We start from the raw sequence: 111,591 nt of genomic DNA on the forward strand, positions 1-111,591 counted from the left end.
AACGCGTGGAGGTATGAAGCTGAAATTTATATCAATTACTCAGGTCTACTGTCCCTTGAAGCTGTGAAAAAATCAAACTTCTAAGGCAACGCAATCAAAAGATACAGCCGTTTATGCCGCAAATTTTCGACACTTGCAAGGGAATCAAAACCTACAGGGTGCTTCCCGTGAACTCAGAATCTTGAAATTTGGTACGAAGCAACGTCTTATACCATAGATAAAGGAAAAATTACAAAAACCATAAATTTTTAGTTACATCACATAATATTTATTTTTTTTAATAATTTTAAACTTACTACCTATTTCCTCATAAACGCGTAGAGGTATTAAATTGAAATTCATACCAAATACTCAGGTCTATAATACCTTTAAGCTGTAACAAAATCAAACTTCTATGTCAACGCAATCAAAAGAAACAGCAATTTAAGCTGCATATTTTGAAACTCGCAAGTACTCGCAAGGGAATCAAAACCTAAAGGGTACTTCCAGTCGACCTAGAATCTTGAAATTTGGCATGAAGCTACGTTTTATAGCACACATAAAGGAAAAATTCCGAAAACCTTCAATTTTTAGTTACATTACAAAATATATATTTATATGACTCGATTGTCGTAATGAACGAACTTTGTAAACCTTGCAGGTTTGTACGGAACCCTCGGTGCGCGAGTCCGACTCGCACTTGGCCGGTTTTTTAAAATTAACGCTTACATAATATAATAATCTAACTAGTGGCCTGCCCGCAATTTTGACCGGATACTTTGGGCATTCCACCAAAAAGACATTTAATTTAATTGGTTTGTTAGCCATCAGACCTTACAAAAAAGTTGAACAATGCTTTTATCCACGGCCACTCGGAAACTCACAGACACAAGTGTTAACCATACTAGGCACAATTGAAATACACATCTTATCTTATTATTTAAACTAGTCTGTTTGAGGTAGATAACTTCTTTTATTCTGGACCACAACTTATTGAAAGATGGACGTTCATCGATATCCTCTCCATCCTTGGGTACTTGGTCATGTTCAGGCGTCCCTGAGCTCCAAAATATCCAGTCATCTTTTGATCAGTCTTTTTTTGGTTTTCTGGGACTGTACTAACTTGGCTTTAGGAGCCTGTTCGTTATGAACTGATGCCTTAGTCCGGGTAACTTGAGCATAACTAGAACGATGAGAGACTTCATGACGTCCGCCACACTTCGGGCAAACCACGTATTTTGAAGGACACATTTTCTTATTGTGACCTAACCTCCAACATTGGGAACATTGTGATACTTGGTGAATATAAGGTAAAACCTTAATGTTTATGTCACAAACACGGACTGTCGTGGGCACATTTTCGCCGTCAAAGCAAAGTCTAAGGGTTTCACTGGGGCACCAACCACCTTTATTTCTATCACGCCGGTCTAGTCTTTTGAAGGAGAAAAGCTTTGCAGGAGCTGGGCAAGAAATGTTTTTAAGGATCTCGTCATCCGAAAAATCTAGGTCTGCATCCTTGATTACACCATAGCATACAGAAAGCTGCATTGCCCTCTGAAACCTCCATCCCTTCTCTAAAAGCTTCCCGCATGATAATAGGGTCTGCGCAGCCGATTCACACTCAAATTCAAAGCGTATTTTGAAAGGGCTCAAATATTTAATTCGGTGAATTTTGATTATATTATTTTCTTTCAAAATACGTGCCATTGCAAATTGTTTCGGCAGACGTTCCTTAGAAGAAGCTTGAAGTTTTTACTACCTTGACGCATCTTCTTTGTACTCCCTTTGACTTCTGTCCATCCCTCATCCTCTTCAGTACTATCCTCCCTTCCTCTCTTTTCTGCTCTTGACTGTACTGTTACCTCTTCAGTTTCATGATAGTCATCCATGTCCGAAGAATTGCTCAACAATTTTTGCACGTCCTTACAAAATAACGACGATGGGCAGCGCGAAGAATCGCCTACATTATCAGCCATCATAAATGGCCGAAGCACCGCACCCGAAGCTGGCTGGTAAGGCGCACACCTGCGCCGCACGCGTAAACAAGCTAGCGCAGTGAGATAACATAAAATAATGTAATTAAACACAACAAAAAAGAGAAAATTATAGCAGAAAATAAAATTGACAACCTATCACTCAAATTATGACAACTCGAATGATTGTATTTTTAATGCCACATAAAATAAAATCAAAAAATTTCGTCCTAAAAATAAAATGTTTTTTTTAGTATGAGCAACCCACTTAGGGGTCTTAAAAATAGATGTTAGTCGATTCTCAGCCCTACTGAAAACATATAAAATATGGTAAAAATCGGTTTAGCCGTTTCGGAGGAGTACGGTAACTAACATCGTGACACGGGAATTTTATATATAAGAAGATTTACTTACACGCTACTGAAAAGGGAATCACTAATCACACACTCGAACCAGACCACATATTCGTTTAACAACTGTAATGGTGTATGTACTCCTATCAATGTAAAACATACCCTCCCGGGAAACTATAAAGGTATTCCAGATTGCATTGCATTGGAATCGTCACTTCAAGTCCAGATTGATATTTTGGTTTGTTGAAGTTCTGATGAATTCTATAATGCGAATGCATACGATACGATACGTTAATATTTTAGACAGTTTATTGGCTATATCACGCTGGAATGCTTAGAATTGCATGATTATATTATGCATGGTCAGGCCTTTAACCCCATTAAACGTTATACAATACTATTAGAGTACTTAACCATGGACTGGCCTGTTGCTCTTGTGGTAAGTGGCAATGACTGCTATACCGGAGGCCGTAGGTTCGAACCATCCAGAACAAATGTTTTTATGATGAGCAAAATCATTTGTCGATGTGTAATTGATGTATAATATGTATTTAGAAATAAATAACTTTTATCAGTTTACTTATGAGTACTAGAAAACTGATAAAAGTTATATATTTCTAACAAGCTTTGCTTAGTTTGAAACAAGATGGCGCTGTGGAGAATGTGCACTATTATATTATAGCTACAATGTTTATTACCCCTGGTTCATATACACGTTAAGGGGGCTCAGAGGTCACAAACGTAACGTTCGGGAGTTTTCATGACCAAGGTTCACCTTGAGTTCACCCTGTATAGGCTCTTAACAAGACAAAAGCTCTATAGAAATCGATTCTTTGTTGTACTAAGATCAAGGGCGATATATCAAGATGTGAATCTTAAGGGGAACTGTCCAAGGTTTTCGTATAAAATTGTTTTCTTTTTCAAAGATTTGGCTTTCATGAATGCAAGATATTATTGTTCTCAGAATGATATTTGTAGATATTAAAAAATATTCACCAAATTAGGTAATTAATAATAATAATAATTTTCAAAACTAAATATTTAAATACCTGTAGATGAAAAATCAAAGTGAATGTGTAAAGGAAAAGCTATATCTCTGCTTTCTAAATACTGTGGCAAAACTGTGTGTAAATAAAATCCCAAGGAGTTTTATCAAGTAGAGAAAGAATCTCTCTTAAATAACTACATATTTTTTTATAAATAATTATAAAAGTCTAATAAATAAATCTATATCTATACTCTATACTAATATATAAAGCTGAAGAGTTTCTTTGTTTGTTTGTTTGAACGCGCTAATCTCAGGGACTACTGGTCCAAATTGAAAAAATATTTTTGCGTTGAATAGAGCATTCATCGAGGAAGGCTTTAGGCTATAAACAATCACGCTGACACTAATAGGAGCGAAGATACAATGGAGAATGTGTAAAAAACAGTGCAGGTATAAATCATAACTTATATCTTCTACCCACGGGGACGAAGTCGCGGGCAACAGCTAGTAGATAAATAAAAGACTTAAACATTTTCCATCACACTGCCATTGGAACCATCTGAAGTCTTACATTAAGTATTAGTTATGTAAATTGATATGATTACATTATTGGATCCCGACAGTTCAATTGCCGATAATTGGCTAATCTTAGCTACCATATTAGGTGGTAGTAATCCCACACATTTACTTGAAAGGATTCTAATACTTGAAACTGATACGTATTAAAGTCTATCATAATGATTGAATTAATCTGTACTTATATTTATATAGCCTTCACCATTTTATATAATGTTTCACTGTAATTAACCGACGACCTCCGTGGTCGAGTGGCGTACGCACCGGTTTCAAGGTGTCGCTAACTCTGAGGTCCCGGGTTCGATCCCCGGTCGGGTCAATGTAAAAAATCACATTTCTACATTGTCTCGGGTCTGGGTGTTTGTGGTACCTTCGTTGTATCTGAATTCCATAACACAAGTGCTTTGGCAACTTACTTTGGGTTCAGAACAATGTATGTGATGTTGTCCGCATTTATTTATTTATTTTATTATTATTTATTTAATTAAATGGGTTTAAGATACGAAAGTATTCGACCTTTTTTGTTGAGTACATTATTAATGTGGCACTGCTCATTTAGCTTCTGTCCGTCTGTCATTCAGCACTAGACTTCGTCCAAATAATATGCTAGTTCGCAGGTGCTAAGCTCATAGATAGGTGACAATTATACAAGCGTTAATGCTGGGCCCCGATTCTGCTATTTACAATGGTCGATATTTATCGGCCATTGTATTTCCCAAATTTTATAGGAAATTGGCACTATTTTTATTATTCTAAGGATTTTTCCAAAACAATGACTGGAAATTCATTACGGGGCAGAACGCTTACGATCAATATAATGAATTTCCAAAAGCTTTTTGCATAAGAAAATAGGAGTAGTATCGAATTTAATCCTATTGCCATTTATTCATCGGACATTGTGAATGGCAGAATTGGGGCCCTGATCAAATGACCCAAATGCATGGAACGGACATTCCTTTTGACGAGTCACGTGATTACGACTTGTGGTTTCAATTTATTTGAGTAATTAAGTAGTACTTGAGATACACGATTTTTGTTCTCATTAATCATCCAATTGACGATATATTGAATCATGAATGTAAATACTTATGTTTTGTTCGTACAAAAAGGTTGAATATGCAAGTTTGGTTGAACACGAACGGAATGATAACATTGTTTTAGGACCATAGCAAAACAACGTTTATGATGTATTTGCTCGCCATTATTTTGGCATCCAAGTTTCGTTATGTCCGTATCCCAAATTTATCGTAAAATATCCTGATATATTAATGGCACTTCCGATCTAAGCTCAAAATAACTAGTGTAAAAATTAAAATCTAACTTTAGTCTACAGATTTTTTTTTCATACATTTGAAAAATAAATAATAAGTTTTCTGTTTATTTTATTTGTAAAACGAAACTGACGCCAGCTAGCCTTAAAAAAATGGCCTGTTAAAATGTACTTTTGTATAGTAAAATAAACAATTTAATTTATACTTTAAACAAAATCGTGCATGCCATCAAAGGAAATTATATGTTATATTATGCAATGCTAAACCAAATTTTGCTCAGCACCCGCGTAAGCTTTAATAATAATGTCACAAATATTTAATACCAAAATGCAAAATCGTAAAATATTTTCATAAATACATTTTTATCTCACGAGCATCATACATTTAAAACGCAACTGCAAAACAAAGAACTTCAAAAATCCACATTCGCCAGACTGAACTTGAAACGTAAAAAAATATTTGATACGGTTTTTCATCATTCATTTTACAATTCTCTTATTACATCGCTCGTATTTTTCGTGCAACTTTTTTGTATGGACAACCAGACAAGCCGAGTTTGAAACATGGTGGTTCCATGAATAATGGCCAAAGTTGAAAGAGTTTAAAATTGAACTGTCCGTATTTCGGTTGAATATTAATTTCGCGGATTCTAGTTGGCATTCATAATGGTAATTAATTTTAAAAATAGTTAAATGATAAATTCTCTTCGACTGAAAGTGTCGGTCGCGCGGTTAGGAGTTCCGGGTACAAATTGATTGAGTTATGGAAACGGTTCGCGCTTTGTAGCATGAATTTATGTATTTCGAACCATGCTACTGAAGTCTTCAGATAAATTGCTGGAATTTTTCATCGTATTATGTTTAATGATTTTTGTTGCAAGATATATGTATGTATAAGACAAAATGTGCTATTATAGTAGTAATAGTATAGTTACTTAATTTTTTAAAGTAACGTTCTCGGAATACATACTTAAAGAACCTACGACACACGACGCTATCGCTGCGTTAACTCATGATTATGGGCTGAAATTGGGTGAGAATCTAGTGGGGCAATATCGATAAATACGCGTAAAAAATAATTGCTTCTTTTAAGTATACTTCGATATTACTTCACGCATTACAATTAGACTGATATATTCTTAAGATTCTTATCTCTATAAAATATAATGAAGATGATTGATCTAGTTTGCCCGATTTTAATCCGTACTCTACTTTATTTACACAATGGTGCCATTAACATAAACTTTCATGATACAGGACCTCTTTAGTAAAATTAACAACATTTGACATCTAAGAACAAAATTACGTGATGTCAAATCTAATCCATGAAACTTAAGGGCAAGTACTAAGTCCTAGTCAAAATGGCGTAACTTCAAACAAATATGTCACCTTAATTAATAAAATTTGCATAACAATAGATAGAATATCGTATGCAGTACCTATGTTTGGTATTCTAATGTAATAGTTGCGTCCCATGAGACATAATTAATAATTGTTTTATGCAAATAAGCATCCCTTATCTTTGGTAGAGCACCAGAATGTACAGAAGTCAAACAGAGGATTAGATAATCGGATTAATTGTTATATTGTGATCAAAACGTTGAACTGGTTAAACAATACTGAACGTTACGAGTAACATGAAAATTATTAGATTTACCAGAAAATATTATTCATGAGGATAGCATAGAAAATATTTTAGAAAAATTGTCTTAGATACTTTGTAGCATGTCGAAAATGCAACGAAAGCCTTCGAGCAGAGAAAACAATTAAAATCTTAATAAAAAAAATGACTTGACCCATTGTGCTAAATGGATTTGAATACATCAAAAGCAATGTAGGAAATTTTATTAAGCACGTAGCTAAATTACAACTACACAGATTAATCGATCACAGGTTAAGCTGCACTTCATACGGTCGGTCCATTAATAGGAGACAATATCGACATAACGAGTTCCTCCGTGTATTGGAAGGAATAATTTTGGCAGTCCTTGCGTCAAGCTACAAAGTGCGAACACCAGCCTTACGAAAGAGTTATCGTATTGCTCAGGTAACTGGGTTGAGGTGACCAGATAGCCAGTCGCTCTTTGTAAAACACTGGTACTTATCGTCCAACTAGGCTACAAGACAACCCAAGCACGTTGATGATGATTTAAATGAAAACAAAACAACGCTTAAACAGGTAATAAATAAGCTCTAAGTACTTAACAAGACAACTAATTTTCACCATCCATAAAACGTGCAAATAAAACAGTCTTCGCTCTATTGGCATAACTAATTTCATTTCTTATTTGTCTTTTAAATGAATTAATTCAGCAGACGAAAGACTAACTCGAAAATTTTCGATTTAACATACAATTATTCAGATTGTCGTGTTTACATTATTTACTTTACGCTTTTCGCTCATTTAAGTAAACTTAGCACTTAGAAGATTTAATTCTAGATCGTTTGTTTACATTTTGAGTGGTTAAAGTTCTGAATTTTGATAGTCATTTTTTTTCTTTCACGGCGAAGTAAAGGTTTTCTTTTAGCAAATGACATTACACGATTTACATTACTAAATTAATACTAAACCTACTAAGAAAGTAGAATGAAACATTCTCCATTGTACACACAGCAATACATCCGTTAAAGTAATTACATGCAATATAACGGTATCACGGTGAAATAATAAGCAAAATCTTAGACGTAACCCCTGGCTTTCGGAATTTCATTATCCACACTTGAAACTAATGTGAAAATTCAAAACCATACAGATTCAAAAAAGTATTGTAAGAGTTTTTAAATCATTTAGTTATACACAGTGGACCATTTCCAGTTTAAGATCCCTTTAGATAGCACGTGCGCTCATTAGTATAGAGAACTGGGACACATTCTATCTGCACGTGTAACTTTTACTCTTTACCTAGACACGGTATTTTATCTACGGGTGTAATTCTATAATTAAAGCTGTTCCCAAAAGACTAAGTAAGTGTAATTAGCAAGATAACAATCTCAAGTCCCTGGAGTAGATTCGGTGAATTTCTACGAAAACATTATGAAGGAATGCTTTCTCATTTTTTGAACTGTTTAGGCAGAGCCATCTAGTAGCGAATCCTCCGTACTAAAGTGCATACCGTGTTTTGAACTCATCATTCCCCTGCCCTTATCCCAATTATTTTATTTGGGGTCGGCGCAATATGTCATCTTCTTCCATACCTTCCTATCGGCCGTCATCTCACAAGAAACACTCTTTACAGCCATATCGTCTTTCACACAATCCATCCATCGTTTCTTTGGTCGTCCTCTTCCCCTATATGTTTTGAACTGACATGTGTTTTCACTTAGGAAATGGATGATGTTCTAACAAAGTCCCTTCCCACACATAAGAAGTGGCAACATACTCGTAAGTTGCTAATTTCCAAAAACTCCATTCACGAAAGATTTTCGTTGTTTATGACCTCTTGTCAGAGACAAAAATCGTTGGGTATCCTACTTCGTGAAAGAATTAGCTTTTTAAGTTTCTGAACCATATGGGTGGAAATGAAACCCTAATACTGTTCCACTGTCTGTCCGTTAGTCAGTACCCAGCCACATGAACCTTAAAAGCCAAACAGTTTAAATTTATACCTACAGACGAACTGTCAGAGTCGCAAGTTTTCGCTATTTTTATTCTAATATGTTTGATGATCCTTTGACGTTTTTCGTTTCTAATAAAAGCTCAAATTAGTGTAATGAGATATTGTCAGGTCCAAACTTAGACAAAAACTATTAAAGACGTTTCCAGCAACAAATTACGCCGATTCATTAGTCCTTCTATTTCTCGAGGGAATACTCGGAAATACTTGCTTTATTTCATTTACTTAATTGCCCAGCGTTTTATGGTACAATTAGTTATGTATATAGACAATATCACAAACAATGTTCTTAAGTTTTCTATTTTTTTTGGAGTTCCGCAACCAAAGGCTGAAACGGGACTGACAAAGATTCTGCTGTTTATGTCACTGACGACGGCCCTGATGATACGTCATGAATCTTGGTGGATAGACACTTAGAATGTATGTTGATGAAATATTTATTTTGCGCTATAGCAACAAATACTACTCAATCAGAACAAAAATACTTGGCAAAGGGGAATCTATGTAACTCCAAACTTAAAGTTAAACTGATCAACTAACATGTCTTTTGCTGTTTTTAGGGTCCCTAGGGTTCCTACCTGTTGTAAACAGGTAAGCCTGTTTTTGAGGCTTCTCTCTTTGTCCATATTTTACAAGCCTGCATTTCGTACATAGTGATAGCTATAAATTCGAAATGTTCACACATGATTTCTATGGCCGCTATTATGAAAATAAACATCGAAGTTAAGCAATGTTTGGTGCGGTAAAAAATTACATGGGTCACTATGTCTTGAAATTATTTTTTTTTCGTTTTTCTGAAGTTCATTCACATTTCATCAGTATTAAAAATACTGCATGTTACACAGAACTGTTTGTTTTAGTCCGAGTCGCACTTGGCCGGTTTTTCTTAACGATCTTGGCCTCGATTATTCTTCCTACGTTTCCACATTGTTACTTTTGTTACTGTGATATTACTGGCACAATACGCGGTTAATGTTGAAAATACTCATATTAATGCCACTATAAAAGAAAAATGAATGGGCGGCAATATAAGTGCAGATCAGTTGGAGAGAGGATTTTGTCACGCGTTTGACCTATAGGTATTTTACAAACAATAGTTTTACCGACATTTTTTTATAATGAAATCATATAAATAATAAAGGTATAAAGAAAATTGGTTCGACGCAAAAAGGATAAATGCAAAAACAAGTCATTTACTATTCTCTTGATTTTACGAGCAAATTAATGAAACTATTATTCTGAAGATCTGTAATCAAAGAACATCAATAAGGTACTCAAATATCTTATATTTACCCTTACCAGTTCCCGAACTAAGCCAAATATTACAAAAAACAATGACATATCTTCAATTGATGCTAGGCAAATGAGTAAACTTCGACCTTACGAACCCAATCCTCAGAGTGCCTACCATAAAATAATTGCAATCGTGCAAAAGAGATGCCACTCTACAGCGTGTATAACACTGTCTCACTTTATCAACTTCAATAATATTACTTTAAGTGATAGCAGTACGCCCTTTGAATTCAGTTGCCGATAGTTGTCCCTGATAAACGTTATCTCGGACTAATTACGGACAGCTTTCAAGGTAGGGTGAGCATTAATCAACGTCCGTTACATCGCTTGAAATGCTAGAATACGGGTATATGATGAACCTTAGCCCTTATTGCCTATTGGTTTAAACCGTAGTACATACATCTAGTCTAAGTATCATCCAAATGAAAGGAGACATCCATTTTGGAGATTTGATTTTCGAGTTTTGGAACATGAATTAAACTTGAATAATAAGGTTTATAATAATATGGATATGGTCAGCTAATTCTAAATATTATAGAGAATATATTCTCTATAAAATTTATTAATAAATCACTGTAAGATAAGATAAGAATTAATAAATCACTGTAGCGCGAGTACTGTTCCATTTACAAGGACGTAAAACCCGCTTATATCTAATTCTGAAACTAACAAACAACTCTGTTCTCTCCATCAAGCCCTAAAACAAAACATTAAAACAAACATTGTCTTCCCGAAAAGCAAAGAAACGATAATAAATTTCATAATTTAATATCAAAACATGCCGAAACTCGGCAGGGCAAGGATAAAAAATTAACGCGAGCATTGTAAGGCGACGGCCGTATACGCCAACTGCGTCAAAATAAAATATTGATACTGCAGTCCCAATGAGCAGGTCCGAGAAAAATAATATAAACACCAGAAGGAGTGGAAAAGTTCTTTCATAACTGATGTAATAAAATGGGCATGAAAGTTCGATACCTACTATACTCGCGCAACTAGAGCCATCACCTTAACGTTTTGAAAGTGCCTGGAAAACGGCCCACTTGAAATAAAAAACTTTTGATTTTGATTTTGACTCAATTTCAACGCTTTGAGAACAGACTTGTTCTATAAGCTCTTTAAGTCGAGCTGTACCAGTCGTGGAAGGGAAATGGTACATTACACTGCACTAATCAGCCATCTCGGTCGACAATCCTAGTACAGTTCAGAGGAAGCGGAATGAAAACTCTTTTCTATGTAACACATTTTTCTAACTCAACATTTTAACATCACACCAAGGAAGTAAAGCTTTGCGTTTGCCAGCTTCCCTTGTAAATATTTTTCTACCTATTCCAGGTGTGGGATTGATTTTTATATTTCTTCCAAATATGTTTCAAGTAAACGCAGCATTCCAAAAACCAAAAATGTTTCCGTGAATCCAGGGTCCCCTAATTCAAACCAAAATGGGTTTTCTAGATTTACATATATTAAGGTATATGGTACTGCATGTATTAACCATGAATGTACTGTTTGTTGATCGAATTCATTTCAAAACGCCGTTTGCCAGATGACACCTTACCGTGTACCTGTACAAATGCTCTCGTAATTTACCCTGGGTCATTTGAAAATGGATAAAGATTTTTCATAATTACATATTTTATTTTGATATTTATACGTCTTGTTAATAGAGTTCAACTCTGAATTGTAACTCCCGACGGTGCTGTAGGAGCAAAGAGTAATGGGTTTTGTAGACTTAAATGAGTATATACAACTCATATTTATAATAGAAACGTGTCACAATCCTACTAATATAAGACGAGAAACTTTGTGTATACTTTGTATGTATGGTTATGTTACTCTTACACGCAAAACCATTAACTAGATTCTGACAAAACTTGGTACACTGGTAGTTTATAACCACACAAATTAATCCTCGTTTGAAGCCTAAATATATAACAGACAGAAATAAAAACAGCGATTTTTTCACATTGATTATATTACGTGACATGGATTCAAATAGCTATGTTAGAAGAATTACAAACGAAATCGCACAAACATTTAGTCAACCGCTTTCAAATGAAACCCAATCCGGAAAAGGGTATGTGTCAGATACCTACTCGTATTACAAGTGACACAATCAATCACAATGCTTGGGACTGTTAACGAGTTTTTCAATATCCGGTAGTGTTAACCCGGAGGATATAAAAATAATTAAAACATTGGGTGGCAACCCATGTTAAATATCAGGCCCTTGATGGCCCCGTCGCTATAGGCACTGGAGTAAATTGGAGGTAAATTGATGGATTTATCGACTGAGCCAATGATTGATATGTATTATGTTTTATTGTACTTTTTAAAATGGATTGAGTGGGAATCACTTTTATTTTTATTCATTGGATTTGTAAAGCATAAGATTTAATATGATTTAACATAGAATTGGCTCTAAATGTTGTAATTTTTTGCTACAACAAATTGTTGCCCAAATATTTTGAACTACGAGTAAGTCTCCAAGCATTTTATATCCACATATTTTCCACTTAAGCGAATGGTTTCCTTTGTTCTATGTCTTATGCCCTTTGCTTAATCTCAATGTTAATATATCAGTCGTGTGTATAAGTAGGTACGAACTATGCTTTTTTTTACTTTAGTAAATATTTTCAAAGTATACAATAATAATGGTAGATCATTAAGATATTTCAGATTTACGCTGCTTCTATGTAATGAAAAAGGAGTTTGGCCCCAGATTTCATTTCACCCTTAATCGGATTTGTCGCAATAAAATATTCATGAAGCGGACAAATGGGGTTTTCAGGTGCCACTAAAAAGGTTCTATTACAAAAAATGTTGAGGAAATATGAATGACAGCTTACGTAATTTACGTATTTCGAATTTAACATCATTTTCTAGTAGACATATGTTTGTTTTTTGGAACACCTAGAATTCACGTTGAAGCGTTATAAGGAGATTTAAAAAGAAGGAGGTTCTCAATTCATTCGTATGTATTTTGATCTTTTTTTATATTTGTTACCGCAGAACAGACTGGATAAAACAAATTTGATTATTCTTGTTTCATTTAAAAAAATAGATTGCATTTGGTCCAATAAAATTTCATCAAGTTTGGCTTAGTGGTTGTTTATTAGAATTCCATTGTATGTTTTCGTTTTTTAAACAATATTATAAGTTAAAATGTCAAAAATTTCAAAGAATTCGTAAAGGACATTATTGTGAAACATGTAAATTATCCACTAATAATGAATATTTATTAAGTTGGTAAACTGTAAGTAAGTGTAGTCATTAAATCAGGTAAAATAACAAAGGGAAATAAAACTATTTAGGTTTAAAATCAAACAACATGCTTTCAAATTGATAATTTAATTTTTTTTTTGTTGCCTCAAATAAATACAACACTACTACTACCACTACTCCAATTACAGATTGGATATTTGCTTCTAAGCAACAGTGATATCTTGAATTGGCACCTTCTCAAAATATTTGACAATATTTTTATAAATAGCCTTTGCTGCCACGTTTGTGAATGGTCTGCCGAATTCGTTGGAAACTTGATACCAATTTTCATTTATAAATTTCAACAGATTGTCACCTAGAACAAAGGTTATCGTTATAAACATGATCGCAACATGATAGATACAGGTTTTTCACCTAGTTCGGCGGCAGAGGCTTCCTACTTAGTATGTGAGATGTAACATAAATAATAATAATAAATAAATAATAAATGCCGACAACATCACATACATTGTTCTGAACCCAAAGTAAGTTGCTAAAGCACTTGTGTTATGGAATTCAGATACAACGAAGGTACCACAAACACCCAGACCCGAGACAATGTACAAATGTGAATTTTTACATTGACCCGACCGGGGATCGAACCCGGGACCTCAGAGCTAGCGACACCTTCAAACCGGTGCGTACGCCACTCGACCACGGAGGTCGTCGAAATCTTACAACATGTAATATTTGTAAGTTTTTCAGAGCTGTATTTTTGCGACAGTAAATTATTATTATTTATAGAAGGCTGGAATTATAACGCCATTTAGTCTCAAACTAAGCAGAGCTTGTATTATGAGTACTAGACAACTGATAAACATACTTATATATTTCTAAATACATACATAATATAGATAAATTACACCCAGACACAGAACTAATGATCGTGTTCATCACACAAACATTTGTCCTGGGTGGGAATTGAACCCACAACCTCTGGTATAGCAGTCAGGGCCACTAACCACAAGACCAACAAGTCAGTGGAATACTGAAGCAAACTAATTGATATTTCATGATTTCATCCACGAATACCGAATTGTCGTCATTATTGTCGACTGATCTATTGGTGAAGTAGTCCTCATTAACACGAGGTCAGGTTCGATTCCCACCAAAAATAAGACCGATTTGAATGTTTTTATATGCTCAAGGGTGACGACCTTTATGGTTTAGATTTACAAATAAGAAAAACGTAAAACGAAGTAAGGAACACCTACCACTTTATATGATCATTGATTTATTACCCACTTGATCAATAATCTCATTTTATTATTGCATGTACTATGGTATTAATGAGTCAAATTCTATCTTAAATATACAAAATACTTACTTAGCTCCTTGTTGCCATTAAACAAATTACTAAGATGAAAATGTGCTCCTTCTTTTACTTCAAAGTCGAAGTGGAACTTCTTTGGTTTGATGTGGTCCTTGCCTTCAGAGTCTTTAACTATATCGTAGTGGATGAAAGCCTTGATTTCGAGATTTTCTAAAAGTTTAACAAAATTGTGTTATTGATGAATATATTATATTCTTAAGTGGGAAGGGGATTCGACAAACATAAATATTTAATTGGTGACACAATGCAATGGGTGATAAACGCACGTCAGGTCGTGTGACTACAGACATCCTTTAAATGGTCTGCATACTCAATGAGCAATAACTGTATAAATAAAAAAAATAAAGACAGATACTACATTACAGTACAATTTTAGTCTTAAAATTTTAATCGCCCTATTCTTTAGGAAATGACACGATTCGATACAAATATTTTTCGAGCGAGGATCATACATTCGGAATAATTATGTATAGTTGAAAGAATAACGGTTGATAAAAAAGCGTGCACCTCTTTCCGGAGGTCTGCAAGGGGTCTACTCATAATCGCTCATAACGAAGTAACATTCTAATCGTGGAAGCGACACCATGCACTGCGTAGTGCGGCATCTCTTTTCCACTTCTCGTGAATCCCAATTATAAGATTTGGTGGAAAGCCCCCGATTTAGACTTAATTAAATTAAATGAATCCAAAAACTACTTGCTTAATTTCAACGACGAGTCTCCATCTCCAGAAATAGGCAAGATGAGCAGCTGACCGCCAGCAGTATAGTGGCCTTTTGCAGAAACAGCCGAATGGAAAACAAAGGACAAAATCTTTTTCTTTGTATCCCAGCTGCAAAATAAATATTTAAAATTATACATGTACAACGAACAGTCTTGCAAAACAGCATTTTTTTTTAAACTATCTCGAGTTTGATTCTTTCTCCAATGATACGATTTACTTTCGAACCAAACCAAACTATTATGACAAAACCTGATAAATAAAAACATTCTTACGAAAATACTTACTCAACATCATCGATAACCGAATTCTTCAATCCTTTCAACCGACCTCCTTTGAGAGAAAACTGAAAACCAGCAATATCGAAGCTCACGTCATCCATCTCCATAGGATCTAGCACTGCTATATCAGCTTCAGGTATTCCTGCCATGAACACTGGAACCATCTTCTGAAACGCTGATACGAGGCATTTTTTGTCGTCCAGCTTACACTTTTGCTCTGGCATAACTGAAAGCAAGGAATATGAATAGTAAGCCTACACTTGGTGACGCACTATAACATTTTTGCATTACAACCCTTAAATTCGTTGTCTTTGTTGAAATATCAAACCTCACGCATCGCACAACGCAACGAGAAAGCGTGATACATTTTAGGAAATGGCTCTTTACTCTGTTACAAGTTTATTTTCAAGTGTATTATACACGTAATAATATCTGTCAGTTTTTAATTTGTAAAGTTTCAAATGCTAAACTGAATAAACGAGGTTAAAATAATATCTTTTAACGCCACGCCCGCAATGTTAATCATTAGTTAAATAGGCATTGTTTGAAAATGTAATGAAGTCGTAAAACGATAAATGATTGAATGATAACTAAGTAATAAAACATAATAAGTATAGTAAGTTGACTTTAAGTGCATAATTAAAATGTAGTTGACTTTTATTATGAACTAAGTTTTTATGGATACCTAACTTTAGATCATCTTTGGTATTATGAAGCTAACAGTCGGTTCACACATAGTTTCCATTTTATTAGTCTGTTTTAATGGACCGTTTCATCGGATACTTTTCGATCTCGTATGAGACTGTTTTGAGCGATATTTAGTTAAAAATACTCAAATCAAGCTTGTGCAGTTGCAACTAGCTGCAACGGTCGGTCCATAGATTGGTGATCATCTATGTCATAACGAGTTCCTTCGTGTTTCGAAAGTCACGTTAAATTTACGTCCCGGCTGAGAATAACACATCCATGACTGTCGTCACGGGTAGTTAGAAGTAAGAAAGTTTTATTAGGGGTTCGTATTGCCCAGGTAACTGGGTTGAGGAGGTCAGTTTGGCAGTCGATCCTTGTAAAATACTGGCAGCTAGCTGCATCCGGTTAGACTGAAAGCCGACCTTATCACAGTTGGAAATGGGTCAGTAATGTGCAAATGTTACACACGTCTTCACTTGGCAAAATATGTACGATTGAAAAATGCGCTTAGGCTAAGAAACTAACATATTTTCTAAATAGGATGCAAATGATGAATGACCTTGGTTTTGCCTCGAGTGGTTCGACGGAATCTGAAGATGTACCATGGCTTTAAGTATCAATTATGGTTATGTCAAGGTGTAGAGCGGTACCTCTCGTTCATACCCGCAATAATATTAAACCAGTATTTGTGTCATTTAAAATCATACATTTTGACAATGGGATGTTCTATGTTTGACGCAAATTCTTGAATGAAAGGAACGATTTCGATGCATTTTCCTTTTCTATAAAATAATGCTTCTTTTGTGGAATCTAAGAAAGTTTGACCTACGAGTGTCGCAAAATGAAAATTGAATAAAAGTGAAAAATAAAGTAAAATATATAAAAAGAAGAATTATTCTTACCTCCCGACTGCACGAAGCCAAATAAGGCCAACAATAAAAAGGACACTTGAAACGGTACTCCCATTTTGTTTCTGACAAGGCTTCGAGAGAAATTTCCAACTGAGGATGTACTAGGGATGAACGCATTAATATAGGTACCATGCAAATAATTATGCGCAATGATCATAATTACTCGTAATATAATTAAATATGATTGTAAGTAGTTAAACTGTCAAGAACATTGAACATTAAAAATAAATATATTTCTTTTTCTTTCAAAAAAAAAAGAACAGCTCCCACATTAAGAATTTAATCTTTGTGTCGCTTCACAAAACATTCAAGTCACATGCGCTAGCACACAGCCTCAGAAATAGCAATAATGGATCACACAAACGCTTGTCCTATGCGGGGATCGAACCCGAGTCACTCCGCACTTAGTGGGCTTGACGTGAATACCTGAACCTCACTCAGCTAACCGTGCAGTCGCATCACTCGCATCGCATTTTTTTATAGCTGCGAGAATCATAGAGCTGCAGAAATTTTATAAAAGCCAGTTTTTTTTAATTAAATTTAAGTAGTGATTTTTGATCAAGAGTAAAAGATTTAGTCATTCAGTCTCTAGCATAAGTTCGAAACTGTTTACAACGTTTTCAATTTAGGCTATATATTGATAAAGAGCCGGCTAAGTGCGATTCGGACTCGAAACACTGAAGGTAAAAAAAGGTTATTACCATTTGGCTACAAAACGATAAAAATACCTTTTATGATTGTCAGTCACCCAAATCTTATACCAGAGTCAGTCTCGTGTCGAAGTTGGTAAACTAGGCATATTCTGCTATGAAAATTGGTTATGTCTATCTGTCACCACCCCAAACCCAATGTGCCCCGTATACGACAAGCATTTATTTGATCCACGAAAATCATTCATTCAGGACAGTGTATTTTCTATTATATGTATATTAAAAACATTTGCTACCTAGGGAAAATTAAATGTAAACAGTAAAGCGAAAAAGGGTTATGATAAATCTATTTACTGTCCTTACAATAATGTAAGGCTTCCTTGGTTTATCATTCAACACAATAGATATTTTTTATTCCCGGTAAACCTGAATCCAATAAGACTATAGCAGATGTGGGGTATCAAGGATGATTCTAATTCATTAGATGACATCGTGTTTAATATAAATAATATTATTTTTAATGTACTGAAAAAAACTTTAAACCATCAAGAATGAGGTTGAGAATAGAGCTTATATCCATTAAATGATTAAAAAACTGATAGCCCAAAAAGAAAATGATTTTGCAAAATACAAAGCCAGATACATCCAAAATATGATGTAGAGATGATGTAGATACTTAATAGAAGGAACAAAATACCAGGGGCCTAATTATGCTATTTATAATTTCAATAATGGACAAAACCGTTTGTAATCTGATACTTTTGGTATTCTACTAAACACTTTGACAGCTAATTTAAGTTCATATTGACGTCAAAATGTATACAGCAAATATCGGTTACATTTGTTTATTCTTCGTTAATCACGCAAATCAGTTCGAAAGCCAGTCTTTGGAGCCTGAAGCCACGAAGTAATATTATTTCAGGTTTGGACGTAAGTTTAAATAAGTAAGGATTATTATTAGGATTTACTGTATGAAATATATTAAAGGGTAAGTCAGCTTGCTGCTAGAAGGTTTTTTTTCGTTATTTTTTATGATTGCCCACTGCAAGAAGCCTTTTGGATGCGGGGAAGAGATGTTGTATTTGAGTGCTGTCCATTTATTTAGACTTCCAAAAAGTGCTACTTTGTAGCCTTCTATGAATAGATTACTTTGTTGTTTGACTAAACTATAATCGTTAATTATCATATGTATATACAATTTTTAGAAACAAAATTATTATCTACGAAGTTTTACACTAAAAATGTCCTTAGAATAAAATTGACCTGCTTGGATTTAAAATCAATCAAAATATTTAATCAATAATTTATTTCGGTATCACAAACAAATATCTACACTAATCATTCTACTGGATGTTCCTCGCTTCTAAGCAACAGTGATATCTTGAATCGGCATCTTCTCAAAATATTTGACAACGTTCTTATAAATAATCTTTGCTGCCACATCCATGACTGGTCTGCCGAACTCACTGGTGACTTGGTTCCAGTTTTCATTTATGAATTTCAACAGAGTTTCACCTGGAATGAAATTAATAGTTATTAACAAATGATCAATTGAATTGCAACTGGTTGAGAATTGGCTAATCGAATACCTATCCCAAGTTTTACTCGGGATATTCGAGGACAATTATTTTCTTTTTTTTTCTTTCTCTCAAACAAAATGAGTCCCTCATAGTTTAACCCTTGTGTCGCCGGGGTGTCTCAAAGCCATGTGGCTTTAGCATGTACGTATATGGACTCAGACCAAGCATTTTGCGGATCAATTTTTTTGTCCTACGTGGGGATCGAACCGTCGACCGTCCTATGTGGTCAAACTGACCTAAAACACACATAGACATGCAACTGATTGACAATAAAGTATATTCAATTTTGTCATCAGTCATGGATTTTACTCACTTTATCGACCTATTATTTTTATATAATGCAGTATTACCTATATAATTAGAATCAATCAAAATCAATGTTAAATACCCCCCCTATATGGGTAAAGGCCTGTGTCAAGTAGTGAAAATAGGCTTATATTATTATTGTTAAACTACAGTATACTTACTTAGCTCCTTGTTACCGTTGAACAAATTACTAAGGTGATAATGAGCGCCTTCTTTTACTTCAAAGTCGAAGTGGTACTTCTTTGGTTTGATGTGGTCCTTGCCTTCAGAATCTTTAACCATATCGTAATGGATGTAGAGCTTGATTTGAATGTGTTCTGAAATCAAGAACAGATGTAATTATTAAAAGTCATAATGATGATATCTGAGCACGTAGCTTAATGTGAAACATACAATTCTAATCCACATATTCAGACGCCTTACTCTTTACAAATAGTTACGCTTCGATAAAACAACTCTTAGAGTGCATTAATGTACTTAAAAAACATTTTTTTTCTCGTAGTGGCAATTTTGCCAGTCATGAAAGATAATCATCTTGGGTCACAATATTGTAGTTGTGGAAACAAGACACGACACCTCGTGGAGAGCATCTCTTTTCTTCTACTGCCACAGCCTGCATTTAAGGGACGATAGTCCAATATAATATTAATAATGTTCTGACCGATGTTCTAGTATGATAGCTGATAGCTGCGTTGGAAATTATATTGCACAATCATGTACGCCAACAAGGGTGCATTCTGCTCGCATACTTTTATTGGCAAATAGGATTGAAATCCGACACATTTGAACATGCCATGCCGTCCGAGATACGGAATCTGTGATATTTATTTCTCAGTTTCTCTGACGCAATATTCAAAACTTTGCATACCGTTGAATCGAACTAAGGATTTTGACTTCGCAAACCTGCCCACTTGACTATCAGCTTCAAAGTAATGATTTAATTCAATGGAGAATCCAAAAACCACTTACTTAATTTCAGCTTCATTTCTCCATCTCCAGATATAGGCAAGATGAGCAAGCGGCCGCCAGCAGTGTAGTGACCTTTTACAGAGGCATCCATATGGAAATCAACTGACAAAACGTTCTTCTTCCTGTCCCAACTGGAAATCAAAGAGAATTTGGAATTGTATTACAAAATATAAATAAGCCTTTTTTTACTTTTTCCATAATTTATTGAACTTGACGAATCGCTCCCTCTCTCCGAATTGTCAAATATTCGGCAAAAATCTATTGGATATCAATCACTATATAGTTCTTATTAAACCATGGTTTTTTTTTTAATAACGAAATTATATCATTCAGAAATACTTACTCAACACTATCGATAACTGAACCCTTCAATCCCTTCAAGCGACCTTCTTTGAGAGAAAACTGTAGACCAGCAAGATCGAAGCTGACGTCATCCATCTCCATAGGGTCTAGCACTGCTATATCAGCTTCAGGTATTCCTGCCATGAACACTGGTACCATCTTTTGGAATGCTGATGCAAGGCATTTTTTGTCATCTAAATTGCATTTTTCTTCTGGCACAACTGAAACAATAGAATTTTTTTTAGTATCCACTGTAAATATTTCTCATTCCAAAAGTTAGAATAACAGTATGCGCAAGGTAGCAATTATGATTTACCACTTAAAGAAAAAAGTTCAAATGCTAGAGAATCATAGATTTCAAATTCAAATATGAAATCACTGGCTTAAAGGCAGGTAAACAAGATAAGTGAATGTTCGTATACAGGTTATTTTGTGACGACCAGACATTTGTTTTTTGTTTCTATTTTACATTCATAATGAGGTCGATCTACGCGAAAAAACAAATAAGTAGAAAACGTTTTGTCTGAAAAAACTATTTTGCCTATGACAGCTACAAGCCGTATTTACTCGAAATATTATGAGACCATTTTTTGTGAAAAATCTGCCTAGCAATCACTACCGCGGTCATTTTCTCTGATAAAAGAATTTATCAAAATGAAAATCCGAATTCCAATTATTCTCATTGAATTGGGATCCTATTTAAGGAATAATGAGACAGTTTCTATTGAAGACGTCATCTTTCATTGTATGGTAGGGCAATGCTATTGTGGCAACATGCCTATAAATAGCCCTTGAGACGCAGGTGTGGAAAGGCTCTCATTAAGTACAGCCGATGTATTACAATATCATAAATTGTGAAGGTTTCTTATTAAAGAAGCCCAAAATTGTGTTTTTTTTGGAAATAATCGATGATCGAAATTTTGAAAGTCTAAGCTCAGATTCGATTTTGTTTTTACTCCTTTTCTAAAAGTCACAGTTTGACGTAATTGAAGAAACGTGCACGTGAATACTCCTTTAATATTTTCCTTTCGCGTATAAATAATTAGTTCCACTTAAAATGAAATAGGTTTGATTATATAAATTATCGTCCATTATACGTGATGACATGATGATAGCCCGGGTTCTTTATATATTCTTTAATATGGCTTAATTTAAAAGTATTCCGCATAATGGAGTTTACAAGGCTACCGGAAGACGTTTGTGACAAAGCCTTAGAATATAATGACCGGATTCGACCTTGAAGTTTGCTTCAAATGGTTTCAAAGAAGATCCTGGAATGCAGTTAGGTAGAGCTCGGATTTATGGTAATGTTTCTTGTTTTATTCAGCCTTCAATGAAACCGTTCTTCCTTTTCTTGTCTTACGTGGCTGTTTTATTTAAAAACATTAATATGAACATTGATGTTTATCATACAATGATGTGTTGCAGTGTATCCTTTATGCCTCTAATGTTTTGAATTTATCTCTTTGAGAAGGTAAAAATAATTTTGAATAATTTGGAATATTTTGGTGCATTCACTTCGTGGGTGACTTCATATCAACTCACGTTATGTTCGGAATTGGTCTACTAGTTTCAGATTCCATTTACCCAGATACGAAATGAACTCATCAGTAAACCTTAAATTTAAAACAAATAAAATCCAATGGCAATTGTTCCATATGAAATATTTTCGCTTCCTTCAAAACCGGTTTTAAAAATAAAATCAAATACTTATCTTACACGTGTATATTAGATATTTTCTTTAATTAACCTTGTGTCCCTAGAACAAATGACTACATAATATATTTCCAATAACTAAGTTACGTGACAGTTAATGTCACATAATTGTTGCCAAGATTAATTATAACTTACTCACGTTTAACGGTACTAATGACCAATGTTTCAATAATAATAAGATACTCAATTGTAATAACTGTTAATTGCTGGTCAAAGCATGTCTTAAGTAACTTTGAACCCTAGCAAGTAGCAAATAGTATGTTACAAGGTCAAATGTCCTTTGAAGTAGGTGATAATTACTTTTATTTTATTGAGGAAAACAATGATGTTGGATCATTTATGTAAATGAGCGCTCTGGGTTTATTAACAGTCGATACGCACGTGAAATCCCTATTATAGTGATACTTTTTTAATATCGATGCCAATCAATAAGCAAAGGATAGAGAGGCCTGGCAGAAAAAGGTCTTTGCCCAGTAGTGTGATCTAAAATAGGCCTTATAAAAAAGTGTAAATATTTTCTTGTGTACAGTATTTACTCGTAAAAAGGTCGCTCTCATTCGGGTCTATGCCTCATCTATAAACGTTCCGATAAAACGGATTACATGTGTGTTGTAAATAACATCATTCTAAAGATCATCTTGTGTTAGGTTTCCATAAAAAACATAAAACGTTTTATAATAAATGTCAACTAGATTTTTAATTATGCACATAAACTCTGCGTACTATACTTTTATAACAATGCTGGCTGTTACCCGCGACTTCGTTCACCTGATTTATAATATTTTTTCAAAAAAGAATAATTTGGCGACTTTTTTATAAAAATCTCGCCCCATGTTTAAAAATATGCGTGACAGTGTATTAAGCCTTCTTCAATTGGGATATATCATTATGTCTAAAGATTTTTGCAAATCTAATCAGCACTTCTTCAAATTATTCTCTCATTGGCTATTCTCACACAAACAAACATAGAAACATATTCAGCTCTATTTCTTAATGCCACATTATAAAAAAATAAAAACAAAAAATTTCGTCCAAAACAAAAATATATTTTTTTAGTGTGAGCAACCCTTAACACTTAGGGGCATGAAAAAAAATTTTGTTCTATTCTCAGACCTACCCAATATGTGTACAAAATTTCATAAAAATCGGTCGAACCGTTTCGGAGGAGTACGGTAACTAACATCGTAACAAGGGAATTTTATATATTAGAGTAGACTAGCTATGCCGTTTTCGTATGCGTGGAAAAATGGCTAACTGCAGCAATTCTCTTCATTTAAAAATTTGATTGACACATGTTTTTCATGCTAATCTATTTCTGATATAAGCGTGACTTAAGACACAATGAAGCCAACAAAAACATTTTGATGGTTTCGGTATCGTTTGTAGAGCCCGCAGCAAGTATACTTAAAAATATTCAATGTTTATATTCAAGTTTTCTACGATTTTATTATATGTAAAGAATTACTTATTAATGATTGACGGGTTGTCAGAGGATAACAACTAGCGATTAAAAGTACGACTGATTGACTAGACAGATAGCAAAGCGGTAAAGCACGCCACGCCTAACTTACTGAGCGTTCGATCCCCGCAGAGGTGCAGCATCTTATTGTGATACACTCATGCTCAGAATTTTAATTCAGATCGTGATATTCCGGTATTTAACGGAGATAATTAGGACTTCGTTTAAGAGTGGATATATTTAAGCGATTTTTTTATTCTTACATAAAATAAAAATGAGGGGCGTTTTAAATTTGAGACCTCTTTCCGCATGTATGTGGACATCGGAGCTGTCCAACAAAAATACTAATTTCGATCTGTATTATTTTTTTTGATTCGGCAAATTTTTACGTTTAAATCACTCCAAAAACGGCTAAGTTTCAAACTAACCTTATAACCTTCTTTAATGTTGTTCTTTAACCTTCCTTAGTAGATCTTCGTTAGAAAAGTTGAGATAGTTGTTAAAGTGACACTTGTATACATGCACATATTTCACACGGATGAAAAAAAAATCAATTTTAAAATTCAGAATTCGGGAGTCGATTCCTTAAAAAAACCCCTGTGTGAAATTTCAAGTTACAAACTCTTACAGCTGCGATGTTGCCTGACTGAAATGCCATAACAGTCAGCTTCTATTTTTTATGTAGGTATAAATATCGGACGTGTGTGAAATTGTTGATTCGAATTATCTTGTCCGAAATTATTTTTTATTAATTGATTATATTAATTATTGAAACTAAAAGATGCAATCATCAATTTTGCATCTCCTTATTTCAAATGGGAACATAAAACGTTGCCCTTGAATGTTTCAATAATTGTTGCAAACTAATGATATGTCTTTGATGACTGCAATTAATTTGAATTAACTATAAAATAAATGTAAGAATTGTAATGTATAAGTATAAAATTACTTATGAAGTTAATCCTGATATTATATCAGTTAATATCTCTAATAATTCTCACTAATTTTATAAACTAGCCGTTGGTCACGGGCCCGCCCGCTACAAAACAAAAGATTTTTGCGAGACTTTCGCGTTCATAATGTTATTAGATTGGAAAATTAATTCTGTCAGTGTGAATCAATTCAAATAAAGATGATTCAGGGCCATAGGTGTTTTTTCTAATGCGAAAAAAATTGCAAACGGTTGAATAGGGGTAATAAAAACGTTATATTCATCTATGGAGCTAAAGCTTGGAACATTTTGTTCGCTGTAAATTATGACATTTAAGTTATATTTTTAAATTCTCCACTCTAACGAATTTACATACACAGCTAGAACCCCATCGTGAAACTTTTGATGGAAAATAAACACCAAACAAAATACTTTACTTTTAAACGTTGACAGATTAAAACTTAATGAAATTAGAACATACGAGTATAATCGTAATCCAGAAATACAAGAACACCTAAATATGTTTTTACTAACCCGGACTGAAAACTTTCACTTAATAATTCAAGACGACAATCACCTAGAACCAAGTCAGATCTCAGGTTTCAGGATGGCCGAAAATGAGCTTTGTAACCTGCGGTAGTGTTCTTTCCAGCACAAGCTAAGCTATCTCTTGTTGATACATTTTCATTTTGTAAGTTTATCCTATGTCGAGATTTTTAGTAACACCTCCGATTTACATTTCAAAAATAATAGTAAATTTATTTTAATTATGAATAAAACTTCTGAATATTAATTATTCTTACCTCCCGACTGCACAAAGCCAAATAAGGCGAACAAAAAACACGATACTTGGAATTTAACTCCCATGTTGTCTCACACAGCTCTAACAAGGCTTCAAGGCGAATGTCCGACTGAGGATATACTAGGGAAGAACGCGTTAATATACCATGCAAACGTCGACAATGACCATAATTACTCGTAATATAATTAAATATCATCGCTCTAATCATTTGCTATTTTTTTTCTTAAGTTCAAAACAGAACCTGGCAGAAATACAACAGACATTTAAAATTTTAATTTTTTGTTCTCGTTGCGTGTTTATATTTGATTGATTTGGGTGTTAAAAGAAAAAATATAAACAGTGTTGTGGTATCTTATTATCTCAACATTTAATTCCTCCAAAAACAGTGTATGTAAGTAGTATCGCAGTTTTTATAATACAAATCGTAAAGTATCTTATTTGTGATTTCCACGTATTAGACTAGTTTTATACTAGTTTCGCCTTTTGAAACCCTGTACCAAAATAAATGCATATCTCCTTTGTGGTTTTAAAAGTACTCGCAAAGGTTGTATACCTTTAACTGACTTCGATTTATTCGCAAAAAATGAAGTCTTTGCAACCTCTTTTTAAATATACATTAAGTACAAGTAAAATTATATGTGGCCCTTTTCCTATGCCATTAGCATGGGAATAAAAATAGAATTTAATTAACATAATTAATATACAATTATGTTTCTATTTGCGTAGATTGTTTGTACTCTAATTTACTAGCGACAAAAAATCGTTATTATCAACTTTGGATATAAACAAGCAACAGTCAATTTGGTAAACTTTTTAAGTTTTTTTTACAAAAGTTCCTCGTAGTATGTTTTAGTTTAATTTGGTTCGACGCGCAAAAAACCATACTGTACGAGTCGGACCGCGCACTGAGGGTTCTATCGAAATCAATAAGTATAAAACTTATTTTTTATATAATGTTTTACTAACATTTTTTCCTGATTTGCAATTTTAAGACGTTGCTTACTACCAAAAAAGATTCTTTGTTCACGAGAATGACTCTAAAGAGTTTCGTAAATCGGTGAAAAATTGTGGCATAAACGGTATCTTTTTTGACTTTGAAGTTTCATTTCAACGATGATCACAGTTTAATGTTGAAGTAGACTTGAGTATTTATGTAAATTTCAGATTACTTTAACGCGTTCTTGAGGAACAGGATCTTGAGAGACAGACAAACGGAGGGATAGCTATATGACTCTTATGGATTTCGTGTTTTCTATTCAAATTACGGAACCCTAAAAATTAACGACTTTTTCACTACACACTCGTACGCTAGTATTATTATTACGAGGGTTATTATTGAAGCCGTTCCAACGTAACCGGATGAAAAACAAGAGCTTTGACATGTCAGTGTATAAAAAACTAACCACGTATTCTGACCTCATACTTTGTCCTTTTTATGTGAAGGACAGTTTGGTAGAGCTTTATTTATACAGGTTATTTTTTTGTAAATATCATCAAAATGAAGATTAAGCTTATATTATGATTTTGCATTTAGTTTTGCATGAGTATTTCATAGCTGGATGCGAGCAGCCGAAGTTAGATCAAGATGGCTTGCAATTGGGGAGGCCTATGTCCAGCAATCGATGAATATGGGCTGTTGATGATGATTTCATATAGTTAATGCAAATATGTATGCATTGTGGATATGTTTTTTTCTATAATGTTTGAGGGTTCATTTCTCACACGGTACCTTATTATTCCTATTAATAAGGCTCTGCTATCGATCCGTTTTTCCATCACTGGACAATACATTATAATAAAACATAAAAGTATATAATTGAAACAAATTTATTAAACCACAAACAAAAAATCAACTGTATGCTACTCTTTTCATAGCAATATTGTGAATATTTACAAAACTGCGTAGTCTTCAAGGGCGACCTTTTCGTAATATTTGTTCATGTTCTTGAAAACATTGCTGACTGCTAAATCGATCAGAGGTCTGCCGAACTCCAGGGCAATTTGTTGCCAGTTTTCATTCAAGAAGTTCAACATAGTTTCACCTGGAAACCAAAGACATCACAAATGAATATAATGAATATTTTACAATAGAAGAACAAAAATCTTAATAGAGTGTCGAATTAGTAAAATTGAAAAGCCGCAAGCACTTTAATCAGTGGCAGCCCGTTTGGTCGTTGGGTTATTACTTTTTAATAATTATTTTCAGAATTGACAGTTTGAAATTGTGTCTCAAATACCAGCTTTTCTATTAGAGCACTATTGTGTTACACCAGACTTTATAAAACTGATCCCTCATAGATTCGCCATTTTCTTGCCTGTCTGTCTCCGTATGTTCAATACCAATACTTACTCAGCTGTTTGTTTCCATTGAACAGGTTTGTCAGGTGGTAGTGACCGTTCTCCTTTACGTCGAACTCAAACTTGTACTTCTTCAGCTTAATGTGGTCCTTGTCATCAGAACCCTTAACTACATCATAGTCGATATGCGCTTTAATGGCGAGGTGTTCTGAAAGCAACAATTCGCTATTGTTTTATTACCCACCAAGATCTTTGTATATTTTTTTTTTCTTTGTGTTGAATATGTATGCAGCACCCTTGAGCTTAAGTGAACGTGTAGTAACTTCACTATGATTCTAGATTCAAGCCAAGATCAGTGAGTAAAACTTTTTTGAGAATCGCATTTTAGTGGGCCTAGACCAGTTACGATTCTCCCAGAATAAAAATGTCATTTAACAATGTCTAGATCCTCTGTTCAATTAATCTTTCATTGCAATAAACCATTGATGTTACCATTTAGTAGTATTAAAACTTACTCAGTCTCAGCTTCATTTGTCCGTCACCAGTGATGGGTAGGATCAGAATTTTCCCGTCAGCAGTATAGTGGCCCTTGACTGAGGCATCGAGATGGAAGTCAATGGTCATCGACTTCTTCTTTTCAACCCATCTATTAATGAAAACAGGATTAAGTGTTTAATAGATCTTAGAAACGAAATCTGTTCTAGTTAATTAAACGGATATTAAGTACTAATTCTTTTCGTGAGACTTATCACACTCGAACAAAATTTTTGATCGCTTATTCTTAGAGACGTTTTGTTGTGATGGCCTTGCAATTCAATGCATGAATTTGTTGAGTTTCTAACCAATGAGTTTTTTAAATTTATATGTACTTTCTGAATTATTCTTAGATACCACTGACAAAAGATGAAGGAAAATTTGGTGAGGGAACCTAGATTCCAAACATAGAAATCTAAAATTACCAACCCGCAGAGGGCTGCAGTGGTGGCAGGATGAATTCCAGCAGTATAAATACTTAACAATTTGAGTAAACTGATTCACGAAATAGTAACTGTCAACTATCAAGACTCTACTTAAATTTATTTAATAAAAATATAGATTATCCAATAAAATTAAACTGAAATGTCATCTTACTTAACACTGTCGACAGTAGCGTTCTTCAATCCCTTCAGACGACCATCACTCAAGGTGAACTGAAGTCCAGCTAGCTCGAAGCTCAGTTTCTCCAGCTCCATAGGATCCATAACCTGAATGCCAGCCTCAGGGATACCTGCCATGAATACTGGCGTGATGTCCTGGAAGAGCTTCGTCATGCATGGAACATCTTCCAGCTTGCATTTTGTCGCAGGTACAACTGTTAAAGAAATATTCTATTTATCAGTTTCTTGTTATTAGTGGTCTACAAAAGACGGTGTGCCGATCTTGATAGACCAGAAACTGCAAAAGACAGATTTTAAGGACTGGAGTTTTACCCAGTATTGGGATCCTAAACAGCCTACCACATCTACTTGAGCTAAGAGTTTGAAGACTGGTGTGCTGCAGGAAAAAAAGACGGAACTCTACACGGCCCCTTCCTGTAGCTGAGGCTGTACATTGGCATAAGGTTCCATCTAGCAATGGATTTCTCCAGATAAGTTGCTTTTAGTATACTTGATTATACTCTACTTATACTCTACTTACATATATTATATACTTATAGTATACTTGACAAATAGCACTATCGGAGGACTTTAGTATAATATCTCTTAGAGCAGACAGCATCGTCTTAGGAGCTAATGGAAACTTTTAAGCAAATAATGAATATTGTACTTACATGCTGATTGAGCCAAGCCTATAGCTAAAAACAAGGAACAAGCCACTTTGAACACCATTTTGCTAACACAAACACTTTCGTACAGCAAACACTCAACTGTACCTGAACTCAGAAAAGAAGCCTTAATATACCTTACAAAACCTATCGACTACTGAATTTTACATAATACATAAATTAAATATTATTGTTAACAATATTTCATAACTATTCAAAATAGACAAACAAAAAACACTGTATAAACCAATTTACCTTGATACGTGATTGCTCTACCTTATCAAGTAACCAGAGGTCTTTGTTACTTGGATGTTAAAGACGAAAACTGTGTAGATTTTTCACTTTTACTACCGCACATTACTAATGCAAATGTTTTTTTTTATAAAATTACCATTAATCATAACCATTGTTGAGGCATTATTTGCAGAAAATATATAAATTTGCATTTTAGGCAGAGGCAAAATATTTTTTAGTAAGGTATAGTATCAAAAATTATATGTTTTATGGATTGATAAACATAAGAGGCATGTTTGATCCTAATGCAGGCATAAATGTGACTTTTAAAAGTTATAAGTACCGTCAATATTCTTAACCCTAACGCCCCTAGCTGTAGGACATCTATTAATAGGCAGGTATCAAAGGAAAATATATTTGTATTTATGAATGTCTTTGGTCTTCTAATGTCCCTATTATAATGGTCATGTCTGCATTTTCCTTGTCCCATATTTTTCCTTATATGCAGAGACTTAGAAAACTGCTTAACGAAAAGTTTAATATTCAAAAGTAATAAGCCTACGGTAACTAAAAATTGGGATTAAATATCCTATTTGTGAATTCCAGTTATAAACTATATGTGTACCAAGTTTCGTCTTAATGCATTCAGTCGTTTTTGCGTGAAAGAGGAACAAACATCCATACATACAAATGTACGAGTAATAGCTTTTAAACCAGTATTCGTTTATTTTATCAGAAACAAACACTCAGACTCAAACATCAATAAACCCCCAATGTTTCATTAAAATGATTAAACTTCATTCATGATTAAATGTACAGGTATTTTATTTTTGTCTTGCTAAAATACTCAATGGAGGTAGAAATAAACACAATTTTCCATTAGGTAATATTTTAAAAGTTACATCAGGGAATAAAAGTTTAATGATTTTAATAAAACCTACTTTTGATGGAATCGGCGTTACATTGCATGGTTAGTCCTCTACTTTCGTTTTTACCAATATTCAAATAGAAATCAGAATTTTATCTGTCATAATCGGCGTACCAAGTCATGATCTGTTCTTGTATTTACAGGAAGAGGGCCGACTAATGCAGTTGTGGAAAAGAGACAACGCTCTATGTTATGTAGAGCGCCGTCACGCTTCCCGCTATTTACTTAAAGAGGTGGCCTCGTGGAGGATAGGCCTCGTGACCAATCATATCTGCGTGTAAGTATTGAAAAGAAAAAAATATTTTATTTTACAACTACAGCACTAAGAAATGTTGTGTTTTGTGTTGTTCAGGATTCACAAACATTCATATCATGCATATAGGCACCCAGACCCAAGACAAACTATATTTCATCACAGAAAATCTTGATACTACGCGGACATCGAGCAGGCAATCCAGTCATACCCAAGTTAATTTTGAATCATTACTGTATAGTTTCATTTTGTACTGTACATACACTATTTACTGCCTATGTTTTAAATATTATTATGCTTTTTATATTATTATATCATAATTAAGTCAATGGCATCGGTAACTTACCTTCTTGGGGCATTAAGTCCAAGGCTCGAAACTAGTTTTTTTTATTAAACGGTTTACCGCGTCATTCTGTGTTATTGTACAAAGAGTTACTATGTTAAATATAAACATAGAAAAAGCATAAGGACATTTATGTGGTATGCTTGTTTTAAGAGAAGCCATCATATTTCGTGCTTGTATTTATAAAAATAGCAAGAATAACCTGTACTGACATCAAACGTTGAGTTCTAAGTGAACTTAATAAAATGCGGTTGAGTACGAGTCGGGTCAAAATCATCATTTACAAAATTTCGACTGTCTGCTAAACGCTAAATTAGTTAATTATTATTTATTTGACCCGACTGTAGAGTAGCTTTACTGAATAATAGTGTTGCTCTCAATACGACGTCTTCATTTAAGTATACCTATTACGCAATACTGTTACTTAAACCTAACTGTCTATGTATAATATGTATAGTTGTCCATTACAAAACATTTTCTAAAAGGTCGTTTTTCAACCCCTAGTGATGTCCCACTAGTCACGGTGTCTGGAGACCCCAACCCTCTCCCTATTTGCTGACTACAGCATCGTCAATGCGGAATCAAAAATAACCTTTTGCAAAAGCCAGCAAAATATATTTGGAACTGTTTTTCTCTATAATAATTTGATGACGTCGTCAATATATGCTTCATAGCTATTGGCCACTCATAGCTTAATTAGGTCCAGAGGCTGCAGCAAGATTTCTTGAAGGATTCCCGCGTCCACGGCACACGAAGACAAGACCAAAAACATGGGTGGGTTTTAGTCCTTAAATGTCTATCACCCTATTCCGCCTGCCGGAATCCAGGCTTTAAATAAACATTTTCCGTGGTTTAGTTGTATACAATTATAATTAATATATAAAATTTTAACTTTATCTATATCTAATCTTAAGTTACAATTTCAAGAATGATTATGGAACGGCCTTATAATGTAATAATTAAAATACAAGCACAACTTAGTATGGTACACATGACCAGTAGGTACTAAACAGAATACTATAAAAGTGTATAAAGCAGCGATCATAAATTGAAGTGATAAATGTAAGTTCAAAGGTGTCAATAGTGTTAGTGAGTAATATTATAAAGATTCATGACTTGTCCTTAACATTGTTAAGTTTGACACGTTTTTATACGTAAGAATATCTAATGGATATTATTTTCAAAGTTTAAGAACTGTTCAAATATGAGTTCATCACACAAAATGTTTCTAAACCAAGAAGAGTCCGTATGTAAAACGTACATCGGCTTTTTCTTGTTTGAAACAATGACTCTATTAATGGAAAGATTATTTTGAAAATCGGGGTTAAAAGGGTACCTGTCGCAAACATCCAAGTCAAGCACGAAGACCCAGACTCATAAGAAGAATTCGTGGATCACACAAATGCTCATTATACGCGGGGATCGAACCCGCGGCACGTCTCATTTTGGCGTAGTGTTGTATCGTTTTCAATCCTTGCAGCTTGTAGAAGAAACGCGTTATAAGCTGTACTGAGAGCCGTTTTGCTTACTCAACTGGAGATAGTATTCTGCTTCCTGATCAAAGGAAATTACAATCTTAGTCTTCCCAAAGGAAATATTATAATACCTACCAGAATTAAGAGAATGGTATGGTAGAGTGGAGATTCGATTATACCTCGACGAGGAAGGGAGGAGGAAACGTAGATTTATCATCATCATCATCATCTCAGCCTATCGCCGTCCACTGCTGAACGTAGGCCTCCCCAAAGTGCGCCAACCATCCCGGTCAACGTAGATTAGTGCATAGAAATATGTAAAGATTGCAACAATTATATTAATGCCTCTATATCCAAATAGTCCATTCATATTAGTACTCGCACAATTATTGCAAATTTTATAAGCATCAAATTAGTTTTCTGAAATAATATTGTTAATCTACTGATCGCTTACTCCGTTGTACTGCTAGTAAGATTTAAGGCATAGGTATAAGCGGCAAAGCTAGTTGTGATAAAGTAAAAAAATCGTTTTGAAACTCAGAAAATACTTTTTGAGTACTAAATGAGTTTACTAAGTGAAGACAACGGCATAAAAAGTTAACGTGAAATTCTTTTCACAGGAATTCAATTCAGAGGAACATTAAGCCGCTGTTGATTATTTTTAATTGTAGATCTTTGCTCATAGGAATTGCCTTAGTACCGTTGTACCTTTGTACGTGAAAGTGTGACTCCAACAATCTGTTCAGACTATGTAGATTAGTTGTGAAACTTTGTAAGCTTGATGCAGTATTTAATTATGTTCCTAGTGCCATTACGTATACACGCTAGTCCAAACTCCATGAATTTATTAAATGCGCCTGCAATATTTTAATAGCAAGTTTGGTAAAGTCGGTATTTGCAAAATAGTAGGTATGTTAAAATTTATGCAGGCGCTATAATACACACTAACGTCATCTAACCTAGAATCAAGTAGTTAATATTTTTTTTATTTACATTGAGGCTAAGAATCTGAGCGATTTAATAATCGACTTTAATTTATTGGCGAATTTCTGGCATCTGGAAAATGGAAAAACATAAAAACAATGAAACTAAATACACTTATGTAATAAAATAATTGTATTTCCTTTCTTCCAAATCCTTAACCGTAGCATATAATAATTAATTCTTTAAAAATAATATTTGGTAATAAATTAAACATTAGCAATCTCGTCTAAAGGTTGCGATCTTAGGTAAGTTTTCATGGCGGTGAATATTTTCTCAACTGGTTTTTCAAGCATGGGGTCTCCGAATTCTTGCGAAATCGCCTTCCAGTTGTCATTCATGAATGTGTGCATGGCATCACCTGAAATTAACAAGAATGGTATAAGGTCACGTAAAACTCTCAAAGTAAAACGATCGGCTCAATTTTTAACCCAACTGATACAAGAATTTTCTTCCATACGTATTCCGGCAAAAGTCCACATTCAGACATTACTAATAAATCAGTAAAAAGGATATAAGAAAACTTGTTGTTAAACGTGTGGTTTAAAAAAGAAATTAAATTAAATGTTAGAGGAGTAGTTGGGGTCACCACGCCAATACCAACTGTGCGCGGAATGGAACGGGTTTGATCCCCGCGTAGTAGAAGCATTTGTGTAATCCACGAATGCTTATACTGGGTTTGGGAGTCTTAGTACATAAAACTTCAAGATAACCCTAAGATTAAATACCTTAAAGAGGGTTTTTTTTTAATAAAAAGGTTTTAACAAACATTTCTTGTTAAATATTTCCTTTCTAAGTGCCAAAATAGATCAGCCTTTTAGTTTAAGCAGATAATACTCTAATAGTCTCAATAAATTCGATCAATCATCGATACTCACTCAACGCTTTGTTTCCATTGAAAAGGTTCGTCAGTTTGAAATGCGTGTTCTCATTGTTCTCGTAAGTGTATTTGTAGCTCTTCAGGTCAATGACATCCTTGCCATTCTCGTTCTTTACGATGTCGTAAACCATGGTCAGGAAAAGTTCGAGCTTTTCTGGAAAATGTAAGACATCAAACTGTTATTCCCTGTCTGATTTCCTAAAGTAGATTGAAATGGGTTCGATTCGAGAAGATATTTCTCCGCCATTTTAAATTTTGTGATATTGACGACATAGACTCAGTTGAGTAGGTATAAATAGAACAGTTGGAAGATCCCAGAGACGTAAACATTCAGAAATTGCAAGACAAGTGCAAAGACATTTGTTTCCTCCATTATATTAGCATCACGATAACCGATTGGAATCTTAATAGTATGTTCGTGGGTATCATTTTAGCAAACTTAACCTTTAAATTATGTAGATGTAGATATTTTAATGCGGTATGCACTGCACTATCTCTAGATCTAAACCAAGCTGGGAACCTAGCCAAGTTACATATCAGTATTTTTCTATCATTCTGCACCATATTCATGAAATTACTATGCGCATCGCATCACGCATGACTGAACGGTTTGCTTGTTTGCGAATTTATATGTTTTAGACTAAGGAAATTTTATGAGAGATTTATCTATTGGATAATGGAATTTAAGACCCATCTATCCCTAAAGGAACATTTAAGAACGGACACTAATAAACATTCAGTATTTAGGTAAGAGCTTTTTATACATTTGTGTGCCTTAAGAGGGATGTAGTGCAAAAGATACCTCGAAAATGATTTTTTAATGGTAATAAGTGATTACTTACTGATTTTGATGGTAACATCTCCATCACCGCTGATGGGCAGGATGAGCAAGCGACCTCCAGCCTTGTATTTGCCCTTCAACACAAGGGCAGCGTGGAAGTTAACACGGAGCTCCTTTTTACCAGTGTCGAAGCTGGAAATACAGAATATGAAGGCTTCAATCTAGCTCAAAAAGTATTACTATTGACTATAGCAAGACTACAGAAATGCAAAGCTTTTTCATTTCTTTCTCCATTTTCTTTATAAAAAAAAAGAGCAGAAAAAATCTTTACCTGACTTTATCAAGTACAGTGCCTTTCAGCCCTTTAATGTCAGCATCTTTGATGGTGAGCTTCAAACCAGAGAGGTCGATCTTAATGATATCAATGTGGACGGGCTCCAAGACTTCAGTACCAACTTCTGGGATTCCAGCGACGAAAGTTGACAAAGCATTTTGGGAAGACTTCAAAACGCAGCCTGAGTCACTGAGTTGGCATTTTTCAATCGGAGGTACTGGAAAAGGAGAAAAAGTAAGTTTAAGACACGAGTACAATGAACCTAGAAGTCTACTCAAACGTTGGGAAGACAAGCTGTGAATGCTAATGTCTTCTGCCCAAAACATTATTTCGGCTAGTTTGTTAAGGTTAATGACATTAGATTCAAACAATCCAAATAAGATGCCCAAAGCAGTGGCTTAAATGTTTTTATTTGTCGTTAAGTATGTATTGTTTTCATCAATGTTGGTGATTTATTGGTATATTAATGCCGTCAAAATCGGCTGCTTTGTTTCTTACATAGTCACTATATTTGTTCCCATTTCTGAACCCTTTTCTGAACATGCTCGCGTTAGTGTCTGGCGTACATGTTTGGTGGTAACGTTTATGAAAACCTTGATTTTAACTTTGCACTTGACATTGCCAGATCTTTCTTGACGTCACGTTTCTTTTTTTTACGCTGTCTGATTACTTTTTCAATGATATCGATCGATAAAGTTTCTAGTGAAGTGATTTCGAGATAAACCTTCAGAAGACTTTTTGTTTTTTTTTTTATGTAACTAGGTTAGTAGGCCGTGTACGTAGTATAAACTGCATCGATTAAGCAATCACGACTCCAAATCAAGTGCAGGACTGGCTTTCAATTTTTGTTCTGAATAATATAAAAATAACATATAATATAAAATTCGATAGGTCTACTTTTCTTTTTCTTATAGTATGGCTTGCTAATTTCTTGCCAGCTATTTGTATTTTTGTAATACTCATTTTTAAATAGATGATGAACAAATTACTGGGGTCAGCTTGCGCCAGTATTCCCCACTGAGTGACCTCTAGAGATGTCGTAAAATTTTCAAGGCAAACCGGGTGATCCTTTAAAACTATGTCAAAAACATCAGATTTGAAATTAAAATAATATTTTTTTAAGACGATTATGGAACAAAATGGTTTAACAAGCTAAGTCCAGTCCGCTTGTCTTTAGTATTAAGTCTTTTTTTTTTTAATTTGTTGAGCTAAATGAACTCAACCAACCATTATTTTAATTGGCTTTGGACTTTGTTTTTCTAAGGACTAATTATTTTTTTAAGAATTTTACGGCTAAACTCAAACTCTTTGTAATGATATTAAAAATTATTATAATTTAAATTAATTGTAGCTCCAGCATGAAACATCGATTATGTAAACGAGATGTTGGATGGTAGCTCATTTACAGTCGGTAAAAAATCATGATTATCATATAATCAGATCACAGAAGTGCACTTGTAACAATGGTAGAATTATATCTTGACTTGTAGATAATAACGGTGCTATTGGCATGTACCTGGTTACCTACTTGTTATAACAATTAAGTATGTTTTTTCATATAAATGCGCATTTGAGGAAAAGTGTAATAAAAACCGGCAAAGTAAGAGATGAAGTCGCATCCGGAGGGTTTCTTAGAACTGCCTGTTTGATTAAGTCCTTACTTTTGATATAAGAGAGTAAGTCGGGGGATTAATAAGCTGGAGTGTCAGACTTTTACCAATTAAAACTTAAACGCTGTGCGACGACTCCCGCATTTGGGCGATGCATGACACTGCATTGCAATTCATCACTAACAGACTTTCGTGTTAATAGATATACCTGATACAAAATGTTATATTGCGGTAATCAATATTCACGGAGGTGAAGTACGACATAAATCTTGCGTAGAATATGATTTTCTACAAGTTTATGCTCCATTAACACGTGTTATAGCTATCTACATCAAGAGCTAGCATGTGCCCTGTACTCTGGAACCTATATCCCACTACCGTAACTGCTGTGGGAACGAGATAGCGCTATACGCCAAAGAGCGGCGTCTCTCTTCGATAACTATCACAATATCAGCTTTAGAATTATTGGTACATTCAGTACATAATTTATTCGTACGTATTGTAATCAAATGATATAATTTACAAGTGTATGTTAAGATTTATAAGTTTGGTTTGTTTTTATTTACATAAATATTAACGCGTCTGAGTACATTTTTGCACGCTGTTGTTTATGTATTAGATCAATATTATGATGTATTTTGGCGAAATATAAACTTAGAACTTTGGATGAAGATGGCCTCCGTAGTCCCTCCGCAACGGAGGCTACAAAAAAATACTTTCGATGTTAAATCACATAGTTTTCTTCTTCAAAAAGTTTAAAACATCACGAGCTCAGGAACTTACTTTGGCTAGACTACTACTCGACTAGAGCATATGGAAATTCAAGGCTTTGCTACCAAGCAATAATAATTTTAATATTTATAGGATTAATTATGACGACTACGTTTATTTATAAAACACTAGCTGTTGAAAGCGGAACCATACGCTGCCAATCGAAAATAATCCAACGCTAACAAATCGGAATAAAAACTATCCTATGTCTTAATCCAGCTTATAAACTGTCTGTGTACCAAAATTAGTTAAAAGCCGTTCAGCGGTTTTTACATGAAAGAGTAACAAACATTTATCTACGTACAAACTTACGCATTTATAATATAAGTAAAGTAAATATTTTTGTTTTGTGTTGATTTAACATTAACATAATGGAATATATAAATAAATAGGAAGTTATGGCGTTATAAGTATCGAGGCCGATATCGATTCCGAAGTTATTTCATTGAATTGTTTATTTTTATACACGTATAAGAAAAGACAAAAAATAACATGGAAATAAACCTTTTATGGCCTTTTATGGTAAAAATCGAAGGTACGTTACGATCTTAAACAGATTTACCGGAAAAATTTTGTTTTTTAATCTTTTATTATATTTAAGGGGATTTTATCCACACTGATACGTCAACCCCATTGTACCTTATACTAAATTTTCTTACACGCTACTGAAAAGGGAATCACTGATTACATACTCGAACCAGACCACATATTCGTTTAGTAATTTCTGAAACAGGATTTGACAAAAAATTAATGAGACCATCATCGAAAATGTTTAATTTGAATTCCTTAATCAGTGATTCCCTTTCCCTTTTATTCTTGACACAATCCATCAGCAAATGTAAAAAATATTTTTATGTTGATGGCTGGCACGGCTGACCGAGTAGTTGGGCCACCACGCCAAACCCATTGTGCGCTGTGTCGCGTGTTCGATCCCTACATTGTGTACTCTACTTCGTGGACTTACGAAGGAATCTGGAAATATTAGTGCATGTGACTTGAATGTTGCGACACAAGGATTAAATTCCTTACCGCTATGACGTTTTCTTTTTATATTATCAACACTAAGTTTGAGTGTCAAAACCAGTAAATATTGGTAAATAGCCTCTTAAGTATTGGGCTATTAATTGCAAAAAATATACACCCACACTTAAAGCAAACATTTCATTCGGCTTAATCCTTTTGAGGCAGTAAGACTGTGAATAGGCTGTAGCACATGAATCGAGATGGCTAAAAGTAGTTTCTTTTTTAATGTTGGAAAAATTAGCATAGAAGTTAAGCTATGTGATGAAAGGGTATTTTTTTCTTTAGCCTAATTGTATTGCCCTCAGTGTCGCGATTCCGTCTAAAATTTGACTCGTTTCTTGTATTTCTTAATGAAGATATAAGTACTTTTAACTCTAAGTACATATAAACTGCAATCAAAGTAGTTTGTGGTTTGCAAATGGCGCAATGATCAATTATGATGTAAAGATTTCTATGTTCTATTGTATTCAAGCCTTTTACAATTTCTGCAATTAGCACTATTATTGGTAAAGGTAAATAAGTAAATAATGTGTAATATATTACACATGGCCTAACCTTGCTGGCCGTGACCGACACACAAGTAGGTAGTAGGTGCCTACCTATAACGGATAACGTGGTTTGCCTACAAATTACCTAATAAACGGTATTAATATGAATTTACTTTCAATAAAATCATCCCTGATTTTTTAAGCCAATACCCTACTGTTAATTTTTAAATAAGTATATTAATATTTTAATATACTTATTTAAAAAAATATTAATATTACTAGGCAAGAACGAAAGCAAAAAATAATAAGTTTGAACAATTGGTTACTTGCAATGTATCACGTTTTACGATTAAATTGTTCTTTATTTACATCAAAAAGGCGAGAAAATCCTTTGAACCGAACTTACTTATATCAATTTTTTGAAATACTGATTCGTGTTATTATGTGTATAGTACCACAAAATATACTTAATTAATTATAAGTAAGTATTGCAGTACATACAAACATACAAATGAAGCTTGCTTTAAGACAAAGTTATCGAGCAAATAAAGTTATGAACTTAAAACACTACGCAATTTTAAGTATCAAATATATTGAGACCAGCAAAGGACCTTACAAAAATAATTTATAATAACTTTACAAGACTGCTCGGAAGGGCTTTTATTTAAATTATTGTTCTTCAAAAAAAGTTTAACAATCTTGGTGTGCATTGATTAATATTTTTCGGAGGCTTTCTGGACTTTTTAACATTTGTTTTTAGTCGGATTTTATTTTAAAACTGAATTGCTCTTGTAGTAACCTGTACCTTTTCGTAGTAATTAAAGTGATATGTAGTATAAGAGACTCTTTTATTCACTTTCAGAGTAATAGAAGCATTATTATAATGATAACAAATTAACAAATGTCAAAAATAAAAATCTGATCAAAAAATTAAAATAAAGTTCAAAAATATATTTCAGACTGTCTTCTTGACTGGCACTTAGCTATAGCTGTTCGAAGTATAGAAATAAAATAATTAAGTAAATACACAGTAAACACTTACACGCTGCATATATAAATATAACTTGCGTCAGCAAAACAAACGTATTTATGGCACTCATAGTTATAATAATATAAAAACTCGATAACACAGTCCGGTCAAAAGCTCGGTCACAGTACAAATCCGCTTTATCCAAGCACTCCTATTATATATAAACTTTAGCGTTGAGCCGCCAAGGCCATTGATAAATCTAATCATTGTGATTCCTCATCTAGACCTCATCCAACTTCTTACACGTGTGATTAAAAAACAAAAAGTATTTTTAATTAAGGTAAAAAATCCACCAATACAATATACAACACATAAAAAGTACCAAATGAAGTGTAAAGTCGGATTTGCGATATAGGCGGTTCCGTACAAGTTACATACAAACAATCAAATTAAATTCATGAAAAACCTACCGTTACCCAACCCCGATTTTTTATTTTTCGTTGTTAAAACCACAACCGGATCACATCAGCAAAAAATGACAAATGTCTAGCTATCACGGTTCATGAAATACTGCCTTACAGTGACAGACAGCAGAACGTTTCTAAACTTCAGGTAGCGAACCCTAAAGTCTAGTTCAGGGGATAGCGACGAAAAAATTGTCACTTGTCTGCAATACTTTTTTCTAAATTGAGTAGCAAAAAATACTTAATTAAAACTAAAAACATTTTTGAACTCGTTTTTTTAACTAATTTTTTGTTGCTTACCTATTAATAATGAGAGATGGGTAAAGAAATGTTAGGAACTCATACTAACAAAAAGAAAAATTGTGATCAAAGTAACTCTCAGTTCAAAGTAACTGACAATGTCAAATGATTCGTGTCAACCTGCACGCATGCGCGGTACCTATCCTTGACTTTGACAAAGAGAGTTGACCGTCAAATTATAATTATTTCCTGTCGCCAGATACTTTGAACATTCAGGTTTAAGGTGTTCGTTATATTGGGTTTTATTATTTTACAATAGATTAAACGGATTTAGATAGGTTAAATCAAGGGGTAGTAAAAACTGCACACAAGCCTTAAGACAATCATTCTTTTGCAATGGGGTTTGCAATTTGAGTTTTTATTTTACCAATTACAAATAAGAGTGGAAGATAAAATGGCTGGGTGAAGCAGACCTCAACATACCTTGGAAAACTGAAAGTAAAAAAAAAATAACTGAATTGTACTACATTTATGTTAGTGGCCTTCCAGTCACATCATGTAGCAAATTTAGGGCTCGATCAGAAACCACAAATATAAAAATACCTGCCTATAAATGTCCCACTACTTGTCACAGATCTCTTCCCAATGGGAAAGGATGAGCATTGATCACCACGCTAGCTCACTGCGGGTTGGTGATTCAAATTCAAATCCATGTCCCGCACGAATTTTTGCTTTACCGTTTTTCAGTGAAGAATTATAATAAACAAGAAGGAAATAATATATCATTTTGAATCAGTCACATAGGTACCTCTTGCTGTAGGGATGGTACCTACATCTTCCTGCATACAAATCCATACGAAGAACCGAAAAACCACCACGACATTATGAGCAAATAGTTTTGATATTTAATATTCTAGCTTTTTACAAAAATACAGCCAACATAAGGCCGATTAAAATATCATTAAATTCAAAGATTCCTCAAATTTGGCCGACTCATCGTATGCGGAACCAAATTCTGTTATAAATAGCACCTTCAAAGCAGTCTAGTAGCAATCAGCGGATTAATGCTATAAAGGGATTAATTAACTTTTAATTATCCTTGATTTTACAATGTACCATTGTTTAGAAACGTTTATTGGTCATAAATATAATGATTGTTATGATAGAAAAGTACATATTTGTAGCAGAGCAGGATGTGAAAGGAAGAAAACCTGATATGCTTTGAAGATGCATACTTGAGAAATGGATAGCAGAAGAAATAGACCGGACAGTGTGGAAAAATCGAAGGGGGCAGGTGGCAGAGTGATAGTGAGTAACGGCTAAAAACTAACGGATAGCAGTTTGGAGCACGAATGTTTGTTCTGAGTCTGGATGGCTCTGGGCATGTAAAATTAAGTAGATAAAAGTCGACGTGTCCTTGCGGGTTCGAACCCAACACAAGGAAGTGCCAAAGTGACTTTATCTAAGTTGCCAAACAGTGAAACTACGGTGAGCTAGCGTGGTGATCAATGCTCATCTATACACGCCGATTTAATGATTATAAGTGAAATTTTACCCCATCAAGAAAACATTTTGGGAAGTGTATATTTGATATTTAGTATGTAGCTAATTCTACACGAAACTTTAAGTTTAATTCATACAAAAACGTATTCACTTATGACAGCAATCATATTTTAATGTTAAAACTTTTTATCGATACTTTTTGTCAGTCTGCACAGCGTAAACATTTGTAATAATAATACTCAAATTATTTTCTTTAAGGTCAAGGCTTGTTATGAGGCAGATAATATTATTCTGACTACTGATAAGGATACCAAATTTAAATCGTACGTACGCTTCTTTCACCCTCTCTAATTTTAAAAACCCCCTGAGGGTAAAACTTTCCCTCGCCACAACTTTTAAATTGCTGGACCATTTTTTATCAAACAAGTCTGTGAAATCTCGCACACAGTTCACCTTAAATACAAAACAATCAAAATTTAAATCGCACAATTCTTTCGGGAAGTATGATGCCATTAACAGACGAACAGACAGACGTGTCAAACAAAAAACTCTTTTTGCGTCGAGGTTTAAAAATAGAAGTCTAAACTTCTACTTATTATCACCATCTAGTTTTTGGAACAAGAATCTTCTGGCATGCAAGATCCCAGTGGGTACGCACTGGTTTTACACATAACTTCATTCTGTTTTATCCCTTCTAAGAATCAAGAGGAGATCAATATAAAGATTATAACACTAACTTTAGATATGAATAAACATTGTCCATTCATGCGAAATGATACAGCCTTGCGTGTTTCTAGATACCTTAGATGTTACACTTTAATGCAATATGAGTATGTAGGTACGTATGTACTTATCGTCGAAGACTACCTTGAAATAACTGTATTTTTAGTATCTTATTTATAAATATTGAATTTTCGGGAAATTGCAGATTCTTGGAGCATTAATTTTAGTCAATTTTGCTATGAATTAAAATATCTCATCAAGGTAACAATATGATAATTATTAACTAATATATTATGATTATTAATATTAGGATGTGTATAATTAATTTTGATTGCACGAATAGCCGAGAGGCTTACACCAGTAGACCATCACGCTAAACCAAATGCGCGCCGCTTGTTGCCGGTTCGATTCCCGTAGGTAAGGAGAGTACACCTTATAGTAAATCACCTCCGTTTATTAAAACATCTTGAACCTAACAAAAGCACAGAATATATAATGGTAACCACACTTTAGGGCACACATATTGCATTGCTCCGAATATAGAAATTAGTGTTTCCTCTTTACTTATTTATCCAAACTAATATTATAAATGCGAAAGTAACTCTGTCTGTCTGTCTTTCTGTCTGTCTGTCTGTCTTTTCTTCACGCCTAAACTACTGAACCGATTTGTGTGAAATTTGGTGCAGACATAGTTTGAAACTTGAGAAAGGACATAGGATAGTTTTTATTATAAAAAATAAAAATAAAAAATAAAATTTATTACGGACATACTCTATAATAGTGCCATCTATTGGTCAAATGTCGAGCTGTTCCTATGCTCCGTAGATAGATGGCGTTAATCGCGCAATGGTGTCATTACACGTGTTCGGTTCATGTTATTGTTTTAATTCATCGGAAAATCCATCAGAAAAATGTAAATAAACAGTAAAAAGGTGTAAAAAAAATAATATTAATATAATAAAAGTTTTACTACAAAGAAAATGCTCTAACGGAGTATAGATAATTCTATTAGTACTACGCGCAATGGTGTCGATCGTTACACGAGTTCGGTTCATGTTGTTTTAATTCATCGGAAAAAAGTAAATAAATAGTAAAAAGGTATGAAAAAAATAATAAAATAACATATAAAAAATATAATACTACTTTTAGTACAAAGAAAATGCCCGAACGGAGTATAGATAAATAATCCGAGTTGTCACTATGGTCGATAGATGGCGTTGGGATCGAAATAGATCGCGCTATGGTTTCGTTACACGCATTTGGTTGGGTATCGGCCGAGCGCTTCGGTACCGTCGTGGTAAAATTGTATTATCGGTTGTATGGTCGTTTATGTGGATTGGTCCTGTTTCGTAAATTCTAAATTGAGAACCTCCTCCTTTTTTTGCAGTGGGTTAAAAACTTTCTGCTCAAAGTAAATTTACGGACGAAGTCGCGGGCAAAACTACCCATGCTAAAAATGCGATAATAACTTTGTCTATCTGTCTTTCCGTCACGCCTAAACTACTGAACCGATTTGGATGAAATTTGGTTTAGACATAGTTTGGAACTCGAGAAAGGACATAGGATAGTTTTTATCCCAAAAATCCTGCGGGAGCGGGAACTTCTCAAAAATCCCGCGAGATCGGGAACTATGTGAGTAAAACCAAAAATCTGCCGGAAGTCACTGTTCCACGCGAACGAAGTCGCGGGCAAAAGCTAGTTCTTTAATATAACAAAGATCTAATCTTTATAGACTTAGTTATTTAACAACTATCATTATTTTCATCACATTAATTTAATTCAGTAAATAAGTACTTAAGTATTTTATTGTAAGTAGCCATTATTGAATTGAGGGTCATTAAATGGTGTATCGTAAACGAAGTTTTAATTAAATAAATTCTAAAGGTAAACACGGACTATGAAGTGGACTTTGGTAGTTAAATGGCTAGGCAATTATTTGTTATGGGGTTAGACTCATGGGAAATTAATGTAAATAAATGAAGTAGGTATATCAAAACGTTTCAACAGTTTTATGTGATTATTAAAACGTAAACAGTATTAGGTAATTAGGTATATATGTATGATAATAAAGACTTGAAGATTGAATGAATTATTTTAGCTCTACGTAAGTCGTTATTATATTTCTATCTACGAATGATTTATTTAAAATATCTTGAAATATCATCATCTGTCGATAATGTATAGGTATAGGTTTGCATAAATAAGTTTTCAATATATTTCCAACAGCTTAATTTTCTACTGCACTGCGCTCTAGAAAATAGGTAAACCTGGAGCAATGTGGTGGGGTGGCTATAGGCATATTTACCTATACTGAGGTATTTGGTATCAAGCATTATTATAAGACGTAGGTACCTAAGTACTTAGCTATGTAGAGTTACATTTGTCAGTAGCAAGAATACTTCTTAACTAAGGATCTTTTAATCAGTCTAAGGATTTATTAAGACCTCCATGCGCTGTGACCGAATAGCTCCCAATAGTTCTCCAAGTGATCCGGCAAATCCCCAGCAAGTTGCAGACAAAGATATTCAGTCGCGTAAAATTAAATTTATTTCTAAAGAGCATTAGGCGCGTTTCTTTCCGATCTCAGTATAATCGCAATTTAATTTCAGTTTCGAATTGCGACTTTTGTCTGATCTCGGTTCTATGCAAATTACCGCAAAACGTTTGACGACTGAATTGTACATCGAACCGAAGTTTTTAATGGGTTGCCTGTTTCAGTAGATACCTAAGTACAAGTAAGAACGTAAGTATATCATTGACAATAAAAAAAAACGGAGCAGAGGTTTTTAACATTTTATTTATTTAAGTAAATACATTATGCAGAAACCTCACTACCTAAGGGCACAGGAAGGACCATGTGTGGATGGAACAAGATGTTTTAGTCAGTATAATAACCTATATTCTGTGGTATAAGTCTAACAATCATCGGAAATCAATTGATGATTTAGGTAGTACCATCCGAAAAAGTAACATTGTTTTTTAGTTGTGTTTTACACTTAAACTGAGTTTATGACAAAGAAGAAAAGTGCGTGTATAAAACGTGGAAATAATACCTACACCCGAAGATTACTTACATCCTTACCTAGACAAATCGAGTACCTACAATTAAATATTTCTATCTAAACTCGTAGCATATACCTACGTCATACTTATAATTAGCACCTTCTTATGTACCTGCGACCAATCAATATAATATATCTGATGAGAGCAAAGTTCATCTGCCAACGCGATCCAGTTATTAAATCCAAGGAAATGACCACTCTGCCTGCGCAGGTAGGTAAGGTAGTAGGAAATTAAATAATTAACTTGCTCTATTAGCTTCCTGTTTACGTCCGTTACTTAGTTTAAATAGAATATACTTAATAACAGACTAATTATAATTTAGAGCAATCTTCTCCCATACAATGTAACAATCGGAGGTATTATTTTTAACACGTGATTTTCTCATTTGCAAAAACAATAAGTAGATAGGTATGCACTTATAATTACACATTATTAGAAGCATGATAAATTATTTTTCTACAACTTGCGTTGTACAACCAGTTTAAAATAAACAGGTGTCTATCTAATCATTCTTAAGTAGGTACCGGTCAAACAAGCCAACTTTGCCAATCAAGGTATCTTTGCCCCAAAAGCAATTTATAAGCAAATCCTCTAATTTAAGAAACAATTTTAGTTTTATGGCAATATTTATTATTTGGATGGAAAGTTGATTATAAATGTTACCATAAAACTAAAATTGATTCTTATGTAAGAGGATTTGTTTATAAATTGCTTTTGGGGCAAAGATACCTTGATTGGCAAAGTTGGCTTGTTTGACCGCTACCTACATATTTACCTATTGGAATTAGTAATTTGACGTGACAAGAGTGTCCGTAAAAGACCCATTTGAAAAAAAAATCTATCCATTTGCGGCTAAACCGACCACTGAATGAGTGTAATCTAATTATGTTTATTCTTAAGTACCTAATTGTTTTAAATATTTAATTTGTTGTTATTTTGCTTTACTTCATTTTAAGTAATTTTTTTATCATTTGTAGTGTCATTTTTACATTAGTATGCAAGCGTTTTGATTACAATATATCTGTTAGCTGGTACGTATCTATGTTTTATAATATAAATAGATTGTTTTTAATATAAATAGATTTGTCCTTGAGAATAATAATCTAGTTAGGCAGGTAATCTATTTTACTTCTTTTCTCAATTAGCGTAGCAATGTTTTGCCACAGCATTTACGACCAATTTAATAATAATAGCTATAGGTAATAAATGGATAATCATTTCAATTTACATTTTAATTGAATGAATGATATTTTCGATGAGCTATTTTGCATTGGTTAAATGAATCTACGTAGAGTAATATGGCATAGACAGTTAGATACCATTACCTACACTAGGTATGACTGAAACTTTTCGTTGAGGTTCAATCAGCGAAGACGTCCAAAAAATCGCTGCCAACCGCGGCGGCTGCTGGAAACCAGAGGTTTCACGTTCAAATCCTTTCTGAAGTTTAAATTTATTCATTTTATTATTTTAAAGATTCAGAATCCTTGCTCTTGTTATTTTTTAACACGATAGGTATCTCAAGCCAACGTGAATAGGATGAATGAAGATATGTAAGTACATACATGTCTCATGCTTACAATAAAACAACTTTGGAGGTAGGACTAGGCCCTGTTACTTTAAGAGACCTATCGAGTCGCCATTTTAAAATTATTTGGGAAAAGGTCGAATAAATAAAAGTCAATAATAAACCACAAAAGTTAAATCGATTTTATTCCTTGTAAATATATTTCTTCAATTAATATTACAATTTAACCCTTTTGCCTCGATTGGTCGATATATTAAAGTAAACCTTCTAAAAACAAACCCAAAAATAATACCAAACAGTACTTATAACCACAAATAATAATATCTAACCGTGACCAGCAAAACATCGCATGGATACAAGGCTGAAAACGAACATGATTAAAAAAACGTTACTTTTTTAAGTACAGAAAAATACTGATAAAGAAATACAAAATATAAATAATGCTCGGACACAATAAAAACATGTTACTCTAATGGGAGGCAGCTTTTTTACCTCTTCACAATTATTACATAAACTTATTGCTACCAAAGGAGTAAGTCAGATTAAATATATGAATAATATTAGGTAATTAATTATACATCTGAAGGAAAGACAAAATACAAGAGTACCTACTAAAGAATAAACACATTGCTATAGAATATATATACACATTGCTATATATTGCCATACAGAATGTTAAAAAGTTTTAATTCTCCATATAAGAAGAATACTTATTTATAGAAATACTAGGTGGTTTATGAGCGACACAAAGAATTACAAATTTATGACATTTCTCACTAAGGTGCAAGAGAAAGATTTTTTTGCAAAAAAATGTATTTTTATAATTAACGAGAAAGGGGAGGCATGCAATAATTAATTCAAACAGTACAATATAAAATTTAATCCACGTATTTCTTCGTGTTATGGTACAGAAGTGCAAATCTATAAAAAACCTTATTTAATTTATACCTAAAGATTTTTGCTCATAATCATCGTGTCGGTTATTTCGAGGTCACAATTACATAACGTGTGTTGTGCTATTTACGAAGTTTTTGTGTCTCATGTTTTTATACCATCAAAGAAAATAATAATTAATAATCATCATGATTATAAAAGTGTTACAAAAAACCCGCCGCATAACATGGACGAACTGGGCATAGCAAATACTGGATATGGCAGCGCTTGTTAAGTACATGAAATAATTACAGGAAATATAAAAAAAAAACACTGGCAATACTCAAGTCACACGTAGGTACAAAGTAATAAAAAGTGCACATGGGTATATAACTATAAGGTATATAGTATAGAACAATTATCGCATGAACGTGGCAAGAGAAAAACATTAATTAAAAATCCCATGTCATGCAAAGCTGATTTGTACCTAATAATAATATGTAATTAATGTGATTAATGTAATTGTGCTTTTATCAAAACGGAAGAATTTTTAGATATACAATATGGACAATACAAGAATAATAAATACATTAAATGTTAAAAATGACTAACTACTTAAAATAAATTGATGACTAAAGTCAATTCCCTAAGTTAAAGTTAAGCGTAGTCAAATTATAATGACTAATATTAGTTACGTCTTTAGTACTTTTCTAAAGAAATTATAGACTATCTATCTACCTTATTACTGCAAATTACAACTCAAATATTCATAAAATTGAGTGTCGAATTTAACATACACATTATAAAGACAGATGCATTTTAAAATTTAATATCATACTGTTTTACAATATCAATCGCAATAAATGTGATATTTTTTTTTGTCAAATCAAGTCTTTTAAAGCTTACTGAACTGTTAAAGCATTCTAAAAAGCTTGTGTTAAATAAATATTCTTACTTCGGTGCTGATTCGCTGCATGATTCTGAATCTTACATTTTAATTTATGACACATGAAATACCATACAAACAGTGTTAAAAGTCACCAATGGTAAAATTTAAGAACACCTAGTTATCAATTAAATTCACATATTATTATTGCACCAATTTCGTGTTATAGGTTAAATTAATATAATTATACACATACATATTATTATAAACGTCTTACGATAATGTTAAAATTACACCAATAAATATTCTTAGTGAATGTAATTTAAATGTTACATAACGATTTTCATAATGCCTTTTACTAAGTCAACCTTATTTTAGATCTTCTCAACTAGTAAAATATGGAAAAAAGACAAATGTTATATCTTGCATTACGCTTTAATAAACATACTTCAATACGGTAAGTCATGTAAAAGAAGAATAGGGTTACGTTTTTAGATCGTTCTCACATAAAATTGTTAGGATACTTCAAGGTTGTATGATTGGACCACTACTATTTTATACTTTTAAAAGAAACCTTGCTTTATGGATGGAAAATCTACTGTCAGCTGACATTCAATTCGACTTGTATTTGCGCACAGTGCTATGTATGGGTAACAATGTTCAGTGATGTTGTAGTAATCCACATTTTCATGAGATTTAAAGTTTACATTACGGTATACCTAAATAAGATTTTCGAAATATCAAAACAATCATACGTTTTCAAAACAAGTGCACACTAAAACACTTAATGCTATCTTTTTCACCTTATCAAAAATTATGTGTCACCAGTAACTGCTTTTTATATTTATTTTTGTTTTTTAAATATTCTTGTTAATACCAATGATGCAAGACTTAATTCTTTATTTTACGTGTTTATTTAAATTTGTACTTATATTTAGTTGTGCCGTTATTAGCTGCTTTAAAACAGTGATATGGTGAAAATATCTTGCTTTTGTTGAACTTACTTAATACAATATTTTAGAATACTATGTAAGTAATACATTTAGTTACAATAAGTATGGCAATTACTTATATAAAATATAATAGGTGTCGGCATAATGATATCATTATTTATTGATAATATTAATATTTTCTAATAAAAAAAACATTGACTAAGAAAAAGTGTAGATACTAAAATATATTACAGATATAGTGACAGTGCATTGTGAAGTAAAATATGTAAATATTATCTTTGATTTTTACAAATACTATTCTGAAAATACTGATAGGATCTTTTATAACTTTAACCTGAAAACTGAAACGCCTAAAGTGATAATAGCTATTTGACACCTAGAAGTGACATGAACAGAAAAAGACTGGAATCTAAAACTGGTGTTTCAATATTCGATTGTTAACTTGACGTGAGAAAATCTTACGAAAAGTAAAAGAAATATACGAATCAATTGCTTACGCGTGGTACTAGAATTCATACCTAACCTAATCTTACCTGCCTATCTATTCAGACTTATACAAAAACAAAACACTACTCTTTTAGAGTACATGACTAATATCAATACGAAAATGCCCTGAATATAATCTATCACACAAAAAAATTCGAATTTTGGTATATCTCCAAACATTTACGAAAGAATTTTAATTCTCCTTATAACGAAAAAATACTTTAAAACCTTGATTAGCACACGAGCACACGATATCAATGTATAAGCAAATACTACAACACACAAATACAAATTCACAGTATTCACACTGTTACCTATTGCATAAACGGAACTGTTATTATCGAAATATATTCTACCATAATATCATAAATTCTAAGAAAGTAAAGACAATTGCCAATAAGGACAATACTAATTTACTCCTATCTAAAATCACTCTTGGAAAGACATCGCATCGACTTTTAAAGCGGGCTTAATAGTTTAACACTTTTTTTTTTGAAGTACGTGTCATACTTGTTTTGCTGTACCCAGTCGTTAAGATCATTAACAGCAATAAAATATTAACTGTCTACCATAAGGACGTCATTTGCTTCACTATTAAGTCTCGCTTTAAACAAATGAGAGGTCAAGGCTGATTGCTAACACACTGAACACTTCACTCTTACTACTTATACCTTTAATAAATTAACACTGACCTTCAAAAACAATGGACAAAATTTATTTGTTGATGAAGTCTTAAAAAATGTGACTTATAAACGGCAGACAAGTCCGCTTTGTGCTAAAATTCCAAGAAATTTGTAACGCATGCAAATTTGAACTCTACAGCATCGTCTTAAAGGTCAATATAAATAAACCTTAAATAAACTAAACTTACTATTACGACTCTTGTTCGACTAAAGCTGCTTGTGATAACGAGATCTGTTGAGAACTTGGCAGTCTTTTTACAAAGAAAGTCTTTATACAGGGTGCTAATAAATAAATTAATACGCCAGCTGCTATAATAGAAATGGCACATAGCGCCCATTGGGCCGCCCTTATTGATATAGCGACGTCAGAAACTGGTCTGAGAAGTTCGCAGGTTGTTTTGAAAGAGATGGTTGTGTTGTACGGACCAGATATACGAGCGTTTGCTCCACAATCAGAAGTCTGCCAGCCGATCCAGCCGGCTGACCTGTTGAAGATTACCTGGAAAACCAATAAGGTATTAGGCAAAGGTATAGAATAATGAATGTTCATTAGTTCGCGTTTGCAACGTGAAGCGGTGACGTGATTAGTAGCTTTTGATATTGAAAGTAACACCAATGTACCATAGGTAAAACATTCAATTTAAGTCCTAATTCTTTTATTATCAACAGCTGATAAAGGCCAAGCTAAAGAAAATAAATGTACTGTAATATGTAGGATAAAAGTCTCTTCACTTCACTATATTTTTTAGTTTTACCTTTAATCCTTCCATGGCGGTATAACCAAGCACTGTTTCACTACCGCCCGCCTCAATACCCAGCTTGTAGCAATACTCCGAAACTGTTCCCGTCTTATCACTGCTGTTGTATACACCTACTACCCGCATATAGTTCTGAAAACAATAGTAAGTTCTTTGAACCGCTTGAGTCAATCATAAGCTGCTATATGACGTTCACAAACCGTTTTATTGAGAATACAGTGTTCCATGCACATTAAATGAGTTACCTGTGGAGGGATTTCCAGCCTAAAATACTGATTGTCGGCATCAGAGCTGAGAAGATCTATCGCCAACCAAGGCAACGTCCAGACTTGAGGCTCAGGCCAACAGGCCGCCTGAAATTACACGGAATATATTCGTCAGCTTCGCCCGCGTCGAGGTCGGTTATATCACGTTTCCAAGAGAACTCTTCAAAAGTCCGGGATAAAAACTATCCTATGTTCTTTCTCAAGGTCAACTCTATCTCTGTTCCAAATTTCATTAAAATCAGTTCAGTGGTTTAGAAGTGAAAGCGTAACAGACAGACAGACACACAAAGTTACTTTCGCATTTATAGTATTAGTAGGGAATAGGGATAGCAACAAAAGACTATTAGAATAGGTATATTTGCGAAACTGAGCTTTCTGTCTTTTACTAGAATATATTTTTCTACTCATATACCTATTCAATTTTGTACCAACACTATTTATTGTACTATTGTAACAAAACATTTGCTGTGTTATCCATGATTTGTGTTTTGACACTGAATATCATCGAAAAACAGATAGACTAATTAAAAAGAATATAAATATTTACCTCGCCTTGATACCAAAATTCGTCTAATATTAACACTTGTGAACTTCGATAAATATTCTTTAGTTCATCGACGACCTGAAATATGAGAAAAAGTGGTCCACTTTACAAGATTATTTAGGACTATTGCTCTAGCTAGAGGTATTCAACACTGGTTAAAGTGCATAAAAGCACATTTATACGAGCTGGAACCGAACGAATCAAAGGACGCCTTGCACATATAGAAGATTCACCAGAAGTATAAACCGTACCGAAAGAATCGACTGCGTTGAAAGAATTGTTTCTTATTCCTTTGCATCCGCACTGTTATTACAAGTAAATTGTGATAGATCTTGATGAGGCCATTTGTCGAATTTGATGAGGACACCAGAATTTTTGGGCTCTTTCAGATTCGGATGATTTGACATTATAAAGTATGCCAGTTTCATGATATTTCATAACAGACACACATTCGGCTCGAGATAAGTGTGCGTTCGCCATAAAAAGAATGAAACGATAGTTCGCTTAGCTATATCGCTCGATAGATGGCGGTGTAACAAACCGTTTAATGAATAAATATTTTTTTACCTGTCGAAACAAACTATCAGGCAGCCTAATATTAGTAGTTCCACTATCTACAATGCTCTTCTCAGCATTTAACTTTAGGCACATATCAATGTTCGGGTTTTTGGCGGTGTCCATTACTGTTTGATCAGCTTCTGATAATGTACTCATGACCGATATTGATAATACACCAACTTCGTACCAACGTTTACGTAAGATCGGTGTACGGAATATCTTGGTGCTGTTCACTTGTGGTGCGTGATCATCTGTAATGAGAACAATGTGTTAGCTCGGGATTTATTTAAGTATATCGATATATCGGCGAAAAACTTAATAAAAAGCTCAAAATATGACGAAAATTATTAGAAAAAACTAAATAAAGAAATATAAATTGGTACTAAGAGAAAGATCGGACCCACTTGTCTCCAGACACGTCAAGTTTTAAGTACACAAAATAAGGTAACTTATCGATAGGTGAAGGAAGCCAAGAAGCTAAAATATTGCAGATTTAAGATACATACCAAGCATTTTAAAATATCCATAATGAGTTGTATTTGTCTTGCTTATTGGTCCACAGAGTTTTAAATGGAAGGATATAGGTCTGTGTAACGTGCGATCAACAGAGTCTAGCCAGGACTCCACAACAACGCCATTACCCCAAGCACCAACTGGTAAGTAAGCAAGACCAAGTAACCCCTGAAAAATGGGAATTTTTCAAGTTAGCAATTATAGTCAGCTCTCAACCAGGGCCGAATAAACTGGGCTAAATTATAAAGTATTAAAAAATACATATGATTATTAGCTTATTTTTGATCTCTCATTATCATACCAATAAGAAAGGGAAAACAATTGCCATCATCAAACAACACTTATCGTGTTTTCGTAAGTTATTTGTGAATTATTATTATTACTTATCGCTAACATGATGACTAGATAAAAAGGTTTTGCACAAATAAATTGCTGTATCACCACATTTTTTAATTTATGTATTTCTAAGACAGCACATACTTAATACTTAACTTATCTATGTCTAATGACTGGTATTAAACAGTTTTATGCACATTTAAATTGGTAACATTAAGACAAATTCTTTTAAACGTTCAAAACACATTTACATAATGCTTTTTTATGTTACTTTCTTACCTGCCATCCTGACCCATTCATGAAAAACTTGTGACTTTGTGTGATAAGAGCTATATCTGATCTCACTTCTGGTATACTCTGCAAAGATGGGAATTTAATGAAGTCTGACACAAGTCGGCCCGACCACATGCCTTGGGAATATTCTGCTTGGACCTGGAAAATTTAAAAATTTGAATGTCACTGTGCTTGTTTTTTATAAAATCATACTATTGACTATGAACTTTATGACTATGAGCATTATGTCTCTTTTTTATATATTGTGTTGTAGTAAAAGTATAGGTTTCTTTGGATGTGACTGTGACTAACTTTACTTTGGTGCCAATTGTTTTAAACTGTACAATAACTAGTCAGTTTAGAAGTGTCTGACAAAAGTGTATTTTAAATAAAACCTTTTCATGATTCAGGTTTTTATTTTTATACTCTTGTGTACAGACTACAGATGTAAACATAATTCAATTTATAAGGTACCTGTAATCTTCAGTAACATACAGAAAATTGTTTTTATTATCATTCATCAATCTAAGTTGTGTAAATTGTTGGTAATCTGATTTTAGTTACAATTTTTTCTTGTCCTAACTGTGTCATAGTTAAATTTAATTATTTTATAATACTTACACTCTTCCCACTATCATAGATACTGCTGGAGTTATCAGGATGGAAGTATTCATTGCTATTCTCTCGAGCATATGATGCTATAGCTAGTGTTGTGCTTCCAGTATCCACTAGTAATTTAAGCTGTAATATAAATAAGTTTTAAGTTCTTATAATAGTTTTTTGTATGTAACATTTGATGTTTGTTATATCAATAGGGGGCATAATATGGATAAGTAACACCTAGATAGAGTTTAAATGATCATGCTCATCATACAAGCAAAAAATTTTGTCGGAGGTGGGTATCAAACCCATGACCTCCAGTACAACAATCAGGGCCACTAACCACTAGACCATGAAAAGGGAATTTAATTTATTTGAGGAACATGAGGTAAAAAATCAATAATTACAGGTATACTTCAAATATTTAATACTCATCTAAAACATTCTATTGTCGTACACTGAGCTCAAGTGCATGTCCATGAATGTCTAATGATAGTATATTTTTAATTAGATACCACATCATAAAGCCTGATGACTAACTTTGTTTTTCAATATTGGATATATGCCAAATTAGTCTGATGAGCGTCCTTCCCTGTTTGAAGTAATAATAAAAAAGGATGAAAAAACCATTCTTTGTCCTTACCTTTTGATGGGGATGACCTAAATATGCTTCCACGGAGTATGCCTGTCCAGCATCTCCATATAAATTGATCTCTTCGCTATAAGCCTCTTTAATATTATAGACAAAACATATTTGCAAAATAGTAAACAAAACCGACATATTTACATAGTTACACATCTATGTCTAAAAATAATCAGTATAAAATTATTATCATATTTCAATAGTTTATTTAATAGAATATATTGTCGTGATAAAAGGATTAATGTATAAAATAACTTGTTTAAAAAATCTAAAATAAATATTTGCGCTGTCTAGCTGCTCAAACTTGACAATAGCTGTCAAATAGCCGTCACTGACTACCACAGAACATATATACCCCTAGAGGGCTGACGACGTAAGTGATTGAATGAGTGAGTTTATTGTCCACATTTTCAGTCAAAGATACACCTTTCTCGTCCTAAATCCTGCCCTTATCCTAATAAATTATTTTCTTTGGGGTGGCCGGAATATGTATTTTTCTTCCATACCTAAAAAAACACTATTCCTATGTCCCCACCCTAAAAACTTATTATTATAAAAGAATTTTATCAGCTTTGATAGTACGAATAATACTCTTTTATGCAACGCTAATTGAAATAGTTTCAAGAAAGACTTATTACTATTTAGTTAATAAAGGTAGCAATCCTTGTTAATTAACGTAATTGTAGAACTCTGGATGTCAATTCAATGAACCTTATACTATTTTAAACAGAAAAAATATGAATAAAATAATCTCTTTCCACCTCTATCTGTCTGTTGTACATTTCTTATTGAAATTGTTAATTCATTGTTTTAATCCTACTACTATTATAAAGTCGAAAGTTTGTAAGTATGGATGTTTGTTTCTCTTTCAGGTAAAAACTGCTGAATGGATTTGAATGAAACTTTACCACAATATAGCTTATACATCAGAATAACACATAGGTTACAATTTTTGAGGTTTCTAATGTGAGGTCGTATGTACATTGCAAACGCTGACTACAAGATAGATAGAAGGCAGGTATAAATTATAACTTATATCTTCTAACCACGCGGACGAAGTCGCGGGCAACAGCTAGTTTTTTAATAAGCCTTAGTTAAAGAAATAATCATTTAACTAGTTGGCAGACTTGGAAGTGTACGTTCGATTCCAAAATATTTAAAAAGGAACGGTTTTTGTCATTGTTTTAATAGTTGGTGACTTGATGCCGTGAAAATCCTTCAAAATTTAAAAAAAATCTTATTTTAATACTTACTATTTCTAAAACTGATTGCAGAACGGAATTCATTGCGAACCGCGCGCTTTTTTATGTCATGGACTCGTTCCGTTTTGTGTCGCGCGAATTCGATATATTTAACATTATGTGGCGTTGTTAATGGAACAGACATGAGATAAAGAAAACTACGCGATGAATGGCATGATGCGTTAAAAAGAAACAGAGGATTATGTTTAAAATCGTTCAGGCCGGCTGTTCCGATTTGTGTCAGTGTCATTTTGTACCGGCCGTACCGGGTAAATACGTTCATGATTTGATTTTGACTTGCTTTGATTTACACACGGTTTACAACTTATCTGTTACACCGCGCAAGTTTGTGTTTATAATAGTTAAACATAATTTAAAATGAGTCTTTGGGTAGATAAACATAGACCGAGAGATTTAATGAAACTAGATTATCACAAAGATCAAGCAGTTCGATTGAAAAGTCTTGTGCAGCAAAGTGACTTTCCGCATCTTCTTGTTTACGGACCGTCAGGAGCCGGAAAAAAAACACGTATCATGTGTTTACTAAGGGAACTTTACGGTTCGGGCGTAGAAAGACTACGGCAAGAAACAATGAATTTTACGACACCATCCAATAAGAAAATAGAAATTATGACTGTAAGTAGCAACTACCACATTGAAGTCAATCCAACTGATGTCGGTATTCACGATCGGGTTGTTATCATGGATTTGGTGAAGCATGTTGCTCAAACTCATCAAATTGACTCTTCAGGTCAAAGGGAGTTCAAAGTTGTCATATTGAATGAAGTAGATGATTTAACCAAAGATGCACAGCATGCATTACGTCGAACCATGGAGAAATATGTCGCTACTTGTCGTCTTATCCTTATTGCAAACTCAATTTCTCGTGTCATTCCTGCAATTAGGTCTCGATGTTTGACTATCAGAGTTCCTGCACCTACGGAAAGTGAGATAGCATCTGTGCTCCAAGTAGTTTGTAAAAAAGAAAGTTTGAATATACCTATGGAGTTAGCCATGCGCATTGCCAAATCTGCTGACCGTAATATAAGGAGGGCACTGCTTATGTGTGAAGCTTGTAAAGTCCAACAATACGCATTTACAGCAAATCAAAAGATACCAGAACCAGACTGGCAGCAGTTTATAAGAGAGACAGCTTCAATGATATTATCTGAACAGTCTCCAAAAAAGTTGTTGGAGGTTCGTCAAAAGCTATATGACCTCATTATACATGGAGTACCACCAGACATGATTTTTGCTGGACTGTTGAAGGAATTGGTACGTAACTGTGATATGGCAATGAAATGTCAAATAGCCAGTCATGCAGCAGACTACGAACATAGAATGAGATTAGGCAATAAACACATATTCCACCTTGAAGCCTTTGTTGCTAAGTTTATGGCTATCTATAAGAAGTTTGTTGAAGAATCTATGGGTGATGCATTTTAAGTATTGAGTGGGAAATAAAACCATGTGCCTGTTTTTACATTTAATTAATTAAAAATAATTTCCATTGTACAATATTTGTCTTATTAAAATGTCTGATAATCATTAAACTATGTTATAACTATTCTTTCACTCAATTATTCAACTTTTTTTTCACTTAATTGTTTATCTTTTTTTCATTCATATATTTATAATAATGTTTGATTGGTACTTTAGTTGAGAATAATCTGAAATTATCAATTATGGAATGCATCAAAGCTGCTGTGATTTCATTTGAAAAATGATCTAAGATGGATTGCTTTGCCTGCAGAGCTTCATCAATTATGTATGCATCTAAATCATCTGAAAAAAAATAAAAGTTCTGTAAATTAGGGAAATCAATTTTATAATGACGTTTGTTTTGTATTCTTTGCCATAGACATTTTTTACAGTCTTTGTAAAAGATATCTAATATATGGATTATGGTCATAGTGGAAGGGATAATGGTAATTAATTTATTTGGTTGATATTTAATTATTTCTTAAGCTACATTAAATAATGTAATCCTTGTGTCATTGGGGTTTTACAAACATTCAAATCACTGCACGGACACCCAGACTTAAGACAAGCATTTGAGGATCACATAAATGCTTGTCCTACTCAGGGATCGAACCGCGACACGTCGCGCTCTGTGTGCTTGGCTTATTGGCTTAACTGGGGTATCTGTGGAGTCTAATTAAAAATAAATAATACGATTCTATTTTAATTTTACCAAATACACATCAATATTGCTTACTGAGATTGGTATGGTTTTATTACCATCTAATTTGTATTTCTTTAACAGGAATGAAAATCTGGACAAATTGTGTGCAAAGTGCATATGGTGGGCTGTATGCTGTACTTAAAGGTTGTCAGGGTGGAGTCAAGGTGCATTATTTTTGTGATAACTGCTAAGTAGTTAAAACTAGTAGAATTAAGGACTTGAAATTGCACTTGAATAAAAGAAGAATTCAATGAGCCAGAATTATTTAGTAAATAGAAGTATTTTTTAAACTTAGATGTGGTTAGCTACTTTAACATTATAAACTGCGGCTTTAAAATTCCAAGAAGTGTACATATCTCTTCACATGGCTAATTGACTACCAAGTGTCAGAGATTTAAACCGCTAAGCTTCTAGGCATCTTTCAGTGGCTAAATAGTTTCCCTGATGAGTTCTTAAGTGTGTTAGTTTTCTTACTTTTCATTCACCAATGTTAGTAAGTGATAGTTACTTGTTATAGGCGTATAAAACTACAAAACAGGTTAGTAAATAGTTGGTTCAAATGGGGATCATCGATGACGTAAGTTGGAAATCTACACTTATAACAGTCATTTAATTAAGTCTGAATCAATAATGCGTTTAGTTATTGGTCTAAGTGCTAATAATTTATTACCTATACTGGCGTATTGGGCTTGTAGACAGTGGCCCTGACTGCGGTGGTTCGATTCCGATTTACGATTAATTTAAAAAATATGGTTGACCGTGTGGCCGAGTGGTTAAGGCACTCGACTCATGTAGTCGGGGCATGTGGGTTTGAAATCCCCACGGTTCTATAGGTACTTACAGCAGCTATTTTCTTAGATTACATGACCCGTTCTCTTCCCCGGGGGAGGGGAATGTCCATGAGGATTCCCACATCTTAAAAAAAATAAGGGGGTTCGATTCCCACCTGGCACATTTTTTTATGTTATGCGTACCAGCATTTGCTTTGTACCTGTGTTGAATTTATTTATTTATATCATTTAGGTACATATTTATAAATAGACAAAATTATTTGTAGTCTCGTACTCACAATACAGGTTTTGCTTTGTTTGGTAGGTACTAGATGGCGCTGTGCGGACCGAACCAATGTTACTCATTATGAGCTGATGCAGCAGCGAGGTCGCAATTGTCCAAAATTTGTCGGCCGATCCCGTAAAATACGAAATCCCTACTAAATGTGAAAGTAAGTTTTTTTGTTACGCTTTCTCGCGAAAAATGCTCAACCTATCATCATGAAACATTGTACACATATTATTGGAGGTATTAAAAAAAATATTAAGAGAAAAAAAATACGAAAAATTAAAAGAAATCGAAAAATCTCAAATCTAGCTTCTTCAGCGCCACCTAGCGTCTGTTCAGTATTGAAGTTCCAATCCTGAGTACTGCAATACCGTACCGTTGTATTATCGGACGATATATACATACATATATACATTTATACACTGTATTACGTCAATATCAAATCCAATAGATATCTATATTGTTATTTTCTTCTGTAATTATATAATAGGTATATGCAGTCTAAAGTTATTTAAATTTTTGAGGTTAGATTTCATTTTTCTGTTTAGATGCTGTTGTTCTCTTTACTTTTATTATATATACTGTTAACGAAACCTCCTTTTCAAAGTGACACCTCCTTCAAGATCCTTAGTGAAACCTCTTTCGAACCTGGGATTTGACAAGCAGTCCGCTATAAAAGACGGAGCGCTCTTAGCAACGCTCTCTCTCCGCTGTCAGCTGGCCTTGCTGGAACATCTCCGGGACCTTCGTTGTATTTATTCAGCATAGCAGCCATATTGTTATTTCGATAATTGCCATTCATACCTATTCCTTTGCAGTAATTAGAGTTTGATGTATTAACTTTAAGTTATCTTTGTAATGATTGGGTTTAATTGTTTGTGACGTAACCGTGCTTGCTTTTTAAAAACCTGTCCTCACTTCTGGTTTCTAAGATCAGAAGTGGGATAGACCACGTGCTTTGTGCTGTTTGTGCCATCTGTTTTCAGTTAAAGTAAAGGATTTGTCGAATTTCATCTAATTACTGCAAATTTTATTTTTGACTGTGCCACGAGTATCGGTGAGCTTTTTATTTTTATTCTGCTTTTCCCGAGAGATGCCCGAACGTTTGAAAAAGTGTTAAAAACTAAAACGATTCGCGTCGATCGTGTCGTAATTGTTCTCGCATGTTGAGAAGTAGATCGTTTTATCATCGCATAAACACCGTGAGTTCCGTAGTCCATGAAGTGGTCATAGACGTTGTGATAACTCATATAGCTGCCGTGATTCCACGCGTGGTCGGGCCTTAGGTTGAATATTAGCTCGTTGAGGTTATGTGTAACATTTAAATAAGTTCATGACATATGCCGAAAGTCTCTTTTGCGTTTTATACCAAAAAGGTTTGTCTGACGATCTGAAAGTTGCAATAATAGTCAGAGGTATATTTGAAACTCAAATAAGGGCTGCTGCGACGAATGCGAAACTTAAAATAGCAGACTTAGTTGAATTTTCGTTAGTACCTATGTGTCAAGAAGGACTTTATTTGTTGTCAAGTTTTGAGTACTTTCACGAATGCTGGTTTTTATTCGGTTAATTTAAAAATATTTCTTTCGTAGATACTGAAATAGATTACTTTGGACGTTTTCTTGATAATGGTCAGGAGCGGCCGAGCTCAAGAAAAATTGAGGCTCTGGTAGGCTTCTACACAAGTATCATGCTCTATAGTGTGTGACGTAACACTCTACAACAAGCATTCATGTCTCCAGGAGACAGCGTGCCTCAGAATTGTTTACAGACAATCAGCGGCGTCAATACGACTACACCAACCAGAACAACCACGAGCGTACGCTGCTGGCGACTCTGTACCAAGGCTTCGTGGAGCGCAGCAAAGCTGTGCTCTGGCATGCGGGAGCCCTGTAAGTTCCTACGTGTACATCATCGCTGCGAGCTGGAACTGTTGGCTGGTTCGGCTACGGCTGCCGGGCGTATGGTGCTCTGGCGCGGCGAGGCACGCTGGACGCATGCTGTGCTGTCTTCGAGAATTCAGAGCAACAGGAAGACTTCTGTTTGGCCTGGACCTCTGGTTCACAGCTTCTGTTTGGTCTGAGCCTTTGGCTTATGGCTTCTGTATGGCCTGGACCTCTGGTTCATGGCTTCTGTTTGGCCTGAGCCTCTGGTTCATGGCTTCTGTTTGGTCTGAGCCTCTGGCTTATGGCTTCCCTTTGGCCTGGACCTTATGGTTCATGGTTTCTGTTTGGTCTGAGCCTCTGGCTAATGGCTTCTGTTTGGCCTGGACCTTATGGTTCATGGCTTCTGTTTGGTCTGAACCTCTGGCTTATGGCTTCTGTTTGGCCTGGACCTACAGTTCATGCCTTCTGATCTGGTTAAGTATATCAGCTTCAATACCATCTGTTTATCTTGGCTAGCATTCTACACAATGAAAGTTGGGAATTTCATTGCTTGGAATGTTACTAAGCTCCATTTACATTTTAATTTTAAGAATCAGATTTTGCTGTGCAGTATTATTAAGTCTTAGCTTTTAAGTTTATTTACTTTTAAGAATCATTGATTTTGCTGTGCAATATTTTTAAGTCATAGCTTTTAAGTTTACCATTTCAATAACATTCCTGAAATCTTTCTGTTCGCTTGTTGGGTACTTGATGGTGGGAGTGCACGCTCACTATCGCGTACTTAACAAAATCACTTCAAATGGTTTTTGTTTTCCAGCTTCGACACAAGTGTCGCAAGAAAACAAATGTTTAGTATGTGTTGTTGTCATTTTGCAGATGATTATTTCCAGTCTGAGAGCGACAGCAGTCTGGTGATGCTTGAGCTAGTGAAGACTCCAAGCAAGATGCGGTCGAGGACGCCTCGCTGTCAGGAACGGCCGTGTTAACGAAACCTCCTTTTCAAAGTGAAACCTCCTTCAAGATCCTTAGTGAAACCTCTTTCGAACCTGGGATTTGACAAGCAGTCCGCTATAAAAGACGGAGCGCTCTTAGCAACGCTCTCTCTCCGCTGTCAGCTGGCCTTGCTGGAACATCTCCGGGACCTTCGTTGTATTTATTCAGCATAGCAGCCATATTGTTATTTCGATAATTGCCATTCATACCTATTCCTTTGCAGTAATTAGAGTTTGATGTATTAACTTTAAGTTATCTTTGTAATGATTGGGTTTAATTGTTTGTGACGTAACCGTGCTTGCTTTTTAAAAACCTGTCCTCACTTCTGGTTTCTAAGAATACTATTTATCTTACTCTTTGATTTTAATTCTTATTCTGTTCTCTTTCTACTTATTCTTTATGGGTTTTACCGGCAATACTCGTGATCAAGAGCCTATCTCCCCCGGTTCCAAGTTACTTACCTCGTTGTAACTGAAGCCGACCCGGACGGAATTGCGGGCAATAGCTAGTCTATATACTGATATATAAAGCTGAAGAGTTTGTTTGAACGCGCTAATCTCAGGATCTACGGGTTCAAATTGAAAAGGAGGAAGTTTTTAGGATATATACCATCATGCTGTGACTAAAAGGAGCGAAGATACAATGGAAAATGTGGAAAATACAGGGAAAATTATTCTTCTTCGAGGGCTACCGTATAAAAAATCCTAACTTATTTATTCTTACCACGCAGACGAAGTCGCGGGTAACAGCTAGTATTATATAAAACACAAATTATTATATACTTAGTAAGAACGCCTGAATATATCATTGACATATGTATAAGCAAATATTGCTTCTCAGGTACGAATGCTCCAAATCTATCAGGCGTTCATAATGTTTCGTAAAAACGAGTAGGTACCTGCCTACCTATAAATTTTATTGTTTACAAGTGCTAAAACGAACATGAACGAAACCGTCGCCTGATTAATACGTATTTTAAACGTTATTTTGAAACTCAACCACCGAAATGTTGTCGAAAATATACAGCCAGGCGTATTTTCCACAAACCGATAAATCACAGCTTACTTGGTTGTAAAAAATACGTAGGTATTCGCATATTCCTGACAGCTATCCTCTCTGGACCGATTACAATATAATCCTCATTATCGATGCCCCGTTGTATGGTCCACGGATAAGTTATGTTGGTCTCTGCGCCGTCTGAAATTTTAAAGGTTTTTAATTTGGTTTGAATTGCTTGCTCGTAAATAAAAGTTGGTGTGTATCTAATATTTATTTATCATTATTATCATTCATTATTGATCAACCTATTTGAGTAATTGAATATATTTCGTGTTGATTTCCATTTTTATTATTTCATAAAAAAAATATTACAGGTATAATAAAATAGGAACCTGCATAATACAAAATTTAAAAAAATGAATTACTTTTTCACGATGGGACTAAAAGAATAATGCTATAAGTTGTACTTACGAATATCCATTGTTATAAAACCGTTATGAGGGCCTTCTCTTCCGGCTATCTCCAAGCTTATCTGTCCTGTCACATGCAAATCACTGTTGAAAATAACTCCACTTTTGCCGCTTTTTAAATTGAACCTACAAAATAAGATAGGTAAGCAAAAAGAATATTAGCAAGTGAAATTTACTAACAAAAAAAAAATGAAAATTCAATATAAATCGCAAAAAGTTGCGTTAAAGTAGATGGAGATGCTGGGATTTGAACCCAGGACTTTCAGCATGCGAAGCAGACACTCTACCACTGAGTTACATCCCCGGTGAGTAATAAATTGAAATTAATGTTCATAACAGTCACTGTAATGGTTTTTGTACCAATGTTGTTATTAACTATTTATTATAAGAAGTTTTTTTAATGATGACGTTTGCTGATATCTACACGAATATTATGAGGAGGAAAGATTTGATTGTTTGTTTGTCACCAATACGCTTCGAAACTACCGATTTGAAAAATTATTTCACTGTTGGGAAGCTACATTATCGCCGCTGAACATAAGTTTTAATTTAATTTCAAAAATATTAGGGTTCCGTAAGAAAATATCGATATTATAACCCAAGGTGTCAAGTCGAAAACATTTCTGCATACGCTGCTAAAACTATTGACAATAGAAGAAAATAAAGTACTACGGGTTTGTAGGTCTCTTGAACATCTACTTAAAAGTGTGTGAAGTCACATATGTAACTATTATAGTTTACTTAATATAACCTGTTGGGTGTTACAAAATTTAATTATATCGTCTTTTCCAACAATACTTATGTATATTCGCATTTTACTAAAAACCCTTAATAAAATAAGTATTTTAGTTTTGAAGACTATTTATTCCGAAGTAAAATAATTTTTTTTATGTATAATAATATATATTTACCATCACGCTATGATTAGTAGGAGAAGAGCAGTAACTAAATTGCGTTTACTCTAAAAAAATATTCTCTATAATATATTTAAAAAATGCTTTACTTACTTAATATTTTCTAACCACGCGGACGAAGTCGCGTCCAAAATCTTACCTACCTTAAAACTTACACTTTTTTCTAGTATGTAATCTTATCTCCTGTTTTTTTTAATATCTTGGTTTTATGAAATCATCTCGACATTAAACATCTCAGTTGTTCTGAATGAATTATGAATAAGCACCTACTTACCTCCTTTCGGTAAGTTTGGTCCACCTGGCGCCTGTGACGTTGACCCTTCTCAGCAAAATCGACATTTGCTGTTCAGGTAAAGCTAAGGCCACACTGTTTATTATAGCTGGATCTATCGGCTTCATGTCAAATTGTCCAGAGTCCATTAGAAAGAAGAAAGTCCTTAGACTGCGTCGTAGGCATTCTAAGTTGTCAGCTCGGCATGTCGGAAATGGTAGCGGTGACACTGTCAACATAATAGTAACAAATTACTGAAGCGTCTAATTCTGTACTGTGCCTACTTGTTGGAAAGAATTCAACTTAGTGTCTAAGTGCGCCATCCTATCACACAAAAGTCGCCTTTATCAAATTGTAGATACTTTTAAAGACTGTCTCAAATGCTATACCACACGTGTAACACCTTATAACATTTCATTCCATAACAATTATAAAAAAATACTAATATTAGTCGATACAAAATATAAGAGATTCTATGAATGTCTTATAAAATACGGTATGTGAATCCGACAAAGACCCTTCTTTGTGAAGTGGAATTCTGATCCTTAACATAACCAGATGTTCACCCGTGGTTCCGTCGCCGAAAACGTTTTATCTTTTATGCATGAAGGTATTACGTTAGCGTTCACAGATTAAGTACTTACTTACCTATATGGAAACTGAAACTGTTCCAAAATGTAGTGAAAAAGCTAAGCATACCCGTACCTACTAATTTTCGAGAAGCCCTCGACAGTTACTCGTCTCAAGAGAATGTTTAACTTAGCTAGGTTCAATCAATCAATTCAGCCTATCGATGTCCACTGCTGGATAAAGGCCTTCCCCAAAATGCGTCACAATACCTCGTCCTATCCTTGCCTACCACATCCAGTCCGAGCTAGTTTGATGTGCTTTATTTCCTCATAACAATTACCATTGCCTTATAAAAACTTACTCGTCCGAATCGTCTTTAGTTACATTATAATCGTTAGTTTGTCGTAGGTGCGGTGTACACGAGACAAAAGAGGATATAGGTACTGTAACAAAAATAGATCACGTACCGTACAATGGACGGGTTTCATCGTAATAGGCTTTCAAACGAAATTCGGATATTGTGTTTTGCAAATCTGAGGGTAGTGCACACTATATTATTAATGTGTTACATGTGTAGAAAGTTAATGCATCATTTGTTTTTTTATGCGATTTGTGTTTTAGATATATTAATAGTATCTAGCTTCATTATTAGTATTTGGTTGTTTTGTAAAAGTTCAAACGTAACCAATAGGTAAGTACTAGGACCTACCTACCTATTCAAAAGAGAGCTAAAAACGAAGTCCTTGTGAAATAGTTACAGAACAGGTTTCAATACAAAGTCATGATACAAACACGCTTGCAATTTCATAGAGCTTTTGTTGCAATTAAAATGTTTCTAAAGGTATAAGTCATTTATAGACTACTTACTAGCCAATAATTGAATTACCTCCTTTCTAATACTTGAAATCGCACTTAGGTACAATTGCCCAACTAATCTAGACCTAGTATTATAAACTATAAAGTAGTATAATAATGGAACAAAACCTTTTAAGTAGCGAAGTGGTAGTAGATAAAACAAATACATAATGACTCATTCAGCTCGAAATTAAAACAAAAGTACCTAATAAACAACCTTGATTTTGGACACACACTTGTGTTGGGCATGTTCTATCTGGTAACGGTAAATTATTACCCTTGAGTTCTATTCTTGGTAAAGATCGGAGAATGGGAGCAACGACACTGATAATAACAGCTATTATGTATCAAGGTACTATACTATCTTCATTACTAGCTGTTGCCCGCGACTTCGTCCCCGTGGGTAGAAGATATAAGTTATGATTTATACCTGCCCTGTTTTTTTCACATTTTCCATTGTATCTTCGCTCCTATTAGTCGCAGCGTGATGATTTATAGCCTAAAGCCTTCCTCGATGAATGGTCTATTCAACACAAAAATAATTTTTGAATTTGGACCAGTAGCTCCAGAGATTAGCGCGTTCAAACAAACAAACTCTTCAGCTTTATATATTAGTATAGAGTATAGATGACTCACATACTTAATATTAGATGAGCAAAAAGTAATACCTCAATATTAGAGCTAAGTCAATGTTTTGTTGTGGTCGTAAAATTTTATTGATATCATTTCGACGATTTATTCGCGAATGGTCAATCTTCAATAATCATATACGGAATTGGCTCTATAGTTTTTCTATTACTTTTTTTATCTTCAACAATCAATGGTCGCTCAATTTTATAGTGTTACAGAAATGCGATATATTGCCGCAATAAAATGTAGGCACTGCATTAAAATGTCTTTAAACCACGTTAGAAGGTGGGTTTACTATTGAAACAATTCAAGTGAACTAAGAAAAAATTGTATTTACCAAATTATTTGAGAGCTTCATGGTAGAGGGGATTTTATACCCAAAAATACTATCAGAGTCAGTTGCACACATTTGCTAAGCTTTCAGATTAAGAATTGCTAACAGTTTAAAGTAGAGCAAGTATCGTGTTATTAAAATTATATGAATAAATTGACATTTACGGATCAAATCATATCTTTATTATCGAATAGTCCGATCATGTCACATAAATCGTATTTTATTGAATCATTATTAAATTTCCTGTTCTAGGCCATTAACTTTGTAAGTATCCTAATAACTTGGTCATTCGACCATGATAAATGAACAATTAATTTTATAGAGTTCAAGGTCTTTAATAACTTGGCCCTCAGGTTTATAGCAAATGTATCATTGTTTCTAAATGAATTTTCAAATATTAATTACACTAGTTTAAGTCATTTTACTCAATAAATGAAAGCGAAGATGGCATTAACTCTATAACGTATGCGTTTTTGGTACCTACTTATATCTCAGTTCTAATAGAGGTTCAAAATTTTTAGGTTCGCGCGTAAGAAATTATAATATACATACAGTACCTATGATCTACGTATATCGTTATGCTTACCATATCTCGTAAGTTTCGCTGTGACCCATAAAGGAGGATATAATATTAGATTTTGAATTTACTCATACTTTTTAGGTAGGTAGAAGGGTACCACGGCCTTGAACAAAGTTTATAAAAGGTTATTGGCAAGGCCAAGGGTGGAGAAAATAATGTCGACCATAAAATTTTGTGGTTCTATCGACACCTGCCGAGATATTGAACTTTGATTTTGTTTTAGAAGTAAGTAGTCAGTAGGTACCTTTGATACCAAGCCCATAAAATTGTTAGCAAGATTTTTATGCCTTTTCGGCGTCGAAGACTGCAGTTATTACAACGTAAGTTGTTACTTTTAATTGAGCAGTTTTATTATATTCTTAGCTCGTTGACATTAAAAAATCAAGGTCTCGTTTTGTTTATAATGCTCTCGTTCTGTTAAATATCAACAACCAGAGAAATAGACTGAAGGTCTTGATGAACTTGACGCTCGCTTCCTGTTTTGTAAACGAGAAAAAAACTGAGACTAGCAAACAATAATAAAATCGTGACATAAATAAAAAAAAATCCTAATTATCGGGTGAACATCTACAAATAACAGATACCGAATCTTGGTATGTTCGGTAAAACAAAAAATCGTTTAATCCTCCATCGCCCAGTTTCAAAAGTACAAAAACCTGGTGGAATTGCTTAAGTTTGACGTCATTCGGTTTCTGTAAAACTTGTGAACATTTTCCGGGTTTAAATTAATTTGAACTTTTTGGCATTGGCTAATCATTATAAGTTGTTTGCTTTTCATGTTCAGAATTGAAATTATTAGGCAGCTTGAAACTTCATTGTAGTTCTTATACAAAACAGCGTTCAAAAGCTTTATCAAATGATTCAAGAAGAATTGTTTTGCAATTCAAGAAAATGAAAACATTTGCTGGTGATGATTAAATAGTAAAAGCCTAGCTTAGGAACCTACTGCTTAAAATGGTCTTGTCTCTAAAATATTTCAATTAATTTGGGTTACTCAAGCTAACAAATACCTAATGATAAATAAGCAAGGTCAGTCAGGTAAGCATTTCAACACAAAAGATTGATCTTTCAGGCCTTTTATTTTTATCACTACAAAGGAGGCTTAAAACCACACGCTAACTCTCAAGTCATAAAACTTGGCTGAATGGGATCACTAAGGATGACTAAGTACGTTAAGGTTTAATAGGAGTAGCAGTAGTAAAGAAAAGATTAGGATCTCTTAATACGTTTCTTTCTGCGCGAGGACTTTTAATGCCATTGTATATAGCCGCTGTCACATTTCGGATTCGAGATTATGGATGTAAAAAGTATAGTTCGAACTATTTCATTTATTCCTAAACAAATGTTTTCTGAAAGTGTGATAGCACCAAAAACATTTTCATGCAAAATTTTGTCAAGAGGAATATGATTCGCACTGTCAAAAAGTTATCAGATCTCATGTAGAGCCAAGCTTCTAACACTACACGCCCTAACTACTTTTCGCTTCATTCACATATTATAGAAGTAAGGTGAAAAATTAATTTACTGTTCATTACTTTTGTGTTATACAATAGTTCTTGTAGTAACGAACGGCCAAGCCACATATTTTGACTAAGGTGTAGAGTTTGTGAAGTTAGGGCGTGTAGGGTAGTGCTCGTGCGCTTCGCTTGGCTCATTTTGGCGGGGGCACTACCGTGCTCCTAGATATCAGTTTTGCTCATGTAGACAAAAAAATCGAAAGGTGGCAAGGTATTTACAATATCTGCACTTTTTTTAACTTGTTAGTTAGTCTTTTATGTCTTGTGATCTTACTTAGCAGAAAGCTAAGGGCTGAACAAAATAAATACAGAAAATATGTCGCGGATGAACCATGATTATTTTTATTAGGATTCTTGGAATAATAAAAAAGAAAAATGTTACAGTAACTCAATCATTGTCCCTATTTTCAAAGAGAATAGAGCCTTCCGGGGTTTCGGTCCCTTTCCTTAGTTACGCTAAATTTAATTTAGGCATAATGTTAAGTGTGCCTTTTAGCTTCATGTTCTTAAGATGCACAGATTCAAGGCTGAATCTATGGAATAGATTCTTGTAACAGATATATTTTCGTAAGATATACGACTTGGCAAATTTATTTGTCTGACCTTATTCATAATTCTTATCTTGTATTGAATAACGGATCTAGATATAAATATGTACCACAGTAAAATTATGCCAAGAAAGCACATTCATTCCTTTTATATGGTTAGCTTTTTACTATATGAATAATATTTACTTACATAAAAGCCTTATAATATTGGATGATGTGTATAAAACTAATGAGGACAAGTTAAACACTACACTGGGCGTTTTGCTCGGATATTAAAGGGAAAATAATTTCTAAGAACAATTTTCCTATATGTACCGAAAAATCGTCGAAAATATCAACGAGTTTCATGATAAAGCTATAATAAGACAAGTCCACAATTCCTTTCAAGCTATAATGTCATAAATGAATATGTACCTTCCTCGCAAAACTGTCACAACAATGGAGTAAGATACTCACTTTCATAATTCGTACGCTCGAACTGACCGTCACAATGTAATACAGTTTGAAACAGAACAACACAAAAGGCGAGTTGCACACGACCGAGTACCATCTTGCTTGCACTAATAACTGCGAAGAAAAGTCCCTTGTTAGCCCCAACGTTATATACCGAGCTTATTTTCTCAAAAACAAAAAACCGGATTTGAAACGTTGGAGCACAGATAAAGTTGTGTTCACACCGTCTTTTGTTGAATAGTGGGATGAAGAGAATTATAGAACAAGTTCTGTTATGACAAGTGGTGGCAGCTCGTGGAAACATCCTGTTTTATCTATATACAATATTGGAAAGTACAACCAGGCCATATCCATTCAGAAATTTTAAAAGTGAGAAGTAACCTAAGTTTATATCATGCAGGTGGTGATGTCACTTTTTGTTTGGTACAATTAATAGCGCTTGTATTTAAAATAACAAAAAAAATGTACTATTATGATACCAGTGTGTATATTTTACTGAATGCGGAAGGCTGTGGATAGACTTGTCCCACAACGAGACAGGACTGAGTCCACTCGATTAGCCTTGAACTGTGGGAAGGCCGAGTCCATATATTCTTTCTTTTGGTATAACTGGTCTGTATTGTAAGCGAACGAACTTGCATGAGATTATAATTTTTTATTATAGTTTTAATGGAAAGGGAATTCCCTGAAGCAGATTCGTAAGAAAGTATAAAGTAAGTGCTTACTACGAATTCGGAAGGTAAAATTGGCTGTGCCTGAGTAGGTAGTTATTTCAGTACTAGAGTTATAGGTCTTGCTCACAAGTTATAGGTTATGATGTGGCGATTTAATAAATGAGAAATAAGTAGAAATTGGTTATATGATGTTAGTAAGCTTCTCGTTACTAATCGCATTTCCACTTATGTGCTTCTAAATTGAGAATTTAAAAATAGATTAGATTTAAACCCGTATAAAAAATATGTTCATTAATTTATACTTGTTTAGCCTTTTACGAGAGCCGAGTTAGTGATAAGGGTGTATAAATCGGCACTGAAACAGCTTTACAAAAGTTTCTTGAGATACGGCGTTAAAGATCGTCAGGCATAGATTTATTTTAACATGCGGGGTAACATGGATATTCGTTGAATTTTAACTATTTACAATAACGAATGGGTCATTTGTATAGTGTGTAACTGACAGCCCCAAGTTCCGTCAGTACTTGAAACAGAAAGAATAGCATCGTGTTTCGGCTATTGCATCAGAAGCTTTCTATTCGTTTCCTAGCTTAATACATTTTTAGCCCCTCTGTGGTGTTTCATAAATATGATCGAGTTTAGTCCCACGCGACGCTGAGGTCACTTATATACTGTCGCGTCTGTCCCTTTGTAGCTCGTCCAATATCCTTATTAGTTACCGACGCAGATATATTGGACTCTAAGGGACAATTTTGCGTTTAATAAAATGTTTTAGGCCTTTTATACACACAATGTTTACGTTTATCGTATTGATTTAAATGTTGTTTTGTTTCATTCAGATATTTTTAAACAGTTAAATACAATAATATGAAATGGTTTTTAACCTCTTTCGTAATCTTAAATCAGTGGAACTTTGATGGCCGCAAATTATACCTTTTAAAGCTAAAAAACAATAACTAAATGATTAGGCTCAATGAAAGAAATTGAGCTTTGATAACAAAATAAATTTATTATTTGTTTTTTCGATATGCCTAAATACGATTTTTAAGTATTTTTCATGAATGTTGCTCATAAATGTAGAGTCAAAAGAGGAAGTTCGTTAAAAATTATAGTTTTCTTAGAGTTTTTAGTAGAATTTTATGACGATATTTTATAGCTTAACCGAACTTCATTCTTATTCCCAATGTTAAAGTCAATAAAATCGTTGGACCATACTTTTGTTCTTCTGTGAGGATACGCGGCAAAAAAGACGAATTTCACTATTTCCCTCAACCTTAATTAGGTTTGAGGCTGGTTGATAAATGATCTGTGCAAATTTAATGATCTCCCTTTATGAAAAATTCTGAGCGATGAACAGACAACGGGATCTTTGTTCATGGAGCGGGATTCGCGTAAAACATTACTGAGTATTACTGAGTATTTTAGATGGTAAATAAGGATGGATTCGAAAAGCTTTATTGGTTGTGTGGAAGATATCGTAAGCAGCTTAACTTGCTAGCGTGGAAATAAAAGGTTTTCGAATCGGATAGCTTAAATCGTATTGTAGGTAAACAATCGGACCATGATATCTTAGTAAACCATGGAAATCTAAATAGATAGTCCATTTGTTATTGGTGGATAGCACTGCAGAAAATGAACACATTATATAGAGAATAAGGCCCGGGTTTAGCAATGTTAGTTAGACAAAACAGGATCGTTAGCGGGAGCGAACTCGGTGACTGAATAAACAAATGACTGTGCTAAGTGGGTCAAATAGGTTTTTCGTAGCTAAATTAGCTTGCAAGTAGGTAACGTGAATAAATAGTAGGTATTTTAAGGCACAATATGGGTAATATCGATTTCGATGACATAATCTATGATAGAGTGGTGTTACCCCGTCCATCTCAGCCAAGCTGACCCATTTCGAAACTGTCAACGAAAATGACATAAACGCCCACATATTTTCTCACATTTTTGTACAGAGTTAATATTCTCAACATATGCCAGTCATAACGTAAGTAATAGGCCCAATCCCTTTTTTACGTCATGAGTGAAGTTTAAAATCGAGGTTGTCATATTTGAATATTTTGTGAGGCAATACATTTAATGCATGCATTATTATGCATGACATATGAATCTCGTGAAAGTAATGCCTTTTGGCAACATTACTGCGTATCTGGGCCGGTTTTCTCGTAACGGAGAGATTAAGTTGAATAATTTTCGTTTGTTGATGTTACAGCTGTTACATTATTGTTTAAACGGACAATTCGAGAAATCTTCACTGTGGAAATGAAGTACTTGGCTAGTAATATGATATTTGCGAAAAACATCAGATTAATCCAATTTACAAAGAAACGGAACCATCTTATTTTTTAAACTAAATAAAAATACGAGGGTAAGACACGTCAAAGATTATGAAATATGTTCTAGTGACGGCTAGTAATTTCTGTAAAAATGGACTAAAGTGCTTTTTTTAATTTTATAATTTAAAAATCAATGTCGTTCTACCAACTTTGGAATAAACATGTATGGCACTGTAGTGTACGTTATCATTTAGCTGGAGTATCGATCATTTACAGGGATAGCGATCAGGAGCATTTACAAGTTCTGACCCTGAAATAATCAACATTACGTTATTAACCTGTATTTTTAGCATTTTAAAAGACCTAAAGTGAGTCACAATACAATGACAGGTTTTATTCTTGTAACGCCTATATGCGTGTACTGTTCCGTAACGTGTCAATAAAATAACCGTTAAAAACACGGCTATTCAAGTAGTAACAAAGATAACAAATAAACATAATAGATGGCGCTACTAGTACATACATATTGTTAGATGAATGTTAAGGTGTACCTCCTATTTAACCTATTGTGCAATACTTTGACATTGTTACCGTGCTAGCTTTTTTCACTCACCATGTTACCTTGCCTTCCGGAAGGATAACTTTCCGAAAACAAAATTTATATACCAAGAGATAGAGATAGCGCCCCACGCGACTGTTATCTCGTATTAAATGTATGGTAATACTCTTAACGTTTTTGATGATTGATCAGTATACACGGTGATTTTTTAAGTCGTCTTACAAAAGCAGCCCAGTTCATGTATCCGTCGTAAAATACCTACCCCTAGGCGGGATTTTTTTTTATCATCAAGCAAGATAATAGGTACGAAGAAAAATGAAAAAAAGAGAAATCTGAAAAATACTCTTAAAAATGATAAAAACGCCGCCGCCCGCGCCCCTCACCATTGTTACAAGCCGTTTTTCTAAAAAACTACGAATTGCATCATAATATTGAATAAAAATTGCATTTTAAATTTATTCAAATCTCATAAATACCTATTTTTTTTTATCATGAACGTGTTCTAGACATTGGGTACATGAACTGGGCTGCTTTTGTAAGACGACTAAAAAATCACGGTGTATGACGAATTGATCTAGATTTCTTTCGAATCCCCCTAGTATTTTAGGCGCTATTGTAGAACTAGATTGGAGCAAAAGAAATCCAAACAAACAGTACAAAGCTTGCCAAAAGAAATCGGATTAAAAAAAACCGTGTTATAAACAACAAAGGCCTTTTTTTTCGTTTCCTCAAATCATTTTAATTTTAATGTAAAATCAAAGTACTAACTATGACTAACAGCGGATACATAAGTGCACTTTGAGAAGTAATTTAGTTCGTATTAAAAAAATAAGTAGCATGATATTTTCCTGGATTAATTTTGTTACTTCGATAACCTTTCTGCACATTTCTAGCCTTTCGCCTAATAGTTTATTTATTTACAAGTTTTACAACAGAGCAATTTTATTAAATAGCTTTAACTGACTTTAACTGATTTTATACAACCCTTGTCCAGTAAGTATAGGTAAAGGAACTTTTTTTTTATTGTAGTAACTACCTGTGAGACAACAGAAGTGAGCGTGTACAGACCACGCTAAAAATAAGTACAGTAATAAAAGAAAAAATAAAAATAAATCGTTCTGCATAAAAGAGGAATGTCAAGCGGTTTTTAATTTAAATAATTATTATTAAATCGGTATTTATACGTCTTTGACTATTTTTACACTTCGTGTTATCTATTCTATAACTCATATAGAATACTACTACTTTGACGACCTCCGTGGTCGAGTGGCGTACGCACCGGTTTCAAGGTGTCGCTAGCTCTGAGGTCCCGGGTTCGATCCCCGGTCGGGTCAATGTAAAAATCACATTTCTACATTGTCTCGGGTCTGGGTGTTTGTGGTACCTTCGTTGTATCTGTATTCCATAACACAAGTGCTTTGGCAACTTACTTTGGGTTCAGAACAATGTATGTGATGTTGTCCGCATTATATTATATAGGGATGATTCAGTAACTTACGTTCTGTTCGTTAAGCTTCAATAAATATATAGCAATAATTTGCTTCAAACTGTAATTAACTTCAAGGCAAGAAGTAAAAAAGTTTCTTTGTGAACAGAGAGATTGCAAACTTAATTACTCTGTAATAAGACCTTAAGGACTAACGGCAATAAGTTTATTGACTTCAAACATTTCTGTACGTAAACTACTTTTTTGAGTCATAAAGTCATTGTTATAAAACGTTATTATTTCGTTTATTTATGTAACCTTTTTATTAAATAATAAAACTGTATATATTTAATATTTTTGTATATTTTTTTAATTTACCACACTACGAAGGTGTGACATAAAAGTGAAATGTTGCACAGTGACATGTTATGCCTGTTGGTAACCTTTTTACTTTGCGAGCAATGTATATTATACCACAATTCCATCATCATCTTTGACCTTCATCTTTTTAACTTTCATGATCTTTAAAAAAAAGGTAAAGTTAATCTACATAAATTTTATTGCTCTTGCTAAGTGAAGTAGGTTATATTTGCACGTTCAAATGTTTTTGTACTGTCTGGTAAGACACTTGAATTTCGAATACGAAAATAATTTTATCTAAGAATCTTGACTCACGATTCATAATCACCAGCATTCATTTTATGAACAGAACATGAAAGAAATAAACGTTTATGATGAGGTCACACTGAGTTCGGCTTTTGACCTTGCTGGTCTTTTCGCTCATAAAAGTCTATTTCTATTCCGTAGAATTTAGTTATGATTATTATGCATGTAACAAAATGAAAAGGTATTTTTATGTGATTTTTAATTATTAAAATAATGTTTGACGGATTGATAATTATTTTGTGTTAACGGTTTACTCATGCGTATTTACCGGGATAGGCCGACTAGTTTCGGACCCAACCGGAGACCTTAATCTTGAGCTTAAATGATTTGATTTGAGCTGACGTGGAGTCGAATACATTGATTTCATATCACTACAAGAACACACAACAAAACCAATAATTTACCATTCAAGAGTCCCCCTGTACTATGGGGATTGATAAGACCGGGAAGTGTTTGTAAAACCAGTGTTTTAGTAATGATCAGGACTAAAAGAAAGGTTTCTCAACTTATAAACCTTTTGGGAGGCATATAATTTAGAACTTATTCACAATACACAATACTTAACGAATACCCATCGGCTGTTTTACTCAGGTAATCTAATATTACATTTAAAATCATTTTTTTAGGAGGATTCAGTATATTTTGCAGGTTTTCCTTTTATCGCAAGAAAAAAAAAGAATATCAAAGAGTTTTGTTTTTATAACAGAGTAATACCTGGCAAAATTCTGAGAGTTTGATTAAATTATAATTCCAATTTCCGTCTTACGAGCAAGTGAAAATGTCTAAAAATTCTTCTAATATAATAGGTATAAACAGGGTCGTGTAATACTGAATTTGTAGAATAATTTCTGTGAAAGTTTGAAGATGATTAATGGAGTTGGCGGTTTGTGGCACAAAGAACTTACCGGTATTGCTTTCGGTGATAATTTATGTGGGCTGAGATGGCAAAAAGCTTCAATTATTAGAAGATAAGCAAAATAATTTTGAAATTATGAAGTTTTGCGTTCGTAAGCACACCATTTGGACTTAATTTTATTATTGATTATTTTGTCCAATTTAAATTTAAGGTGACTTTAACATAACTTAATCGGTGAACAAACTGTTAATTAAGGACTCCGGTTGGGTCCGTATTAAGGCCGCCTATCCCGATAAATACGCGTAAGTAAACCGTCACTAAATGAGTAATTTATATCTGCCTTGCACAAGATATATCAAACTTGACACCGTCATTATAAAGGCGGAATTTGTGTACACGTTTGTAATTCTGTCTCTATATCTATCACGATCACGAGGTCCAGCTCGTCTTTAGTATTGTTTTGACTTTGCTGATCGAGAGCTGTCATACGAGTGTTATTTTTCCGGGTTAGAAGCATAACGTACCTATTTCCTACCATCTATGTATATTCAATGAGATACTGCTGTATACCGGAGATCCCGAGGGTACCCAGAATGTTTCAATTTAGAGATATCCTCGTATGATTTCACATGATATATGGGTCTGCAGATTGCACCAACGGAATGTCAGCGAAACCTCTGTAGATGTACGCATTTCGACAGTTATTGATATATAGACTGTGAACCATTTGTGTAGTACAATAGGGGTTTTTGAAAAATATGTCTAACATTTCTTATGCGGCGGTATCTTTAGGAGTTTGAAAACAATGCCTGGTATATTTTACACCACATAATACTGAAATAGAGGACAAAAGCTCTTTAATCAAAGCATAAAACAGATTTAAATATTATCCACTGTAAAATTATTATAGTATACACATTAGGTGTCTCGTTGCTATCAGCAACACACAATTGTTTTCAAAACATACTTTAATTAGAGCATAATAGATATATCTCATTAGGAGTAATTAACCACATTAACATTTGAACCGAAGTTTTAATAACTTCTTATCCTCTTTGTGAGTGTGTGTGTATGTTTGTTACTTCTTCACGTCGAATCGGCTGAAGCAATTTCAATGAAATTTGGTACAGAGTTAGCTGAACTCTGTACCAAACCTCGCCCATCCGTGCAGTCAAAAGTTATGTAATAAGTTATCTGATAATCTATCCTCATCTATTCAGTTACCCACTATTACCAACCAACAACTATCAACAAAAATATCCTACTTTTGTACTTGATCGGCACTCGTGACGTCAGCTGTCGCCAAGCTATTTTTAATATCTATGTTAAAATACATTAGGGGATTAGTTACTAAGTATCTTCGACCTTTTTACCCTTTTAGCCATTGGAGCAAGCCATCCCTTAGCCAATGAAAAGTTTAAAGGTTGGTTCGTAACCTACATATGGAATATTACGACTCCAATGCTTTGTACTTAATATAGCTACGAACAGTGTTGTTAGAGAAATTTTCTACATGTTTTTTTAATGTGAAGTACTGGATTTGTACTGTACTGTAGTTATTTGAAACACGAGAATTTTATCATACTTAAAAAATATTGTGAGTATAAACTGTGACAATGCTAGAAAACGATAGGAAGTTTGAACTAATTCGCATGTGGCTGAATTTAAGTTTTGATTATAAGTACACCATTTCAAAATTTATAACTTGCTTAGTATTTAATAGTAGGTGTAAGAACATACTTTTACAAATTGAGAATTTTATCTTGAAATTATATATTTCCTTTCCTTAACTGATGGAAATTGCCTCTGTCTCTAGCATTTCTAAGGAATCTATTAGAATCACGGTGGTAAGCAACAAAGAAACAAAAAAGAATGGGTTTTCTGTTTTAATCATAACTCTTTATTAATTCTCGCCCTTACACATATACACTTATTAAATAGATGTTGGTATCCATATTTCGCAATAAGGATAAGTATTGTATTGAATTAGATTCCCTTGAAGATGGCTGTCCTTGGCAGCATGGCTGCTGACACCCTTAGGCTATTCGTAAAGGCAACTAGAGCAGGCGCCACGACTTTGCATAGAGTAGTTTTCCTAACGTTAAATTGATTTTCTTCATAGACTTTATTTTGCAGCTTAGTGTCTTCATCTGTAAGAGAACAAACATTAAGTATTATATTTGGGTTAGTAAAGTATAGGCATATTTTAGCTATCAGTGGCATATCGTGAATATTGTTGGCTCATGCCAAAGAGTCAGATGTGATTACTAATGGCTTTATTATCGCATCAGGTGAGTGAGAAACTAAACTATTATCTGAAAACAAAATACGAATCCCGACCTTCGTTTTGCAGACCTGAAAGTTTAAATGTGAAAAAAATATGTTACATACCATTGTTCAAAGCGTTTTGTAATTCATCTGAGAAGGTTACTTCAGGTTCTTCAAGAATCTCGCATGTGCTCGTTTCAGGTCCCATAGTGAAGTATTCTATATCTCCTCTCTTTATCGTGTAGGGGACAGGGGTAATGGGTGATTCCAAAAACAGCTGTTGAAGAATTTTTTTTTTAAACAATGACTATTAAGAAAACCAAGTTTTAACCAACCTATATGTTGTTCCCGTCGCGGTAAATACATATTCTATTATTTCGCACACAAATAGAGCAACTATAAGTTATGTACTAGACTTCAGTTGGTAAGTAGGCTATTTGGTGCATAGGAGTTTTTTTGTAATCTGTTTTAGGCCTTAGAGTTATTACTTAAGTGGATGATAAATACAATTACAATATTACTATACAGGTTGGCGAATATGTCAGTTAAATTGAATAGCACGTTTAACAGGTGGTTATGAAATCTTCCTCCCAGAAGATCAGTAATTACGATCGAAAGTTTTTAAACTTTCGACTGTCCGAATGATTCGATTTTTAAATCGTCAATTATGGAACATTTTGACGACCTCCGTGGTCGAGTGGCGTACGCACCGGTTTCAAGGTGTCGCTAGCTCTGAGGTCCCGGGTTCGATCCCCGGTCGGGTCAATGTAAAAATTCACATTTCTACATTGCCTCGGGTCTGGGTGTTTGTGGTACCTTCGTTGTATCTGAATTCCATAACACAAGTGCTTGAGCAACTTACTTTGGGTTCAGAACAATTGTATGTGATGTTGTCCGCATTTATTTATTTATTTTTATTTACATGGCTATAGAGAAAAACGGTTTAACTGCTTTAATTCTAGTTATTTTTTTTATTCTTTTAATTACATGTAATTTTGTAACTAGTATGGAGTAGGTACGTCAATTCAATTGTGATAACCTATTCGCCACCCTATAGAGGTGTTCTTACTTCCTGTAGAGCTGTAACGTCCATTGAAACTTTTGTTTTTATTGGTCAATTTAATATTGACATCAGAATCAACATTTACAACTGTTCTCGATTTAAATACCACAGTTTTCTTGTCCATGTCCATTCTGCAAAAATTAAATGTTTTCTGAGTATGTTGCGAAGAAGCCACTTATTTACAAACGAGTAGTAAACATCATTTTTAAATATATATATTTTCTTATCTAGCCCACTGTGTCCCACTTCTGGGCAAAGGTCTCCCCCAGATCCCAAATATACATAAAGTATTATATCTTTCAAATTATTTATTCTTCTGTCAAATTATTTATTATTTATTATTTTGTCAAAAGGTAGGAGGTAACCTACTTCAAATCCACAAGCTTCAAGTCCTTATAACCAGTCATGTTGAGATTGGTGAACTTGAAGACGAGAACTTCATCTTCATCCACAACGACGTCCAATCCGGGAACGGTGTATGGGTTCTAAGGTTTTAACTTCGGTATTTGGGATTCCTTTGTGGCTAAGAAGTTTTCAGATACTTTTTTCAGACATGGCAAGTCATCTTTGAAGCAGGGTTTGTATGTACCTGTGAAAAAATATTAATGGTTAAAATAGTATCGAGCTTTAACCGCCTAAATGGAAGAAGGGGTGGATTTTGCTCTGCCAGCTTTAAGTTGACCATTTTTACAAATGAACACAAGTAAATTTACTAAGGAACACTCGGCTGATGAGAAACTGAGCATTGTGTCACAAAACATGTGGACCAGTGGACCAGTGGCAAGAGAAATGGCTAAACACACAGTGACAGTGAGATGGATGCTTGGCCATGGACAGAGCTTCATGACAAAAACATGCAGTATTTTGTTACAACTAAAATGGTTTATATTTATTAAATCGAATGAAAAGTGTTCGATATGCAGTTTAAATCGAATAAGCAGCCCAACACTATTCCTCGCCAAAAACGTCAACTTAGATTTGACAAAGTATATAGCCTGGACGGACCTTGTGACATAAATTCAGAGGTATCTCATAATCAAGGCAATAAAAAAATTAATAAAGTTAGTGGATAATTTAGAACTTTCAACATTAAGTTAGAAATGTTTAATGTTAAGTTAACTTACGTTCATCCGCAAACGCAGAGAATACTAAGTTAAGCAAGACAAGGCTCTTGAAAACAACCATGTTGCAGATGTAGCGATCAAAGAAGATCAATTAAAGAATAAAGACTTAATGCTGAATTGACTATATTTATAGTTTTACAATATTATACAGACTACAGAGTGTCCTGAAAACAGCGCTACAAACTATAGAATGAGTGACAATTTAGTTATGTTTTAAGTTGGGCTTTGTAAATAGAAACAGCTTGGAGTTCCATCAAATTTCATCCTTAAGGTTATTATTTTAAGTCACGATAGATGCGTTTTAAATTGTGCGTAAGGTAAGCAAAATAACTTTCCCGACGTGCGTACGATACGAACGTCGAAGTTGCTTCTTGTGGTTCGATGCTTCGTTGTTGCTTCGTGGTCTGTGGAGCATTGCAGAAATTCTGCTTATCAATGAAATTAAAACTAAATTAAATTAAAATTTGGCTTTTTTGACAGAATGTGTTAGGATTTTCAAGTATTATACCAGCGTATAAGGCGGCATCATGAGCGCGGTCATAGATGAAATACATTATAGTCGAACCGTCCTCATATCCAAATAATGTTTTCGATGTTTTTTGATAAACGTAAATTCGGTATTAGGTGCAGAGTGTACAGCCGTGGTAATTAGCAGACAACCTGTATCTGAATATCTGTTGCACGCAAACCCGATAATAAAGGTCAGAAACGCATGCATAAAGCTAAGTACCAAAACACCGGATGTTTTCTGTCACCACCTAGTTTTTATAATGTTGTTACGTATAATATTTCAAAATGAAATTGATGGATTAATACCTACATGTTTCATAATTTATTGACACCAACTTGTGATTGCTAATTACCACGTCAATGTAATTTGGTTCGACGAACTTCTTGTATACGAAGACCCACATCACACGGCGTTACAAATTGCAGTACTATGTTTTGGTTCAAGGACTTAATCTTGATTCTAAATAATTGATTCGTTTAAAAGGTATGTGTTGACAAAATCAAAAATATTTTAAAACTGGATGGTTCAGAAACATGGTGCAATTTTGATATAGCGAATTTCTGTTGCATTGTCGTCTAGTTTTGTCGTAGTCGCGCCTAAAGCAGTTTTACTTCAAAAAATATTTGTTAGAGTTCAGTTTGCCCAGCATTCAGATCTAAAACTGACTAGTTATAAAAAATATTCTTTAAGAGGATGGCCATGAGGATAGAACGATATTTTGCTTGCTGATAGATAAAATGTTTTGCCGATTATTAGGTATCTAGTTTAAATCATATATGTATATTTTTTTTCGGTTTCCTTCCTATTAAACTTGTTTTACCTGCTTAGTTGTTAAGTGAACGATGTGTTCATAATTCGAAGCGATTTGTATTGAGCCGGTCTATGTTGATATGCATGTACCTACTTGTGAAGCCTGTTGGCGACCCTCTTAATAAATATAAAATAACTAGTCGGAGACTTTTCGTGCTAAGACGACACATGGAGGTTTATTAAATAGTTTTCCTCCGTGAGCATGCAGAGATCCTAAGTAGTCTATACATTTCTACTAATTCTACTCTACTCTTTCTATAAGGTAACACATAAATAGAAGGTTGAAAAGTAGAAAATAAGAAAGTTTTTTAATAACTACCTGAGGTTATAATTTTGCGAATGTGTCCGAAATGTTGCATCAGAAACTGTTGTTAATTTAACAAAACTCTTTACCTAATGTTCATTGCTTTGTAATGTCAGGTAGACTATAAATAAACATAATAAATGGCGCTACAAGTATAAACTAAAAATTCATCCAGTAGCTCCACAAAAACTAAACATTATCTCTTGTAAGCATTTTTAAAGCATGGCATTCACCTCTTGCATATGATATGTGGCAGAAAAAGGATAAAAAGGCAAGATTATAATTAAGAGTTTCTTTTCCGTTACCAAATAGGGCTATAACGAAAAATAAACCAAAAATGAGAGAGCTAAATTGAGCTCGTTGTGCGAAATGATATTTTTTCATTGTTAAACTCAAAACATAAAAATACAGCAGTGACTAAATGCTTAACAACTTTTTTCAAATTAAATATACCTTGCAAATAAGTTAAATGGTATCACTTTAACACATCGAATTCAATTCAGGTTCGTCATTGTAGGTATGTCTTCGCCCCTTTTAGCTCTTTTTGACTAAAAGTCCGTCACAAATTCTAAACCCCCGCTCAGTAGATAAAGGAAGAGAGGGTTTAGACTTACTAATGGTAACACCGCAGGACTTTCAACGGCCAAAAGCTGCAACAGTTTCGAGTTTAGGTAATCCAAGCAGAACATTTTTTTATTCGTTTTAGAAATAACGGATGCCATGGTTTGTCAATTGAAACCGACAAATGAAACAAAGATACAAAACGTAGAATTTACTCATAACAGTTTTAATAAAGACCGAGGAAGAAGCGTTTGGCTGGTAAGGTTGTTGCTAAGGTCCTTAAGTTATTTATGACGACAACATAGGCGGAATCTACGATCTTGCATAAAGTTTTCTTTCTGAGGTTGACTTTGTTTTCTTCGTAGGGTGATTTTAGCTGCCTTGCATCATTATCTGCAATTTAACAAAATACAGAAAAATATTTTTATTACGGTAAATGCTCCGTTTAAAATATATTCTATAGTTGTTCTTATATCAAGCCCTGATAGCATTTTTTTCGGTGACACTCTTGACACATGTGTGGTTTGTAATAGACATTTCGCTGGGTGTGGATGGTTCCTAGACGGCAAGTTAAATTATAGTTATAATGTCTCAAACCTCACTTCTTAAAGTTCGATCAATGGAATTAACTTTATTTACTTTAATTTAACCAGCAGGTCTTCTAGAATCTGCTAGACCTCTATATGCCTTATAGAGTACAACTGCAACGTTCTTATTTTAAAGCTGAGGTAGCAGACCTCGCCTTGAAGTTTGCCTTTGGCTTACAAAAATCTATTCTTTACTCTTATTTATTACTAGTAATTGGTGTTGAGAAATGGGTCGTCAACGATCGTCCGTGAAAAATGGGTTAGCTACACCAGCACCAAAAAGGGATAAGGGAGTATAAAAGTCTATAATAAATATTAGGATTATATAAAAATGCTTAAACATACCGTTGAGTAAAGCTGCCTGTAATTCATCTCCAACGGTCACCGTGGGTTCCTCAATAATTTCGCATGTGTTTGTTTCGGGTCCCACTTCAAAATATATTTCGTTATCTCCTTTTTTCACCAGGCTGTAGCCGTAATTGGAGGTTCCTGAAGCGGCTGTTGGCAATAAATAAGATTTCATATAAGTTTTAGTAATCAGACATAAATATAAGAAACATACGAGTAATTCTTATTCAGGTACATAATTAGAAAGTTTTGCGTACACGGTGCGCATTTATCGCGTTTGTTTGTAATTTTAAGCTCGTTTGGAAGGTCTTACAAAGGTTACTACCAGTCGAACGATTTGGGAGCAAAAAAACTAATGAAAAAGAAAACTAATAGTAATTTAGCTAGTTGGTGATGACGGGAATTGCAAGCCCCAAAGTGAAGTACTTAGTATCCGATTTTGGCCTAATGTAGACCAGCTGCCTAAGCCTTATGACTAAATGGATTGAAATCGCCCACTTGCAGGTCATTGTCTGAATCTGTCATTGCACTTACGACTTCCCTCAAAAAACAATAGTTAGTAATGTTATTAGGGCTGCAATTAGATTGGTTCGTTTGCCTTTGTCGCCCTGTAAAAATAGGCCAGGTGCAGCTTTCGCTTAGCCTGATTTCGATTTCACGCAGTCGACATTTAATTATCAGCACGTATATAGTTATTTCTAATATTTGATTTAATTTGATTATGAAGCATACCCTCGGGATATTGTTTACTATAATGCGGAAGGAATGTTATTGTTTTGTAAAGTCTTAGCTCTGCATATACATAAAGCAACAAAAATATACTGACTCGAGGAACTCGTAAATAATATTGGTATCTGCAAATTATCTACATCGATAATTTTACACAAATACACATCGAAATATTGAAAACAAAAGGTTTGAAAATTTGGTTAATCAAAAGCGTCATTAGTACCACCCAAGTACGTACTCAGAAATATGGAACATTAAATGAAAATCAACTGTATCCACCTACACTGGAGGTTCTATTTGATAAATCAGTTGATGACACTTTTATTTCTCTTGAACGTTTCGAACCAAATGAAGGAGATTTAGTGTCGGCTGTCTCTTTTATTTTGGGCGTAAGGTCATTTTCATGAGTTTTGTTTATTGTCCGTTATTTCGCCTTTCCCCGACCATGGATGGCGCATCCACAGTCCGAAGCGAGATTTTCGCCTTAAAACTCTCGTCCAAACCACGGGTGAACCAGGATGTAGTCGCCGCCGATCGCTGATACTGATGCGCCTTCGACTTTACCGTGTCCTCTGGGTAATCCTCGCAATGGTGACATCCGGGAGTTTCCTTGTATCCGATCCTCTGGAGGTACCTCCCGGAGCGGCACATGTTGCATTGCTATGCATATCCACTTTCCGGCAACAAGACGCTCGGTTAGGTTTAGTCTGTAAGAATCTGATACTACCCGTTCCCTCCCGTGAGGGTTGTTCCGCCAAACCAAATTAAAAATTACCTACCGGAACAGCTGTGCCCGGTGAGGAATCCCCTCAAAAAGGGAAATACCGCAGTGTGCCCTTCCTGGATCGGCCTTAATAGCAGATAATAAATAATAGAAATCGAAATTAAGGAACTACATATTTGTGGGTACGGTAAATTTTGATGTTTTGTCGTGGGGGTTTCTCGGCTTATTTCCATAGTGTTCCAAAATATTTGGGTGATATGCATAATTTAAAGACTGGGCTTTAACCAATTTTGTGTATCACCATCTGTGTTGGTTTATATTTACTGATAAACTACTACTGCATTATACTAACTGTACTTCTAACTAAAAACATGACGACACGTCAGTAAAACACTTTGTGCCTTCCGAAACAAGACTTCGGTCTCCGAGACTCATTCAGTTTAATTGAATAGGCGACTTAGCTTAGCTAGCCTGTATTCACTTCTGACATCGGTATTTTGCTGCTGGCTTGCAAGGCCGATGAGAGCAATAACAGCTCACAAGTGGCAAACGAAGTTTTTCTGGTGATGACTGAGTCGGATGTGAATAGTCTCAGAATGAATGATGAACTTTCTTACTTGTAGTAGCTTTATAGAGGCCATCGAAACTTTTGTTGTTCTTCTTAGTAAATTTGATGTTCAGGTCAGCGATGATGTTCAAATCAGCTTTCGTTTTTAATACCACTGATTTCTTGTCCGTGTCCATTCTGTAAAATATAATGAACATAGGTTATCATCTGGAGTCAAGTTTTTTTTTCGTAATTGCATTTTTGTTTTTTTTTTGAATTTTTGTTTTGATAAATATATTATGATAACCTGTTTGTTGCAGGTTATAGTATTGCGTGGAATTTGCTGTAAAGTTATGTAATACTACCTAAGAATATTCAACTCAATCATCGTAAGTGTACAGTATATTAACTGATAGCTTATCGACTTTTACATTACCCGTATTTTTGTTAATACTCTAGCTACCTAATATATTTATAGACCGTTAAACACAACCACTATCTTAACATGCAGCAGGTGCGCATGAATTGCTACACCATGCAGCATGGTTGGAACCATAAATAAGATACGAAACTAGGCTTTAAAAAATAGGTGCCAACCTACTAGTAAGCTAAGCAGTTTGCGATTTTTATCTCGTGTTTTCTCTCTACTCTATACTCGTTAAATTCAGGATTCTTCTCATTAATCTTAACGAACATTCTAGTTTATGCTAGTCCCAAGCTGGAAAACTTACTTGTAATCCAAGATCTGCAATTTTTTTAAACCAGTTACACTAAGATTGGTAAACTTGAACAGCAGACCCATCTCTTCGTCCACGAGGACTTCCAATTCAGGAATAATGAAGGGGTCAATAGCTTTAATTTGGGAACCATCAACTCCATTGTGTGTCTTCTCTAAGAAGGCTTCTGTTGCTGCACTCAAACAATTGATGTCATCTTTGTAACAGGGGTCGAAAAAATTGGCTGAAAATTAATGATGTTCAGTTATTAATCCTCACACAATTCATGATAGAAGTCCCTTTCGTTTAATCTAAAATAACAACGACGGAGAACCAGACCCAAGAAAGAGGCTTAGACAAGAGACTACGTCATACGTCAGGAATAGTTTTTAGTAATAAGCATTCCTGACGAATGTTAAAGGCGTTGTAAACAGTTACGAATTTCATTTTCCTCAGGTAAATACAAAAAACAAAGCATATTATGTAGAACAATAAGAAAGAAGCCAATTCTAAAAGATACAAATGCATGACACTGTAAAAGTATAAACCTAATCGAAATCGTAAGTATTTGAAGTGCATAATCAAATCGATAAAACACAAGGCCACTTCGAAGCGATAGCTCCAGAGAGCGAGGGTCGTCTAAACACGTGAGAAGGCTACTTTTTTAATCATGTTCCTATTTTGATCCTGAATCCTGCTTTTTCGTGTAAACGGGTCCATCAAGCGTGCACTTCGTTCTTTCTTAAAATATTCTATATAATCTATCGCATAGCATTAATATAAGAACGATGTAATTACTGATGTTATGTCAATGTTTACACTACGATAATTTAATAGAGAGAGAATAGAATGAACAACCAGCCGATTGCATTCTTTTTACGAACCAAACGCTGAGCACACTCCTCGTTTTGATTAAAAATTTCGTTGAGCTTTTGCATGGCGCAGAAGATGCACTGTTCTATTCAAATTCAAAACCCATGAAATTCTAACAGGTAATGTTCTTGTTAATCACCACCGAAACTTATGAAATTCTTTCTTATTATGTTTTTGAATAACGAATAAATAATATAAAAGAAAGAAATAAATAAATGCACTTTAAAACAGTATACCTAAGCAAAAACTAAACGTTCGAAAAGTATTGACATCTGTCTTAAATATTTTCCATACTATAAATAAATAGATAAAGATTGAATGAATGTATAATTCAAAATATAAAGTTATAAATAACCTACCTTCATTTCCAATTACAGAGTAGACTAAAGAAAGCAGTAAAAGGCTCCTAAATGCAGCCATGTTGCAGACGTACCGATCAAATGAGGAGTAATTAGATACTGACCACTAATACTAAAACCACACTTTCGTTAGTTCACTTATACAAATATACAAATATCGCTGGGAGCAAAGGTCTCAGTTATCAAACGCATGCGGACGTAAGACAAACGATAGTGACAGTTCAGTACCTACAGTATTTATAAACGTATAACGAATGGAGCTATAGATTTAAGACCTAATAACTGTTATTGTTTTAGCACTGATGTCATCAGCATCACACAAGCCGTTTCCCAAATATGTTGGGGTCTTCTTCCGTTCTAACTAAATGCAGCAAAGTACCAGTGTTTAACAAAGAGCGACAGCCTATCTGACATCCTCAACCCAGTTACCTGGACAACTCGATTGACATTCTGGCTTCTTATCTTCTTCTCTTTATTTATGTACTACTGATGTCTGTGTGTACTGATATGGAATAGAGTTCTGAGTCTACTACTCTACTTTATTCTAATTTTACTGTAAAGTTTCTTATTATTAGTGCTACAAGTTTTCATTAGGGCGGATTTTGGACGAAAACAATATAAACGTCACCAACCCAGCCTTTACAATATTTTACATTTATCTCAGCCAATTTTGCGCAATATTGCGCTGACTGAGGATCTTGGATAAATGGTATTCTCTGATATTTACTGAACATTAATCAGAGTAAGAGATTGGCCGTGTTATCGGCACAGCTACCTGAGACAGCGAGCGGTACGCTGTACGTAACGGGCTTAGGCGAACGTCGGAAAATAAAATTTAAACAATAAATAAGGATTTATGAACGAAACAAAGTTTGTTCAGCAATATAAATACTGATATTTGGAAAAATACGTAAAATTATGTGAAATTATTTTTGTTTTAAATAAAACTTCAAAAATATGAAATGCGAGGTTATGACTTTTGCAGTTGGCCTCAATCATGAAAATGTTATAAAACATATTCAGAAATTAATTCAAGACTCGTAAAAGCAGTTAAAATTTATTTACTGCTTAATTATTTCACCTCACTCACGTGCCGCTATATTTTTCTTTTGGATTCATTATGACTATGTGTATCTACAGAAAAAACTATGTATTTTCCACTGCAAGGCAAACAACTTGTTCTTGCCATTGCCGTATACATAACTATAAAATATGATCTACTTATTGATATTTTTGTCATTCTTAACATTATTGAAATTTTCACCTTTAAAAACGATTGGAAAGGAATTGAATATTCTTATTATTACACGATGTACATCCTATATTTATATTGTTTCGTTGTGCCAGGATTATGTGCGTACACCTAATTATTTTAGGCATTGTGTTATGATATCTGATCTTTGTAATTAATCATCTTGTTTACTCGAGGTTATATTATAACCTGGAGCAATTTACTAGGGATACTTTGATTTACGTAAGCAGCGTATCACAATTTGGTAATAATATGTGTTTGACTATACTATTTTTAGATATCACTCATATCTTGTAAATTTAGGGACCCTTTTGTCGGAATACCTTTATATATTCGATCTTTAGAAAGATCAGTTATGTCATATATTATATCATATACCGACAGAATGCGAGAGACGTTGCATAGCGGTTTTAGGTTGAGTCAATAAGAGTCCGACGCGAACCACTTTCTCTCCTGAGGAAGAGGGCGCCTATTAGGATTCGAAAATGGAAAGGATATCAAATTGCCAAACATCTTATATTCATCATCTTATCATATTAATTGAACATATAGATATATTTAGACACGAAACGGTATTTTATAAAATCTGAGGTTGACCTTGACGAGCAAAAGTAACTCAAACTGGTAAATTGATTGATTGACCTAGCTCCTCTATCCAAAAAAAAAATTGTAGCATCCTTAACAGCAATAAAAACGCTTGAATGTATCAGGATGACAGTTCAAACTTATGTGACTTATGGAATTCAAATGACATTTTCATACATAGTATAAATACATCTAAAAGTTATTTACTGGATTGTAGAAATATCAGTTATCTAGAAGGGCATATATTCATCTTTATTTATTTTATTGGGGTATCAAGATATTTGAAGAGTCGGCTGCTTCGGTCGTTAATGCAATGCGTCAAATGAAGCAAGTAGGATCTGAATACGATTGACTTATAAGGGTTAAGTGGCATTAGGTCGAGACATTCCGATCTTTTCTTTCCTCACTGTCACATACAGCTATATACTTTCTTGCACATGAAATGGATGAAGTTTATGCGCATATTCTTAGAAAACAAAAGTATGAAGTTCATTAAACCATTGACTATTTTGTACCATCGCTGAAAAGTGTTTTCATCACTATTTGAGACAGTTAAACTGATTGTTCTGGCTTTGCTGTTATAGATACAACGTGATATGAATCCAAATTACTAATGTTAAATATACTAGAGGAATTTTCAAATTACAGTTTCGGAGGTAGTCAATAAAACATGTAAGTAGACATAGAAAACAATCTCAATCTAACAAGGAGTACGAAATTATGCTTATTTATTTATTATTCTCATTTCTATTCCATATTTCTTTGTATAAGCTACGGATAACGGTAATAAATTGCGCGAATTTATGACGCGTAAATGACAGAATTGTTGTTTTTTAATCGCATATTGTTTGTTTGTCTATTCGACCTTAAAATATGAGTGAAATATGGTTTATGAATGTCATAGTGCTAAAATATTTTTGCAGTTTTTTACAACACACTTTTGTAGAGCAAGCAGTTTCTTTTGATTTTACTTCCTATCGTATGGTTAATATGTAAACTGTATAAAAATTTTTCGTCAATTTTTAAACTAGTAGCTTCATTTTTAATTAAAGAAACCTTACAAACGCATACCAGAATGTTTTATTCGAGGTTTTCCTTGTACTTTTGGTCCAAAACGAAGTAACCTGCAAATTAGTATATGTGAATTAATTAATTTTCATGCTCTCGCGATAAATTCTTTGCTAATAAATACAGAGAGTATCCTCATACATAATTAATTGAGAAGTTTAAAAGTCGCCGTATAAGAGCCGAATGTCGTACCAAATTATAATGGTCCAATCATGGATGATTTTCATCATCAAAACAGATTTTATAAGTCATGTTATTACCACTCCATACTCGTAATATTTTAAATCATCTTAATTGCTTATTTATAATTATTATCAGTTAATTGCCTACTCCAATACGTCAACTGGTCTGTGATGCATTCATTAGTTGCAAGTAGGTGTAATTTACTTGACGATAATCACACTTATATTGTTGGGAGCATATTTTTTGGGATCCGTACCAAAAAACATTGAACTAAAACTGGTCGAGCTCGAGTCGGACTCGTGCCTCTGAGGGTGCCGTACAAATAGGCTAAAGAAAGTATCTATTACGGTTTTGATATACAATCCCAAAGAAAAAACGAATATTTACAATTTTACAAGTCATAATGTTGACGTGTTTTTTTTGTAGTTTTAGAGATTCGTAAGTGTCGTTTTATTTCTTCACACTGCAAATAGCTAGACTAATTTGATACTTTTGTCTAGCCAGTTGCTCTAGTGGCTTGTGTCCCTAATGGTCGATGTAGACTCGATTCCCACCTTTCACACATTATTGTTTACCTACTGAGCAAATCAAAATCAATATTTTGAATTAATTGAAGATTTTGGAATAAACAATGATTACATACAATGATAGAAATGATCAATATGTTTCAAAAACGCTCATAGTAATCTATTGTGTTATTATTTAACAATGATTCATGTTCGTATGATGTAAGTACGGGGATGACTTAATACATATAATTGAAGTAATTTTCAAAAATACTCATTAATATTTACTCGAATAAAAAACAAACTTTCATTAAAAGAATATGGTGGATAAAAAAAGATATAAAAGCAACATTAATTAGCAATAGTATAAAATATAATTACGTAAACAACACTAAATCGGACAATCTTACCTGATGCTGTGCTGGATAAAAATAGTATAAATACGAAAACACTGTTACGAACGCACATTTTTGTATTATATTGATATAGATAACACAACACAAGCAAATACAAGTCTTGCAATAAAGAAAATCACTGTGACAGCGTAGACTAAGATTTATAAGTATAAACATAAAATACTAATTGATACACTATTGCATCGTACACAATGTTGGTATTGTTTGTATGAGTCCAAGTTCCGTACGATCGTTACAAGTTTTACTAAAACGACTGCATGGATAGATGGATAGCATTAGTACTTAAAAAAAGAAAAATTAAAACAAAAGAAAACAAGATTACATCTGTTCTTGTCTTGTCTTTGGAGCTGGGAGACATAAACTATCTTATAAGTAGGATATTGCATTTGTGCAGTGTTCCTCTTCTTCCACATCAATAATAGTGATCCATAAGTTTAGTACCTTTTCTTGCTGAACGCTAATACAAACACAATATACCTTCGATTAACATAAAAATGTAGCAACTCTGCATATCTATGACATATTTACATACCATATTAAAGTAATAATATTCACACGTGTATTTTTTGCAACACCACGATTTATGATCAATTTAATCTTATAATGTACTTTTTAAGACAGCGACATACCATTGTTGGTAATTGCTGATTCCAATATTTGGAAATCCGGGTTTTCACGATGTTTTTTTTTACGGGATGATTATGGTGTGTTGGAATAATTGAGAAGGTATATTTATATTGGACCCAACTTGCACCTCGTACATAGAAAATCGTGTACCTATACAACCTTTAGGTTAGCAAGGCAATGAAAAAACGAATTGACAAATTAACAAATTCAACAAATGGCACTTGTTTCTGAAAAAAAACAATTAATTTCCCACGCCCATAACATCCAACTTACTAAAAAAATACATTAAAAGAATTACATTTCTTTAGCGATATTGACCTAAAGAGCTTGAATTAATTTAAATAACGTTTGTTAAGTTGAACTGTTTGTAGATTTTAAGTCAGCTCCGAATAAACAGAGACAGAACTTCGGGACGACATTTATAGGAGTTTTATTGTGATGAAGCTTAAAAAGTCCATTAAATTAAATCTACCTTTTACCAAAAAGATACGGTTTTGAATTTGTGAACGTTTAAAATTTTTTGTTCGTTTCCTTTTAAAAGTTAAACCAGCTGCAAAACAGGATGCAATATGTTGACGGAGAAATATCTAAAGGACCGAGAAATTTGTACTATTAGAGGTACTATGATGAAACCACGACAGCAATTATAACCTCTGATAGTTCAATACTTGTCACTTTGCAAAGAAATTTGAACGTTTAATTTGAAACAGACTTGTATTAAAAGAAAGGCTTCCTCTTACTGTATTCCTCTTACTGTTTTTCCGTCTTTCGTCAAACAAATACTAACAACAAAGGTTAATTTAACAACGCCTTTTTACGGTCATACATTTGCTGATGAGTGACAAATCAATTTGGGAGCGCGAGCGGTTACACCATTTTTTTTTGTCATCCAACCGATTTGTTCATCTTTAGCTTGTTTTTACGGAGCCCTCTGTATCGCGAGTCGAACTCGTATTTGCCCGGGTTTTATTTTCTTTGCTTCGTATCGGATCATTATAACGGGTTGCATTTTCTTTAACTCGTCTGGTACAGCTGGTTCTGTCATCTTCGCGGCTACAGTTTTCTTGAATGGAAATTGTTTATACCTTGGTTAAAATAAATCTATGATAAGGGACCGATTATTACCATACAATACATCTACTTACTTACTGCTCTTTAATTTAGAGCGCGTCTTTTTTTTCTAACATGTGACAAATTATCTAAATACTAAGTTCATATTAAAATATTCAGCTTATTAGCGTTAGGACCTTTTTTATTTAAATTATTATGTGCAAAATACTATCCAAGTGCCAATCATAACTCCAGGCTAAAAACAATTTCACATTTGCATACTCCGACTTGAAATAACTACGTATTTTCTATGAAACGAAAATATTAATGTAATTCCATCTCCGTTTTTAAGACTCACATTCGCGGCATTAGCCGTTTTCCGTATAAATTACTCGGGCCAGAGGCTCCGCTATTCACAGGGTGTTCATAAATCCGCATGCGGTTCCTGCGGTAGATACGGCCCATATTTCCCGCCATAAACTGCTTTGCTGATAGTTAGGTTTTATATTACCAGTTATTATGGCGTGGTCTCTATCAGTGATGCCATTTTTATAGAATTATCCTGGAGTCCTTTTTACCGATGCTGTACTTTGATACCTTGTTGTGGTTTTGTTGAATTTCAATGTCATTTTTAGTTATTGGTTATTAAATTTTATATTAATGATAGTGTTAAATGTTCCAATGATTGAAACTATTTCAATATTTATATTTAATCATGATGACTTGCAAGTTTTATATAAAAGCCCATGACAAGTTGTATTTCTTACAGCGCTCAGATGTGTTGAACAGATAACCCAAAATCACGTCATTTGCTGAGAATAAATTTCGTTACCGCAGATTATAATTTTCGTGGTCTATATAAAACCGATCTACCATTTTCTAGAGCCCTCAGTTATAACATACTAAATATGCTTAACACTGCATTCGCGTGAAAAAAAGCAGAGATCAGTGTTTTAAGATATTTTATTGAACCATTTTACTACATTCTTCTCTAAATTGGCACAATTAGATGATTGACATAAAAAGCACATACCGCATCAGAGAATTGCTATGTTCATCGCGCACAAACGCACAGACAAACAAACAAAACTTGAAAATAATATTACTGTGCTGGTCTTGATTCTTCTTCTTTATCGTTGCGTTTCGGAGAAATATCGGTAGGTATTTAACGTTATGAACTTGTTTATAACTGGCATAACTGATAACGCACGTTATGTCAAACATATGTTCAGTTGATTAGTTACTATGTTGCTTTTGTTGCAATATTTATCTCTTTGTACCGGTGAAGTCATGCTTTTCTGTAAACACGTATATTCTTCAAAACCGTTTAAATCGACTTTGATATTTTTGCAGTAAAATAGTAAATCCTCCTAAACCTACCTTACCTAACAAACAGGTAACATTTTGTTCATAACATGTTTTACTTACACAACCTTCAAATATTATCTATAAACTCTAAAATCTGAGCAAACAAGGATTTCTATCAACAATTAGAAAGTAGAAGTTGTGCCAAACGGGAGCAGATCAAAGTGAGATTGAAATAGCGAAATGCACGACCTAGCCTGAATAAAACACTAGGGTTGATAGATAGTCGACTTGTGCTGGATGGATGGTAGGATGACCATGCGAGTGTCATGCCAAAAGTGGGGAGCAATGAAAATCGATGAACTAAGTCAGTTGTGGAAACTGCCATATATTTTTTGGTACTGTAATATTTACCGAACAGAAACTAGGCAGGGTCAAAAGAGGAGAAACTGATTATTACGTTTATTATGAAATCCATAGATTACGTTTTTTTTTGGAAACTGCTGCTTCTATTTTAACACTATAAGAGGTAATTATGTTCTCTGAATATAAATGTAATGATTGATAGGAGAGGGGTTTTTAATTATTTTTTGACAATTTTATAAATATTATTTTAGCAATTTGATTATAACAGCCTATTGACTTTATTTTATTACCAAAAATACCAAAGAAAGAAAAACGAATATATTTTTTTGTTTAAAGCGAAAAAAAAAACATTTTTTTTAACCTATGTTTCGATTGCTCATCAGAAGTATTCAGTATTATTAATAAACTAAACTCTTCAAATAAAATGAGCAATTTAATTATTTAACATTGCAACATTCAACCGATCTCTTGCCAGTTATGCATGACAAGTTTAACATTTCAGTTCATTTGGTCTAATTTAAGTTGCTGTGTTGGGAATTCGCCAAGCAATAAGTAGTTTCGACAAGCCCCCGCTAACTTTATCGATGGTTCTCCAATTTATCTTTGGTACAATGCAGGCCATTCTACTTGTAATAATGTTGTCGCGATTCCCGATAATTTATACTCAAATGAAAGTTCTCTGTTATTTCCAAATTCTTCAAATTTAGGGCCGATTTTTCAATCGCCAGATAACTTTATACGAATATGTTTTACGTTTTGACAGCTTTTGTATAGAAAATATGACAATTGGCCATATTTATTACTCAGAAGTTAACTGATGATTCGTAAATCGGCCCTTAGAAAAGTAGAATATCTTCCTTGCTATGAGCAACTTGGATAACAAGTTATCACGTTTAAATAATGAGTTATTTATGAAGTATTTTTTACACAGTGGTTTGATTTTTTTAATTTTTGTTTCAGCATACAACTGTTTAGACGAAAGGGAAAATAATAAAAAAGCCATAGTATAATTACTTAAAAAAAAACTGTGATACAATCGTTGAAAGGAGTGAGGAACACACTAAATTATAACGTTGCCTGTAAAAGATCCCTCTTAGCTTAACTACCCATTCTACTACGTAACTATGTATCTTTCTCGAATGCTGCACTCAAGTAGCGTGTCCTAAAAAATATTGTATTCTATTCATATTTAATCATACGACATATTTATAAAACCATATTGTAAAAATCCATAGCCAAACTTTTTGCTTTGATTTACGACCGTAAAGTATGTCCAAGTATTTAAATCTCAAAGACTGATAACAAATAGTCGAAGTTAGGCGGTACTCGACAAATTGTGGAACTTTTCAACTATAAAATACGAACAGTGCCCGAACATTCTGTTCTTCAATTTAAAAAGCGTTTTGTTCTAAACATTTCATGCGACGACCTCTGTGGTCGAGTGGCGTACGCACCGGTTTCAAGGTGTCGCTAGCTCTGAGGTCCCGGGTTCGATCCCCGGTCGGGTCAATGTAAAAATTCACATTTGTACATTGTCTCGGGTTTGGGTGTTTGTGGTACCTTCGTTGTATCTGAATTCCATAACTCAAGTGCTTTAGGAACTTACTTTGGGTTCAGAACAATGTATGTGATGTTGTCCGCATTCATTCATTCATTTCCTAAGCAATGCTGGAGTTGAAGTTTTGAGGTTATATTAAAGTCAATTCAGCACAAAGCGGTGAAAACAGTCAGGTGTTCTATTGAGGAAGGGTTAATCCTATTTTACAGCAAAAATGTATGCTGTCATGAATATAATAATATTCAAGGAGGAGGTATTGTTTAAGCTCTGTCAGCTTAAACAATACCTCCTCCTTCAAGTTGATCAATATACATTAAGCTACGCTTGGTTGATGGGTGACTAACTACGTTATGTAAAAAGTTCTTTCGTATTTCTGAACGCAAAAGTTGTGGGTCCCGGTTGTCATTTTTATATCTTTGGCAGTCGTTGCCGGCAGTGAGAAGCTAGAAAGTCTCACAACTAGTCTTTCTTGGGTATTGTGTAAGGCGAGTGGGTTGAGGAGATCAGATAGGCAGTTCGTCAGTATATCCGGCTAGACTGAAAGCCCTGACACCCACATAGATCTGAAAAGGCTAGGATGATGATTTCATAAGAAATTTTAACCAACATGTAAATATAGGAAAATTCAATAGAGTTACTATTTTCAATCCAAACCCCACGAAATATTTCTTTCACAGACTCTACAAAATATCACCAGTTAAGCTACATACATTTTACCCAAAAACTGTAGACACAACAAACATTGCTACGAACTACGAGTAACTTATAGAGGCTGTTTCCTAAAAGATATTGGAAAAGCACATAGTTACCGGCTAAGTACACAATTTGGTCCCGCAAACGTTTTCAACATACTGTTAAAGAGTTGGCAGCGGTACACGGCTTTAGTCAATAAGTTAAACGTCCCAAGTCAATAATACGAAAGTGGAGTTCGTTGGTTGTGACTTCACTGCTAATGTTTTTAAATTCGTTGTTTCCCGATTCAGGAGCTCGTAGCAAGTGCTACGATTAATAAAATTCGTAGCTGTAGCAAGGGGGAGCATTTTTTGCCTGTTATCGGATTCGAGTTACGTTCACGTAGTACCATAGTTATTTTAGTGGACGTATTATAAACATTCTACTCACAATAGCAACTCATTACTGTAGGTTTAAATTGCCGTTTTTATCTGGCAATCTGAATAATAGGTATATTTTTTAATATCGTTTATCGTTTTAAATCTTTACCCATAAAACTTCTCCCCAACGAACTCTTTAAATATCGCGCGGTAAATAAATAAATTCTTTCAACATATTATTTTACGCAATTCGAGTCTCGTCATGTCAAAAAAATCTAAATAATCCAACGGAATCAAGCAAGACAGGCTTTTGTTTTTCACTCGAGTCCCGAGTGTATTTTTACTTCGAGTGCGAGTTTTCAAATTAGCGAGGGAATGTTTTTCAAAGCAATTCCATCAACTGCATTAAGACACAACTGACACCGTTATCCGTCTTGATTTGACGGAGCAAGCTTTTGTCATTCAATTTGCACTCTAAACTCAATTTTGCTCGGGTTTTTCGTACTGTACAAGTCGTTGCGTATAGCGCTAGAATTTTCTGGAAATTGATAAGTTGTTAAGCTGATTTCAAGTTAATGTCTTCAGTTTTGTTTAGGATGTGAGCGCGATTAACTTTATCGCTTAAAACAAAACAATTATGTAGCTACGATGGTCTATGATACTTGAAAGTATAAGGCCATGGCATAGCATGTTTCCTTCAAGCGTTCGGATATATTACAGTAAATTTATTCATTCATATAACTGGATCCTATAGATTTTGGCTTGCAGTAAATTTAGAACCTTTTCTACCATTAATACCTATTTTTACTAGATATTTTCAACTTAAGAAAATTTAACAACTATTTTTTACGGTATGCCCAATTGCTTTTGAAAGTGTGCATTGTCTTTAAGTATAAATTTTGTCGTTTGAAAAAATCAGTGAATATTTTACTAAAGTTATATATGTTTTTGTAGCGTTGTGCGACGTCAGCAAAACACGCGGAAATTAAATTCATATCGCATGCTAATCTGATACATGTAGTCAGTGGCTATTTGGAAGCTTGCCAATTAAAATTTGAACATTTACAGTAAATTGTTTTCCAATAATAATTCGGCTTACAAACTTTAAAACTAGGCATCAAAAGCTTTGAGGTTAAAATAATGTTTATAACTTTCGTGAGACAAATTCAAAATTATTTTACTTGTTTACTCATGCGTATTTATCGCACTAGTTTCGGGCCTGACCGGAGCCTTTAATCATGAGCTGACGCGGTGGCAGTTATCGGGCGTTCCCGATAAATATATGAGGTTAAAATTATAGCAGTATCTGCAAAATTGTATAGTCCTTCACAATTTGAAGCATAAAGCAATGGCTGATGATTTCAAATAACCATTTCTTTCAAAGTTTTAATTAATCAGTTTGTTTACAAACGTGGATGTTTATTCGAAAATAGGTAGTAAATAGATTAATCATCTGCATAAGCAGAATGTAGGAGATAATGAGTAATGGATCCAGTTGTCGACGTGGATATGTCGGATGGTTGGACCCTCACATGTGTTGTGTGAGCAATGATTGGAACTTTGATAGACGGTCTGCCGATAGGAAATGTGGAATTTCGGATACTATCACACAAGCGCGACGGCAGTGAATCGCTTTATCGACTATGATAATTGTCAGCAGGGATTTCTAAGTACCTTAGCGTTTATGCGACCCTGGTACGCCTTTTAGATGATTTTGTTATTCTTTGATTAGTGTGAGTTATGAGTAAGTTTGCTTTAAGAGTAGGTATTATTTTTTACCGTCCGTCGAATGAAAAAACGACTTCTATTTTTTAATCTTTGCTTCTATTAAAAATGTCAAATGTTTGTGTTTAAGGAAAAATTTATTAAGTTCATTGGCGGCACTTAAGTGCCGTTTGGTATTTACGATCAATGCCTATATTGATTATTAACGGTTAAGATATTGTCCACTACATGAAATCACTGCACTATTAACGTTTTTAACATTAATATGAAAGGGAATTTATTCCAAACTCTACAATAGATATCACTGTATTATGATATTTATGGACTTTAATTTAGAATTAAGTTTTATGTTTATATATTTTCCAGACTACTAATATTCCACGTTCTTGTTAATATTCAATATATTTTCATAAAGAAAACCATTCCGTCTCTTTCAAAAAGCTTTCTTAAAATAAAGAACAGTATCGTAAAGTGCATCTATGCATAATTTAGGACCAGCGTTACGTATGCTTTATATTCAACGTAGAAAAGGAATAATTAATAAAATAATTTTAACCTTTGATTGTTTTAGAAGTACATATTAAAGAACCAAGTAACATTTCAATGTATTAATGTAAATTGCTTTTACTGTTGAGCTTATCTGCGTGGAGAATTGTCTGTCTGCACTAATTCACAGACTAAACTACGAAACCGTTCGTTTTATATTTAATGTTAGACGTAATCTATGAGCGGCTCAAAGTGAACTCAGACGAGACTCTGCCAGACAGATTAAATTCATAACTCCGTTAGCTATGTATGAACTCGACATCAGAACATTTTGCAGTTAACGCCAGCATGAATATTGAGGTTTAAAAAAAACACAGACTTTTGTATCGGTAGCAAACCCAATGAAGTTTCCCTATTGAATATCACAAAAGGTATTCCGATACTAAGCTTTGATGTTACCATATTTATATTTTAGAATATTCACTGGATTCTTTTGTGTTACGCGGAATTTTATTTTAAAAATCGGAGTATCTTTTTTTTGTATTCCCTTTTTTTCGCGTAATACAGAATTCTTTGGCAATACTGCTTTGGCTTTGACTACGGCAGGTCCAAATCTAACGGCGGGTATGTTTGCTTGGGACGAAAGTATAACAGTTTGTATCACAATGTAAACAACTCAGAATGTACGAGGACCTTTTTCAGGATTTAGATAGAAACTTTGCCATGTATATTTAAACTGAGTCCATTAAAAACTTTCTAGTACTTTTTGTTGGCTGTCTGTCCTTCAACGTTTGTATGTAGGATAAGGATCTGATTTGCTTCCACTATATTCACTTTGACAGAAATTGTTTGATTGAACTAATGTGGACATATCTGGAGATTGCAAAACTTTCTCGGTTCCCGCATTAAATGAGGAATCCATATAATCTAGTCAGGTTCTAGTTAGGACTTTTGACACTGATTTGCAAGCTGATTAATTCATAGCACTTAAGAATGATTCTAAGTTCCAAGAAGTTGTTATGTAAAGTTCATTTAGTTTAAATCGTCAAAGTTCGTGACGACTTCATTATGCACGCATTTGGCTGAACTTCAAGCGCAATTCTTGGAAACGGTTCTGTGTTTACGGTCGCTTATGTACAACAGGCGTCAAAATTGGTTTTACGTTAATAATTCTGTGTGTTTTACTAATTAAATAACCTGTTTATTAATTAATTGAGATGAAATTAAATATCTTATTAAAGATTGGTATATTTCCACGCATTAATCTTGTTATAATCTACTTAAATGCTAAATTAATTAATGAAATAATCCATAGAGCTTACTATTCAGGGCATTTATAAGTATTTTAAACATCTTAAATATAATTAAACAAATTGTAAAAAACATTTTTACAATAAAAACATAGCAGTTTCCATTTCAATATCCAAGAATGATTAAACTTATTAAACTAAACAAAATTTCAAAGCCATTCAATAAAACGAAATGTTTATACTGAAATAATAGAAACAGCCGAAATAGAATTACTTTTTAAAGCAATTATAAACGGATTAAACAATGGATGTTTTGTAATTACTTGCTACAAACTGCTTTAATTCTACTTCGCCTAGGATTTTCTAATCATCTGGGTTTGTTTTAGGTGAACGTGCGAGTAATTAGTATGATCTAATACTGTATTTTTTTGGAAACAAAGATATTTTTATCATGTTTATTAAAGGACGACTGTAGATCGCGGCTACATGGTTTTCAGGATACATATTTTAGCGCCGCTTGTGAACAATGTCCTTGTTGTAAAAACGTGTCTCTCCTAAAATTACAAGAGTCTTGCCATAAGGCATCTATAGCCCTGAAACAAATCATTTATTTTAGAACCGACATTTTTTATTTTTTTTCAGCATACACCACCGAAAAATGCGTAACATGTTCTACTGCTTTGCTATCACCGTACATAAGATACAGACTAGAGTCAGACAGAGAGACAGCGCAGCCTCAGTATTGAGTTCCGTTCTAGAAGTTTCCTCATGAGATTAATCACGTTCCAATCAACCAAAAGAAATCTTTAATCAGCAAATGAAACGAACACGGAATATCAGATTGCTGAACTTTTGTGGTTACTTTGAATTCAACTGATAACCCAACTTTAGTTAGTTTTAAACTCGTTTGACATTTGACATAGGGATTCGCGAAGAGGATTCGGCAGTGGTTAATAGAATTAACTCGGTCAGAATGTAAGAGGTTTAGCCAGTTCAACGAGTAGATAAATATGGTGGTAAGTCAGAATAGAACAGAAAAACATCAAAACTAGTGATAAGTTTTTTGAAAAATCCCTATAGAATCTTAAGATATTCACTCACAAATGGCAAAAAGTAAAAATGAAAAGAAGAAAATTAGTTAGTATACATTGCTTGAGCCCATGCTTAGTTTAATCACATTAAGAAAATAAAAAAGCGGTCTATAACCAACCTGAATCCTTAGCAAAAGACGGAGGTGTAGTAATTAATAGATACCCTCACTTGACAATCGGATTACCATATCCCATTTTATCACAGTTCTGATCAAAGGAAGATAAGATTAAGTCATACTCTCGATAAAGTCATCGATATTCTATTTCAGTGTATCAGGTTACTCTTCCCCACTTTCACTCCCACAACTTGTAAACGGTTTGACCGACTTTTATGAAAAATTTCTAAGAACACTTGCATATAATTTGCCTTTAAAGCAAACAAAAATGACATCGCTCAATCCGTTCATCAGCTACGATTTTACAGTCAAACAGTCACATCAAACTAATACGTCCTATTTTTCCTTCGGGGGTTCCAAAGAGAAATAAAAAGGTCTAAAGGTCACTGCTCCTTGATTAGATCACCACATAGAACTTCAGTGTCGCATTGCCGCTGTGTCAGACCGCATTAAAGGCGTTGTCGCCTTTCCAACGATGCGTTGCCGAAGGTTTTCTTCCTTTGAATCCGATAAATAATGTTCAGAAGTTTCGCTTCACTCGTATCGAACTGTACTAGATTTGGACCTTAAGTTAATGTTGACTAGTATGAGAGGAAATCTTAGTTACTTAAGTATTGATTACAGATATTAACTGTGAAAGTTTCTACAAGTTAGTGTGTATGATATGCTAATAAGGCATCGACCAGGTATTTGAAAAAGCTAATAGGATAATATACACTAGTTCATCTTTTCCCCTTCCTTTTTGACTAGAATATGACAAGATATGTTATTTTTATTTTGTATACCTTTGAAAATAAATAAGTATTAAAAGTATCTGACCTTCTGAAAGACCTACCACCGCTTCCTTGTCGCATCGCGTCGCTTCACAAGTGTCACAGGTTTCAAGGTTTTTTGTACGACGCAGCGGCGCCGCAGTGACCGATGTCGCAAGATACTTCAGTGATAACATCAGATGCGGTGTGGTGGGTTATCACTGAAACCGAATAAACTGTTGAAACCATCGACGCGACTGAATTACATTATTATTTCAAATTCATATAAAATATTTTATAGTTATAACTAATTTAATATTCTATCCAATTAATTTTAATTTTATAAAATAACTAACGATTGCTGGAACTGTTTACTCTACTCTATCGGATTTACTCTCAACACCCGCAAATTTGTAAACTAATTGCCTCATTTTGTGTAAACCACCGTTTTCGTACTATCGTAGGTACAGACGGCAACAAAGATCTTCGAACATTATCAGATTTAGAAGGCTCCTGAAAACATTAAAGATCCTTTAATATAGATTAGAATAATATTTATCGCACAGTCCACAAGTATGGGATTCGACGATGATAAACAGTTATAAAGTGCCACAATAACAAGGAATCTTTGGACGGAATTCATTCAAAGTCAAACCAGCTGCACAAATGTTGCTTTAGGAGCAATATTTGTGCAGGTGGTCAGAGGCTTAAAAAATAATCCAGGTTTAGGACACGAAAACCAATATGAATAAAAAAAAACACAGCAACAACTGTCATAGCCTTCAACTTTTGAACGGCCTTACCGATTATTACAAAACAAAGAAAACTCGTAAATAATTCACCTTTAACACAAAACAAACTAAATTGAAATCCCTAAATTTACTTGGGAGCTATGATGCCACAGACAGAAACATGTCAAACTTATAACACCCCGTGTTAAAAATAGTTTGAACAACCGCCAATAAATCTACTCAAAATAAGATTGTTGCCAGTTGAGTAGTGCCCTCTCGCATCCATTACTTCAACATGATTTATAAATAAACTACTAAAAGCTCAATTTCTTGTACTTCTATATTTTCGAAACCTGGCGCCATAAGGATTGAGTTCCTTCATGCAGGGATCGTTTTTTTCTAAAGAATATCTCTAAATTTGACATTGTTCATCGACTTTCGTCGCCGACAGTACGTAATGAGATTGTGTCTCTGTCTAGCCTTCATGCGTCTGAAATAGCAATTAAAACTTTAAATACTGTAGAACAAACCTTATAAGTACTAAAGTCATAATTCTATTACTTCTTTTGATGTACAAAGACTGTTTTATGATTATAAATGAGTATTTAGTATGTTGTAAAATGATTATTACGCATGTCAACGTAATTGCTATTGTAATATCTTCAGGCGCTTTGTATAACGCCTGACAATAATGAAATAGCTAGTCATTTTAAGGTAATTCAATTGACAAATACTAATTAGATATACAACATTTTATGTAATAGTTTGACTTGAAAATTCTAACCGCTATAGAACCCTGCTAATGTTTATGGATGTTAACTCCTATTTCACGCAACAATTACTGAACGGAAAAAGACAAAACTTGCTGCACAGATTAGTTTATAACCAGGATTACCGTAAAGGATAGTTTTTATCTCGATTTTGATGATGATCCCGTGGGCGATTAGTAGTAGGCGGGCCCGCCGTTAGTTAGTATAATTAATATACCTTTGTCTATCATGACTAATCCATTAAACCGAAAAGTGAAAAATAGCACGCAAGCAAACATAATATTATTTTCTATAGTTTCTCTCATTCCAAGTTTCTCGTTTCAAGTCAGCCCCTAAAATGTCGTTGAACTTCATCATAAATTCATAATGAAAACATAAACAATCACCGTGTTATTATTTTTGTTTATGCAGATCACCTCAGGTTAAAGATACAATGTTTAAAACATTGTCAAACATTGTCTTTAAACAAGTTTTCACAAAGCATTATAGTTGTGATTGAAAAGATTAACTTGAGACATCTTAGTGTTAGTTAGTGTGGGCATATTTTTTTCCAGTTAACTAATGGTTACCCCTGCCTTTTATAATACATATGTAGTATGTAAAATGTATAATGTTTGAAAAATAATTATTAATTTATTTTTAGACGATAATTTTATATCCCAATTAGAGATTTTGCGCTGTTTCGCGAGACGTACCGCGAAAGCTTAAACTTTTTTGTTTCTCATACTTTAAGTGTGTTACAAGCGTCGTCGTATTACGCATTATTACGTATTATTTACCGCCAGAGAAAAAAATCACAAATTGCATTAGAAGTTCTTTCAAAGACAAGTTTTATATTTAAACTCATTTCGGTTATATTTTATAGGTATAAATGAATTCATGAGCAGCAAAAATCTTCTTTCGTCGATGTTCTCAAAAAAATATTAAATCTACGGATTCATAGAGAACAATTTATTTTCTTATGACAATTCAACAGGAGTGTTAGATTATAAATCAAACTAAATCACTTCGCCTTCGTATGGTGACTATGAACGTCAAATAAACCGCTCTAGGCTCTGATAACAGATTTCGGTTTTCCACAGGAAAACATGATTTTCCTCCCTCTTATATTTTTTTTCAATTTATTATGATCCTTATGAGAAATGTTTTAGTACGGCTTAGGTGGAATCAATCGATTTATTGTCTAGGGAATAAAATGTGGATTGTTACCTTCTGAATATTATCCAAAAGCAAAATATTGCCAACGATAATAATTACACTAGAAATAACGTAAAAGAAACATGATGGTATGTATTTTTACATATTTTTTACGTAAATTCTCACTCGTTAAAAAAGAAATAAATTGGAATACCGGCTGCATTTAAAATCTTTTATTTGTAAAACAAAAATATAAACACTTTTTTTTTAAAGAATTTTATATTAAGTTTTAAGCATTTTTTTCATTATTTTATACAAACAGTTTTCTTGTTTGTTTGTCGTTCCTGTTCGATTTTTGTTATTAAATTTTGAGGCTTTTTCCGAGAAGCTAGCAGGCTTTAATTTTCAGGATAGCTTCAAACCCGATGACAATGAAATTTACAACTATAAAAACGCCTGGACCGAGTTTGAATAGAAAAACGTAGATTTTTAGATTTTTAAATCTTTATATTTTATTACTTTATGATAAACCTCTAAATACATTCATTTTTCTATAATAGTATTGTTATTTTCATGTTATGTATAGCACAATAAACTGCCTTCTTAAAGACATTTCTAGAGCCATAGAGATATTGTAGACGTATGTACTTATCCCCCTTCACCTGCCACTAAAACAGCTTATTAAGTTTATTTTTGAAAGCTCACGAAGAAATAATGATTGAAAATTCATCACGAGTTTAACGTCAACATTTTCACGTATCATTTATTGTGGAATCTATTTTTTTTTGCAAAAAGGCATTTCTTAATTACTACCTACTTAAATTATGACGCTCATAATGGCTTGGACTAAACAATATTCTGTGCATGTGTTTAGTTGGTAAGACATGCGCAGAGGACATAAAATATGAAGTACAGGCACAGTGCTCAGTGCACAAGCCGGAAAGAAAACTGTCGGTACGCGTCTGTGTGAGGTAGGCGCCTTATTACGCACAAATAGTATACATTATATATAGTGGCCACACCAAACTCTCTGTGCACGAGGTGTCGCAGGTTCGATCCCCGCGTAGGACAAGCATTTGTTTGATCCAGGAATAATTGTTCTGGGTGTCTTTGTGCATATGACTTGAATGTTTGTGACACCCCAACGACACGATATCAAATTCATTAATGCGGGAGTCGATTTTTTATATAAAACAAAAAAACCTATAGCATAATATAATTTTTCCATTTCAAAAGTAATGATAAATTTACATTAAAAAAAACGCAATAAAATCCTTATACCAATTAAGTAGATATTATGTTAATGTAATCGCAATATTAAATCTCCAGTATTAATCAAATTTCGCCGCAGTTTTTTTACGGGCACAGAAATGAATATTTGCATTTCACGCTGAAAAATAATACAAACAAGTCAAGGATAATATTATCTACGGTGTTCCAGGCCGCGGGGACTTAACGGGAACTAACAACGGTATTTTAAGCCGTTCACGTTGATAAACTGTATTCTTTAAAATTTTATTAGTTGAGAAATTGTCGGCTTTCTTTTATTTATGACCGAACTCAGTTTATGACGTTAATTGTAGTCTTTCGTGACTTGGTACCTAACCGTAATGATGCTAATGATCAACGCTCATTCCCTTATTGTATCTTCTAAACCTAAAATAACATATAATAAAGCCTTTAGGCCGATATCACGAGTATATTGCAATATAGGACCCAAAATCGTTGCCAAGACCTAAATCTAACTGCGACTACGCTTTGCAATTTGCACGAAACTCAATCACACGTTAATATATTCATATATTCTCTACCTTCTCAGAACTTGAGAGGGCAAATATTTCAGCACCACTCACTATGAGGTTCAAAAGCTGGTTTATTGTTATGTAAAAGTGAGACGCAGCTACGCGCACTGTATGACGCCTTCTCGCTTTTACAATGGCATTCGTTTCATTACGGGAGGTCATAGTAAAGGGAATGTAGTCGAAATGTCTTCGCAAATCCTAATGGTGATGTAATGATAACCCGCATTAGAACGGGAATTTGTTGGAGTAGTTTGGACAGTGCTTGTAACTTTACATCGAAAGCGCTCAATAAGCGGTTACAAATTACACTGACTAAATTACTATTGAATTGCCAACTAAGTAAATTGTAACTTTTTTGTGTTTCAGTTGGATTTATGTCTTTCTGTAATATTTATCTACCTGTTAGTCTGAAGAGGTATTAGTCAACGTGAAAGCCTGTGTTGTTTTGTAAGGGACCTCGTTAGTCTGACCTATTTCATAAATTGAGTCTTGAAAATAAATCAGACAATCGTAGAAATGAAAAATGTTCATGACAAGACATGCGTTACTTAGTTATTTGCGTCTCAATAAAGATTAAAGAAATATAAAATATAATTTTCGTATTGGTTAATCAGGCGTTCAGGATGAGCAAAGGCGCTAACGTGTAAAATTTCGGCTTCATAAGTTTTTTGATTTACGATGCACATTCATTCATTCATTTTCAATAGAATTTGATTTTTTGTGGTGGTACTTGAATAAAATTTAAATACTAAAAGGCTTATTTACGAGAAAGCCTTGTGGATACCTATTTTGATAATTTGATGTCATTTTTTACATGACGATGTTTGTTACATTTTAAATGTTTGCGATTTTCCACGCATAGAAGCAGTTCACACGTCCACGAAATAGCGGATTTTCTTAGCAATGTGCTTGAGATGAGAAAACCTTCTTTTAGCATTATAAACCTAGTTTACTGTCGTAGCAGTGCCAGGATTACAATAATTTGTTTTAGTTTTAAAACACGCTTCAATCTTGTAGCGTTCCATAAAATGTTTTAAAATAAGTTTCTACTTCAGAATTTCTTCTTTAGTTCCTGTAACGAAATTTTTTACTTTGTACGGTTAGTTTCAGAGCTTTGAAAATTTTCTACTAGTTATATACTCCTTAGGGAATGTTGAAGAATTTTATTGCAAACATTTTTATTAACAGTATTCCATCGGTTGTTG

The 111,591-nt window shown here is 34.0% G+C and overlaps 8 protein-coding genes and 1 non-coding gene across 9 annotated transcripts; 1 reads left to right on the top strand and 8 right to left on the bottom strand.

The window, feature by feature from the left end:
* Positions 1-13,243: 13,243 nt before the first annotated feature.
* Positions 13,244-17,300, bottom strand: LOC113498212 (circadian clock-controlled protein-like). Its single transcript, XM_026878149.1, has 5 exons — positions 17,237-17,300; positions 15,651-15,870; positions 15,340-15,474; positions 14,638-14,807; positions 13,244-13,626 (listed from the first exon to the last, which is right to left on the bottom strand). Exons 1-5 carry the CDS (start codon positions 17,298-17,300, stop codon positions 13,475-13,477), a joined length of 741 nt encoding a protein of 246 aa, XP_026733950.1. The 3' UTR covers positions 13,244-13,474.
* A 1,891-nt stretch (positions 17,301-19,191) lies between these two features.
* On the bottom strand, positions 19,192-26,294 carry LOC113497910 (circadian clock-controlled protein-like). Its single transcript, XM_026877714.1, has 5 exons — positions 26,002-26,294; positions 21,094-21,313; positions 20,751-20,881; positions 19,943-20,098; positions 19,192-19,410 (listed from the first exon to the last, which is right to left on the bottom strand). Exons 1-5 carry the CDS (start codon positions 26,063-26,065, stop codon positions 19,259-19,261), a joined length of 723 nt encoding a protein of 240 aa, XP_026733515.1. The 5' UTR covers positions 26,066-26,294; the 3' UTR covers positions 19,192-19,258.
* A 1,515-nt stretch (positions 26,295-27,809) lies between these two features.
* LOC113497912 (circadian clock-controlled protein-like) lies at positions 27,810-30,323 on the bottom strand. Its single transcript, XM_026877716.1, has 5 exons — positions 30,109-30,323; positions 29,430-29,649; positions 28,814-28,944; positions 28,351-28,506; positions 27,810-28,042 (listed from the first exon to the last, which is right to left on the bottom strand). Exons 1-5 carry the CDS (start codon positions 30,164-30,166, stop codon positions 27,891-27,893), a joined length of 717 nt encoding a protein of 238 aa, XP_026733517.1. The 5' UTR covers positions 30,167-30,323; the 3' UTR covers positions 27,810-27,890.
* Positions 30,324-34,433: 4,110 nt separating this feature from the next.
* Positions 34,434-41,672, bottom strand: LOC113497911 (circadian clock-controlled protein-like). Its single transcript, XM_026877715.1, has 5 exons — positions 41,246-41,672; positions 36,309-36,528; positions 36,039-36,169; positions 35,195-35,350; positions 34,434-34,677 (listed from the first exon to the last, which is right to left on the bottom strand). The coding sequence occupies exons 1-5, from the start codon at positions 41,301-41,303 to the stop codon at positions 34,526-34,528; spliced, it is 717 nt and encodes a 238-aa protein (XP_026733516.1). The 5' UTR covers positions 41,304-41,672; the 3' UTR covers positions 34,434-34,525.
* Positions 41,673-52,474: 10,802 nt separating this feature from the next.
* On the bottom strand, positions 52,475-57,293 carry LOC113497907 (beta-secretase 1-like). The gene is made up of 9 exons (XM_026877711.1): positions 57,067-57,293; positions 56,445-56,564; positions 55,830-55,982; positions 55,208-55,382; positions 54,711-54,952; positions 54,147-54,221; positions 53,579-53,686; positions 53,331-53,465; positions 52,475-53,074 (listed from the first exon to the last, which is right to left on the bottom strand). The coding sequence occupies exons 1-9, from the start codon at positions 57,220-57,222 to the stop codon at positions 52,766-52,768; spliced, it is 1,473 nt and encodes a 490-aa protein (XP_026733512.1). The 5' UTR covers positions 57,223-57,293; the 3' UTR covers positions 52,475-52,765.
* A 1,099-nt stretch (positions 57,294-58,392) lies between these two features.
* Positions 58,393-59,872, top strand: LOC113497908 (replication factor C subunit 3). Its single transcript, XM_026877712.1, has one exon. The coding sequence runs from the start codon at positions 58,686-58,688 to the stop codon at positions 59,751-59,753; it is 1,068 nt and encodes a 355-aa protein (XP_026733513.1). The 5' UTR covers positions 58,393-58,685; the 3' UTR covers positions 59,754-59,872.
* Positions 59,782-73,276, bottom strand: LOC113497909 (juvenile hormone-binding protein-like). Its single transcript, XM_026877713.1, has 5 exons — positions 72,575-73,276; positions 67,088-67,313; positions 65,901-66,025; positions 65,496-65,627; positions 59,782-60,092 (listed from the first exon to the last, which is right to left on the bottom strand). The coding sequence occupies exons 1-5, from the start codon at positions 72,873-72,875 to the stop codon at positions 59,908-59,910; spliced, it is 969 nt and encodes a 322-aa protein (XP_026733514.1). The 5' UTR covers positions 72,876-73,276; the 3' UTR covers positions 59,782-59,907.
* Trnaa-cgc lies at positions 66,132-66,203 on the bottom strand. The gene has a single exon. It is a non-coding gene; the product is annotated as a tRNA-Ala (tRNA).
* A 12,597-nt stretch (positions 73,277-85,873) lies between the features above and the next one.
* LOC113498136 (juvenile hormone-binding protein-like) lies at positions 85,874-90,692 on the bottom strand. Its single transcript, XM_026878075.1, has 5 exons — positions 90,559-90,692; positions 89,342-89,570; positions 88,681-88,808; positions 86,608-86,760; positions 85,874-86,068 (listed from the first exon to the last, which is right to left on the bottom strand). The coding sequence occupies exons 1-5, from the start codon at positions 90,617-90,619 to the stop codon at positions 85,902-85,904; spliced, it is 738 nt and encodes a 245-aa protein (XP_026733876.1). The 5' UTR covers positions 90,620-90,692; the 3' UTR covers positions 85,874-85,901.
* Positions 90,693-111,591: the final 20,899 nt, after the last annotated feature.

Source organism: Trichoplusia ni, chromosome 10, assembly GCF_003590095.1.
Source record: "Trichoplusia ni isolate ovarian cell line Hi5 chromosome 10, tn1, whole genome shotgun sequence".
Lineage (NCBI taxonomy): Eukaryota > Metazoa > Arthropoda > Insecta > Lepidoptera > Noctuidae > Trichoplusia > Trichoplusia ni.

Bases quoted from the DNA above. Each gene is read 5' to 3' on its own strand.
- LOC113498136 (XM_026878075.1), bottom strand. From the start codon at position 90,619: ATGGCTGCATTTAGGAGCCTTTTACTGCTTTCTTTAGTCTACTCTGTA. The intron at 88,809-89,341 runs GTAAGTTTTCCA...TATATTTTACAG, and splicing joins TTGCAGATCTTGGATTACAA to AATGGACACGGACAAGAAAT. The intron at 86,069-86,607 runs GTATGTTTAAGC...GTTAAATTGCAG, and splicing joins ACAGGCAGCTTTACTCAACG to ATAATGATGCAAGGCAGCTA.
- LOC113497909 (XM_026877713.1), bottom strand. From the start codon at position 72,875: ATGTTTCCACGAGCTGCCACCACTTGTCATAACAGAACTTGTTCTATA. The intron at 67,314-72,574 runs GTGAGTATCTTA...TTATGTTGACAG, and splicing joins CGAGCGTACGAATTATGAAA to TGTCACCGCTACCATTTCCG. The intron at 66,026-67,087 runs GTAAGTAGGTGC...CTTATTTTGTAG, and splicing joins ACCAAACTTACCGAAAGGAG to GTTCAATTTAAAAAGCGGCA.
- LOC113498212 (XM_026878149.1), bottom strand. From the start codon at position 17,300: ATGGGAGTACCGTTTCAAGTGTCCTTTTTATTGTTGGCCTTATTTGGC. The intron at 15,475-15,650 runs GTAAGTATTTTC...TTTATTTTGCAG, and splicing joins TCGGTTATCGATGATGTTGA to CTGGGATACAAAGAAAAAGA. The intron at 13,627-14,637 runs GTAAGTATTTTG...CCTTTGTTCTAG, and splicing joins TAATGGCAACAAGGAGCTAA to GTGACAATCTGTTGAAATTT.
- LOC113497912 (XM_026877716.1), bottom strand. From the start codon at position 30,166: ATGGTGTTCAAAGTGGCTTGTTCCTTGTTTTTAGCTATAGGCTTGGCT. The intron at 28,507-28,813 runs GTAAGTTTTAAT...TGTTGCTTTCAG, and splicing joins ACAAATGAAGCTGAGACTGA to AACACCTCGCCATTAAAGCG. The intron at 28,043-28,350 runs GTAAGTATTGGT...TTTGGTTTCCAG, and splicing joins CAATGGAAACAAACAGCTGA to GTGAAACTATGTTGAACTTC.
- LOC113497910 (XM_026877714.1), bottom strand. From the start codon at position 26,065: ATGGGAGTTAAATTCCAAGTATCGTGTTTTTTGTTCGCCTTATTTGGC. The intron at 21,314-26,001 runs GTAAGAATAATT...CTATTGTTTCAG, and splicing joins TGGCTTTGTGCAGTCGGGAG to TTGTGCCAGAAGAAAAATGC. The intron at 20,882-21,093 runs GTAAGTATTTCT...TTTGATTTCCAG, and splicing joins TCAGTTATCGATAGTGTTGA to TTGGGACAGGAAGAAGAACG.
- LOC113497911 (XM_026877715.1), bottom strand. From the start codon at position 41,303: ATGAGTGCCATAAATACGTTTGTTTTGCTGACGCAAGTTATATTTATA. The intron at 36,529-41,245 runs GTAAGTGTTTAC...CTCCTTTTCCAG, and splicing joins TATATTTATATATGCAGCGT to TACCTCCGATTGAAAAATGC. The intron at 34,678-35,194 runs GTGAGTATCGAT...TGTTAATTTCAG, and splicing joins CAATGGAAACAAAGCGTTGA to GTGATGCCATGCACACATTC.
- LOC113497907 (XM_026877711.1), bottom strand. From the start codon at position 57,222: ATGTGTAACTATGTAAATATGTCGGTTTTGTTTACTATTTTGCAAATA. The intron at 55,983-56,444 runs GTAAGTATTATA...TAAATTTTCCAG, and splicing joins TCTATGATAGTGGGAAGAGT to GTCCAAGCAGAATATTCCCA. The intron at 53,075-53,330 runs GTAAAACTAAAA...TTGGTTTTCCAG, and splicing joins CCGCCATGGAAGGATTAAAG to GTAATCTTCAACAGGTCAGC.
- LOC113497908 (XM_026877712.1), top strand. From the start codon at position 58,686: ATGAGTCTTTGGGTAGATAAACATAGACCGAGAGATTTAATGAAACTA.